The sequence below is a fragment of the Micropterus dolomieu genome, linkage group LG06 (assembly GCF_021292245.1).
Source record: "Micropterus dolomieu isolate WLL.071019.BEF.003 ecotype Adirondacks linkage group LG06, ASM2129224v1, whole genome shotgun sequence".
In the NCBI taxonomy this organism is placed as follows: Eukaryota; Metazoa; Chordata; class Actinopteri; order Centrarchiformes; family Centrarchidae; genus Micropterus; species Micropterus dolomieu.
The window spans coordinates 24,686,225-24,830,403 of NC_060155.1; the positions used below are offsets into that span (position 1 = coordinate 24,686,225).

Genomic DNA, 144,179 nt, shown 5'->3' on the forward strand with positions numbered 1-144,179 from the left:
TTCGAGTTTGTTGTCTAGTAAGTTTGCTAACATGATTTATAGCTAGCGGCTAAACCTCTGTCTGTGAAACCTCTGGCTGATTTTACTTGCAAACATCAAGCAAGCGCAACAACACAAGACACAGTAAGCCAGCTAATACGTTTTTACTTACTAGTCCAACAGCAAGAAGGCCAGCTGGGCATCTGTCTTTCATCCTTTCAGCTCTTTTAACTCACGCCAACGAGTAAAAGACAGTCCGATATTTTATTTCGTCCTCACATCCTCCCACGTCTTTGATCTCTTTGCAGCCTCTGCCATGACATCCATATGGAGAATACTGAGCTAGCTTCTGCCAAAGAACTTACATTATATTACATTACATTAAAATTTACTCATTTGGCATGCTCTGATAGCATGCGGTAGCTTGTTCCACCATTGTGGTGTTGCAGATGAGAACAGGGACTGAGATTGCTTTGTGTGTAGGGATGGCAGAGCCAGGCGGCATTCGTTGGAGGAGCGCAGTGGCCGAGACGGAATGTAAACTTGTATTATGGAGTTTAGGTAGATGGGTGCAGACCCAGTAGTCACTCTGTATGCAAGCATTAGTGACTTAAATTTGGGAGCCAGTGGAGTTCGCTGAGTAATGGAGTGACATGAGTCCTTTTGGGGTGAAGTATATTCTATACTTTTTGCTTCTAATACCTTGCTTGTTGAAGAAACTTGTTGGTGTGATGTGGCGTCATAAAGCATTGCGCCGTTCCAGTGTGGCAATGACAGGGATGCCATTCTCCCTATTACAAGTCAGTGTACCATTAAAATGATTTTGAAGCTGGGTTTTTTTGATTTAAAAAAAAAATACAATTACTACATGATGTTGCTTTAAAACAGCAAAGGTTCAATTGTACATTTGTCTGACTTTTACATTATTGTTTCATTTTTATTAGAAAAATCGTGAGAAAAAAAACTTTACATGCAGGAATATAATATATTCCTCCTTGTTTCCTCTGTGAGCATCTCAACACAAACACAGAGTACAGTAGTGTATTTGAGCAGCTGGGCTGACTCACTGCCGCACCAGGGAGTTCATTGCCTTGCTCAAGGGCAGGTTGAAAGCGGTGGTTGATGAAGACAATCACATTTTCATCTGGTCTGGTGACATTCCAATGACATCTTTCTTTTTGGAGGCAGAAGAGAGAAATAGTGAGAAGGGGAGACACAGAGAAAACTGGATATGGGGAGAAGAGAGGAGGGAGTGACTGCAAGAGCCAGAAAGAATGATTGCCTATTGACTTGATGAGAGAGCGGATGCATCATTATATAATTGTAAACCCCAGAAAGATGGTGTAATAGGGCTGTCTCTCCTCCCACCTCCCACTGCTGCTTTGGTAATGTATCCCTCTCTCTTGCCATCCCTTACTATCTTTCTCTTTCACCTTGTCACCCATCAATCTTTTTCCAATTACCTGCTCTGTCTATCCACAAATCCATCATAATCATTTCTATGGTAACGGGTTGCATCCTCCATTGGCTTTTGCCTATTGTTCAATATAATTGCACGCGAAAAAGCAGTCTTTAGAAGAGGGAAGGGGATACACAGAGAGATACAGGACTGGATATTGTCTCGGTGCTCAGCGACTAATGTCTCTCTCACGTCTCTAAAGAGTTCACTTTAGAGGAGATAGTCTGCTTAATTTCAACCAAGGCATCCATTCATCTGACATTTTATTAGCCATTATGTGTGGATTGGCTTTATCCCAGGCTGATGAAACATCGTTCATTGCCCGTGCAATTATTGTGAAAATGAGAAAGTAGAACTGCCCATACAGGCTCAGTAAAGAACAAAAAATTATATATATTTGTTAGAATCGAATGGGAGCCAAGTCTCTCTGGTTTTATTTTAATTGGTTAATCATAATTGTAAGCTAATGGCACACATTTTAAGAGTGCCTTTGGTATCTCTTTTTCCCACATAATTAACAAAGAACCCTTTTTCACTCAAACCCCATCCGCCCTATAAGGTAATATGGCAAAATGTTCCATGTGTCCAGAGTAGATTGTGGGCTCATCACAAACACTTGATCATATGCCAACTGATAAAAAGTGCATTGTCCAGAGTAAGAAAACTGATCTTGTATAAATATTAAAGGATAGGTTCACAATTTCACACAAGTCTCTCCAAAGATAATAGTGCATATCTAAATGTGGACACAGTTTTTGGGTGAGGTGTATTGTATTGATGTATTTAAAAGTTTATATGAAGCACTATCCAATATTCCAGCAATATTTCAAAGTTAGTCTATTTTAGTTTTTGGTATATAATTCCCTATTTAGACAGTATTTCCCTGTTGAGCTGCAGGATAATAACAAAATTAAGGAATTTTTTTAAATTGTAACTTTGTCCTCTTGACTTTTGAACTGGTGTTCTGATACACTTTGGAATACACTTTTGCACAGGAGGACTATGGATTTTGTCCCCCTTCACTTAATTTAGTAGCACTTTAGTAAGGGATCCCTTAATGGCCAGTACGACCAGAAGGAGTCAATGTCCATATGGGCAACTGATTATTGCTTTAAAGAGGTCATATTATGATTTTCCCTTTCCTTAAATTTGTAAATCTGTAAACTGCACTTGACCTGCCTGAAAACAGCTCGATTGTACTCCAGCCTTTACTTCCATGACCTATCTGCGTCACTAATGCTTGCATAGTGACTAGTGTGGTATGCCCTCCAAAACACTGGTGGAGAAACACACTGAGGTGCAGTACACACAGTGAATAGACATCCGTCCGCTGCCTCCCCTCGAATAGATTTGATACCCTCCAGGCAGTCAATGGACATAAAGTTGTTTGTGTGATGTAGAAACAGTGCACAGTTAAAACTTTATGTATGAAAAATAAATTTGTTACAGATTACTAACTTACCACAATGAAACTCTTGCTCCAGTCTAGGTTGCGAAGCTGATTCGGGAACATGTACTGCTGAACCAAAACCCTAGTTACTGGCTTGCCAGGACCTGCCCCACTCTGCTGCTGATTGGCTAGTCGTCCTCATCTAGGTACTACGCATGTGCAACTGCCAACAAAGATCAAATAGAAGTGAGATGCTTCACAGAGTAGCTAAAAGGGAGCGCTCAACACACAGGGTTGAAAGAGATGCTGCAGCAATGTGAAGTATGATCAAAATATTTTGGTACAACCCTGAAATAAAATTATGAACCTGAAAATTAGCATCATATGACCACTTTAAGACGGACTTGAAACCTTTTATAATATAAAATAATTTGAAAATGAATTAATCCTGGCAACTGGATTAATTAATTTTCCTATTTCTATGGTGATGTGAGTCAGGAACAGTCATTTTCTGTTTATTTTAGTCGCGTAATAATTTTCACACACCTCACAGAGAAAATACAAAAGTGCTAAAACTATTAGTGCTTGTCTAAGAGTAGCTCATATGTCCACTCCACCCACTGGCCTTAAGGATTCAGTACTTGAAACAAAATTATATCTGACCATATGTTAAGAGTTTATGAAGGGTTTTGTGGGTCTTGCCTGACACAATGTCTCATACAGATCATACATATATTTTTGCAGTCTGTGGCACAGGCATTCATGATTTGTTTCACTAAAAGTAATAGCAATTAATTGTGTGAAAACTGAATAAAGAGAGGGTTGATGTCCTCAACCTGCTCTGTCTCAATTCCCCAAAGTTGCTTTGTTACTTCGCTCGTCTCTAACATTCAGATATAGCCTCAGATAAATGAGCAGTAGGCTCCATTATTAAATTGGTGGCTGGATCCAAACTCTCTGTGTACTGCTGTGGGAAACAGAAATGCATATTGCACCCACTCAAATCAATGTGTATTCGTTGACCTGAGGTAATTGATATGTATAGGACACATAATGGTGTGAATTCAATTTGCAAAGCAGTAACTTTGGTATTCATGAGGAGAATTTGGGATTGTTATCTACTTCAATGTAAAATGCGCATGTGTCAAGGACTTAACTGTCACGTCAGAGGAAGAGTGGCAGGAGTGACGGAAGTGTTTTTCATTGGTTTTGAAGTTAATGATCTTAAAATACATTTTATAGCAATAAAAAATTCAGGAAATTTCAATAGGAGTAAACAATGCTCCTATTGCATTTTTCCTGTATTTTCATTGTCTATGTGTGATATGTTATGCCCAATAATAAAGAGATTATATATAAGAGAGCAGATCTGGGAGCTGTAGCTGGCATGCCATACTGATCAGAGACTGGAGTGTGTTGTTATTGTGCTGGTTAGTGATGTGTAACATCCTCCACCTCCCATCAATCTACAGATCCCCTCCCCTTCTAGCTAGCTCTCTCTCTCTCATTCTGGCTTTTGCTCTCTCTGCCTGCTCAGCTGCATCAAGTCACACAGACATAGCATAAGAGACAGGAAATTAAGAGATCTGGCTTTTAAAATAAAAGACTTGCTATTACCAGGAGACTTTAATTCAACAAACTAATTGCAAGCTGCACAAAAAAAGTTGATACACATTTTAGACACTGTGTCATATTGAATGTAGAATGATATTTGGGCTTGCTTCCCATTTCCCCACCTAAACAGACACTGATGCAATATTCTTAATGCCACAAAAAGACTTGAGAGATGGCAGCTACACTGTAGTTTCTGCAATTAGAAACCAAGGCTGTGGGGAAGCATGAAGATGAAGCCAGAAAGACATGAGCCAGAGCAGGTCCACACTGTAGGATGATGAAACAGTTGCACCAATGGACAGCTGACATGGCTTGGAAGGACAAATGGTAGCAGCCTAAAGGACCAAAGTAGCCACAAAGGCTAAAAAGGGATCAAGACACACCTGAGTCAGACCTTGTTATTAACTTTTCACAACGCATGTCATCTCCAAAATATGATCTTAGAATCATTTAGCATCCTGAACACTTGTCCACATCTCTGCACCAGAGGGAAAGAGAAAACCCTGGGGGAAAAGGCAACCAATGGACTTCAGGTTAAAAACGACTCACAGAAAATAGGGTCAGAGAAGAGGGTGTAACAACTTGAAATTTAGAAAAAGTTGCATACTTTTTCTTCCTCTGGGGAGAAATCCCTATAAAGAATTAGAGAAGTGTCCCATGAATAGGGTTAGGTATATAAATAAATGATCATTTATTCTTGTTTTACAAACATTTCTGTTCTGTTCATTCAGGCAATGGTGGCTTGAATGAATTTCCAGCATGATCACCTAAAGTTACGTTTATGAAAAATAAGAAGCAATTTTATTTATTTTTTTTAAGTGTTTTTTACCATATTAGTCTTCAAATTTAAGGAAGACCTCTGTTTGCAGCTGGACAACTCCCCTCCACTCCAGCCTATTCTGATTATGATCCTGTACTATAAAACCACAGGCAAACTAGTCATAGCCAACAAAGTAACACTTGCTAAGCATCTCTACTAAATTAAGCAAGAGTAAGTAAGTTAGAGACCAAGTAATGCGATTCACTTTCTTTACCTTGGAATAATAAGCCGCTCCAAATTTGACATACATGTATGACAAATGATGTTGCAAATAGGTTGATAGAGTGAATGAGCTGAATAAAGCTGAAATAAGGAACAAATCACAAATTAGATATGCAATAAAATGCAATAAAAGTGACAGGTTTATGGGTTGGCCAGAGAGATAAGATGAAACCTTCTTGATCCCTTTAACAACTAACAAACCTTTCAGTGAGCCAAAACGTTGACGTGTAAAATAGGACTACTTTCTTGTTTGTGTTGTTAAATTGTGACGCCCACTTGCAAGTTTTATTTTGAAAGTTATGATCGGAAGTCTTGTCTGAGATCCTGTCTGGTTTCACGCTGGCTGCTCGGAGAGTGTGTGTGAGTGAGTGCGTATGTGTGTGTGTTTGTGAGTGCGTGTGTACTCGGCTTCCTGCTGCTGCTCGGTGTCCGCACACCGTCCGTCTCGTCAGTGTTGATCGGCTCGCCATGGCGGAAGGACGCAGAGAACAGCCCCATCCTCTCCTTTCCTTACCACCGGCCAGCAAGCGACCCTGCCTGCGCCCTGCTCCCCGAGGTCCCGGCCCGGGGCCCGGCCACGGCAGCGGGTTGCCCAGCTCCCGGTACCGTTCCCCGGAGTCGCTTCTGGACTGCGCCGCGAAGGCAGTAGCGGAAAAGTGGGCCTTTGAGAGAGTAGAGGAGCGCTTCGAGCGGATCCCGGAGCCAGTCCAGCGCCGCATCGTCTACTGGTCGTTTCCCCGCAACGAAAAGGAGATATGCATGTACTCTTCGTTTCAGTGCCGAGTTGCCGGCGAGGAGGGTCCCTCGGCGGCTACCGGTGGCGCTGGGGGTGCGGGATCCGGAGCTACAACCGCCGGCGGTGGCGGAGGATCTACAGCCGGTACGGCGGCTACCGTGGGGGCAGCCGGAGCAGTGGGAACCGGAGACGGACTGCCTTTCCGCCGGGGTATCAGGCTGCTAGAGACCGGCTGTGTGGAAAACGTTTTACAAGTCGGTAAGTGGGACATTTCACTCTAACCGAAGCGAAGATTTTTTTTGGCACAAACACTGTGGACCGTGTAAAAGTGTCTGCGGCTGGATCTTTACTGGGGATGATTGATGGAAGTTTTCCCTGCTATCGTGGAAAGTATGCAAAGCGTCAGTTCCCCCCGCGCACACAACCACATACGGGTCTGCGTGTGTTTTTAGTTTAGTGGGCCATACAGAGACACATTTATTGTCAAAGTTCGAGCTTTTTTTGGCCTCTCCGTGAAAAAGGAAGCGAAGATAAGGTTGCGCGCTAGCGTTAGCCGACCAGCTGCTGATAAAAAAAAAAATTAAAGGGCTTCCTATTGTAGGTTTTCATTACAGTTTCTCTACCGCTGACTACTGCGTCTTTGCCGTGTTCAGCTTTTACGTTGACGCCTCACTGAGTAATAAACAAGAGGTGTTTCGGCAACTATCAGCACTTTTCTTCTTCTTCTTCTCCGGGGGTCCTCGTCGACGGTGGGAGCTGGCTGGAGCCCCGGCAGAGAGGCAGGGGGAGGCGCTGAGGAGGAGGGTTGACAGACGCGGATACAAAAGGACCCAGCGTTTAATAGCGCCGGGGGTTTATTTTTGTTTGTGCAAAATATCCCGTTGCAAAAGTCGTTTTTTTTCCTTCTCTCAACTCGCCATCGGTTGAGAGTGGCTTAGGCAAGGAACAAAGGCGGTTATTGGTTCTCTCATTATGATTAATCCAACGTTAATCCGAACTCCCCCCACAGTTTTCTGTTTATTTGCTGGTCGGACCGGACAAAGAGCGCAGTGGCCAACCAACGTGGAAAATACACGCATTTTGGAGTGTTTGTGTTGTTTTTATTATTAAAGTCAACCCCTGTGTCGCTGTGTTTATCGCGTAAAACTGTCTTTTAGTGGTGCGTTTGCCCGCAGCCTCTCAGTCGCTTGCAACACAAAAGGCTTCCAGTTGAAATGATCGATAAGCGTCTCGCATTTCCAGCGCTGCAGAGAGAGGCTGTTTCCAAACAAAGGGCCATTCCGCAAAGCTCCATCTCCGCGCACGCTCTCATTAGCTTCATACCTCCGGCTCTACACAGCCGCAGAATGAGCTCAGACTTCAGGGAAATTGATGAGATGAAACCAATGGATAGTCAAATAGCCATTTATGGGTACCAGGAGCATTTTTCTTAGGCCATATGGCGTGAGAGCCACTGGAGCTTGTCTGGGGTTTCATGTTGCTCCAAGGTATCTGGGGGGTGGTGGTGGGAGCAAACTGCTGCTGCTGCCTTGTGACTGACTGCTGTATCTAATTGCATCTTATAAATGCTCATTGATCCACCCCATAATTAAATGAAATTTGAGACTTTCAAATATGAAATGGAGATTTGTAGCATCTGGCTTGATAAGTTTTGCAAGTTTCAGTCTGTCTGAGAGAGTTGATATATCAGGCCAGTTTCTTACAATCAGGGATGTTGTCCCAGCTTCGTTTTTTGTTGATTGCCTCAAGGCCTTACATTTGTGCCATATGCAAGGACTGTTTGCAAACCATCATTTGAGTGAATGGTGCAAGTTAGAAGCTGATGACCTGCTTTTAACACTTCCTGTCATTATAAACATACCAACTCCCGCATAGGTGAAGTCATGTGTGTTAGTAGGAGTAGGTGGGTGATCTGTTAATGCCGGTGTGTGCATCTACAGGGCTCCATACAATGATTGTAAAGTTTGTAGCACATAATACCAAATGTAAATTTTGTGGTTAAATTCCCATTGGGTTTAAACTTCAGTTGAAATTTAAATGGTCAAAACAAAGCTTACACCCGAAAGCAAACACTTCCAGTCTTACCTGCCTCACCAGCAAAATCGTTTCCATTCTCCCCCAAGGTCAGTCATAGCAGGCAGGCGCGTGGTTTTGTCTTACTGTCAACAAAACACAAGAGAGGCTAAATAGCTGTGTGACATCAAGATAAGATTTGGCTTGTTCTTCACTTTGCGGAACGATGGGAGCCAGTTGCTGTGGAGGGTTCACTGACTGACTTAACAGGAGAACAGTTTATTTTTTTTTTCTTTTCACAGCTGGATTTGGATATAGGCCGGGGAACCGAGCACACTCATACACAATGCCTTCATTAAGGATCGTGTTACACACCTATAAATGTGTCTTAACATTGCTTTCACCTGGCATGGCATAATATGATCGCCGCTTAAAATAGTGGCAATACTTGTTTTTAGAAAAGCGAGATGGACAGGCCCCATGTACTTTGTAAGAGGAACTTACTGGGGAGAGATAGGGAATGAGACAAGGCTGCATGCTGACACATGCATGTTGATAATGCATGGTTTAAAATATGGCATCTTAGGCGACTGCATTTAGGTTATACACCAAAAGCAAATACTTTTTTTGCTCTATTTACAAGTTTAATTTAGTTAAATTTAGTTTTTATTTGCTTGTAGTCAATTCAGGGACATAAACTGTCTGGAGTAGTGTCAAGTTGAGGTGGGTTAGGTTGCCACGTAGCTCTCGTCAATATTTATGATTTAGTGTTGCGGAAACTCTTTTTCACTGGCTTCTTAAAAGTTTAAAGACACCCATCAATTTTGGGCAAATCAGGCACTCTTATAGTAAGTCAGTGAAAAATCTAAATGACAGACTGATGACACAGCAAACAACCAGGAACCCTGAAAACACTGAAGCAATGAGCTCACAAGCTAGGCTATCATGAGATATATTTGATTTATTTATTTTTTGGTTATTCCTCACAGCTATCACAAGCTCAGCAGGTGCTCCTGTTCCTAGAAACTCATGCTCGTCTTTCGACTTGTTTTTGACACGGTTTCTCAGAATCGGTGTGCCTAAAGCCAGATCTGCTTTGTCAGGTAATTACTAGCCTAATGGGGATCCGGTGCCAGGGAGGTGGCAAATGTGTGATCTGCTTTTCTACTGCGCAGGACTCGACAAATTCACTGCCTGAGTCACGGAAAGTTTAAGATCAGACTATGAGTGTGTGATAAGTGCGAGGACAACTGTTGCCACAATGAAAAACAAATGTTTAACCAATAGAAGATCTCATTTCCATAATGGAACAGGGAACCATAATGTTTTTTTTCACAACTTTTAAAATGTTACCATATCTCATTTACAGGGAAAATTAGAATATCTGCTGGACATGGTGCCTCACTTCTTGTTTGCCTCTGGCTGCTGATCCTTATTGCCCTAAAAGTTTTGCATATGTCACAGCACCTTCCAGCAAACTGAGTACCGTAATAATGAAATGGTTTGGAAAAAAGAGTAATTTCAGTAGAAATGGATAATGTTTATCATTAAAGACCTGTGTGTAAACTAACTGGTTTATCCCTAAGATGCCCTCCATCCCCGTACATTACTCGCAAGGGCCTTTGTCTGTCGACCTCTTTTAACGGTAATACAGATGGATTGAAGAGATATGAGCTCATCAACAACGCATCGGCCCATGTGTTCATAATAATCTACTCTTCGCTCCAAGTCATAATTAGAATAATCAAAGCTAAGCGTGCTTGTATTTGAAAAACCCCCTATACATGCCACATACACGCACATGTGCGGCCAGAAGCCCCCTTGCCGGAGCCTTATAAAGTCCTCAGAGAGCGGGAGGAAGGGATATAAGAGGAGGGAGGGAAGGGGGGTTTCTTAAGCTTTGAGTCAAGCTTCGGGATTATTGGGTCATGCTTTGTTACCCAGCTGTAGAAAAACCCCTTGTTCACAGAAAAGGGGGGTGGGAGGGATCTGTGTGTATATGTGTGTGCACGTCCCTGTCTCCGCCACGTTACATAAAGCTGTAATGGGTCCCTGACGCCTTTTGAAGCACCGGTGACTCTGACAAAGCGAGGCAGCGAAGTTGAACCGGATTAAACAGTATGGGACAGTCAGTCACTGGGCTGAAAACACTGTGGGGCTTCTTAACTCCCTCCTGAAATGTCTAAAAGCTCCTAAAACAGGTCCTTTTAATTAGGTATCGAACAGCAGCACTTTTCTGGTACGGAGTTAAATGTGTTCAAGTATCTGAAAACTGTCAAGTACTAAGAGTTTGCATATCAAATGTCTGGACAGTTTTATACTTTTTCATAACTTATTCTGTGATCGGACAGGGATGAATGCACGCCATTTGAGAATTTGGGCTAAATGCAATGGGTTTAGCAGAAATTTTTTTTTACAAGGTATCAAAAAGTGTCACTTTTGCATTAGTATCCAGCCGTTTCAAGCAAAACCAGCATTGCAAGTGGCTGTCAGTTAGTAATAACATAAAGAAAAGCTGCAAATCTTCAAATTTAAGAGTCTGAAAACAGCAAAGGTTCCGCAATGTGTTTTGATAAATAAATTCAACAATAAAGCAATTGATGTAGATTAATTTTCTGTAAGATAATTTTAGCACTACATCTACTCTACTCTGAAGAACGCATAAGTGGTTGTTAATGTATGCAATCGAGGTCGCCTGCGGGGGAAAATATTTCTGATAAACTCCCCATTGGAGAGCAGCTATTTGCATCATATTTCTTTTTATTTCCCATAACTTACAACGGTTGTTAGTGTGGAGTTTCTGTGGTGTTCCTACTTCACCATATTTACTCAGTGTCACTTCATGTATGATTTTCAGTTTGCTGAATGTGGAGGGAGGTGTGGGTGGATGGTCTTGTCAGTAGTTTCTCAGATGTAATTTCCTGGCAGTATGGCCATGGGGTTCCTTGTTATGGAAAGGCTTGCGAGCCTGGTGTAAATCCACTTTTTGGTTGCTCAAGAGCAATTAAAGACAGAAGGAGGCGGTGAGCTCATCCTCGCTGGCCTCATCTCTCATCTTTCTTCCTGACTCGACTCCACTGACTCAGCTCACTTTCCATCCTTCTGTCCACATCTCTATCTCTGTGCTTTTCTCATTTCCCTTTCTGCTTTCTTTTCTGATTTCTTTATCTGCTTTCCACTCAATGAACCTTCATGTTCAACTCAACATCTGCTTTGTATATTTCATGCTCTTTTATGTTCTTCACACACTCTGTTACTGTAACTTACATTAGTAAAAACCATCCTGGACTCGCACTTTAACCATATTCTGTCTTTGGACACGCGCTGAGCAAAAGGCTGTTAGTCAACCAAGGCGAGATCTTAAAGGTTATTGTTTTTACTCCTACCCCTCCATCTCCTCAACTGTTCATGCGTGAGGCTGCTGCTGGTTGAGGAAGTGTTAGTGGTTTGACAGGGGGACTGGGGGAAGCTGGAAAAAGTCAGTCATGACAGAGTGAGAAAGAGGTCAGACAGTTGACAATAACACTCTGGGCGTGCGCCTCTGCACCATTTCCACAATGTCGGGATGTTGGCTCATGTGCTTATGGGTAACCATGAGTAACTTCACAGACGGCAGACCACCCTATGACTTAGCTGGTAATATATGTGTGTACATGGCGGGTTTCATTGTTCCTGGAGACTATTTGGTCTTTGGTCCAGTCTGGCTGGATGCACTCATTATGCTGTAATACATTTTACTTTTCCATACATTTCATGAATACTGTGTTTTATTCAAATTTGCTGTTGCTCTTGTGTAGATTACATTTTAAAGCTGCCATAATCATTTTTTATATTAACATTGGAGGATCTTTCAAATTACATAAAATTTAACAGCAACGATTTTGATAAACGACTAAACCTTTTGAGTCAATTGACCCTTCACTAAGTCTTGCCCCGAATTTGCAGCTGACCAATCACAGCGCAGTATAGGTCTCGCTCTAACTGAGGTCTGACACTTTCAGGGCTTCGCTCCATTGACTCCAATGTAAAAGGAGTCATTTTCTAGCTTTTTTTTTTTGCTGTATTTTTCCAAGATCTGGCCAAATGCTGTTCGTGGGGCACTTGTTCCTAATGTAATGTTAGTTAGCTAATGCTAGCAAACTTACTACTGAATGTAACGTTATAAAGCGTTCAATTATCAAGCAAAACTGCAGAAAATTTGCTTTTTTATTTCATTTGACTGTGGAGGTTTGGGGCACTTGGAAATTGTGGCGGGGACTTTTTCTCGCTTTTTATGGCTTTTCTTTTTAAACCAAATAATGAATTGATAAATTGGAATAATAGTAGAGGAATTAGTCATAATGACATTGTTAGTTGCAACCCTTTTATTAATATATGTTCTATTAGAATTCAAAGTTGCACTTATCAATATTTTTATCAAATGACCTTGTGTAATGTAAAGCTTCCACTCACGGTGATGAACTCACTTTTACTGCTCTCATGAGCCTTCTTTCCAGCCTCAGCCCAGCAGCCTAGTTAAAAATCTCTGACAAACCCACTGCGAGTTACCTGCTCAGCACCAAATGGCAGACAGACAAAGTCACCAAACAGCAGGTGGATGTAGTGGAGTATTTAGCAGCTGAAGGGCCAGATATTTCCCCCAGGACTTGGTGGAAAGCAAGAACTGACTCGGGTGGCAAGAAACACGGTTCCAAATGATTGCTAAAGTTGCCGGATGTGTACTGTTTGCTAACATGCTAGCCATCAACTTGATTAAGTGATTTGTCAACAGCTTGTCGCGTTGCACCAAAGTGGTAAAAAAAAAATTTAGTGCAGCTTTAAATTTTATTTTTTGCTCCTCTCTCACTTGTCATCTTATTTATTAATTTCATTTCCACCATTTATTTATGTATGTTGGTGTAATTTAATGATGTTTTTGTTGTTTGGATAGGTGCTCTATAAAAAAAGCTATTATTATTTAAATGCTCATCACTTTGATATGAAGAAATGGTGCATTTTTAACTTGCAAGTGCTTTAACCTTCACTGCAGAGGTAATTGCAGCTGGATGCTTGAACATTAATTTGCAAAAGCACATATTTTTTTCCTCCTCCTTAAGTGAATTTGTTGTATATTTATTTACGCTTGTAGATTCACAGCAGAACCCATTCTGAGCCACAACTTTAGCCACTTAGCACACACACAGACATACACACACTCACAGAGTCTGTCTTCAACCCTTCCCCAGCGCACAACACAGACAGACAATATTTAATCAGTGTAATTAATTCCTTGCCCGCCACACTCAAAAAAAGAAAATCGGTAAAACAAATCGTCCCCGCACTCTTATTAGCTCTCGGAGAGGCTCGTGAAAGATGAGGCCATTAGAAGGATGCTCTGTTGTTGTATTCATCAAAGGGAGAGGCACCTGTATGCACACGTGTGTGAGAGTGCATAAGGGCTGATTATATAAAATCATTAATCAGAGGTTGTTGTTTGAGGGCTTCTTCAACCAGATAGGGAGGCGGCCATCTGTACGTTACATCTGAGACACAAAAGGCATGATGGAAGAGGAACAGGAAAGTGCTAAACCGCAGATTTTACCTTTTGTCTGAAGCCCCATCCACACTACTGCGTTTTCGAATTAAAACGGAGACCTTTTGCTACGTTTGCACCTCCCGTCCAGACTACAACGGCGAAAACAAAGACCTAAAACGGAGAAGTTTAGAAACGATGACGCCAGTGTGGACGGAGATCGTATTCGTTTTAATTCTCCGTTTGTAAAGTAAAACGGAGTAGTGTGGATGGGGCCTCAGTGTCGTTGCTTAGTCCTCTACGCTTGTCATTTAAACAGTGGGTCCAGTTTTTGTTGATTAACACCAAGTTCTAACATGTTTTGAATGTCCAGCCGCTTGTGATTTTCCCAACCGATCTGTCGTCTAGGCAGTGAATCAAAACCACCAAGTAACTGTGGAAAATCACTGAAAGTTTGAAGCAGTTTGTTAGAGGTGAGGTTTGAAATACACTATTCTTAAGCAACTGCACTTAAGACAGCCGCAAAAAGCAAAAACATAACCTTGATTAATCATGATTTTTCCTAAAAACCTTTTGCATTAAAATTACTTTCAAGGGAATATTTCTCTCTCTGCTAAAGGGTCCAGCATGGTCTCCTCTATGGCTGTGTGTTCACGGTCAGCAATCATTAATGTGTATATACTCACTCTCTCGTCCTTGAGGAAGTTGCCATTGCATCATCAACAAAGAGTGGAATGCAGTCAGCATGGTCACAGGCCACCATGTTTCAAATTACGAAAAAGCATGTGCTAGCTGCAGTTACGAAAATGCGGGGATATGTGGGTACTTTTGCAATAATGGGAACACATGCAGCGTCAAACGCTGTCTGAAACCCTCTATATCGCACTGTTCTGACGTTGGAGTTGGAGAGGAGGGGCTGTGTCTGACAATTTCTTTACATTTCCAAAACCTACAACCTGTCATTCACACACCTACTTAATGTATAGTGATTGGCCGGGTTGAGAAAGATTGCAGGTGTTGAACCTCTCTCATACATAAGCTGTGTTTTGTTTTTCGTTCTTCACACTACGTCCCTCAGTTTTTGTGTGTCTACAGCCGAGTGCAACACCATAAGGCCTATGTAAACTTTTGAGGTAAATAGCATCACTTTCTTGCAAAAGAAAATGTCTCCTGGGAAATCAAACATTTTAACCATTTGTACAGATTTCATTAATTGGGTATGTATATTATTAGCACTGTGTAATTTAAACCAATTCATAGACAAAAATCAACATTGAATACCTGGTTTAATGGAAGCTCAAGTGGAAGTATAACCCTCACAACACACTCCTTTAAAAATGAATCATACCTCCTTTCTTGCTGTATCCTTCAGTATTTCCAGCATTGTTCCCGTTTTTCCCCCTGTGTGTTTTCTGTTTAAACCTGGCCTCAGGTGTTTCAGCCACATTTTTGCTGCGATTTCCAGCTATGCCATTTCCACCCCAGACTTGTTTGCAGTTGCAGGCAAAAAAAGGCATTCTTTGCCGTTGGTAGTGTTTGCTCAGCTCCGTCCCTCAACAACAGCTTCTTTCTTACAGTTGTGTAACAGTGCAATGTGTGTGTGTGTGTGTGTGTGTATCTGCATCTCCACATGTGATGAGATAAAAACACAGAGTAAACACGTTGCTTCTCCTGTGCTGTTTTTATACCTCCCCATCTTGTTTTTGCTCTGTGTTTTCCTCCACCTTTCAGTGCTTTTACCTTGGGTGGTGGGTGTACAATTATCAGCCAAGATCAATGCTGGCCTCATCCTTTTAGCTTTTCAAGCTGACAGTCTGCTGTATTCTGTTATTGCATGGTTCCACACCTGTCTTTTATTGGCTTTCTGTGTGTGTACAAGTGTGTGTTTACCAGGTTGTGAAACACATTTGGCCCCTGCCTATGTCTCAGAGAGAGGCTGGACTTGAAAGAGAAGGCTCAGGCTTGCAGGCCGGACCATTAGGTCCTCATTTGGTTGTAATTGCCTAACAAATGTTGGGGAGCAAGGGGAAAATTGACAGACACGGAAGAGGAAAGGGGGTATTTTAAATGCAAAACAGAACTAAAATCAAATTCTGTCTTATGATCAGGTTGTTGGCCTCATACACTGTGATGGTGGGGGTTCTACTGCACTACTTGTGTAATATAATCTCATACCTCATCCCACATGAGATTAAGTGAGGCATTTCCTCTTTTTAAAAATAAATGCAATGCTGGTGGCAGGGAACACGACAGGAAAGGAAATCCAGGATGATTTAAGTGAGGGAGAAAAGCAGTGACAGTTCTTTGTGTGGATTTGTGTTAGTTTTTTTGGACCCTTCACTACTCGTATGAATAATGAAGAAATTGTCTTGAACTTTAAGTTCTGACCTTTCCAATAGAGTCATTTTACCCCAGATTAAAATTGTATTGACCTCAAACCTATTTTCCTTCTTCTTTTTTAACTTGGGGAGGGAAAGGCAGCACGACTCTGTTCATCTCTCCAGAACTCAAGGTGTGTGTCTTCTGTTGTCTTTTTTTTTTTATTAGCTGCAGGCAATTTTGGAGGAGCCCTGAAAGCGTAAAGAGAAAGTTATGTTTTGTGATATTTCTGATATCCAATCAATCATATCGGATTGACAGATCCTAATGTAATTTAATTTAAAAATGTCAATATAAAAGGCTAAACTTGTATAATTATCCACAAATTCAACATATCTTATCTCTTTCTTTTTAAAATTTTATTTTGTATTCAATGCCACTTTCATGTCTGTATGCTAAATGTGAAGTCTTAGCCTAGCATAAAGGCCGAAACATGGCTCTGCACTCCTACCAGTAACCTTTCTCCATTGATTGCACTCTATATTTTAAGCTAACCAGCTGCTGGCTGTAGCTTCACAGATGCCTACAGATGTGAGAGTGGTATCAGTCTTCTCATCTAACTTTTGCCAAGACATAAGATGATCATATATGTGTGTGTCAAACTATTCCCCTAAGAGGATGTGTGATCATTTTCTATTTCTTTCTGCCCTGCGCCCTTTCTGTTTTCTTTCTTTGTATGCTAAAAGAGCAGTCAAAGAGCATATACAGAGACTAAACCATAGCACTGAAAAGATCAGTGATTCTCTGAGCCAATTAAATTAGATTTGACCTTTTTACACTGCACAGAGCCATCTGCTGTGGGTTTCTGGGTTTCATCTGTGTGGCAGAGCAAATACCAGTGAAACCAGTTTTGGGGATACCGCACTCTGAATACAGTGGTCGTGTACACATTACACACGTACACAGCATGAATACAAAACACCATATTATCTATGGCAACAAATGGAAAGGAGCCACTTTAAAGAATCTTGAGATAATGCGATTATCTTTTGCGAGTTCCACATCACTCAAGCACTGTTCCCATAATGCCCTGCTTTGTGTTAGCCAGTCCTGATCGTTTCTTGATCTCTGTGCTGATGCTTTCCATTATTCCTTTGAATGCAGAGAATTTGGTGCTTTATTGCATTGCCCATCTGCGCCTGCTATGGGCAGTTGTAGATCATAGATATCCTTTCTTTTCACTCTTTGAATACACACACAGTTGTGTAATGCAGTGAGTGCCTGTATGTGCTTTTCTGATCTCAGCAGCACTCAAAAGCCCCTCACAACAACAGTGCCATTACTGCCAGCAAGACAGATGAGAGCCCATAGGAGTCCACTGTGTGTGAGACATCTATTATAGCTGGATTAGAAACTATTTCCATAGATTTGGTTGACTTTGATCTCAGGAAATTGGAGTCAACAACCATGTTGCATGTATTTTTTTTCTTTCTTTTTCATGTGTGCAGCTGAGTATTATCGGGGCTTACAGATGTGCTCTTTCTCTTCGCAACTCTGTCACGTTCCTTTGAGATTTCTGTCTGCTGTATTTAACAGTTAATATGTGATTCATATCTGACCTCTTTAAGTGATTTGATCTTTCATCTTCTAAGGTTTGTCTCACCCTGGTCATCTTTCATCGCTCCCTTTCTCTCCCCAAATGTGTGGATATGGTTTTAAAGGAAGCACTTAGTGCTAAAACTACGAATAATAATATCACTCCAGACCAGACCAAGTCCCCTATTATGGTGATTCAGTCTGTCAGTGTGCATTAACAAATAGGCCAGGGCCTCCTGTGTGGCTGACTTATTCTGAGTCATTTACTGTGTCAGTCTGAAATGTGACCAGCACATCACTCTTTAACCTCCTAAATGTCCTAAAATGTCTTAACCACTCCCATTTCCCATTTTTTTGTGTGCAAGTAGTCAGTCCCACTTTCTAAGGCTAATACGATTTTGTTTAAAAACAGAATATTAAAATGAAAACGATTTCCGTCCACACCAGCATTTTAGCTGCATATTAGAGTTGATCTCCGTCTGTATTAAAACGACTGGGAACACACATCTGGTGGCCGTTCACATACACTGGGCATGCATGTGCCGCTGTAAACAGGAAGCAGATTGTCTACTCCGCAGTTGCAGAAGATTTAGCGAATGAAGAAAGTACTGCTACTGACGAAGACCCACACCAGATATTTCTTTGTATGGAGTACAAAGTGACTGTGGCGGCAGAAAGCAGTTGTTGCAAAATAAATACGACAACATGCACAGTACAAGTGTAGCCTGTAAGTGTTATTTACACAGTACTTTCTTTGCATGGCTGTGGCTCAGGAAGTAATGCGGGTTGGCCGTTAATCGGAAGGTCGGCGGTTCAATCCCCGGTAAGATACTGAACCCCGAATTACCCCTGGTGGCTATTCCGCCAGTGAATGAATGTGTGTGTGAATGCAGATGTAGTGTAAAAGCGCAAGACCCAATGAAGAAGCCAAACATGAGTGTGTGCATCATAATTCCTCTGTTTTTGCCAGTCGCCAGCGTTTTAAAACTATAACAGGGTCTGCAGCGTTTTCAAACTTCTCTGTTTTAGGTCTCCAGATTCGCCGTTTTAGTCTGGACGGGAGGTGCAAAGTAGCAAAAGGTCTGCTTTTTTAAAACGAAAATGAAGTAGTGTGGATGTGGCCTAAGCATGTCACTATAGCTGTGTTTACTTACAGCTGCAAATGTTCAGCAAACCTTTAAAAAATGGTATTAAATTGAGAGGCATTGCAGGTAGAAAAATGCAATGTCATTGTCTAACCACTAAAATTCAAACTGTATGGGTTTGTAATATGCAAATGGAATACTGTATCAAAAGATACATTTGATCACTAGCAGCAAGTTACAGCTGCATTCACTGACTTGTCTGGCCACCTGGGGCAGAAGAAGCTGTAATCGCATAGACAAAATAGACCTTAAAATGTTGTTATGGCTATCAAATCAGTAAGCAAATGCTTACTTACACCTCTAGCATGGTCAAATCTGCTTCTTGCTAATGACATTTTTAAAAAGATGTCGAACAGGGCAAGAAACACAAGTCAGATGATTATACAGGTTTTAAATACGAACCCCCAGGTTAGCTAAATGTATTTGGAAGGAGAAACAAAGGTGAACGATAAAATAATTACCGAAATTGTTTGTTACCAACCTTCACCACTGTTTACCATACATTGCCGTAGTTATGTGAAAACCGTTTTTCTGTGAAGTGATAGGTTATTACTGACATTTTTGGTACACTAATGTTTCGTTTTCCTCCAAATGAAGTGGTTTAGATAATTTCTCTCAACTGTTAGCTTGTTTACAACCCGTCTGACCATTTAGTTCTCGGATTGCTTGCCCCGTCTTTTTTGGAGTATGTAAGTGAAATGCACTCATATTACTTCACATTTTATGGTTGCCTGGGGCTTTAATGAAAACATCAGCAAAATGTTTCCAAACTTCAACAAGCATCAACCCCTTTGTCACAATTCTGAGAAAAATGTTTTTTTATACATGTTGTATCCCTTCAGCCTCTCCCTCGGTGTGACTCACCTATCTGTAAGAGGTCATGCTGCTCTATTGATGGCCTCTTCCTCTATGAACAAGTCAGACTGCTCACTGGTTGGACAGATACATAATCATATTAGAATAGAGTCGTATATACGGGAACATACTTCGCATTTTATGGTTGATTGGGCCTTTAATGAAAAACATTAGAGAGATGTTTTCAAACGTTAACCCCTTTTTATGACAGGGAAAAGGATGTTTTTATACATTGTTGTACCTCTTCATCCTTTTCCTCAATGTGACTCACCTATCTGATCTGTAAGAGGTCATGCTGCTCTATTGATGGCCTCTTCCTCTATGAACAAGCCAGGCTGGGACAGATACATAATCGTATCAGGCGAGGGTATAGAAGATGTCTGTGTTAACATGAATCACCCCAGTTTACCCTTTACACACTTTTTCTATCTCGTCTTTTCCGTAGATTATTTTGCTATGTTTCCCTCCTCCTTCCTCTGCTGGTCCGCCCGCCTCTTTATCTCCCTGCCTGCTAATAACAGCACTCTGTGTGGGTTTCTTTAGTGGAAGGCCTGCTATGGCCCATTAGGCCGCAGCCTCACCGACAAATGAATGTTAAGACTGACTGCAGAGAGAGGAGGAGAAGGAGGAGGACAGGAGGTGAGGATGAAAAAGGGGGGGATGCGGAGATGGGATGGGTGAGAAAAGAGATGAAGGGGAGGGAGAAGGAAGGAACAGAAGAGAAGGAGAAAGGGTGTGAAGGAAGGCAAAAAGGAGGGAACGGGGAGAGAGTGAGAGCAGGTGTGAAGCAAGCAAGGAAGGAGGGAAAGGAGGGAGGAAGGGGGGAGCTGAAAGGCAAATGTAGAAGTACATAACCAACCTGTCACCTCTGGCTCTCCCTTCCCCCTTCACACACACACACACACACACACACACACACACACACACACACACACACACACACACACACACACACACACACACACACTCCGCAGTCACCAAAAAGCCAAAGGGGAGGGAGGGACCTCATTAGGCTCTCAGCAGTCCATCACACACAGGGGGAGAGAGAGACTACTGAGGTCTATGGTGGGGGAGGGGGATGCCCTGAGAAAAGAAGGGAGCAGAGGGAGGAATGAAATTGAATTGATAGGAGCAGTCAAGTGCAGCAACACACACACGGGACAGAAGAGGACAAGCTCCCACCATACACACACACACACACGGCTCCTCTCTGTGCAACATGATTAATGTGGTCAACAGCCGTGAGGATCACTCTGGTCGAGACCTCTCACCCCTTTACACGCATGCACTCACACACACATGCACAAATGTTGCCCTCCTCCTCCACCTCCTCTTTAAGTGTCTCCATGCCCTTTCCTGGCCCGTCTGTTCACACACCCTACTCACCCCAACCAGCCACCTCTTCCCTCCTCGCACCCAAACAAAGATGGAGGCGACAGACACAGTGGATGTTTTTTGTTGTTGTTTTTGGGCCAACGTTATTTTAGACTGGTAGAAGACTGGCTCCCTTTCCATTTAATTATAACGGCCTGTGATGCATGAACTTAGAAAAGCTAAGTGGGCATCGCAGATGTTGATTGCTCGATTTATTAAAAAAAGTTCTGTTGATCACCTGATGAAGAAACATGTTTTGTCAACAGTTCTTGTGAACTGAATTACAATGAAGATGTACTGTATACAGGGGAAGAAAAGTGTGTTCCTTGCACATTAAGAATAGCTCCAATTTAAAAACAACAACATAAAACATTCAGTCAGTCAAAACCAAAAGTAAAAGTAAATCAAAATTAGGTTTACCCTCATATATAAAACTAATCGTATTGTTTTTGCTTGAAAAATTACCTTAACGTTTGTTGTCGCTGATTAATTTTCTGTTGATTGACTTATTGATGAATCAACACAAATGTTTCAGCTCTAACCACTTGATGGTTGATGCATTTACACATTCGGGATAAGCTTCAGTGCAGCAAATGGAAATGCGGCTAGTTCCCGTTTATTTCTCCCAACATTTTTGAGAATTTAACTACTTTTGTCACTTTACCAAAGTATATCACATAACCCTCAACATGTCATGTTGTATGCAGCACTTGTAACAATGTGGATGTGGCTAATTGCTGATTGGGATGAATATCCTGTGATCACAGAAGTTTCCAGAGCAGAGGATATATTACAGCCTTTGACCTGCTTGCCAACAGCTTTAAATAATGACTTAACCGACTTCTGCCTTTGATTAAAGCCTGGATTTTGGTTACCGTGTAATACAGAAAGGGAAGAATCTGTTTTCCTCCACAGCTTGAGAACATCGGTCTGGGTCTGAAAATGTTCTTTGTACATCCACTGATGTATGACCTATTTTGACATGTGTAGGGGAGAATAATATTAACTTATCATGTTATCCCACCCCATGTCAGAGTCATAGTTTCTTAAACCCAAAATGAGATATTAAAATCTAAAATGACTGACCTTCATTATTCAGGGCACAAAATTGACCTCATAGAGCTTCATATAATTGACAATACTATTGCCAAAAACCCATTTCTGGACTATACACTAAGCAGACAGACAGAATAGCACAGCTGTGCATTTCTACAGATAACATAATGAACAAATGGATCCTGGATAAAAACCATCTTGCTAATGCAGCTGTTAGAAACATTACCTTTTGTAAGATGGCCTCAAGAAGTTTGAACCCAAACCACTTAAACTGTCAGTTCAGAGGAGGCCAGTAAACTGTCTATCAGTGGAAACACATAATAGGTCACTAAATGTCTGCTTTAAAGCTGTGAATTATTATTTCCTGTTCCTTTACGGCGTGCTTCAGTGTGTGTGTGTGTGTCCAAGTGTCGGCATATATCACTGAATACAGGGTTTCTAGTAGTTGTCATGCTATAACAGGATTAGGTGCCTTCTCTACTGCCTTTCACCACAGGACCTTGTGTGTGTGTATGTGTGTGTGTGTGGGGGGGTGGAGTGAAGTAGAGTTTTTTTTTTTTGTCTAGGGGTCTTGCTCTGTCCTGTAAACCAGTTTGTGTGTGTGTGTGTGTGTGTGTTTTATGTCTGCTTATGCATCTGTTTAGAAATGAGTTCCAACTCATGAAAAGTTCTCTGATATGACAATTTTATTTTTCCTTTTACTTACTTTTTTGTGATTTGTTTGTTTTTGGTTTTGCTTCCTGTCTTGACCTTGACGGAGATGGTGTTGAATGCAGAAAAAGATCCAGCATCCTATCTTAAATTCTCTTCGCCTTCCCCCTCCTTAACTTTCTGTTCCGCTCTCGAACTCACACACACACACACACACACACACACACACACACACACACACACACACACACACACACACACACACACACACACACACACCAAGCGTGATCTGTATATTCCCATCTACTTTTATTTTAAAGTCTAATTTCCACCTAGTTAAATTTTGCCTAGAAAAGGGGGAGCATGTGGCACGCTAAGCACTTTTTCTGCCATGGCAGCAGAAAGGAAATCTGTGTGTGTATATATACATATATACTGTGTGCGTGTATGTGTGTGTAAATCAGTGTTCGAAGTGTTGTGAGTTATCAGTGGGATGAAACACCACTGCTGTAACAATGGGATTAAAGCTGCGCTTATGAAAGAAGCAATTAAATGGTATCTTATCTCATCTGCTTCGAACACCAAAAAGCACTTTCATGTTTTCAAGTTTTTCCTCTTCCTCTTCTCTGGAGGCATCTGCAGGTTCCCAGCAGACACTGCTGATTGGTGGACAGCCAAACTGTCCTTTCATCTGATTGGTTAGTTGAGTTTGTTAAAGATATATCCTTTTATTCTATTTTTTCTGTGCTGCTGTTAAAGATAAGTACTTTGCTGTAATAAATCAACAGTATTGCTGTTCTTTGCGCTTCCTGCTGTTTGCTAAGTTGTCTGATGGGAACAACACACTTAAGTATAGAGACGCCGTAACATGTTGTGCTAATAAACTTTAGAAATCAATGCTAGAAGTGATATGAAACCCATGAAGAGAAACTAAAATATAATAATTTCCCAAAGACCAAAACAGCATCTTCAAATTGCTTTTTATTTTCTGATCAACAGTTCAAAATCCAATAATATTCACTTTACAATGACATAAACCAAAGACAAGCAGCGTGTCCTCACATTTGAGATTCTGGAAACAGAGAAAGTGTGGCATTACTGTTAAACTTAAAGATGAATGAAAAACCACAGAAAAGAGTGTGTAACGCCAAAGATAAAGACACAAAGTCTAAAATATATGAGGTCGATAATTACTTTACATTATTTTTGTCTTAATTTAGGCTGTATGTTTCATTTCTGGATTAAAAAGATCTAGGAAGTTAAAAATAGTTTTGCTCAGCTGTTTTTGTGCACCTGCTGGTGTTACAGTATTCATAATCATTACAGGACATGTTTCGATGGTGAGATAACAAATGAGCTGATGTTTAAAGCAGCATCGTCATCAACAGGACACTACCCCTCACTCTGTTCCTCCTTACCTCTCCTCCCCTCTGACGTTTCAACTTTTGCAGTGAAAGAAGTCCATGTGCTCAGAGATATTACCTTTTTAATCGTCTTTCAACTCTCAGTCAGCGTGGTCGAATTGGAAAAGAAGACCCAGAATAAATAATAATTTCTATAATTAGTCATTTAGCTGACACTTTTATCCAAAGCAGCTTACAATTGCTATGTTTATCAGAGGTCTCACTTCTCTGGAACAACTAGGGGTTAAGTGTCTTGCTCAGGGACACATTGGTGGATGTGTCACATGGGAATTGAAGCCTGGTATACCAAAGGCATGTGCCTTATCCACTGTTCCATCGCCCACCAGATGTGAGAAGAGACCTGTGATTGAAGAGGGTTTGTCAGGTTAATTCTCTCTGATTGGGGTTTCTGTCTCCCCTCTCTGTCATGGTGAGCGCCAGAGCTGCTATACTTACCCTTGACATGGCCTCTTTGTCCTCTGTGTTTTCCATCTCTTGTTTCCTACTACTTTTGACCATTGAGCCCACACACAAGAGCCACCGGGAGTACAGCCTTCCCAGGGTGGCAGTGATGACTTTGATGATGGTGTCTGTGACTGAGCGAAAAAAAGTGTTATCATCCCAGCTGTGGACATTTTGACTACTTTTTGTTTCTTATGACTTGGGTTTAAGGTTAAGATCACATCTAGGAACAAGTTCAGAGAAGGTAATGAATCGTTCTTGATCTGTGAAGCTCCTCATAGATTTATTAAAGTGTGTTTTGGAGAGAGTTTTCCATCAAATTGAATGGGATGATGGAGTTAACTCGTGGCACAGAGGCTGCCTGAATCCAGCAGTCTGTTTTCAGCACAAGCCTTTTTGCAGTTGGACCATCTCCCAGGGCCGCACAGATTGTGTTTCACTGACCTGACCTGGCTGCTCTGCAGCTGATGGGCTTTTGGTGAAAGAAGTTATTAAATCAAATTTGAGTCCAGCTGTTGTGCTGTTTGAATCTTTTGAGAGGGGAGGCTGTTTTGAATGTCTATGGCAGTATTTGAGTTCTTTTTCTTGGCATGCAAATGTGGCAGCCTTTTATGTGATTATTTATTCATTTATCACTTTCAAGGTGTCTCCATTGTTGAGCATCATTTATAAGCCATCATGATCTGTTTATTGAATGCCAAAAAGAACAGCTGCCATTCATGTTGTGATTTATAAAGCAAGTAAATGTTTGCACCTGCTTTGCGCAAAAAAATGTAGAGCACATGTTGAGAACTAAATGTTTAGAAGCAAAAAAACACAGATTGGATGTTAAAACCCAATATTAAGTGTCATGTTGGGGCTAACACAGGCATCAAGAACAGCCGTGGAATAAGTTGAACACATCATTGACATATTAGTACTGTATAAAGTTCATATAGTGGGCAAAATAATTCCCATTTTACACCTCCAGCAGACACAAAGCAACATTAGCAAAATCTGTTTTTTCTGAACTATTTTCACTAGCTAGTTGCAAACTTTATAGCAGGTTTTCAAACAACAATACACAGCTGCTGCTGGAAATGAGGTCTATGAGAGAACTGAGGCTGAACAAAAACAGTAAAGTTGTGGGCCAGAAAACCAAAACAATGAGTTAAAAAATGCCAGAAAAGAAGCACTCTGTAGAGCTGCACGACTGCAGAGTGGGGTAACAATTCTCTCACTATTCATCACTACCAGCAGCCCCTTTAACATTATACTTAGGCATTTGACCCATTGTAGATATTTTTAAGTACGGCCTTAATACAGCGTGGGGATTGAATAGAAAACTGTTAACTGTAATGTGAAAACAAATATTTTCAATCATTTTAAATGGATTTAAGTTTGGTTCATCGTACATAAATAGGATCCGTGTGCAGTGAGCAGGCGTTCCCATGGTTTGGGGGTCATGAGACAGAAAACAGCAGAGGCCCCACAGTAACAGATGCCTGTTCACATTCATGACTATTAGCTGCTTCCCCTGTGGCTGCCACGCAATCCAGATATTGGCTCATACACAGAGCACACAGCACACACTCTGTGGTTTTAATACAGTCTCAACACTGTTCCCGTACACACTAAACTAACAGTATTTAACACACACACACACACACACACACACACACACACACACACACACACACACACACACACACACACACACACACACTACATACCCTACATACCCATACTGACCCGGGCCTACATCCCTAGGGGGGTTGCCATGCTATTTAACCACTACTTTTGTTGCAGGGGTCTTTAGCCTATCCGGGCACACCTTTTAACTTACAAAGACCATTTCAGTTGGAAGCCAGTGGTTACTGAGGCCTGGGGCCTGTGTGTGTGTGTGTGTGTCATGGTGGGAAAATCCTAAAGACTATGATCAGACCCTTCTCAATTGTTCAGTTGCTGCTCTTTTCTTCTTTTTTTTTTTCTCCTCCTTCTCTCCACCTTTCTATTCAAACTAAACTAATTCCAGTCAAAGAACCCTTTAGCTTTCCATGTTGCAGTGTCCAGCTGGTCTCCCTCAAAGCTGAGGTTTTACTGTTGCCTAAAGAATTACGTGAATCATCAAATAAAAATAAAAGCAACCCACTGTGACATTTTTGAAATGGGGTTGCTATGCATGCTAGTTAGGAGAACCTTTGGTGGTCTGACTTGGTGTATTGAATCTGTGAGCTGAAACCAGGCACTAGTTTTAGCATGTTGCCAGGTGACTGTTTCAGTCGGCTCAATAGACTGCAACTGAAGCTGACTGGTGAGGAGAAGGCTGAAGAATGCTTTTGATATCAAATACCACAAAGCCAGGAAAGAGTCATTTTTCCAAACACCAAGAAAGGCCACACGGGGCTTGCCAGGACCAGCTCGAAATGCTGCTGGCACTCAGTGAAAACCTGTTACTTTATTATTATAGGAAGCTACATTTCTCATGGTAAGAATCCTCTTGAATCATCAATCTGTCAATCTGGAGGTGCGCCCCTCCTAAAGACCAAAAGCTGACATCAATCCTGTCTGAGGACCTGAGTCTGATTAGCATTAACAACCTGATTAACACCTAGAGTTTTGTTCACTAATTGCCAATCACTCATTTTTTTGTTAATGAATCAGATTTATAAGGAAAAATTAAACGGCAACAATTTTGATGATTAATTGATTGATTAATTTTTCATTTCTCAAATTGCTAAACCTTTGCTTTTTCCAGTTCACTAAATCTTGGATGACCACTGGTTGGACAAAACCACTAAATTCAAGACATCAACTGGTGCTCTAGAAAATTGTGATTGTTTTCTTTATATTTTTAAACAAATACAGATAAACTGAAAATGAGTGTTAATTGCATCCGTAATGTTAAATTGTCTGACCTAAAATATTGTTTAGAATTTAAAGCTGCACTTGGATCAAATTACTACGTGTAATGTGAAAGGTGTTGCTTGTAGTGATGAAACTATTGATGCAGTGCTGTTTATGTAGCATCATAGCTATCGGACCGTGACCTGTGCAATGGATTTGATGTGGCTCTTACATTGAACTAATATTATTGGACAGACTCCCTTTTTTTAATGCGTCCAGAAATCTGCTTTACTGCGAAGACTGTCAAGCCTAAAATCAAACTATTAACTGAAAGGTCATCCAGAATGATAAACAGTTTGTAAATTGACATTTATAGTTTTGGCCTCTTTCTGTCTCTATAGTCACGTCTTCCTCTCTGCTCCCTGCAGGATTGTGTCATGGCTGTCTGCTAACTTAAGCGGGAGTTCCCCCCATTCGTCTGTCTCTTCTCTCTTCTTCTGTCCCACACTGAAAGGACCTCTTCTTTTGTCATTGATACTGCGTGCGTGCGTGCGTGCATGCAAGGACAGGCTGCTGTGACATTTGTATTGAGTTCAAAGCAGAGAGAGGGAGTGTTTATGACACTAAGAAACTATAAGATCTCTGTGTCTGAATCTGTCACTCTTTCATACACATACACACACTGTGTTGAACCTGCCTCGCCCTGAAGCTTGAAAACTTAGAGCTTCTCTTTGTGAACCATGTTGCTAGTCCATCATTGTATGGTATTTCATTCCTAGCTAATGATTACTGCATTGACTTCCTATCATAGAAACTCAGTCAATGGGCTTTTTTCTATAAAAAATACAACAGAAGACATTGGAATTTGAGCTGCAAACAGGGCTAGGTTTGAGTACACACACACACACACACACACACACACACACACACACACACACACACACACACACACACACACACACACACACACACACACACACACACTCGAATGTGACACCGAGTATGTATTCTCTGCACTGATGAGACGCTTGTGCCCTGTGGGTTTAAAGTGAGACCAGGCTGTTCATGTGTCAAACGAAAAGTATTTTCATTCATAGAGGGCCAGTTTTGTAGTTGTGTGGCGAAGTCTGGTCTGTGTGTGTGTGTGTTAGCGTGCATGTATGCAAGTCCTCCTTGGAAAATTCACACCATCATAAAATCTTTTTAATATCTGCAGTGCTAGTCAGGGACTCACTCTCACCAGCCTCAATTTAATTTTTACTCTCGTCTGATTCTTTTTATTATGCGGCATTCAGACCACACACAAGTCGAGAAGTCGATTTTAACGTGAATAAGCACAACTTACCATTACTACAGCTGTGCAGGATGTGTACGGAAGCTAGCTGCTGAGAAGCTCCAGTGAAGATAAATCAACATTGTAATCCCAAAAACTAAAGTAAAAAGCTAATTTAATAAAAGCAGTTAACTCTGAGCTCCACCCGCGAGTAAACGGCGTAGTTGTCAGAGCAGAATCCGACCGACTACGGGTGTTTATTTGTCCAAAGATTGCAGCGCTGCTCCCTGCTCCTCTCCTCCAAGTTTAGCAGCTCTCAGCCGGCCAGCAGATTTTCAATCCCCCGCTCTGCTCGGCCCTCTCCACACATTGCTCTGAAGCCGTCGGTGACGTACGGACAATCTCAACACAGCGTCATGCGACTTTCTCGTTTGAGTTGAAAATATTCAACTCTATATTCAACGGCTCTACGCGTCTTTGCATTGATTTTGTATGTAAACTGACCGCCCCAAACGCTCGCTTCGCTTTTGGTCCGAAAGCACCATTAATCAACAGTTGAAAGTCCTGATGGGTTTTTGTTGGCTCAGGTCGGTCCATCACTAGCACTCAGCATCACTAGGTGTGTGTGTGTGTGTGTGTGTGGAGCTCTTCTCCGATATCTTTATGCATACTGGTGATTGTGTGTAAAACACTGAGTATAAGTTTTTCATGAAAACCTTACCCAGTCATCCCTCTCGCAATTTAAAGGGACAAAGCTCTCAAATAAGTGCTTGAGGTGCCAACAAAAGGCCCGTGGAGTTTGTGTGTGTTGCTACTAGTGAGAAAAGTTTGATGCCTTTTAGACACAAAGACACCACTCAGTGGTTGCTCGGAAATGAAATGCTGAGAAACAGGATTTTACAATGATAGAAATCATAGAGGCAATAGTTGTACAGTACTACAAGGCAAGTATTGCAAGGTATTTTACCTTAGGGATGTGCTTGCATGTATTGTATTAGCCAGCACAGTGCGCTGCATGATGATGTTGCTCTGTAGTACAGCAAGAGTTGAGTCTGCATCCGTTTTTTTGCGGATGACACTTCCTTTTCTTACCTACTGTGACAGCAACCCAGCTATCGCACTGAATCAGTAGAGGACTTTTGACACAGTGCTAGTGTTGGTCTCAGCACGACCTAAGCAGACAGGATGCATTAGGCCATGTGTTTGCTTGATCTGATTAATTTAATATGAAGTGACAAAGTGAACCAATAGGTTTATTTTCAATAAAATGTTAAAAGCATGAAACTAAAACCTAAATCTCTCCATAATTTCCACTGGGAGTCTGAAAAGATGAAACTTTAACGGGCCCTATGGGGAAAGTGGATCTGATCACAGATTTACCCTACGCATCACCGTACATTATGTTACATTTAGCATTTAGTTGAGGGTCTTATCCAGGGAGACCTTTAATGGTGTTTCTAGTTTGTCACTGTCAAGTGTTTTAATTTTTTCAGTTTCGGAAAGCACAACATTATGGCTATATGCTCTTATTTCCTTTTCAATGAGGAGTGAAAACTACATAATATGTATGGAGAATGTTTTCTGCCAATTTAAGCAAGAGCAGGCAGAGCCTGTAAGCTCGCTGGCTTCCATGCAGGGCTGTCGCTGAGCACTCTGCGCTGTCTTTCCAAGCTCTATTCATTAATTCATCTCTTATTGGGACGGAGATAACAGGATTAGTGCTCCAAGCATCCAGGAGTCAGCAGGGAGGGAGGGGGACCCTTTAACCCTCTTCCCTCCTGCAGACAATGGCTATGTGTGAGTGTGAGATTGTGTGTGATTGTGTGACTTTGTGATTGTGTGGGTGTGTGGTTGTGTCCTTGCCAGATGGGACCAGTGCTTCTTCTAACTAAGAAAATCAGCAACACATACATACATGCATACATAGAAACACACACATTCTCCATGCTCTCATCCTCCTTCTGGTTTGTGTCTTCTAGGGGTGGGAGAAAAAATCGATTCTTAGATGCATCGCAATGCAGACGGGGAAGATTCTGACTCGATTAACAAATGTCAAAAAATCAATTATTTAAATGTTAATTAATAACGTAATGTTGACGGATCGCAAAAGGTGGAACTTGCAGAAGTGCAGCGCCTGGACCGTCTGTGGCGCACACATAACAGAGACACCATGGTTCCCCTTGTATTTCGCACACCACCGCTGCATAATGAACAACAACCCTACTAAAATGTCACACGATCATTAATATCAATTTACAAGTTATGATTTTAACTCGCACACTGTGCGAGCATGGAGACACCCAACACTTGGCGAGATCTCTGTGTATCCTGAGAGTGTGGCCGAGCGAAAGAGAGAGAGCGAGCGGTAAAACATGATGGTGAAAGTTAGCAGAGAAAAATATTAGTGTAAGTTTTTGTCTGGTAGTAAACGTGCAGTGTCGGTCACAGTGCGTCCATTAATAAAAGTCTATAGTTTCCACAACTGCTGGAAAAGTGAAGGCGGTTAGCGCTAGCTAACATCTCCCCTGTACAGAATGTTTTTGGCTGCTATGTAACGTTAGCTAAATTTGTAACGAAGCAAGCTTATACTAAACTGGTGTACAACTCTGTCACTCGATTCACACTGGTGATCGAACCTCTGCCTGTTGAGTCACATCTCCAACTCTTTGAACCCTGTCCTCTTCCTGTTATGTGCTCTAAACCTAAAGCTACTTTCACTCATAGTACGTTACAGTTGCACACACTAAAAAACTAAACAATAAATGATGGTGGATAGTTAATGAAAATTATAATAAAGTATCTGTAATATTATGGCGCTAAATTTAGGACCTTGTAAAAGAAATTGGTGTTTAAGAGCAGGCCATCACAATAAAGCGCTGCTCTGTCTCTCCTTTTGATCTTAGGTTTGCTTTCCATCACTCCTCTTTTACAGCAACGCCTCCTCCCCTTCTTGCTCGTCCTCCATTCCCTCCCACCCTCCGTCTGTTGAGACAGAGTCTTATTGCCTCCTCTCACTGTTACTGTGGAGAAACCGGCAGCATGCGTCCCAGGAATGCAAGCATACACAAATTCCTACGCGCACACACTCTCACAACCACCCGGTGCCCTGCCAGCTTTGCGGGTCATTGTATTTGGCACGTGGCCACTATCTCCCCTACGTTGCATACACACACACACACACATACACAAAACACCCTCACCCCTTGCCTGACTCCTGCCTTGGCAGACAGCTCCTGCTGAGTCAGGAGGCCCTTGCTCGCTTTCTTTGTCACTTGCTCTCTCTTTTTGTACCTCTAGTTTCTTTTCAGACCAGCCTCCTCTCCTTCTGTGTTCCCTTTATGTCCACACAGTAGTCTCATTTCACCTCTTCCCACATATTTAACACGTCCTCAACCTGCAGAGAATAAGTAAACCCAAGGCACTCCCATTTTCCTGACGCCAGCCGCCGTCTTATGAAGTCCTTAAAAAGGATTTACAGTCAGCCGTATTGCAGCATCACTAAGCCGCACAGCATGCTTTTGAATTGACACGTTGTAACTGGATGGGAAGATTTAACTTTGGCTATTAGTCATGTCTTTATTCTCCTGCTGGCAGTAATGTCTCAACAGCTAAAAATTGGGGTGGGGCATCTGGGATTCAGGCAGCTACATTTAGCCTTAAGATATACACAATGTTTCACAATGGCAGGTAGTATATGGCCAGGCCTGCCCAATCCCCCTCACAGTGACTCACTGTGAGTGTAGGCTTCTGCAAAAACAAAGAGTATAGCTTTAGGTGAACAAGGGTGAATGCTGAATATGTAGAGACTGCTTAAGCATAGATTTAGCAATACCTCGGTAAGTGTGTTAGCGTCACTACTTCAACCATTGTTCAAACGCATACACACCAAGGATGCTGGTTATTGATTAAGGGATATTTATATTCAATTACGTTTGAGTCACTGCGAGAACTGTTAAGCTGTTAGCTTATTGAAACTGTACTATGACTAATGTTCTGTAAGCCATATACGTAGATAAGAACAGCATTTTGGGCCTAGTGAAAAAACTGTGGCAGGCAGTATGTTCTTTACTACCATGCTGTCCTGTCTGAGATGCTCTGAGAGGTAGGTCCTGGTATGAGAAATATGGTCAGACTCCCTCCAGCTCATTCTTTGACACAGATTTTGGAATGAAGGAGGAGAAAGTATTTCATATTTAGGGGGCCTTTATAGTTTTGCTTTTATTTGCTTAGTGCTCTAGGCTTATGGGTGATTTTCTGGTGAGATGATGCTAACAAAGTCAACTTACAACATATTATGAATATAGGCTAGGTGTTCCTTTAGTAAAGGTGCTTTAGAACCAATCTTCTTGTATTGTTTAACATCTAAGTCAGTTTTGCAACCTCTGGTGAAATTTATTTTCCAATAACCACATCCATATATCTTTGATCAGGTTTCCTGTGATGGATGATCACAAACGCAGCAGGGAAAGCCTCTTAATCAAACAGTGACTGGACATGCAGCCAGACCTCGTTGCATAATGCTTAACACCTGATTCTGACAAAGGTCTTATTTCTAACATCATTCCTGTACAGGTTCTAGTGAAGGATAGAGGAATGCAAGATCAAATGATTTAGACTACAGATCCATGGTCTCTGCCTGCTTTTTGCATTAGTCTTTGTGCTCCTGGCCCATAGCCACAAACATCTGCATTTGCACAATTGCAGCTGGTACCATCACTGAAACCTTGCGGCCTGCAGTCACACAGATTGCCAGTGACTCCTTGCTGATGATTGGCGTCTGATCTGTGTGGGTGAAAACTTTTAATCTGCTGCTGATCACATGGAACAATATTCTTTTGTTCAGGAACAATGTCCTTGATAGTGGTTAATCTGCTTCTCAGTGGGTGGCAGTTTATAGTTCCCCAATAGAAAATAAGTACAGAAAACTCCCGTCAAGATGCCGGTTGCGGCATAATGCTGGTTAAGTAAGGAAGCTTTGTGTAATTGATCCATTTCCAGGAATGACACGCGGTCAAGATATATTTAGCGTACATTTCATAAAGAAATTTTTTTTGACTCATGTTTGTATATTTAAACACTACCAACTGATGAGCAATGTACGAAAGAATTTGTGGGTATACCTGGTTTCATGTCAACCATCTGAGTGGCTTTCTGATGTGCTTGCTGTAGATTTGTCCAGTGGGCACATGGCTACAGCGGCATTGAGGAGCCCATGCTGAACACTTGACACTGATTCAAAACCTAGAGTCGAAAAGATTAGAGAAAAGACAATAGCAATTGAAATTAACATGTTTGTGTAGTTACACAAGCCGGGATACTCATTAGTAAACCCGTTTTCATAGGGAACCACGTGAGACAAGGATTTGTCAGATAATGGATTGCGATATTAGAAAATGTTTGCATTGAGTGGTGTTTATCATTCATAAAGCTAGAAATTGTCAGGCCTTGACTTTCAAGATCAAATCAGTTTTCTGATTCTAATTCCCCGCACTACACTTGAGGTAAAAGTCTGTTCCAAATATTGGTCCAGCTCCCTCCACAGCCGCCAGCTGAGTCTCGTTCAACTTCCAATGTATTTCTTTTCCGACTCTTGTTTCCAACATAAAAAGAGGATCCTGTTGTGTTCCAGTGGTTTCTACTGGGATCTGATGAACAGAACTGTATAAGTATTGAGCCTCTCTGTAGCCACACATTTCTTTATACCTGAGAAGAGAGGGAGAAATTGCGTGCGTGTGTATATCTGCGTGTGTCTCTACGTGTGCTTGTATGTATGTGTGCATTTCATTGTCATGCCAAGGACAAGCGGGCTTGTCCCGTGCCAAGTGGTGCCAAGCCAGCTGGCTGTCGCTCATGCTTTTGTTTTGTGCTATGCTCTGTATTCAGACCACGACACACATTATTGTGAAGAGCCTTTCACTCGCTCTCCCTCCCTTGTCCGTGTGTGTGTGTGTGTGTGTGTGTGTGTGTGTATGTGTCTCTCTTTTATGGCAGTGACCTTGATGTGGGGGGAAAACTAGAAACATGAGTGGGCCAAGAGAAAGAGAATAAGAATTAGAAATTAAATGCTGCATGTAATTACATACTTAGTATTCACTGGTGTTTGACTTTGGACATACAGTAACTATGTTTATTGTCTGGTGTTACACAAGAGGTGAAGGGGCGCTGCTTGGCTTTTTGGTGAGATCCTGTTCATGACTATTGTTGCCTGGCACCTGAGATATGACCCCACGCTGTGTGCTGCGTAGGAATACGAGAAGGAGCTGGACATATACTCAGAATGATCAGTTAAAGAGTTTATATTCCGTTTTTTAAAACTAAACTTAACTGTAAGTGCGTCAGTATGCTTCAGAAGAAATGCTTGTTGGATTGTCAAACAGTGTCTGAAAGGGACCATTCAAACAAGCAATTTTTGGACAGATGTGTAGCATCAAGAAAGTATGCAGGGTTTGAACTACTGAACTGTGAAACACTCTTGTGTTGATTCTTTGCTCTACTGCTTCCGGAACCATTTGTAAGTACAATTGAGTGCAACACCATAAATGCCTCCAAGGAGAGACTTTCCACAAGCTCTTGGCATTATCCCCAGTACAGTTTATCACTTCTCACTCCTCTCTGACAGCAGTCTTTTTGCCCTCCCTTCGAATTAGGCCTTGCAGGACTTGTAAGTAACAGTCTCGCCTTCAGATGTGTTTGGACAACTAACCCTAATCCTACAAACTAGTTTGTTTGACGCACACTGAACCATTAAGGCCCGGCCACACCAGAAAGTTGTCCTAAATGCTTGGTGATGGAAGTGCTACTCACAGGGATAGTTGGTAAACTGATTTTGCTGGCGAGTTAACACCAAACCCAGTGGGCAGCTGGAAACATACTAGTGCCTGTCAGTCAATATAGATCTCTGAGCTTCGTTCTTATTCATCTGTACTGCGCCGTTTGCATTTGGTTGGCCGCCTCATTTCATTCAAAAAAGAGTTACAGGGAAAAGTTTACACAGGTTACTTAAAAAGGCTCTTTACTGTCTACAAACCATTCCTCTTTTGTGAAGCAGTTCATAGTTCACGGAGGAGGTTATAAAAAGTGGATGGTGGTGCTACTAAGCGTGTTTAAGTCACTGGTTCTGTTCCCTTAAAAGTCAGCACGATCAAGATGGCTTTCTGTCGTTTAACAGCGTACATTTGCATATAAAGTTTTGTTTCACATGACACATGAGGTATTTTATGAAAAGACACTAGGCTAGTCCTACTTTTGTGTGTGATAGATGGGGAGATCTTTTCTGTTATGTAATAGTCATACTTTGGAATCCTTTTCATTCAACTGTATTTTTAAATGCTTTGACAGCGCTGTTTCAGCATTAGTGCCAATAAAATAGACCGACTTGACTGACTTGAAGTGCAGTAGCAGAAAGAGAACGTCTCAAAAGAAGTTGATTGGCTGGTTCTCCCCCTGTGGTGACCCATGAGAAGGATATGTTTAAAGTGTCTATTCATGAATATTCATCAATAGAGTTCAACCCATCAGCCCCCCTTCGCCTTCCCAACCCCTGCTGCCTTATGTGTCCAAAGCTGTTTTTAAATCTACATAATTTGGGTTGAAGTGCCTTTCAAATAGCCTTCCCTGTTCTGACACTTTCCGGAAACAAGAGACACACTTATTAATCAGGCTCTCATTGTGTGTGGGATAGTGTGTGTGTGTGTGTGTGTGTGTGTGTGTGTGTGTGCGCGTGTGTGTGTGTGTCAGACGGAGACAGACAAACAGAGATAGATGGTTGCACAGGAAACCCCGCTGTAGGGAAAAAAAGACAGGAGTTGAAATAAGAGAGAATTAGTGAGGAAGAGAATAAAGTCATGCTGAGGGTGTGTGTGTGAGAGTGAAACAGACAAAATGCGATGAGGAGGCGTCATACTGCAATCAAATTGTGGCTATTAAAAGCAAAGCCAGTCGGCTCTGTGAGATGTTGGTCAACAGCAAACTGCCACGGTGGTTTTGAAAAACAAGATGCGCAATCATTTCATTTAAAAGCGATCAAAAGCATTCTCTATCATATTTTTACCACTCAACCTTGCCAGAGTGTAGCATCATTCTCCAGTTGAAAACCATTAATATTGCCACATACTCAGCACTGGCACAATGTGAATCTACCATCTGGCATTAAATGAGTCTCCACTAGACACACACTGGGGTAGGCGCTCTCTTTTCTTGCCAAAGCGAAGAATCTTGAGCATATGACTCCCTGTCATTATGCTTCCTTTGTTGTCCTGTTCTCCTGGTCCCCTTTGTGCTTGGCCATTAAATGGCTGATCAGGTCTTAGGGCTTAACAGCGCCAAAGTTACATTCACACCTGGATTTTATGTGTGAAGCCCAATCAATAGAAAAATGTTAATGCCAGAATCAAAAAGGTCTGCATGGTCACCCAACAGCTCCACTGGAAGCCCCCAGAGGATCTGAAATACACCTTCATCAGACTCCATTCACCAACAGTAGTGAATTAAATAAGTTGCATAGAAGTCAGATAGAAATGGTAAATGTACTGTACTTGTTTCTAGGCTTCCCACCACTCAAAGCGCTTTGTCACATTCACCCCATTCACACACATTCATACACTGATGGCAGTGGCTACCATGAAAGGTGCAAATCATGTCCAATCAAATCAAACTTTGTCATCATAGTGCCTGTAATCAAGCATATATTAAGAACATGGACACACATTTTCATTTATATCGGCATCAAAAAGCAAATCAAGGTTACTAGCGTTGGGCTTCATATTTGGTTTGAGCCACTTTTCTGGGATTTTCCTCCAGTAATTAGAATATCTGTAATCTTTGTAGCTCTTAGCTCTTAGCTGTAGGTCTGTGCACTCTGCCAAGGGGTGATACAGAAATGTACAACTGAACATCATCAACATAGCTATCAAAATCAATCCTATGTTCAGCCTGTTCAGTAAAGGCAAAAGGCCAGGGTATGCTTGAAAATGGATATATTGTATGATGTATTGTTCAGTTAATTACATAGTTAATTACATCTGAAATGTTTTTTATAGCTGCTTCAAATGGCCACAAATATGGTTGAAAATCCTGCTGTCATAGAGTGGGACGAGACATAATAATCTTTCAAGCAGGATAACAGTCCCTCCTCAAAGGCATTTAGAAAGTTGCACTTGTTTGTACATACAAAAGTGACTGAAGTACTTGCATGAAGAATTAGAGAAAAGATAGCTTGAGGAAGTCCTCAAGCTATCACAGTTCACATCTTCCATACTTTCTCACCTTTGCACACCAGGACCAACCACTGCGTGAAATTTGCGGGAGAGTTCTGATGTCGAAGATGTGTGAGGGGAGGCAAATCAACAAGCACCGACCATTTAAACAGCTAAAGACTCAGAATGGAGCCCTGAGGGGACCCCATATTATACCAGCGTTAGCAAAGGAATAGTCACCAAAGGAGAGAAGTTAAAATAATGGCAGAGAGAATCTGTGTGAATCCGTGTATGGTTCGTTCTTAAAAACAATAAACAAGTTGGAAAAACAAAAAACAGAAATCGTTTTTTGTTTTTCCAACTTGTTTTAAAACCAAAACGGAAAAATATTAATTTTGATAGGCCTATTTAATGTGTCCGATTTGTGTAGCTTTGTGTGCTACGCATGATAAACCTGCAGCAGATACACTTGGGTGAGAGCGTTGCCTAATTAAATGTAATTAAGATGAGCTTGAACATAAACATAGGTGGGGTTTAGTTAGAAAAACAGGAGGCTCACCATTCGGCCAGTTAGTTTGAAAAAAAAAAAGCAGGGATACAGCACTGGTCATAGATGGAACAAAACGCAGCTGCTTAATTTTTCTGTTTTGGTTTTAAGACAGTGTTTTTGTTTTTTTCTGTTTATCTGTTTTTTCGTTTTGAAACAAAATAATCAAAGAATGAACCATACACGGATTAGAGAGGCACGTCATCTTTCATGTTTATGTCTTTTTAGTCTTTAAGAGGTGTCTCGCAGTAATCAGTGGCATCACTTTTTAGGCACTAAAATGTTGTTTTCTTTTCTAAAGTAATTTACTGTACCGCTTTAACCAGGGCTGTCCTGTTGCTGTGGTGAACATGAAAGTCACTTGTATATCGAGCTAAGGCTTAGTCGTTAACAGATTAGTTTTTCAGCGATTTTACTGAAAGAAGTCGCTGTAGCGTGAAAGAATGCAGGTCTAGGTTGCTTTTCTTTAAGTGCGGTTTCACAATAGCAGTTTTCAGTGCCAGGGGGAAAATACCAGGAAGTAGGCAAATACCGGTGCTTCATCCTCTTGACAACTGAACACTCCTAAAAACATTTTGGGGTCAAATGAGCAGGTTATGGATTTGAGTTGTATTTACTGTCAACAACTGCAAAGAAGTTTAAAGCAAAAAGAAACTTGTTTGGACATCATTTTCTTGAGTTTGGTTGCTTCTATAATACCAGTGGTAGTTCCAGTCTTTTAAAAAAAATCTTTTTATCATTCATTTGGTCACATTTTAGAGGATTTTCAGGAGAATTATTCTTGAACATTAAGCATTAATTGGTTTTGCTAAGCCCAAAACAGTAAGCTGAAAGACATTAAAACTCTCCTTGGGTGATAATTCTCTGTTGGTTTGTCACCATGAGCAACCACTTTAATATTACACAGTCATTTCTTCCATTGTTAATATAAGAATAGTGATTTGTGCAGCTTTAATTATCCTATGTAGCAAAGGTATAAATCAAGGGAAACATGAGTCGTATAATCATTTGGTAGTGCTTTGCGTTTGAATGAAGTACCCAGCACACCAGCAGCACACAGACTCACACATGTATATACATTACACTCACACACACACACCCACACACGCACACATCCAGACAACTGTAGCCCCAGGGTTGTTGTTACTAGCCCTTCATTGTCCATACAGAAGGGATTGGAAGGCTTGCATCACTGTTAGTTCAATCTCAAGCCATCCCTGCACTGTGTGAATCCAGGCTATTGTGATGTGATGTGATGTGTGTGCGAGTTTGTGTGTGTGGTGCCGTACCGAGCCAGGCCAACGAGTGCAGCCTGATCCCTCCTATCTGTCCTATATAACCAACTCAGTGATGAATGACTGAGATCCTTATATTTAAGAAAGCAGGACAGAAAGAAAAATAAAGCTGGGGAAAAAATGGTTTATTTTAAAGTGTATTAAATATGAACGGAGAGAGGGAGAATTGGGGGAAAAAGAGCAATCGAATGACTGAATAGAGCAAGTGAGAGAATGGTTTGTATTGTGTCCCCTAGTGTCGTAAAGGTCTCTCTCCCTCTCTCTCACCCCAGCCGTGTGTGTGTGTGTGTGTGTGTGAGAGAGAGAGACTGAATGAATGTCTAGAGATTGAAAACCTTTTCTTTTGTAAACTCAAGTCACTGCCAGAGAGCATGGTTCTGCATTGTTTACCAGCCTCCCCGCCTTTGGTGTGTGTGTGTGTGTGTGTGTGACAGTTGACATTATCAGATGATTGCTCCCACGACTCGTCTGTGTGTGTGTGTGTGTGTGTGTGTGTGTGTATGTGTGTATGTGTGCACGCACACGCCTGCCTGTGTGTGGTAATGTACATGACAGCTGACATTATTGGATCACTGCTATTTTGTGTGTGTGTGTGTGTGTCCATGTACGGCTATGTGGGTGTGTGTGTGACAGTTGACATTATTGGCTGATTGCGTGTGTGTGTGTGTGTGTGTGTGGGTGGGTGTGCACTTGATTGTTTTCCATTCAAACGAGGCCTGTGGTTTGACAACAAGATGGTCTAAATGGCAGGTTTAAATCTGAATTACAGTGTTGCTTATAAAAAGGTGTTTGTACATAACTATTAACTAGAGTGAATCTCTGAACAAATTAGAAGTGAGAAATAGGCCATGCAGTTGCAGAATCACGCCCCCTTCAACAACCACTTATTTTAACCTCAATCCCATGTCCCACCTGCTGGAAAGTCTTTACAAACTCATGCTGTGCAGCCAGACTTTGTTTAAACATACCTCAAACTTTATTTAAAATTGTAGTTATGTCTCACTGAGTTTGCAAGACTGAAATGCTGGTTTGAACATTGCCTTACAGTAAGTCAAGCTTGCGGTGCAGTCTGGCTGCAGTGACAGATGCCCTCATTTGAAATAAATAAATGAACCTCCATTGGAGAATAAAGCTCACTTTGTTAAGCTTGATCCCAGCTTTAGATGGCAGATTCAATGGAGTAGACCGCCTGCATCCAGTATAATGCAATAGTGGCTTTGTGACCGAAGCTTGCATCACTCACAGCCTGTTTTGAGATTGCTAAGCTTTCCCCCCTTCTTCTATACTTGTATTGTATTTTTCTGATATGGTGAGATCAGTTCATGATGCTAAACCTTCACTGTCTAATTCATTTCAACACATTGGTTTATCAAGGAACCCAGAACCCCTCCATCCGTCTTCCCCCCTCCAGTAGCTGCTCTCCTCCCTCTCCCCTGACTTCCTCCACAAGGCCTCCTGGCTGCTGCCTGCCTGCCAGCCGCCTCTCACCTATTGTGGGCCAACAATGGCAGGCGAGGCCCCAGCCTTGAGGCCTACAGCCGGGGTCTTAGAGGGGGTGTCTTGGGTGGGCGGTGCTTGGAGTGGGATGGGCTTGTCTGTGAAAGGCTGACACTATGGGGGCAGCCAGTAGGGGAGGGAAGTTAAGTAAGGGGAGGGTGGGGGGGCAAGAAAAAACAGGTCACGCCCAGATTAAAATTCAATGTGTATCATGACTGTCTGCCTACCTCAGCAAGCTGGCCTTGGTACTTGTGGTGTGTGTATGTCTGTGCGAGGAGGCAGGGGGTCCCAGGTCTGGGGATTCTTTGGATTTTCAGGATGCCTTGCTAGCTTGCCAGTCAGCATGTTGAGAGGTGGAAGGGTATAAAGAAACAGCTAGAAATTAGAGGGACAGGAATAAAGGAGGAGGTAGTAATCAGAGTGTCTGACCCTCTTCATTGCTTTGCTTCAGTTAAGCTTAACACACCTTCAGGGGGTGTGTGTGTGTGTGTGTGTTGGGAGGCGGGGTCTTCTTAATAGGACTGCAGTAGCATCATAATGCATGCAAGACAAAGCTGATTTGGTGATGCATGCTTCCTTTGTGTTGGTGTTGCATTTGGGGGGGTTCTCTGTAATACACACACATCCACGCACACACACGCAATCCAATCCCCCTCTGTTTTGGGCCCCATCCCCATATGGTGGCTTGGCTTGATGAGAGGTTGATGAAGTCAACCAGAAGTCCCCCACCCCTCTGTGAGTGTGTGTGTTCATGCAAATCTGTGATTGCTTTTCAGTTAATGGATAAATGAGAGTTTCACCCTTGCAGAGCTATTGTGCGTATGTGTGTGTGAGAGAGAAGGGGCATGTGTGGATCGTCAGCTTGTATATTGGCCTGCAAGCTGTTTTCATTATATTTCATTATTCATGTTTCATGCATGATTGTGCAAGGCGAGCAGTGATCAGCTCTGCAGGGGTGGAGGCTAATCAGGGGGTGGAAAGGTTTCTAAACTCAGACATGTAGACGGTCCAACAAAACCACAAATGTCACGACCTTTGCGGTAGACGAAATATTTCCCAGAAAGAAAATATCTTGTTGAAGTGGAACCAAAACATGAATCCTACAGTTAGTATTTATTTTCAGATTTGCAAAGAACTATAGCGCCAGCAGGGATTGAACTCAGTCCATGTCTGAAATTTCTTTTGTTTGATACGAACCCCAGCAAGATTAGCTGTTACTATGGTAAAGCGGCAGCCTGATTAACCAGTAAACCTACAGCATTCATTTTCATTTCCCAGGGTATGCTGAAAATCCAAACAGTGGTTCACCTCCAGCAACATCTAAAATTAACTGAGGTCATTGTCTGTAAATGTGTTGCAAGTCAGAAAGTATTTTTGCAGCTTTGTTTGTCAAAATGAAGCTGAAGCGCACCAGCTTACGCCATGAAATATTGTTGACATACCGTACTTTCATACATTGCAAAACATCCAAAAGTTGCTTAACTATTCATACGGTGTATTTTTGCTAATTTTTTGTTTGTGCATCACGTCTGCCTTCAGAGGCTCTATGAGAGTGTTTCATCTGCTTGACATGCCTAGGTCAATATTCACTTATTCTAAAATATCCCTGAAGTTACTTTTGTTCAGTCTTTAGACATTGATTTGGCTGCTTTCATCAGATATTGGCTTTGAGCTGTTCAGTAAACAAAACCAATGATTAATAAAGCTGGATTTGTATTTCAAATGATCAGCTTTGTGCTCAATTGTGTTTGTGCACAAACTACAAATGCTCAGCTTTGGGCCTGCTTCATCTCTGTGTGTGTGTGTGTGTGTGTGTGTGTGTGTGTGTGTGTATACACAAACAACGTCAGAGCGAGCCTTTTCTTTCCTTTATGTTTTTGTTGCTACCTTGCCATTCCTTGTGTTGTGTCCGCCAACTCAGAATGGAGCCATTTTGTCTCCTTCAGTTCCTGAAATGAAATATAAGCCTCTTAAATGCATACTTATCTTGCCCTGCAGATTGCGCTTCAAGAATAAACACACATGCCTGCACGCGCACACACACACACACACACACACACACACACACACACTAACTAAAGAGGCATTGTGATGCCCGCCCTTGTTGTTCTTAAGACGGCAGATGGTTGTTCCTTTGCTTTGCATGCCGCCATATTAAACAAAAACCATGGCCTCAGCCATGGTTGGTTTAGGAAAAGGGCAAAGTGTGAGAGAGACAGAGAAAGAAGAGACAAAAGAGCAGCAGAGGGAGAGAAAGAGACAACAGATTTGGCATACGTAAACACAAGCAGGAAATTCATGTGTGTATATGTGCATAACCACATTAACATTGCTTACAGTTGCATGCGGAAACACACACAAACACATATTTTACTAAATTAAAACACAAAGATAACCAGAATACACACATTCATTACAGAATGGTTTGCTGCAAGGAAGGATCTATACATGTAGCTATCATGTGCGGCTGTTGTGTGGTTTCACGTGTATGGGTGGTTACACTAACTGACAAAAATGCAGTCGCATGTGTAAATGTGAGTGCATGTCTTTGGTAAACTGATGTATTGGTAATTGGAGGGTAAATCCAGTTAGGTGACCTTTTTACAGCTGTCAGCTCCTCTCATATGCTTACATGTTGGTGTGTGCCTTGTTAGTGTGTTAGCATCCCTATCATATTATGGTTTTGTCTTCCTCAGCTAGGAGGAAAAGTAGTGATACACTGACATTTGGAGGTCATTTTCAGTTTGTTCCACTTTTAGTCCCAGTTATGCAGTGAAATGAATCTCCATTAAAGTTTTACAAAATATATATAACTTAAAGTTTCAGTGGTAAGGGAGAAATGACATACAGTATATGTCTGCCAACAATTGTTTGAGATGATGATCATACAAAGTCTTGCAGTGTTATTTTAAATATGGCTTTACTATGGTAATATCAAACTTGCTAGCTTCTATGGAAACCAATTCCCATGACGTATCTCTGTCAGCCTGAGAGAAGAGACTGAGAAGAATGCAACCAAAGAGAAAGAAAAGACATCGATCCAAATTAAGAGCCATCTACATTAGCTTGCTTAATCCCTATAATTTGCTAATTAATCGCTCATACAGCGAGATTGAGAAAATCTTACTTAGGTGGTCACATGAGCTGGTTGGACACAGTTTTGTCTTTGATGTAATTCCTGGATGTGTTAGCATATTGTGACCTGAGTCAGTCACTTATTTGTGCGGTCAAGTTAACAGGTAGGTCATATTAAGGACAATTCTTTTTAAAATTCAACCAAAAAGTAACTGGTTGTCTCCTGCTAATGAAAGCTAGTTCTGTGCCATGATGTGAGCAGATATTCTACACACTTGTTCACACGTACGGATGCAAAGAGCAGGCTGTTTCTTGCCTCTCCCTGATTTTGTAGCCTCTCAGGCATAGTTGCACTCTGGTTTAACACAAGGGCTATTGCTTCAAATGTGGTGTCACCCAACGAACTGTAGGATACTGGAAGTTAAACCTCGCCATTGTCTTGTCGCTTGTTACTGCTATGCATCTCTGCACCTGACGCATGTGCCTCCATGTGTAGCTGGTGAGAGGTCATGCAAAGTCTTAACCTCAGTTTTAAAAAAAAAAGTGAAAACCAGAAGTCCAAGTCTCTAGCAGACAATAAATGTAGGCGTTATCAGCAGGGGATTGCAGGAGTCTCCCTCTGAGTGTTTGCAGCTTGATAAATTGCTTCTGCTTGTCTCTTTGTAAGTGTGGCCAGACAAGGCCGCAGCACAATACTGCCTCTACACCGCAAACAACAGGCCCGGACAAAACACACGGCCTTCTTATCTCTAATTTAGCCTTGTTTGACACAGAGTGGAGAAAGGACAGCTTCTGTGTATGACACGCATATACCAAGGCCCTTTAGCTCTGCTTCTCCTCAGCCCAGCTTCAGCTTTGTGTTGCATATAATGTATTTGTCGTGTTTTTGTGCAAGCGTTTCTGCTCGCAGGTTTTTGGTCCTCTGCGAAGCTGAAAAGCAGCATTTATAGTTTTTCTCTTTACCAAATAACCTTCATTCTACTGTTGCACATGCTCACAAGGGCATGAATTGACCAAGCGGCTCTCCACTAACAGCACAATGTATGCGAGTCTTGAATTGGACCACTTTGACTTTCAAGTTGTATAGCCCGCTTTCAGATTAGACAGATGAATTTCTTGATTGAATTTCAGACGAACATCAAGCAAAGGATGACCTCGCTAGTTCGGCTGCTACAGCTCAAACAAGTGTGTGTGTGTGTGTGTGTGCACGCGACAAAAACGGGAAGTACAAGCCATTAGGATCTTCCTCATTCTGATGATATGGATTGGTATTTGTCTCTTTTTTTTATCTCTCTACGACCATCATTTATCACTTCCTTTCAGAAGTGATCTAATCTGGTTTACGTCAAATGTCACTTCACCTTTCTCTGAAATTCTTCTCTCCACGGCATCCATTTTCCTTTCCTTCTTTCTTTCTATTTGTTTTTTTTTTTTTTGGTGCCCTTTGCTCAATCAGGTTGGGATCTTAGAGGCCAGCAAGTCAGCCGTTTGCTGATTTCTGCCCATGTCAGCTGTGATCAGACCTCCAGTTTCCCCCTTCAAGTTGTTTTTACAGTGACACATCAGCTGAAAGGGACTTGATTAAACCTTTCTCTACCATCTTTTTCTCTTTCTACCCTTTCTCATCTGTCTCTCCTGTCCCCCCCCCCCCCCCCCCCCCCCCCCCCCCCCCCCCATCGCAAATCAGGGAATCAATTCAATGTAATCATGACAAATGAGTCCCGGCGGTTAGGAAGGATTTTTTTTGTGCGCGTGTGTGTTTGGGACAGGGCTGCTGGGAAATCACAAATGAATCAATCAGCTGTTATCGCATCAGCAAACACTGCAGGAGGGAGGGATGGATGATGGATGGATGGATGGATGGATGGATGGATGGATGGATTCAGTGATTTGGTGTACTCAATGTGTGTGTGCGCATATGCATGTCCGTTGTGTAGAAATAGATGGCTGATTGAATACAGGGCCATGTGAGTGTCTGTGTGAATGAGAGCGAGGGGGAGGAGGGGGTGCTGTGTAAACCTTGGAGCTGTCAGAACAGATGGAAGATGGGAAGGGCCGCAGGCTGCGAGGGATGTGTTGGCTGCTGGAGGACGATGAATGCTGCACTAGGCTACTTTTGGAAAGGGGCAGAGAGATTAGAGCAGAGAAAAAGTGGTAGTGGGATTTCTTTCCTGTTGGATGGATTTCTGCTGAAGAGGCAGTTTCTTGATCCAAGTAAATAGCAACTTGTCATCAACACAGACAGAGTGAGCATAAAGAGCAAGACCTGCGTTCAGAGACAGATTGTGGGTGGCTGAGAAGGCTGATATTCATTTTGTAACATGCACATAACATAAACACACACTTCAAGTATCCCTAAACATTTTGGGCTTTTTTTTTGCCTCCCAGATCCTAACACTCAATACCTGACCATATCTGATCAATTTAGTTTGTAGATGACGGCCACAGTCAGTACATGCATTTTGCTGTATGATAAAAGCATCTGGGCTCTTTTTTCCTGAAGGCAAATGTATTATTTAATAAAAGTGTTAATTTTACATGACATTAGTGAAGGGGGTTCTTTGTTTCAGGCAAAGTGGCCCATCTCTGCTATAAAAATGCTGTTTTAAAAAAAGGTTAAATGAAGGAATTGTGTTCTGTTTTACAGGAGAAATATAACTTTGCAAACTATGCGGTGACTTCAAACATAAACTAAGTCAAACATAAAGTACTTGATAGTTACTGTCCGACATATGCACCAATATATCTGAAAATCACAAATTGTCCAATAACATTTGATAAGTCGATATCACTGCGTTTTACTTGCAACAATGATGAAAAGCCATTAAATAAACGAAAACGGTCACCCTCCTTCTTTACTGTGTTCAGATGAAAAATTATGTTTTTTGTCTTTTTGCCAGTTCTGGTCAGCACAGACTAATTACTGCCACTGACTGTGTCTGACATCCCTGGCTGTCTTTGTAAATATGCTTCATTTATGAGATTTCACTTCAGAAAATGCAGCTCATTTCTCTGTTGTATCTCCACCTGACAATTTGGACTTACAATATTACATGAAGCCAGTATGGCATTGTAGGTTCAATTCCACCCCACTGTAGTGTTTGTGTTGTACAGGTGAAGGCGGAAAATGAACCTGTAGGGAGACAGAGACAATTGAAATGATAACTTACAAAATTTCTGACAAAACATAATGTATGCATATGATTCTTTACTGGGCATGAGGGAAGAGTATAAAAATGATGTGAATAATATGCTATGACCTTCATAGTTACCAGGTCTTGAAACATTTCAACACCAGTGGGAGATTTTGGAGCAACTTGTTCTTTACCATCATCATCAAAACACCAAATGAGGGTACTTCCTTAGGGAAAAACTGTTCTAGAGGCTTGTGGTCGACCTGGACTTCACTAAGACACTTAATCTTGGTTTTCTTTTAAGTTACCACCCATCTATGTTCGTTTACCAAATGGGATGCAGTGAATCCTGTGTGGGCGTCAGAATGAAGGAGGGCTTTTGGCAATATGTGTGTGGTGTGGGCGCAGCTCTGTGGGGCAAGTAGATGAATGGAATATTGTCGTCTCTTCCTCAACTTTAAAATTCACTCTAAGCGGTGGCGTTTGTCTCTCTGTCTGTCGGCGAGGCCCATGGTGAGGCTTTGGTTTAATAAGACTATGGCTACGGTTGTGCGTTGTATGTGTGTGCACATGCACACTTTGGCTCACCGCCCGGCTCCATCTCCCCAGCTGATTAGGGGTTAATGGCCTATGAGCATGGGGAGCTCTCTGCCTCCTGATTGGTTAACTGGCTTGTGTGGGCGGGGTTGCCATCAAGTGACAGATGGTGTACAACAGGGAGGGAGGGAGGCCGAGTGTGTGTGTGTGTGTGTGTGTGTGTGTGTGTATATGCATCATGGTGAGGGGGGGGTCTCTAATTACAATAGAAAGATGTACAATAGTGGTCTCTCCAGTCGTCTTTTCTCCTCTTTTTATTGCTTCTTCACACTTTTTGTGGTTTTCTCGCACATTGATACAGCTGTGCAACAGGATTTTACCTGCTTACACATGTATCCATAAAAAGACATACATTGTCAAGTCCTACCCACATGTCTTATTATATATTTTAATTAAAATGAAAATAATCCAGATTAAAAACAAATCCACGAGCTAAATCAGCCGCTTGGTTGACAGGAGAGGTGGGGAAATGGCTGTGGTTCATGTTGTTCCCTCTTTCACCAAACAGAATCAGAATGAGGATTATAGCTGGGGTTTGAATGCCCACAGCTCTGTTTGTAGCTCTAAATTATGTGCAGCACACAATGAAAGTGGTGTTGTTAGTAACCACAAATGACACACATACATACACACCTTCTTCCGCATGAAAGATGTCAGTGACATACATTGCAAACCTGCATCAGAACAGGCAAAAAGACATGACACACACACACACACACACACATATATATATATATATACACCCAGGGCCGTGTGATTTTTTTCCCCAAGGATTAGGCCAGATCATTGTCCTTGGCAACACTCCCAGTTTACACACATCACACTCCTAAATCACCTTTGTTATAAATTCATTCAGTTTTGCCGAACCAGTTGAGTTGCCTGGTATAGAAAGGCATGAAGAGTTTGTGTGTGTGAGACACAGAGATTAGTGATATCTACTGTGAATATCACTAACTAGTTTGTGTGGCTTTGTTGCTGTGGCATTAAGAACAAAAGCAGATCTCTGGCTCTGAAAAGGTTGTTTTGTTCACTGGTTTACGTGTGTGTGTGTGCGTGCAGACTGTCTGATGCACAGTCTTTTTATCAAGTGTCATTGCATCCCCATCTGCTAGAGACACAGTCTCCCTCAGTCTTTACACACACACAAACAGAAGCGCTCTGTATGTTCGAGCGGTAGAAAAGAAAGAAGTGGTACAGTTTTACACAGAGCCTTTGATTATTGAATCATCAAGCTTTGGGACTAAGTACAAGTTTGAAGAAAGTAAGCAAGAATTATACTCAGCTGTGGAGTACCTCAAGGTTCTATCCTGGGTCCCCGTCTGTTGGCATCTGTTCTTGTGTAACACACATTTATGGGAAATCTGTTTTCAAAAGCATCATTCAGGGATTAGGCATGCCAAATAGTTACTAAAAGCAGTTACACATGCTTAATTAAAGGATTAGTTTGTTATTTTAGGAAATAAACAATGACTTTCTAAGCCAGATGAGAAGATAGATGGCCCTCCCTTACTGTACAGTAGATGTAAGGCTTCAATCAGTGGCCAGCTAGCTTAGCTTAACAGGAAGACTGGAAAGTGGGGGAAAGAGTTAGCCTGGCCTCTGTCCAAAGATAAAAATCCATTTACCAGCATCTCTAAAAGTCAATAATTAAAATGTTTGTTAAATCCATACAAAAACCCTAGTCTTATTGGGTGTTATGAGCCACACTGTTTATTGGCCAGAAGCAGTGACTTCCTGAAGTTTCTCTAGCCGTATATATGCTAAGCTAAACCGCTTGCTGTATCCTTATATGTACCAGACGGTCATAAGTAGTAGAATAGCATCCATCTTCTCAGCCATGAAGCAAAAAAGTTTCCCAAAATGTCAAATCACTCCTTTAACATTGACCGAATGAGCCAATCACAAGAGACTCGATAGGTGTTGTTATACGTAGCATCCTGCAGTAGTCTCATGAGCTAGACATCAACTCTAGTGTTGCCTAATTTGTTAGGAATGGCCGTATTGTGCAGGAAAAGACTTGATCTAGGTATGAATGCCAAAAACTACTAACTTCCGGATAATTAAACATAGCTAAGTTGCGGGCTTTATGTGTGAAACTAGAAAGAGATAAGGGGGTGCCAGACAGACGGACTGTGAAATGTGTCTGAGCCATTTTAGACTTGATTGAAAGTGAAAAGAGCAGCGGTGTCACCATCACATTCATCCCTGTGGCCTGAGCAACAATAGGCTTTAACCAAACAGACACAGACGGAGAGAGAAGGGGGGCTAGGTTCGAATGCCAAGACAGAGAGAGACAGCAGCACTCCCAGTTGTGGGAAAATCTTTATACCTAATATCATTTGCCATCAAAACGTCTACGCTCATCTGAAATACTAAGCTGGATTTCTGGAGACAAGTGTAGAGATGACTGATGACTTACAAAACATTATTTAGACAACTTTGAGGGAATATGGCTCTCAAATGTTCCCCTGATGCTTTTAAGAAATGCACTCCCCCGTTTTTAGCCTGATCTTTTGCTCTCCACTGTGATGATTTCAGCACTGGAAGATCAAATTTGGACTTCCTTACCCTAAGCTGTGGTTAGTGCAAATTGGCTCTACAGGTATACCCATTATAGGGATGGTGGGAAGGAATGGAAAGCCTTTTTTTTTGACATTTATGATATTACCATGAGCTGCGGGACACAAAGATTGGGTTGGCAGGCGGACTCAGCGGGAGGGAGGGATTTCAACAATTCGGAGTACTCTTTATGTCTATCATTGGCAGATGCATCAGCCTCTCGCTCTCCCTCTCAGTCTGTTCTGTCTTTGTCTCTGTCATCCTTCCTGTCATAGTCAGATGGCCTGTTAGGCTCAGTGGACAGTTTTTGTTGGTCAGTTATGTCCTTTTGGAAATGCATTGGTCGGTTAGTTGTCAGTTATTGTCTGTGAGGTGTCTGTTTTGTTGATGTGTAGGTGTTAAGGTCTTTGGGCTGCTCAGTATGTTGGAGAGTTGATGGCATAGAGCCAGCTTGTAAGTATGTCACTTGTTGGTGTACATGTGACTTTTATGGTTGCTGGGTCAATTTGTTGGAGGGTTATTCAGACGGTTTGGCCACATGTGGACCCAAAATAGAAGTGAATTACAAAAACTAGCAGGGGGCTGCTTTGGCATGCATGTTTTACTGCAGGTACCAGTAAGAAAATGAGGTACAATCCAGTAAGTCAGTGACATCAAGACATTGCTCAGCACGTACTGGACAGATTGTACATTCCTAGAAAATTGTCAGAGGTTGAATTCACAGCATTTCAGAACAGGGAGGTGTAATGTTGTTACAGAAGCAATCATTTACTATCTGTCTTGACAATTTCAAGGTAGACAATAGAATTAGCACAAAGGTACACTGCTAATACTGCAGGGTAATTCAACTTGGAATGTGTGTTTTCACATATTTGATGACTTTGCATTGTCTTCTGGAAAAAGCTCACTTCACTCTGACTGTATCAACTGAGCGCTATTATGACACAGTGTCGGCAGATATCCCGAGTTGTGGTATCTAATCAGTATCCAGAAAGACATCATCAATGTATCACTCAAACTGAAAGTCCTAGATCATATTGGCTCTTCTTATATAAAACTGCAGCAAATGATAGGCGCTTGCATTTTTATGTTTTTGGTCCAAACTCAGGCTTAGCTAGTTGTTGTGTCTATAGGCTGGTGTTTTGGTAGTTGTATGTTCGCAGTCTAGGAGGTAGGTCGAGTTGTCGATCTGAACTCCGGGCGCTGGGCGGCTGTTATGCTGGTAGGAAGTGGTGAGATGGGTTTAGTCTTAAATCAAAACATACTTTGCCAGTAATCAGGTCACTGAACAACGGCGTGCATCAGTTTTTCAACCCGTCATGTGGTCGTCGGTTTCTTCCTTTTTTCTCCCATAGCTCTTCATCTTCCTTCGTCATAGTGAAAGCAGTTCACTGTTGATCGGTTCTCAGCGGGTGTGTGCTTATGTGTGTGTGTCTGCTTCCTTCCTTGCTCACAACATTTGGTTTGGAAAAGCCTATTGTGGGATTTTGCCAGGGATATGGCTTACCACACGCTTATTAGGCTGCTTTACCATGCTGGCCCATACCCCAGAATCTTAGTGTTCATGCCTGTGTGTGTCTGTGTGCGTGTATGTGTGTGCTTGTACACTGGTGTTTGTTAGTTTGTCAGAGCTTTAGACATTTTTACTTTTTTTCAGCCCATGCCCAAAATAGACATATCATTGCTTTCCAGTTATCTTGCTCGTCCTCTCTCTCTCTCTCTCTCTCTCTCTCTCTCTCTCTCTCTCTCTCTCTCTCTCTCTCTCTCTCTCTCTCTCTCTCTCTCTCTCTCTCTTCCCCCCCCCATCTTTCTAGCTGTGAAAGCAGCAGTGGGGTTGCTATGGTTTGGTGAGATACAGTAATCCAATGGACACACACACCCACACCACACTTCTCCTCACCTCATAAATAATTGACCTGTCACAGTGAGACGACAGGACAGACCAGACACATTCTCCCCTCCCCTATTCTCTGTTCTCCTCTCACATTTCTTCTGTCTCATCCCCATGTATCCTGTCTCCTCACTTGCCATTTATTTGCTCAGCCTATTTCTTTTTTCCCACATCTACTGCCTTTTCAGTTCTTCTTTTCTTGTCACATTATTTATTTTATTACCTGCTACTCAGGATCCCTGCAGTTGATGGCATTGGAAGAAACGGGCTTCATTTGCTTGTTATGTTTTAATTAATTCAATAAAAGTTTGAGTGAATAAAATTAAGGTTCCAGCAGACCAATAGCCCTGTATTCAAAATCGACTCTTCTTTAGAGATATATTTATTTACCTTTTTTTAAGTAAAGTTCAGTAGATGTTGATGATTATAATCAATTCTGGAAAATAGGAAAGCATAAATAAAAGCGTAAACAGAAATGGATTTATTCAGAAACAAATGTGTTCACATGATAATCACAATTAAACTGGATTATCTTCAATTTTTCTTTTCATTAAGCTTTAGGAAATAATAAGGCATCCAACATTTGATGCCAGTCAGACATTTCTTAAAGGACATCAGACTGCTGCTGGTTCCAGATGGTCTACAGATACATAAAGTTGTGTGTCATCGGCATACCTCTGCAGTAAAAAAGGTGTCCTAAAGTTTTATGTCACCTGGTGTTGGACATAATTAAACTCTTCAAATGTTGCAATGTCTCTTTAAGTAGTTTTCTGGAGATATATTTAAGAACTATGTTTTCACATAGCATTGATCGTTGCACATGAGATCTGATAAAGATCTCTATTTATCAACTTTTGCCTGTGAGGGCCGTAAAGATTAACTATGTAGAGTAAAAATTCATCTCTAAAGGCAACTAACCTTATTATCCTGGAGTGTGTGTGTGTGTGTGTGTGTGTGTGTGTGTGTGTGTGTGTGTGTTGGCAGGAAATGATCACACCCTAGCAACCCCCTTTGCACACACGCAAATGCATAGAGACATAAGGACAGAGGGGTAGAGAGAGTGTCAGATGGCGCAGTGCCCTGTTCGAGACACCTCATTAAGATTTGTGTGTTTTGTACTGAAGCTTCACTCTGTAAGTTTGAAGAGGCTCACATTACCACGGATGCTCCTTCTATTGTGCTTTTTTTCTCCTCGCCAGTGCACACAAAAGGTCCAGGTAGAAGCTAAAACAAAGGAAACGTGAAACATTGTGTGTGATGTTAAATGACTTGAAAACATAGCTTTAGTGTGATCTTTTTGTTTTTGTAACCAGTATTGAAAGTACATTTGTAGATCACAGTAGCTGTATCTCTGTTAGCTTTTGCGAACATAGTTTTTAAAACAATGGAAACCTCTGATGTTCCCATTAATTTACTGACCTGTTGCAGGCATTGAAAGGTCAGTCAGGATAGTTAAATGTACAGTTTATATAAATGTTTTATATGTATATATGTGGGGGTTTTTTCATCTCAGTTAATTATTAAGCTCACTCATCTATCCTTCTTCCTTGTGTCTTTGCAGGGTTTCACCTCAGTGGCACCGTAACTGAACCCGCCACATCATCAGAACCAGAGGTCACCCACAAGGTGGCCATCAGCTTTGACCGATGCAAGATCACCTCCGTCACCTGTGGTTGCGGGAACAGAGACATTTTCTATTGCGCCCACGTGGTGGCACTCTCTCTTTACCGGATTCGCAAGCCTGAACAGGTAATAACTATAGTTCCAAAGGCCTTAACACTAGAACAGACAGTAAAATGCTAAAATGATAAGATTAAAAGAAGAACTTCACAGAATAAAGCAGTAAAACAACAAGGAACATAAAAAATAAAACTAAAGTAGGATAAAAACATTGTTAAATTTTATCAAATGGCTTTCTGATAAAAGCTCTATGCAAACATTGCATTTCCTTTTTTATATTACTGAAGCATAATAGGAACTATAGTGCTAAACTGCAAAACATGCACATCACAAATGTAATAAATGAAATAAATTCTCCTCAGTTCATTTATTTATAGATATTTGTATATATTGTGGTTTGAAACCATTTGGACATGGACAGGCAAAGGGTCTAAATCATTTTAAATTGTGTATAATTAATTTTTCTTTCGTAAAAAGTGTTGTAGAATATGTGTCGTATCACTCACATATATAATGATGGTGAGTCCTGAAAATAACATTGATTAGCTTAGACATGTAGTGACTGCTGTAAGTCTGTAAATTATAAAGCCTGTAAAGGGAATAAAATCCCAGCAAAAACAGCATATGACTCAATGGGTAAATAAGTTTGCTTTTAATAGTAGTTTCTAAAGCAGGAGGTACATAATATAATACTTTTCAATTGTGTGAAGCTGCCTCCAGGCAACCGAAAAAGTCATAGACCAACTTACAGTAATAAAAAGGACGTAGCTGACATGTCGTACATACATCAGCATTTCTGTGTGTGTGTGTGTGTCTGTGTGTGTCTGGTACAGGTGAAGCTGCGGTTACCCATCTCAGAGACATTGTTCCAGATGAACAGAGATCAGCTGCAGAAGCTGGTCCAGTATCTGATCACAGCCCACCACACTGAGGTGCTGCCCACCGCTCAGAAACTGGCCGACGAGATCCTCTCCTCCAACTCTGAGATCAACCAGGTCCATGGTGAGAACCTTTGTGGCAAACGTTTTGTCCATATTTGATGATTTAAAGTGAAAAGCCACATGATTGTGTGATTTTTAGAACAACTTTCATGCCTCACCAAATCCATCTAGAACCAATTTATAATGTCCTAAATGCGTGGCAGTCTAAAAGTAAAGCTGTTGTTGTAAAGCTGTTGTTGAAAAGTCTGCTCCAATGAGGTCCTGTCCATCCCTCTGCAGTGATATCTTCACAGCAACAGGCCAGACTTAAAAGCTTCCAGACTTAAAACATGCTGCATGCTAGCCTACAGGCTGTCATACGTCAGAGCCCTGATTACTCCTGCGAAGCAGCAACGCAGGCTTCAAATGGCTCGTTTGATTTTTAGTTCCCACTCTCCAGTGACTACCTCCTTCCAGTGGCGGGAGTATGTTGAAGAAAGCAGGGGGGAAAAGGAGTTGAATGATGAAATGGACGCAGGAGAAGGTGGAGAGTGATGTGTGGAATGGAATGGGACAGTGAGAGGAAGAGACAGGAGAACTGGCACTTGGGGAAATGGAGGAGAGGAGACAGAAAGGAGAGGAAACATGAAAGTACCGGAGAATGTACTGAGATGAAAAAGAAGAGGAGAACCATAGCAGACCTGCATCTGGGAAACGACAAACTAGACACATCCTTTCACCAAACAAAACTCTTTATCTTTTTCTCTATTTCATCCTCCTCGCTAAATGTTGACATTTTCCAGCTCTCCTGTCCAGGAAGCCCCGCGCTGTGTTTCCTGTCTGTGTTTGACAAGGGAGATCGTGGGGGTTGAAGTTCAGTCGATCCAGGAGCGAGGCTTTCTTTGATGGAGGAATGTTGCTGTTTGCTGTTGCGTACTCCCAGCCAGTTGGAAACACATCTCTGGGCTTTCCTCAGCTCGCTTCCTGCTAGATCAAAGACGCTTCCCCCTTCTGAGCATATCTACATTTCCCCGTAGTATTTCACAGACACACACGCCCAGTGCTGAACAGAAGAAAAATAAAGTTGGCCTTACGTGCCCTCAGTGCACGATTAGCCTGCATCGAGCTGATTTTCTTGTCACATAGGTGCACTATAAGTAAAATTTAGAAATTATCAGTTTAAAAATTCAGCAGGGATTTAAAATGATTCGGAATAACTGTTTGTTTTTAGGATTGGATTGCTAACTATTCAAAAGCTCTGAGGAAATCTTGAATGACATGTTAGGATCAAGCTAAGGAAATAGTTGTGCAAGTGAGGCTGTCTAAAAGTAAACTCCATTTCCCATGGTTGCCGTTTGTTTATTGCGAATTGAGAACAGGAAGGAATAAAGTGACTGAGACTGTACTCTCTTTGCATCAGCTTTGATGTGGAGAGAAGGATGTTAATGTTAGATTGAAATTGTGCTTCTAGGTTCTGTTTTGTTCAGTTTTTCATGTGTTTGTGTGCTTTCTGTCTGCATTTGGGTTCATGCATGTTTCATTGTGGCATTTAATGTGTGTGTTCGCAGGCGCTCCAGACCCGACTGCAGGTGCCAGCATTGATGACGACAACTGCTGGCACCTGGACGAGGATCAAGTCAGGGAGCAGGTCAAACAGTTTCTGTCACAGGGAGGATACTACGGCTCTGGGAAGCAACTAAACTCCATGTTCGCTAAGGTATGCATCACCCCTTTCTAATTCTGCTCCATTATATGGTGGGATTTATTTATTGATTAATTTTATCATAATCAGCATCAAAACACTGATTACAAATAAAAACTTATTTTACTAATCCCTCCATAAATGTTTTCCTCAGCAGCAGCCTATCCATACACACCAGTGACCACTTAGAAACAACACTAAAATATGTTGTTTTTTTCTACTCCACTAGTTTCTCCACAAGTGAAAACAAAGAAAGCAAGATTAAATAATTGTTTAATTCAATAGGATATTATTTTGAGGAGATTATTTGTTAAATTTCTTGTTACAAACTTAAGTTGTTAGAAGAAAGATGTGCTACATTAGTGCAAATTGAAACTACCAGATTTGAACATACTGGTGGACGTATTTTAACGGGGTATTCAAGTGATTTAGTTTTGCAAAGAAAAAGTTGTGGAACTCACAATAGACATAAAAAAAAGATTAATCAAAATCAATGTAACAGACGGCAGATATCCTCAGTAAAAGTCCCTAGTACGGGTAAAGCTCCAAAAATGCTCAATCCTACATTTTCCATAATGCAGCACTATGATGCCTTTCATTAGACTCTTACCAGCCTGATAAATTTGAACCCCGCACCTCCAGTTCATAACACAAGCTTTCTATAAAAAAATAAAATACAAAGTGTTAGTACAAAATCCAATTGTAGATAACCCTCATTTAGTCAGAATTTCTTCTTACTTCACCCTCAGGTCCTGAGAACATTTTAAGATTTCTTTAACTGCATTATTCTTGACTTGAATATGGTTACATATAGCTTTGCAAATCCTCAAAGTCAATGTAGAGGATTTATAAATGCACTTTTCTTAGTGCTCTTTGTCTGAGTGAAACAAGCCCACTTAACACAGACCTAAATTATGATGTGGTCTGAGCTGTCGATTTCACTGCCAAACTGTTTAATTTAAGTGTAATTCAGAAGGTTTTATAACATCCTATATGTTGCTCTTCAACCTAGACCCTAGATGATTTGTGTGTTGCCAGAAATCACCCATTATCTTTTCCATTCATTTTAATTGATAAGATTTTCACATATCATATCTTGACACATGCTTCTATTGGTATTAAAGGAATAATTTGACATTATAGGAAATATACTCTTTCACTTACAAATATCAGCTTACTAATTAACTCATTATACCTAATGTGTTTTTATCCGCACAAAAACTGAAAAGTAAAAACGTCACATTGTGGTTTTTATGGAGGGAGTTATGCATTGAAATATTTCTTCACTTGTCATATACTGTATTAATTAGGTAGCCTTGGTGTTGATATGCTAAAATAAGCTAATCGCCCCCTGGCTTTAGCTCCATACTAAACAGACAAACACATGAGTCGTATCAGTCTTGTTATATTTCCCAAAATGTCACACTATTGCTTCAACGACTAGTAATCGCAGTCTTTGTTTGACAAGTATGTTAAGCAGCGCTGCCGGCCTTCTTAACCTCTGATGGTTAACAGCCATTTAAAGTGTTTATTTCTCTCCTGAAATACATTCTGATGAGTAAGGATGCTCATCAATACCAGATGGAAGAAGGTCAAAGTGTTACGGATTAAAGTGACTAAGCCTGTACACGCTGGGTCTTTCCAGGTGAGGGAGATGCTACGGATGCGAGACTCAAACGGCGCCCGAATGCTGACGCTCATAACGGAACAGTTTATGGCAGACCCCCGGCTGTCCCTATGGAGACAACAGGGCACGGGCATGACGGACAAGTGTCGGCAGCTCTGGGATGAGCTAGGTAAGCGCGGTCTGATAAATGTCAGAAAACACTACTATAAAACACTACTCATTTGTTTAGGAATGTTTCAACTCGGCCAATCAGCTCGCTAGTTTGTTCATCAGTCACTACAGGTCAGACAGCCAGGCCGACAGAAGTGTCCAGTCTGTCAGTTACTCAGACAAATTGGCCTCCTTGGTCACGTTGTCGGGTAAACATTCACCCAGTCAGTAAGCTATTTGGTCATCCAGTCCTCCTGCTCGGGCCTCTCCTCTCCCCTCCCCCCACTCCTTCCACAGGGTGAATTATAAAGGCTGCCGATCAATACGGCTGCTCAGCTTCTCTGCAATCAATCTCCGCATTTAGGAGGTCAATGAGAGCACTTCCTGGGTGAGTGAGGGAGATCATGACACAGACACAGACAGAAATAACAGCCAGACAGTCAGGGTTTGCTGCCTGATCATTTTTCTCAGAGATGCAGACATCCGACAGTTGACTCAGCTCGAGGTGTGTGTACGTAGAGCAGGTGTGTTTAGTGTGGTGAAGTTAGTGAAAAAGGCCACCAAAGCTGCCTGTTATTACCAATATTATTTTGATTTATTCAATACAACAACTCTGGCTTTTATAAATGACTGAGGCAAACGCTTTCATTTATGGAATTCAGAATAGCTGTTAGCTGACTTTTTCTTGGTCTGTGTAGAGTCAGTGTTGCAGGTTAGTAAGCAGGTAAGTGTTTTATAGTCATGACTGTTGACCTATGATTTTGTAAAACATTCAGAGGTATTACCCAGATGTTATGGCACAGCTTTGATCATTTTCAGTGCAGTTTCAGAAACAAAAAGTAGCATTCTTCAACCAGGCAGAAAAAGACAATGACTAAATGCTGTCTTTAACAGATTGACAGACTGTATTATCTTTTTAGAATTATGTTTGTGACTTTTCTAGAGTAATAGATGCATTGTTCAGTTGATGAAATATCCAAAGGAAGGTGAAAGTTCAAAAGTTACCAAAAGCGCGTCTTAAATGAGCTTGTTTTGTTCAACTGTACGTCGCAAGGATATTCCATTTAATATAATGTGTTACAGAGAAAAGCATCACATCTGAGAAGCAGGAACAAGGGATGTTAATGATTAACCTGTTATCAAAACTCAAAATTTTCTGTCAGACAACAAATTAATTAATCGACAAGTAACTTTTTCTCTTGGAGGGGTTTAAAGCTTTTATTGTATGGATTACAGGATTTGCTTTTAATGTGTGAAATAAAGTTTGTTTGTTTTTTGTATATGGGGGAAAAAAAGGTATATTGATGAATTTATTATTAGTTTTATTAATAGTGCATATATTCAGCCTAAAAGTGTTTTCCTTGTAACCATTTTGAGAGATTTCTGTGAAAGCACCTAATGAAGAGATGTTAACAAGAATAAATCCAGACCTTTATTACCTTTTTTTTAAAGATTGCAATAAGTTTTTAGGAATGGCAGCATTGTGAGCATTGTTTCTCTTGTTGGCGCAAGGAAATGTGAAGTGGCGATACTTACTTTCCTTTTACAAATAATGATTTATAAAGGCCCTGAGTTTTTGAGGAAAAGAAAAGAAAGCACTAAAGAGTCTTTTTGTAGCACTTAGAGAATTCAAACAGCTCTCATCATGGCTGACACTGTCCAGGTCAATTCTTTTAGTTAGAACCACACTCTTAAACAGCACTCCAGAGCCTCTGCTGCCTTTGTAGCCTGACCTCTGACCACCATCCTTTCCCTAGGTGCGTTGTGGGTATGCGTGGTGCTAAACCCCCACTGTAAAAGCGAGGAGAAGAGCAGCTGGCTGAAGCAGCTGAAGAAATGGGGCGACATGGATGTCTGCCCGCTGGAGGACGGCAACTACGGCAGCGAGCTTCCAAACATCACCAACGCTCTACCGCAGAGCAACCTGGCACAGGGTCAGCACCAGCACACACACACACACACACACACACACACACACACACACACACACACACACACACACACACACAAGATATACATACTGTGTAATTCAAACATGAATACACACCAGATTTAATCTGAACTTGAATGTTGTGACTCCTGAACAGATAAGATCATGGGACAACATGACACTATCACTGACCCTGCGGGTGTGTGCTGTTTTCTCAGACTCTCTGTCCAGGCCGAGGAGGACGGTGTTCAGCCGGGCAGTCGAGGCCTGCGACCTCCACTGGCAGGACAGTCACCTCCAGAGGATCATCAGTAGTGACCACTACATGTCTCCATCCTACCAGAGAGAGGGCGAGAGCCTGCTGTTCAACCCACAGGGCCTGCCCCTCTGGCTAGGTGAGCACACACACACACACACTCATATACACACATACACTAGCTCTATGAAGTCATAGTGGGATTATTTTACTCCTCAGAAAGTCAACTTTTTTATTTCGACTAGTTCTGTGTGAAAATACCTCAATGTCGCTGAAAGTGGAACATTTATTATTTGCACGTTTCTAGGAACAGTAGTTGTATTTACCTACTGCATCATTTGCACTCTGCAATGTACAAGTGCTCACATCTATTATGATTTATTTAGTCAAATAATTAGTTTATTTAAGCCACAACTGTGCACTAAGCAACACACAGTGCACACTTTCTGCATTATGACAAAATTAAGTTTCAGGAGGAACAACAGTGTTTCTGTGGCATTTCTATTTACTCTCAATCTCTTAATTCCACCGAAAGCCAACACACACACTCACACACACACAGTAATTCTGCTGATATTGAGGCCAGTATCTGCAGTAAGCAGCTTCCAGCTAAGATCTGTCAGATTCTGCAACTTAAGCCAGCTATCAGACGCACGCTGGTGTTCTGCTGAGACTGCACTGTGTGTGTGTGTGTGTGTGTGTGTGTGTGTGTGTGTGTGTGTGTGTGTGCACGCCATTACTGACTACATCAAATGTCCCACAGTGTGTGTGTTTGTGAGTTTGTTTGCAGGAGAGTGAGTGGAAAAGTTGTCTATATTAAGAGTGTATAGCAAAACAATTCTTTGGGGGGGGCACATGAATTATTTCATTCACTTCAGTTCATGTATGTGTGAAGCTGCCCTGAACCCACCTTCTCTCTCTGACGACCACACAGACCACGTCCCGACGGCATGCGCTCGTGTTGACGCTCTGCGTTCCCACGGTTACTCCAGGGAAGCCCTGCGATTGGCCGTCGCCATCATCAACACGCTCCGCCTCCAACAGCAGAGACAGATGGACATCTACAAACACCAAAAGAAAGGTAAAACACACGCACGTATAGAGCAGTTTGTGTTCTGGAGCGAGGGTAGTATCTGGATGGATCATTTGAACAATTTTTATCCTGCTTTCTTCCTCTCTCAGAGCTTCTCCAGAGGGGCGTGACTTCCACCACCAACCTGGAAGGCTGGGTGGGTCATCCCTTAGACCCGATTGGCTGTCTGTTTACCACGCTCACTGAAACCTGCCGTGTGGACGACGACAACACCATGGACACCGGAGGTACGAAAACAAAGAGATGTTCTGTTTCTCCTTTTTTTTTATTTTTATTTTTTAAAGTGTTCTCTTTATAGAGATTCTAATAACAAATCAGCACGACTCTCACTCCAAATTCAAACAAACGGTTTGCAATATGTTTTTTTTCACATTACATTAAATGGTAGCCATTTTGACACTGCTCTTTACTATGGTGACATGGCGAGCAAAGCTGAGAATAACCTTCACTTCCCATGTTGCCTCCATTATGGGCAGCCATTAGTCAAGAGTGCTGGTCAGAGCTGCAGCAACGTGATAGTAGGAAAGGACACGTAGAAATACTTATGTTACAAGCATGTTTATTGGTAAACTAAAACAGAGTGCTGAAACCTTGAGTCATATCATAAAATAATGGCTAACAATTCTGATAATCAATCATTTGTTTAAGTCATTTGACAGTCAACAAGACTAAGAGCCATGCTAGCAGCTCTGTGTGGCTACACTTAAGCATAGGAATGACAATGCAAACATGCTTATATTTAACAGGTATAATTTTTACTATATACGCTATCTTAGTTTAGCTTGTTAGCATGTTCATTTTTGCTAATTGGCACTAAACACTGTACAGCTGAGGCTGATGAGAATAGCATTAGCTTTGCAGGTATTTGGTCAACAACCCAAAGAGTCAAGGATTAATTAATTGTAGCTTCTCAGATGTGAGGATTGTGAACTCAAGCCATTTGAATGTTACGATGGATTCTGATAAATGGGGCATTTTTAACATTTTCAGACAATTTCTTCAAAAAATTTGAACACATTAATTGAAAAAGTTGTCGAAAGTGAATAAAAATGGTAGTTGCAGCCACACTAATGCATATATTAAGATCACACTCACTCTGCGTGTCCTCTGTTTAGTCTGGTACACAATCATTGCTGTGATTGTAAGCTAACCTTCTGTCCACTGAACCTACAAAGTAAGATAAAGACTTAATATGTACTCCAGCAAAATGTACACCCAACCATAAATCTCCTCTCAGACTTGTCACACAATACATTAGTGAAAGAGCTTATTTGCCAAACACAAAATATAATTCCTGGCACACTTCACCAGCTGATGCGGTGTAATCCTGCAGCAGAGGTGAAGAGACAACAGATCCCATGTTCTTGTATCAGGACCGGGCACTATTGTCCTGCAGACAGCCATAAACCAGCAGTGCATGAATGGATCGGGCTGGAACACCCTGCTCATTTAGACCACACTCCTTTTGTGTGTGTGTGTTTGTGTGGTATGTATAGAATCCATCACCATTTGCATTTCTCACCCTGCGCAGAGCTGCTTTTTTTTGCACCAGTGGGCATTGCAACAGAGCAGAAAAAGGGTTGGGTTTTCCCATTGTTACCAGGCCACAGGGAACTATTGTTAATTCAAACAATGCTTACCACTGGCACACTCATTGGTATATGTGTGTGTGGTAGAGATGGAGAGAATGTTTGTTTTTTTGTATGTTGTTTTGGGAATTTGATTAGACCGGTATGAGTATTTTGCATGCATGTGTGTGTATAGCCTGGTCGCCATACTTTATCTCCCTCTGGAAGACAGCTGGGAACATCTGTTACAACAGGGACGGATCTAGACTATGTGTCAACCAATCAAAGTTCAGATTTTTCTCTGGTGTTTTCAAATCAACCAATCAACCAACAGCCCATGGATTAAAAAAAACTCAAATGAGTTAGCACTGGGGTTAAGTCTGTAAAATCAGTTTCCACTTTTCCCTAGATCCCCCCCCACACACACACACACACACACACATCAGTGGAATAAACAGGATTGAGGGGATCTATTGCTGAGAGGGGGTTTAAGCGGAATGATGGGGTGGAGGAGCAAGAGAGAACAAATGGGCACCAATCAACAGCTGAGGCTCTCATGGCATCTGTTCTCAGTTATGGCTGTCGAACATTTGGTGTAGGCTTAGCGGCCATCTTGGATTAGGGATCACAATGTACCATCAATTCATAAAATGTTACGTATGTTAAAGTTAAATTTTCTCTGAGAGATTTAGGTTATTTGACATGCTAGCTTAAGTTTTCACTAAGCGATAAAGGTATAGCCTTGGTTGTTTGTTTGTTTTTCAAGTATGTCTTAATATACGCATTTCTCTGCCCATTCTGGCCCTGAAGCAAACTTCCAAAGTGAACCACACTGTAATGAATGGAAAAACCCCACAGTCCTTGATTATTGCCAGAATGCAGATATGCTAATATAAGGCTTCAGCAGTCTGAGTTAGGCAAATGAAATGGCTACCACACAGTGACTGACAGTTCCTTAAAACTAGATTTTTTTTTTTCCTATTTAGATTACAATTGAGTTCAAACTTGCATTTAATAAAACAGAAGCCCTGAAGCAGCTGGGACTGAACATTTTACTTTTGTTCTTGCATGCATAACATTACGGGGGAATATCAGAGTCTCCTTCCAAGCAAACTCCTAAATAAAAGCACAAATCAAACTACTTTTATAATGATTGGGCCACTTCATTGGGGAATTTTGTGTCTCACAATGGTGCAGTGAAGCTGCTATGGGATGACTTCATGGCCAGTACAGACATGAAGATTGATTATAGTGACCTAAACACTGCACATATGGGCATGGGAGTATTGTATTAAGATAGACTTGAAAAAAAATCAGAACTCTTCTCTTATGAATGTGTCTGGTAAATCCCCTGCTTTTTTGTAGTCTCGAACACATCCTCGATTCTTTGTTTCATCTGTTTGGCTCACTTCCTATACAACCAGTGGTGACAACATTAATGAATGAAATGTTTGAAACCAAAATAATCCCCCACACAGAGCCCAAAACACTTAAGAGTTGAATTTCTGTCTTTTCAGAGGGTGACGCCAGGCCTCCGGTCTACCACCACGTACCAGTGTGGGGCAGTCCTGATGGAGGGGAGTCCTACCTGACTTTGGCCTTAGAGGTGGCTCTGATGGGTATGGGCCAGCAGAGGATAATGCCCGAAGGCCTGTACGCTCAGGATAAGGTATGGTAGTCCTAAAATATGCACTGTCACATGATTCATTTGTAGTAATAATATATACATTTGAACATAATCAAGAATTCAGATGATAAACTGATTTAAGCCCCTCATAGTGAATACAATAATTCTAGGCTGCTTGCAATGGGTAACTAAACTGCATTTTTGGTTTGAATTTGCCTGGTGTAGACAATGTTGCCATGATAGAAAAGCACTATAATTAAACGTCTGTGTGAAGTAATTGCCATGCAAAAAAGAGAGAAAAGGTCACAGCATTTTGTTTCCTGAAAAACAAGCAGAAAGTCAGTGTACTTATGTTCATATTGAATTAGAACAAATCCAAGGGACATTTCTTTGTGTGAACGGTAATCTGCTTTAAAGTGCTTAAAATGGCCGCCATAGACCCTTCTTAATGTCAACAATATTAATGTTTTAGGCAAGGCAAGTTTATTTGTATAGTGGCAACAACAACAAAGCATTTCAAAGTGCTTTACAAAAGACATAAAGCTGTTAAGATATAAAGGAAACACAGGCAATATAAAAAGACAATACAAAAAGACACACATTATTGGATTTATAAATTTAGGTTTTTATAAATTTTCGTAAGGACCTGTTAATGGTGAAATAAAATCAGTCTCTGTCATGTGTGCTGTACGTGTAGATACACGCAGATGCAAGAGTGAGAGGTATTAAAGCACCCTGCTGGTCCTCAAGCTCAAAATCTTCTTAAAAGGCATTTAAACTCCAAAGTGCTAAGTTATTTTCTCTTATCTTACAGTCATAAATCATGAGTTTCAACCTGCTGCATAGATTTTCTTGAACCAATTCTAACATTTTTTTTCATCTTCAGATCATTTTAGCCCATTTTTAGCTCATAACTTAACTGAACATTTACTCACAGTGAATAAAATGTGAGTTGTGAATATGTTCCAGGTGTGTCGTAACGAGGAGCAGATTGTTGCAAAACTTCAAGAACTGGAGCTGGACGATCTGCTGGTTCAGACTCTTCGGAAACAGGCCATACAGCTACTAGAAGGTACAACAACAACATCTGTTGGAGTTTGCCAGATATTGTAATTGTTGTTGTTTTTTATATTTATTACATTCAGATTAGACTATTTCAGACATTTACACCTTAAATGAAATCAGTACCTTTTAATTATTACTGATTTGTTAGTAGATTTTGGTAAAACGGGTGGTCCCGAAGGCTAGACCGGTCATGAGTCATTCTGACCACGTTCTTAGTCAGGAATTCAGTTTAATGCTCGGGATGGAGCTACCTCGCCAGATAACAGATAAAGAGAACAGAACAGACAAATTATTTTATTCCTTCTGCCATCAGGCTTTTAAATACTGCTGACAGCGGCAGTTAGACATGTGCCAGGCACTGTAAACCTCTGTAATTATTGATTGATTATTTATTATCTATTTATTTATTTTCTTGAATTAAGGTCCCTGCTTGGTCCCTACATTGTGTATTCGCTGTCTTGCTCTGGTGCCCAAATGCTTATGTTATCATTAACAGGGTTTGTGAATGTTTGATTGATTGTAGTTGTTGTTGTTTTTGTCATGTTCAATACAACTGGCAGACTAAAACGGAATTGTCCTACAGGGATAAATAAAGTAGTTTGAATTGATTATGATTATTATTAACAGAATTTCCCTATATAAAGTAGTTTGAATTGAATTATTATTAGTAGTAGTAGTATTGTTATTATTACTGTTATTATTATCATCTTCCTAGTTTGACCTGTAGTGTTCATTTACCTGAGTCAGTGTTACATCCAGGTTGTGCCTCATGCATGATGGTCCTTCTGGCTTTTACACTGTTTAGAAGAAAAATTTACCTAACTTTATTTTGTCTTGGTCCAGCTGGTCCGTTCAGCGGTCTAGGTGAGGTCATCCACAGGGAGAGTGTTCCCATGCACACCTTTGCCAAGTACCTCTTTTCTGCCCTGCTGCCACATGACACAGACCTGGCATATAAGGTGGCTCTCCGTGCCATGAGGTCAGTTTCCCGGTTCAGTGCAGTGTTAAAGAGCTATAGATTAAAATTGATATGTGATGCATATTTAAACATTAATAAATACTGGGTGTCATTTTAAATGATTTGTGACACTGGAAGAGGAAACACGTGAGACCACCCACAGCCTCTGTCTTAAGAGATGGGGTTAGTTACAGTCTTTGAAAGTGTGACAGGAGATAATTGATCTTTGGTCATTTTGTAGCCTGTAGCATGACGTAATGCTAAAAGGCCTCGCTGTTCTGGCCTAAGAGGGTACTGTCATTGTTTGTGTTACTGTGTGCTGTTGGTTGTCTGTCATGTACAGTGCTGTGAAAATGAAAAAGTCTAGTATTGGTGCTACTGAATTGTAGTGCATTACACTAAGAGATATTTCTAAAATTTTGTCTACTCTCGCTGACATGCTTCAAAACCTTTTTTATAAATGTTTTTAAACAAAAACTGAACATTCATGACGATAAGAGGTTATCTAGGTATACTTAAGAAACTGTAAACTGTGAGTGTTGACAGGTAGTAGAAGCTTCCAAGCATTCCTGGTGATGGTCTAATTTTTTTAGGTATTTATACTAATATGTCTTAATTAATAGCAAAAGAAATATGATTTGAATTTAGAATAAATTCTGTAGTATCCTCAAAGCAGCTGACTTTTAGAGTATATGTTAGCATAGATGGGTTTTTTTGTTGTGCGAATTTCATTTTAAAATGTATCCTAGATTTAATTTTAATTGGCCTTAATCTTTGATGAAAACTAAACACATGATGCAAAAAGTCTGTTGCAAAACGAATGTTGTGTGATCCTTTCAGGCTGCCGGTACTGGAGTCCTCAGCAGGCTCCGGGGACGTTGGCCATCCTCACCATGGCATCTCTATAGTTCCAAGTAGATACCCGCGCTGGTTCACACTTGGGCACCTGGAGTCACAGCAGTGTGAGCTGGCCTCCACCATGCTCACTGCTGCTAAAGGTAGCAGGAATCATAGTAGAATGTGGAAAATGCCCCTTCAGATGTTTCTGTGCGTGCTTGTTAATAAAGTTTTTTGTGTTTTTTGTGTTTTTTTTTTTTTTTTTTTTTTTGCCTGCAGGTGACATGCTGAGGTTGCGGACGGTGCTGGAGGCCATCCAGAAAAACATCCACTCCTCTTCCTTAATCTTCAAGCTGGCCCAGGATGCATTTAAAATAGCCACACCCGCAGACAACCCACCTGACATAACTCTGCTCAACGTAGCACTGGAGCTAGGACTGCAGGTACAGTGTGTGTGTGTGTGTGTGTGTGTGTGAGAGCAGGCGTATATATGAGGGCAAGTCAGTAAATTTTCATAAATCAGTTCACCACAAAAAAAAATAATTCAGCACTGGTCACCAGTCAAAACATGCAGCAGTTTCCTTGAACTGTTGATTTCTGCAGGTCCCCTCAGCCTAACTACAAATTAACAGAGAAAACATCACACAGCATCTTACCGATGTTGATGAGAAGAAACCACATAATTAGGCCTTTTGGGTTCCACTGTAAACACAGAAAAACTCTTCAGATGATCAAGGCTACAGTGTCGTTGCTGGCTTCACCCGCCTCTTTCTGCTGAATTCCCGTCAGCAAACCTGCTAAATAAGTGCTCCAAATGGAAGGGTCATAATTAGTCATCTGTGTAATTATGAACACATTTTGGATACATCTGTCATCACTGGAGACATGTGGTGTTGTACTAACTGTTAAGCTATGAAAATCACACATTTCCTTTTAGACAAACTGATGTAATGTAATACGTTTAATGCATTCTTATTCCCTTTTGTACAAAGCAGCAGATTCAGGAAACTTCATCATCTGCATGTGTGTTTTTGCAGGTGATGAGGATGACTCTGTCCACACTGAACTGGAGAAGGAGAGAGATGGTTCGCTGGCTGGTAACCTGTGCCACAGAAGTCGGTATGTGTGTCTGCAGCAGCATTCTGAACAACTATGTGGATGGTACAGAGATGATGTGGTGTATAGGGGGCTATAGTAATGTAAACCGGAAGAAACAAATGCATACGTAATATAAGTAGAGACACGCAAGGCCTTAGTACTTGAGAGATAACGGGAACAAGTCAATATCTCACTCATACCTCTGGAAGGAACCGATACGTTAAATTATGATAATAAATAAAATAAAGACAAGTTTTATTGAAGTCTGTCAAGCTACATTTCAAAATGAAACGCTGTATGATCATAACTCTTACATAAATGTTCCCTTTTTTCATCTCCTACCTTGTCAATTCTTTCTTTTAACTGTGAATCATACCGGTATCGTAGGATTTACACTCTGACCGCAATAAATGTTAAATCCTGTCTTTCTGTCTTGTCCTCATCAGGTCTGCGGGCGTTGGTGAGCATCCTTCAGAGCTGGTACACTCTCTTCACACCGACCGAGGCCACCAGCATCGTGGCGGCCACCGTCATGTCCCACAACACCATCCTGCGCCTCAGCCTCGACTACCCCCAGCGTGAGGAGCTGGCCAGCTGTGCCAGGACCCTGGCCCTGCAGTGCGCCATGAAGGACCCCCAGAACTGTGCTCTGTCGGCTCTGACGCTCTGCGAGAAGGACCACATCGCCTTCGAGACAGCGTACCAGATTGTGATCGACGCAGCGTCCACCGGTATGACTTACTCCCAGCTGTTTACCATCGCAAGGTACATGGAACACAGAGGATACCCGCTGAGGTCTTTCAAGTTGGCCTCCCTCGCCATGACCCACCTTAACCTGGCTTACAACCAGGACACTCACCCAGCTATAAACGACGTGCTCTGGGCCTGCGCGCTCAGCCACTCTCTGGGCAAAAATGAGCTCGCAGCCATTATCCCCCTGGTGGTGAAGAGCGTGCACTGTGCCACGGTGCTGTCTGACATCCTGCGACGGTGCACCATGACGGCGCCCGGGCTCGCCGGCATTCCCGGGAGAAGGAACTCTGGGAAGCTAATGTCAACAGACAAGGCGCCGTTGCGGCAACTCCTGGACGCCACTATCTCAGCATACATCAACACCACGCACTCTCGACTGACGCACATCAGTCCGCGGCACTATGGAGAGTTCATAGAGTTCCTGAGCAAAGCACGGGAGACTTTTCTGCTGGCACAGGACGGCCACATTCAGTTCGCCCAGTTCATAGACAACCTGAAACAGATCTACAAGGGCAAGAAGAAACTCATGATGTTGGTCAGGGAGCGTTTCGGCTGACCTTGCCCCTCCCTCACAGGGACCCTCTTCTTGGGAAGTAGTTAAACTTATTTGTTTTTATTTAAGGTTTTTTGGATTCTTTGTATTTTTACTTCTTTCTGTTGAGCCATTTGTTGACTAAGTTTTTGTCCTGTTTCATTGTTTTGTTTCTTGAATGTGAACCAGGAAGTGTTCACAGTGCATCGCTCTACTTCATTGAGACTGCAAAAAGGGGGAAATGAAACAACAGCAAAAACAAAGCATTTTTCTCCCCCAACTAATGATAAATCTAGTATGAAAAAGTTAAAAGATTGTGATGGAAAAAGACAAAAGGAACTTATTTTTCAGCGGCACATGACTATTTAAAAACCAAAAGCTTTTGTTGGAAGGGGTACTTACTGTGAGCCAGGAGACACTTTCAGCTTGGGTTAAGACAAAAAAGAAGAAGAGGAAGTGGTTTTCAAAGTGGATGGAACATGTCATTCCAAAAGACAAAAACCCCACTGAGGTCGAAGCCACACGTAGTGTTACTATCATACCTCGACTGTATTATTTGTCAGCTTTAACTTCTCAGTCAGAAATGGCCTCTTCTTTCATTCAGGGCATCTTAGAGTAGAGAAGGCAGAATACAGAACTACACGTGTGGTCTCTCTTTAGAAGAAGTCTGTAACAAAAGGGTTTTTAAACTTCACTTAAGCCACTCTAGACTAGCTCCTCCCCTCTACACCTGCTGGTCAGTGCTTATCCTTAAGAATAACGTCGGAGGAACAACCATGTTGCTTCACAGAGTGCATGTTTTCAAATCTAGAAGCCTGACAGTGACATGTTTCAGGCTGTAGATGCAGAGTAGTTAAGGCGATGCACACGTGCACATATGTATAAAGTATATCTTGTATGTCCTCCTATAAGCTTATTAACAGTGACAATACAACTGTGATGAACGGAGGGGGTCACATTATTCCCATCTCCAGCGATACCACTGCACTGCTGTACAGCTATTAGTGGCCAAAACCTTTTAAATCGTTAAGACTCCAGCTGTCACCTTTCACATGCTAGGTCAAGATTTAGTCAGTAAGCAATATAAGTCTGTGCTTCATTTTTATCACATAGCGGCATTCATTTCACTTTCTTGTATTCTGTTGGGAAGCTTTGGAACATATTGGGACCTTGGTGATTTCATTTGGTTGTTAACTCTGCCTGGAGCTAAATTCCTTTTCCATCTCAAGACCGTTTGCCAGAAATCAGGAACGTTTGTTTCAAGTTTGTTTCCCAGAACTTTTTCATGAACCCAGAGTGTTAACCCTGTTTTAAAAGCAGAAATCTGTTTCTAAATTTGGTTCTTAGTTCCTACCCCTCTAGCCCTGGAAGCCCATATCGTACTTTTTACCATTTGCGATTCTTAGGGTGACCTGTGCAGGATGTAGCATTGCTGATTGGTCAAACAAGCACAAACCCACAAGGAAACCCAACTCACCCAACTCTGATATTCCCCACAGCTCTACATTTAGCTAAATGTGTTGTTTTTTTCCGGCCTGCAAAATTACCGTTGGTTCAAGTTTTACTGTGCTCATCATCTGTGTTTCCAACCACAGCATATCCAAATTGCTGGAACTGCCATTTTTTGATAAAGGCAAAATGTGTCACTACATACCATTATAAATGGAGCATTGTGGTGCTACAAAGACGCAATGGCCTACAAATCATATTCTACTTGACTGTACACCGGCTGCCTAGCATTGCCTAACAGTAGACAGCAAAATTAGTAGCTAGCTGGTAAACATATTGTAATATTTAACTCATAAAGAGTGAGTGGACACCAAAACAGAGCTAAACGAGCGGGAATATTGGACTTATTTGTTGGCCGGAAACACATCTCCAAACAAATACTAATGTTGCTCCATCTCCGCTAGATGTGTAAATTAGCAACTGTCACCAACACGTTAGCCATTGTCATCTCTAACACTGCTTCCTTGTTGCGCTGCCCCCAAGTGACCAAAACGTCTGTTCATGGTTGTTTAAATTGTGTTTATTGACAAACTACAAAAGAAAAAAGGCTCATATTTAAAACATTTAAGAGCCACCGTAATTGCAGAAATTGCACTTGTCGCCATCATGCTTAACTTCAGTGTTCCTGAATTTTTACATTCCTCCAGTTCTTCGGTCTTGTGATGGAAAAGGGTCGATATTTACTAAAGCTCTTACCTGTGAATGCTACTGGTTGTGGTCATTGGGGACTGTGAGGATGAGTGGCCTTGTCTTAAAAGGGTTGCAGATACACAGTGCAAAACAGAAAATACTGTATGTTTTATGACTTGTCGACCTAATCGTACATATTTGAGACCACATGCCTTGGCACAGGAAGTTGTTTTTTTTCTTTATGCGGGATGTTCATGCTCCCTTTTCTTACCCAGTGGCAAAGTGTTGTTGTTAATGGCAGTATACAGTACAGAAAGAGTTGGACTAATCGTCATAGTACAAGCACTTCACACAAATACCTCTTCAGTACGTTCCTGCCTGCTTCAGCATTTATTTATTGATTGTTTTTGGTAACTTTGTATGACTGAGTAGAAATCGCAGACACACAAAAAGAACACAAGCGAATGAGTCAGCCTGTCGATGGCAGGACATTAAAAGAAAAGGGTATTTGAATGGAGGGACATTTTCTTGTCTGCTTTTACATTCCACGAGAGCTACCTTCACCCACTACCCGGATAGCCAGTCACTACTCTGGGCTTTTTTTTTGATCTGAAGGATCACAGATGGAAGAAGAGAAAAAGGAAAACTGAGCAAAAGAAAGAAAAGAGAGGCTAAACTCAGTTCTCAGGGACATCACTTAAAGAAACAAAACAAAAAGTAGTAGCATTAAGCATTTAAGATATTGTAAATATTAAAGTGTCAATTCAGAAAATTGTAAAGTTATAATTATTTATAATACGTATGTTATGTGTTTGGGTTTTTTTGCTCCTTTATTTTTATCTTTTCTGGCGGGGGTGTACTTAAACTGTTTTGGACGGGGGGCTTGACAGCGTTTTTTCTAAGGGCAAAGACTTAAAGGCATTTCTCAGGTGCTCCTGTGTACATTTCTTTCAGTTTTGTTTTTGCTATAATAACTATTATTATTTGTACTTTTTTATTTTTTTATTTCTTTGATTTGCAAAGGAAAAAAAAAACTGTTCCAAAAGGAAGCGCGTCATTCAGAGTTGAGGAGAATGAAGAAGGCATTCATTTGTAAACAGATACCTACTAAACCTGACTATGCAGAACCACTTCGATGGTCTTGTCACCTCTTAAAGATGCCCCCTAAAAACTTAAAAGTGTGGAAGAAGAGACACAGTGGACTGAACCACTATTGGGGGGTGGAGAGGTGGGGGTGGGGGGCAGACAAAGACAAGACCCAGCATGCTTGTATTTGGACAATGCGCAGTAGCCAGCTTGCATACGCTGCAATATGTAGAGGAGGGGGGAAAAAATGTAAATGGTGGAAAATGCCTTTCTGACCGATCAATGTACAAAGTTTATTTTTGCTTTACTTTGTTGGTTTTTATTTAATCAGGACTCAAGCCTTTAGTGTCTTCTCAGAGGTGATGTGACGTGTGGCGGCACCACAGTGAGACAGAACAATACACAAATGTTAGAGAGTCTTAAACAGCAACTGTATGAACAAAAGAGACGGCCTGTGGATGACCTTGTGCTCATTCGTCATTATGATTATTTTTTATTTTATTGCTTTCTCAATTTCCTTCAGCCTACAAAGCTGGCTGAAGTTCACCTCTTCTATCTCACGACCGTCATTTCTTTATCTAATGTTCAGTTGTTCCTCACCTCGTTCCCTCTCACGTAGGAAGTGGGGGGGGTGGGGGTTTGAAAGCAATGCATCAATTTGTCAGTGACCAGCTTTCTGTGCAGCCACTTAATATAGGAGGATAAAAAGTGGTGGAATTCATTTCTTGGCTGCTACGTTAGCATGACAAGGCTGTTTTCCTGAATCACAGATGAGAGAGGGATATTATTTTACCACTTTCTTAACAGCTGCCTTGATGTGATTCATTAACTAACAACATTACAACAACTTTCCTCCCTCTAACTTGAGCTCTATTTTTCAGTCTGTGTTATCTGGATCAGCAAGTTCCTGATGTTTTCTATCTTTCTTTCTTTTGTAGGAGAGTACTATTTGCTGGTAGGATCTAGTTTTTACCTACTGTTTCCCAGTTTGTTTTGTTTTTGATTCTCTCTAACTTAAGGGAAAATTGAAAGTGTTTGTTGCCTCTTTGTGCTACTGATTATGAAAAGGTATTTCCAGTATTTGTTGCCACAGAAGTATGATAGCTTATCATCAACATTTGTTCTTTTTTTTTTAATTTGTAATTTTTTTTTTTGGTGCAACTTCTTGAGCTACTGTCTATAAAGCGAGAATTTATTACTATTTATGTAACGCTACTACCATTTTATATTGATTTGTGTTGGAATCTCAGTGCTTTTCTATGAATAAAGTGTGAAACACGTTACAAGGACTTCTTTTTTATATTTGTGTTACATTATTTTGGAAATTATATTCACTGTGTGGTATCGGACCTCTAAGCAGTGATTGAAAGTTACTAAGGACATTTACTTAAATACTGTTTCGCTTAAATTTTGTGCTACTTGACTAAAGTATTTAAATCGTATGTGTTAGACTGATTCGTAACTATATTTTAGAGCAAATAGTTGTACTTTTTACTCCACTTTCACTTTTTTTAACATATCAAAAAAATTTAAAATGATACCAACAAGTTATTAACAACACATACTAATACATAGCCTAAACAAAAGGTGTTATAGAATTGATGTTGTCCAATTCATTCATGTTGCCTCTGCTGCCTCATTTGAGTGACACGTTTTTTGTGTCAGCAAACTTTTTTGCATCTGTGATGTGAAATCCAAGATGCTTCATCACATTACTTCTCTTGTTGTTACGATTTATCAGCACCGCTCACTAGTTTTGCTTTGGCATCGACACCAACAATAGCCTTATTTACTGGGTTAGACAAGACAGTACATTTTAAGACTGCCCTCCGCTAAAGTACGAGGCACAGCCTGTCATAGCAGATAGAATATTTCATTTCAAACCATAATTCGCGGTTCAAGTAATAAGCAGCAGCCCTACTATTTATCAGTTATAGTACCTTTTTAAATTAATGTTTTACATACATAATGCCATCCCTCCTATCGTAACACTACACTCTCTAAGTCAAGTGCTGGGATCCTGGGAATGCAGCAACTGCGCTAAAAACAAGTCGTGAGGGCAAGAAGCATGAAAACAGTGGTTAAACTTTGACCCACATTTGCTTCCGCGCAAAGACACTTTTTCTATGCAGTCATGGATTATTGATATTTTGCGTGCTCTAAAGTGCAGTTTACCTCCAAATAATGTGGTTAGATAAACTTGCTAGTCTGATTGTCTTAGATTTCAGCAGTTACTTTTTTAAGTACAATATTATCATGCCCCTTAAAAATTATGAAAATAAGACTTAAGTTTTATGTAATTATGTGAAATGATTCTATTAGGCGTGAGAAATAATAATAACAGAATGTTTAAATCTCTGAACACTCTGAAAGGAGCCAATCTGAACTTGCACATGTGTACTGTTACTGTCAATGCTTTTGTACTTATGTAAAATATTGTATGTAGGATTTTTAAATGTAATGTATGTACAGCATATGAGAATATTTAATTGAATGATCTATGTAAATAATTAGTTTTTTCTGGTAAAATAAAAAACTGTACATATGAGACATGATAATGTATAGCGCAAAAAAACATCAAGTAATTTGGTAACAGGAGACACAAAGGAACACACTGAACCTTCGGCAAATAGGCTCTCCTACTTTCTGTATAACCATTTCAACTTTAAGTCTTGTAGTAGGCATATTAATATGTGTATCAGTGTGCACTGTACCTGTTCACCTGCATATGTTGTAGATCTGTAATATCTCAGGAGGGCTTTCTCACAACAATACATGGATAAAAGATTTTGCAAACAAACTGTATTCCAGCTGGTGTGGCACAATCCTGCGTCGGTGATAAATGAAGCACATGGAGGCTGATGCAGGTCCATCAATCTTTCAGTCATTTGTCTCTTATCAGAATATTTTTATTCTTTCCCTCCTCTTCTCCTTCCCTGCTTCATCCTCATTCATTAGAGATTTCTGCAAAGACACACGAGCAGACAATCAGACCATCAAGAAGTGCTACGTGTGCTCGTGGCTCTGTGTGTGTGTGTGTGTGTGTGTGTAAATCTAGATTGATTGGCTGATGGTAAATGAGCTGATTTATATTAATTATCCAGACAGATAGATGGAGAAGCGCTCTCTCTCTCTCTCTCTCTCTCTCTCCCTCTCTCCTAATCAATCCAGCTGTCTATATAGACCACGTAACGGCTTGTGTTTTACTCGCTCTAAATGCATGTAACTGCAGTGATTGTGTATTATATGGGCACTGTGCACTGCTAAACTCGAGTGACCCACACTCCATACTGTGCCTGAACGCACACAGACAAAGGACCAAAGCTGCTGCTGCTGCTGCTCTGCTCTGCTGACATCCTGCTCAGATAAAACCCTCCACCATTAATGTCTTCCAGAAGATACAGTCCCCATAATTAAAGGATATTGTGTCTCTCCCCTCTTCACCTCATGGGCATTGCAGAGGTGCCCTTGAGCAAGGCACCGAAGCCCTAACTGCTATGCAACAGCCCCATCACTCTGACATCGCTCATGTGAATACAGTTAATGCATGTCTGTAAGTCCAGTGTGTGTGTGTGTGTGTGTGTGTAAATAACAAAAGAAAATGACAATGGAGTGAAAAGATTTATTAATTAGATCAGGTTAGGTTAATAAAGTCCAGGGTGGCGGTCAGGCAACACATCATACGAACTACTTTTTATGTAGCATAACTCGGCCCTCAGGGACAGCATGAGGAACTCGGACTAGAACGGCTCCAGTAAAGGTAGATAAGGCATCTGATTATGTTTCTTCTTGGATGCCTGTCCAACTGGGAGAAGAACCCTGGTGCAGACACGACAGAGAGACTACATAAACTTTTTGGCTTGGGAACATCCCAGGATCCCCCAACAACTTGGACCCTGCCAAGTATCAGAAAACAGAAAAGGACATCCAGTAGATGTACACTCACCAGCCATTTTATTAGGCATGTAGATGTGGTCAAGACAACTTGCTGATGTTCAAACTGCCCAAAGTCTCTGAGGAATGTTCCCAACAACTTGTTGAAAGTATGCCATGAAGAATTAATGCAGTTCTGAAGGCAAAAGGGGGTCCAGCCTGGTACTAGTTGTACCTAATAAAGTGGTCGGTGAGTGTAGTACTTCCTTTAAGGCTCCAAGTGTCGTGTTTAGACATTATTACCTTCTTAACAGGCACTAGGGGGCAGTCAGACAAACAGTGAATTAATCAATTAATATTGGAGCGGGGAATCTTCCAGATCTTTGCATTTACAAACCCCTCAAACGCAACCTCCAGCGACTGTGTGAATATTTTTATTGAACAGTCTAAGGTGATGCAAATGAGCGAGACGTGTAGTGTAGGATGTTACCTTTTGGCAGATACTTGGGGTACAAATCACCAGGTTTAACGCGGTGGAATACGAAGTTATCATCAGCAAAGAGGGACAGTCACAGCTGTCAGCATCTGCATTAGGGTGACGCATCTCAAGGTCTCCAGACTAAAGCAAGAGTTTCTGTTTCTCCCTCCGCCTCCCTCCATAATCACTGTGATAATAATGCCCATCAGTCTCTGTCAAAAGGGCTGTGTGTGGATGTGTGTGTTCATTCATGCATGTGGTCATTGAAACATAGTGTGCGTGCATGTGTGCGTGGGTGTGTATTTGGGGGCGGTCACTGATAAAGCGCTGATAGTGTCCATCCATGGCAGATGATGTACAGCCTGCTGTCTCTCCAGGCAGATTGGATTTTCAGGCCTGCTGATTTGCTGAGAGATGGAGCCTGGACCTCCTTCAAACACACGCACACACACACTGAAACCCACAACTCACATCCACCTGTTCAATCTCTGTGCATGAAATAAGCACATAAAAGCCCAGACTCACACACAGGCACAAATACACACAAGTACACGCAATGAAATGACTCATGCATGTACACACGCACACACACCTGCACACACACGCACAAATACACATACTTGTATATTATTCTCCTGCCAAAGCCTTTAAAGGCGACCATGTGGACATTGATCTCCATTTCTAAAGAGCATAGATTCATTGTTACAGCCTTCCCTCTTGCTCACTGTCTCTTTCTCTCTCTCTCTCTCCCTCTCTCTCTCTCACACACACACACACACACACACATACACGCGCACATATACACACCTCCTGTCACTTTGTTCCCAGATGGCCCAGTGACACACAGTCGCAGCCTCTTCAGTCTTACCTGTCGACAATCAGCGGTGATTTTTGTTCATTTGTGTCCGCTATTTACCCAAGGGGGGGGTTACAACAAAAGCCGTGTGTGTGTGTGTGTGTGTGTATGTGTGTGTGTGTGTGGGTGGGTGGTGTGGGTGGTGTGTGCGAGTCTGTGTTTATGGTACTAAAGCAACACAAAGGACAGAGATGAATGAAAGCCCGCTTTCATTCGAGGGGGAATTGCTTTTTTGTATCCTCAACATTAATTCGGCTGCTTTGAGCTTTGTGTATTTTTGTATTTATTAATAACACTGAGGTCCACTTGCTTCTGCTCTGTCTTAATTATTTGGAGGCTTGAATTTCATCTCTTCCTTCCACTTGAAACTGAAGTGGCAAATCAAAAAATGAAATCAATGAGCCACACTGTTGCACTGGGTAACATGTTCCTTCATCACCGTGAACACACACACACTGGAGCATAGCTTGACTCAGTCCCACACACACACCATCCCGCTGGTCCGAACACAAGCACACAAAATTTGTATTAAAGCTCTTCTCAACTGTTAAAACACTAACACTGGTACTCCAGACACAGTAACCACAACCTGTAAATTCATGTACCAACCCCCTGAACCAATTTCCTGTTTTACATTCAGATTGAAACCACTCAGCACCACACACTTCTCTACATTTGGCGCTGTCTTCATGAATAAACTCTCTTGTGTTTACATGCGATTCAAAATGCGAAACTTAAACTTCATGCTTCCCACTCTGACTCCTCACATGGACAAACACATGTTACACAAAAGCAATCAGCTCTTCAGCAATAAAAGGGCCACATGTGAGAAATAGATGCCAACAGAGTCAATGGAGGATGATGAGGAAGAGCAAGCGCAAGACCAAGTAAAGCCATAACCTCCGATGAGATGGTTGGTCTAAGAATGAGGGAGGCAGGGCAGAGAGTACAACGAAACTGGAGCAGGTTCACAGTAGCATCCATCGTTCAGAGTTTCCAGATTGAGAATAGGTAAGAATGGGGTGGTGATGGAGCAGTGGATAGGACGCCTGCCTTTGGTGTGAGAGACCTGGGTTCAATACCCCACTTACAGACATACCATTGAGCAAGACATTTAACCGTGCGACCCTGACATAAATAGCAATTGTAAGTTGCTTTGGATAAAAGCGTCAGCTAAGTGAATAAATGTAAATGTAAAGTATTGTGGTACTGCATGGAAATAAAGTAATATTTGTTTTGTATTTGTAATGTTACTGGACAATAGTACTGTAAACAGAAGGTATGTTAGCACGTATGCATGAGATTGGGAACCTTCACAGTATGTACAGTAAAGGTAGGAACTGCCTGGAAGTGGAAGGTCTATGACCATGATGCCAATACTTGTGTACCTCTTCTGCAAACTACGGAAGCTGCATGTAGAAGCTTCTGAGGACTGGATTTGCTGAACTAGGCGATACTTCTTCTGCTTGGCCAGGGAGAACATTTCCTGCGATGATGATGAGGTAAATTTATATAGCGTCTTTCTAAGGCGCTATATAAATACTACATTGACATTCACCACACTGGCGGAACAGCCACCGGTGATCCCCAGGCACATGCAGCCTGGGGATTGAACTGCTGACCTTTGGATTAACAGCCAACCCGTTCTACCGCTTAAGCCACAGCCGTGCTGTCACTAAACTGAGACTTTGTCTTTACAGTTTGTGCAGAGGATTGTACAGAAGAAAAAGAAAAAGAAGATTTTCTTTATTTTAATTTGTTTATTCTGTATGAAGAACACTTTACAAATCCAATCGTGTTTGCTGAGATATGTACACAGTATTTCAGAATAATTTGTGCGTTTGAGTATGAAAACAGGCTACTGTATGTACAGTCTGTAGTCTAACACTGAAAATGCTAATGCTAAACTGCTACTGATAAGATTAATTATGATAGTAGTGTTTTCCGCTCATCATAGTGATTTCCATTGAGCACATCAGTGTTCAGTTGGTTCTTAGAAATGTCTATTCATTTGATGTTGTGTGTGTGTAATCTTAGAATACAAAGAAAAAACATAAGAAAGATAAAAAACTAACCCTTTGGAAACACTTTAATCTCAAAAGTGCTTAATAAATGAGTTTTGTACATTTAAAGAGCTACTTGACTGTTCCTTTCATTTTCAATTATCAATCTAAAGTGATATTAAGGTTGGCTGCTATTTCATATTTTTTAGGTGCAAATTATAAAATATTTTAAGGGATATTTATGCAGTATTCAGGTACTCCCCAATGTAATATAAACCCTTAAAACCCCTCAATCAGTCTCATCACGTCTACGCAAAATAAGATACTTGATTTTCTTTTTTATTTAAAAATCCAATCAGGTGTCACCTCCATAATAACATTTTTCCAAAATGGGTGTAATGCCTTTTGGAATAAAATTAATAAAATGAAAAATTTTACTTCCAAGAAAAACATTTGGTAAAACCAAAAAAAGGTAAAACCAAGAGATGAATATAAAATACCAGCAGGAATTAATGACTTCAGTCTAAAATATGGGTATAACTGTTGGTATTGAATTGTTCAAAGTCTCAGTGACACAACATGGCCTACTATCACCCAGTGACTTGTGAGGAGGAGTCCCCCGAAATCGTAAACCTCTCCCTCGCTGCCTCCCCAGTCTAGTCACATGATGTTATGATTTTTTGCTGGAGTCCTTCACAACAACATCAGGAACAACAACAACCGGATTTACTAGAATCTGCTTACATGACGTTCTTCTCACAGAGAAAAACACAATTCCGGATTAACTGATCCCTTTTTCTCATTTCCTCTTGTAAAGAGCTTTTGTAATGATTACAGTAAAAATGCACTTAATTTTATTTTAAGCCAAATTCTGTGTAATAATGCTTTGTATTTAACCCAAATTTACAAAATTGTTAAATTCACATGGAGACAAAAAAACCTTTGGGTTCTGCTTAGATGCTACTGCCTGTTTAGCTTTTATGCAGTATCTGATTGGTGGTTGTGACAGAAGAAGATAAAATCAGAAATAGATTTTTCGAATCAGGAATAGCAGCTTTATGTTGAGTTGTTAAATATAAAATGTATCCAAGCAAGAGTGGACATTACTTAGACGCACCATGGCTTGTTAGAACAGCTTAGAGTGAGACTCAGTGACTGAATGTCTGATCCATGTCTGATTTCGTTCTGAACTGCCTTCAGCTCACATGTGTGACGGGGGGTTGCAAGTGGGCATCGCTTGGCTATAAGAGGTCACAAGTGAAAATGTTGGGGATTGTTGTCTTTCTGCAGGGCGCTCTACTTCCAATCGGAGCCTGCTTCCAACAGCACAGTCGCTTAGATTTAACTTCACAGTTTGGTGATCCCAAGTGGCAGCAGCACGTATATTTTTAACAAGTTCGCAGGACTCAGCAAAGTACCTGCAAATTATGTAACACGTTGTCAGAAAGTTTCAAACTCCTCAAAGCTATCAGGGTCAGTTCAGGTAGGAGAGAAGATGGTGACTACCACTCACTGGTACAGATCAATTTTGTTACCTAAAGCAGTATTTTTTCGCACTAAACTTACATTTCACAGATGTGCTTTCACATTTTTCTTGTTGTTGGTAACTTTGTAACCTACTCTCTTTTTCCTTTTTAAAGTGAATTCTTCTTTTAAATGAAATCTTATAAATGACTCATTACTATTAGCTAATATTGTTCTACAGGCCACATTGTGCTGTTCGAGCTGTTTACGAACGTCTCGAAGGACTTCAAAGTGAATGACTTCCGTCCCAGTTAAAACGCCCTGTCATTGTCTTGTCTCTATCCTGTCTAGGCACTTTTATCCAATGTGATTTGCAAGTCAGTAGAATATAAGCTTCCATTCCTTTACCATTTCTGCCAAATTACAAAAGTTGTTGTGAGGCATGTGCTAGAAAAGGAGACAGAGGATACAAATGTAGTTTTCAGCTTACGTAATTTATAGACTACGAATGTACAGCCTAGGTGGTAGTCCTGTGAAGCTGTACTTTGGCATAACGGTGCTAAATGTTAACGTTGAGTTGCATTGTGGGTGATGTAGGCTTCAGGTTTCGACAGAGAACAATGCATGGAAGAGTGCAATGATAAATTGGCGGGGTACTCTTTCATGGGATCACCAAGGTTACCGCAGTTCAGACTGAGGGGAACATGAATGTCTGTACGTTGAGATATTTCATGGACCAAAGTGGTGGACCAACATTGCCATCCTTAGAACCATGATGCTAGCATGGCTAAGAAAGGGCCGGTTAGGGTTACTCAGGGCTGTCAGAGAACGTGGCCCCTTTAAACGTCATGTAAACTGGAAGAATTAACATCCTGCTCAAAGCCTATTAGCTGAGTGGGAGGCGGAAAGAAAATCTACCTTCACAGAGAATACAAAGCAACAGAAATCTCACTAAAAATGAAATCAATCGTTGCTGAAAAAAACAGCCAGATACACACATTTATGGGTTTTAATACTCTGGGAAACTGCAATCACATGCAACCTCTCAAGCTGCTTACAATGCCGTTCCCTGTCATAAGCCATTTTTTCTACAAGGCTGAATTGATAAAATAAAAAATAAAAAATAAAACCAGATTTAGGGTGAAGGACAAAGACAAAACCAGCATAAGGCATCTTCTTGTGCAGCATGCTTTTCTCAGATTTTCTGTCTGCGGGAGTAAAAATAAAACTCTCGTGCTGTGATCCAGCAGGGGATTTTGTTCACTGTTAAGATGTTATGACAGTGGAATGATCCGCTGCTGCGTGCTGAAAATTTTCCTTAAAAGTTGATTTTAGAACTGCAGTAGTGCGTCTCTTTCTGAAACTCCTGCACCATCGACGAGCTTTTGTTTTCACAGCGGTTTGGATCCTTTTTGTTTCTCCACATCAAGAAGCTTCTTGTACTGATGAAGAGCTCACTTCTGTTTACAGCTGTTAAGAGGTTATAAAACGTTTGTCTCTATTAGTATTTGTAAGTGCTGGAATAACATTATGGAGAGTTTTATTGGACGACAAATATCACAAAAACATTTATTTTTCAAGCTGCATTTTTGAATAGATCCAATATTAATACAAATCCCTTACAACTGAAAATGCGGTTGTAATGTACATGTACTTGTCGTCCCTTTCCAATAACACATAATCCACTCCTGGTCAGATCAAAATATTATAAACAGAAAATCCAACATGTTGGTTACCCTAAACATCTACACTGGATGAGAATGTTGTGTATTGATTTTATATTCAATCACTTTTCACAGTTTTTAATAAAACAATACATTATTGTACATTTTTCCCATCTCTATTATCAGCATTTCTTGGCTTACACACTCGTTCGCACAGACACATCCATCTTTACATTTGTTTGATCATCTGTTTAGAGTGCTGGTGCACAGCTTCGACAAAGGCGCCCACGTTCTCGGGGTCCATGTCGGGGTAAAGGCCGTGGCCCAGGTTGGCGATGTAGCCCTTCGTGCCGAAACCCTCCAACATCTTCTTCACGATTTCTGAGATGCGCTCCTGAAGAAGAGGAGGAGGAAGAGAGAGAAGACGAGAGAGTTAAAGATTAAAAACTGGGTCAGAGGAGGAACAGTTTTAGGAACTTCTGGTGGAGGAGTTATAAATTGCCACGCTGTGTGTAAACAAACGTTGTCAGAATGAATTACAGCCCTTCACTGTATTAAGCAGACATACATGAGTGGAAATACTGCAGAATAAAAATAGGATTCACAGCATGTACGCGGGCTGCTGAAAATAGCAGCAGCTGAGATAGAAAACTTGAGAAAAGCGTAGAGTAGCAGTAGGCCTATCTGTTATTTTCGTTCCTTTCTTTTTTTATTTTATAAACAAAATACAGAATTCTACAGCTCATGAAGAACGATTCACATGACAGAGGTCAGCTGTTCTGACATTACCAGCAGCGGGTTATAAAGAAAACAATCTTTTTTTATCTATCAGCATGGTGGAATGATCTTCACTTAGGCATCTCTGTAGAGAGATAGGAAGGGACATGTCTTCTGGTCCAAACCCAGCTGTTACAGTGTTACAGTATACACGGCTGCCCAGGACTTAACATAAAATCACTTTAATCAATATGACTTGGACTTCCAAATTAACTGAAAGTCTTTTACTGTTTAAGACATTCAGTATACTCATGTAAGCAAACATAACTATTTCATTTCTGTCTGTTACATAGTAAGTAACAAGGTAAAGTAGTGAGGTTTTTTTTGTCAGTGATCATGTAAGAACCACTGATACGAAGAGATATGTTCTTAGGTGGCCTGTACAAAGTGATAAAAAAAATTCACGAGTGGTCCAGACCTGTCGTACAAGTCGCGTACAGATAGTCTGCCTCTTTCTCCACAGAAATAAAAAGAAAAATAGTTTGACCTGAAATTGTAATGCCTAAATCTAAAGGAATTTGCAGTTAAATATATTATAGCAATTTACTTAAATAAAATATAGAGCAAATGCAAAATTTATAATCTTTTTACCATATCATCATCAATGACTTGCCAATTTACTGGGTTTTTTTTATTTTACCGGCATATTTCTGCACAACTCTTTTAGTAGCTGCTGGAAAGATTCTCTCAGTGTCTACACACAGGTCTGTCTCCCGTTTCATCCTCTCTTGTACTCGACAGTGTAACACCACTTACTGTAGGCTATTATATTATCCTGTCTGATATCTCTGTGACTGTCGCATGGTTGCCTCTCGGCCATGGACCACTTTGCTTTAGAGAGACATTTTTTAGCATCTAACTTCATATTAAATGATTCCCACTTTATTTCTGTCATAGTGTAGTGCTGTTGTGAAAGTCTTTTTTTTACTTTTTGGTAACCTTTATATGAATTAAAAATACCCACAAATGAAGTGGGACAAGCAGCCTTGTACGGCAGTTTTAGCCATATTAGCCAGTTTTGGAGCATGTCGTCATAAACAGGTGGGATTGTAAATAAGGAGGGAGAATACATTTTTATTATTTTTACTCATTTATCTACTTACATACATGCTATCCATTTTGTAATATCTATATGTTAAATATATTTGTTTTACTTATGCTGGTTCAGTTACTTCTTTCGCAGAGACTGTTGTGATACTAAGGGATAGGTAGGGGGGTTGCAAATGTTTGAAGACGTTTTGTTTTTTCAACCTCAAAATGTCAATAAAGATAAAAACAGAGGGGTGAGCGGGTTCTGTCCATGTGAGAGCTTAAACCAAAGTGGGAGTGGAAGTTACCTTTGGAGCATAGAGAGCACAAGGGTCCATGTTTCCCTGCAGGCTGACCTTCCCTCCTGTATGCTCCCTGAAAATACACACACACACACACACACACACACACACACACACAGTAATCCTTTAACCAACAGGTTAAGTATTTGATGAGCGGAGCAGGAAACATAGACGTTTGTTGACTTAAATCCTGCATCCAGTGACAAACCAGGCACAAGGATGAGGTCACTGATTGTAAATCTGCTTCTCAGGAAACACGACAGTAATGCTTTGTGATTAGTGCAACAGCTGGCTACATCCCTGATATGTATTCAGCTTCGATGTAGCTTCATTTTCTGCAGGGTGACCATGGCGGTGGATTTTGAGGGCGTGTATGTATCTGCCTTAGACTGAGGAGATTCATGTATTGAATGTTTTCTATATTATGTTCACATTACAGATACATCTCAACGCTTCTTACAAATGGCGGAGCTAGCTCTGGTTGAAATTCAAGCAGATTTTACAAATTGTCGACGGGCTGATGTGGCATATTTAACAGAGCTCTGTGCAGTGACGAAAAAACAGTGGAGATAGACAGGGCAGTTTTGTATTTACATTTTTAGGTGATTTTTATATTTTGTATATATTGTTTGTTGTGCCAAATCAGCCTTTTACACAATTATTGGCAGGATATCAGAAGTAAAATCAAAAATAGCTGTGTGTGTCAAACTAGGTAGTTTTTACACATACAAGGAATTTGCTTTGGTGACTAGGTGCGTAACAATAGACATAAACCTATGTGTGTGTTACCTTGCTGATCGTGGGTCAATGGTCCAGTCCAGCCCAACCACCTCATAATGAGACTGAGACAGATCCTCTAGTGCGTAGTGAGCATCCTTTGCAAACACAATCTGTAAGACACACAGGCAAAGAAAAGTTAAAAGCAAATCCTGCACAAATCAACATGAGCCATTTTTGGTGAAATGCTGCCATCTTCTGGCAACAAAGCAGTTATTATTTATATCAGACAGGATGAATCCTTAATGATCCCTCCAGGGAAACACTGTTGTTGAAGCAACAGAGTGATGATAAGAATAGAGCTGAATGTTTGAAACTAATACAGAAGGTAATTATAACAAGCGTACAAACAGAAAAATACAGCAAAAAATAGTGGAGCTGTCACAGTTGACTCGTTTGCAGTTCAGATGATGTGCGGGTGTACATCATTAGCCACTGACATTGTCACGAAGAGAACATGCAGAAATATGAGACATAAAAAACATGTACCACAGTGACTCACTGTGTGTTTGAGCATATTTTTATATTTGGACAAAAGCAGACTGACTCACCATGGGAACGTCATTTCCTGCCTCCTTGAGTTTGTCTTTGACACAGCGAGCGATGTCTCGAAGGTAAGGCAGAGAGAACTCTTTAAACTCGGCTGGCCCCAGAATGCCGGCGTGGGACTCGAACACCTGCAGAGCCTGGACGGCACAGACACAGCAGAGGACAGAGTATCTCTTTTTAAAACCTGCAATGATGGATTTCTCGGTCCCTTAGTGGCTGCTAACATTAACACACGCCTTGTTAAGTTGACAGAAAGTTAGCAAATTAAACATCCAGTAGACTGGGAGTGACATTAGCACTGGTTTACAGTTGTGTTTGCATCCCACAATGAATTTAAGTCCAATATTCACTCTCTGTCTCGCTCTGTTTTAGTCTCTACTAACTACCTGGCTCCTGCTAAATGCACCACTATGGTTCACGTTAAATCACCAGTTATTTTAATCACCATGTTGTCACCACAGGCTTACAAAACATCTCAAAAATGCCGAAGAGAGCTAAATAGTATTCCCTCTTTCCTCACACTGCTTTGCTGGAAGGTCAGAGATCAGCAGAGTGGATGTTTGACGCCTCTAGAGGAGCTCAGAGCAGGTCGTCCTGGTAAAAGGACATACTCTAAAGCCACGCTGCTGCCCCAAATGCTGAACTGTGCTGCTGGTGTGTCAATGTCTATTATAATCCAGGTTTGTTCTCTCAGCCTGTGCTCAACTTTTTTAAGGGGAAAAATGCTGCCCTAACCAGATATTGTGCTGATACTGAGAAGCAGGTTTGTTTCCAAAAGGAGTGTGTGCAGGAGCTGCCACAATCAGCAGATAGTATTTATGTCCTGCTCTGAAATACCCGACCCGATACGCTCAATCTTTATTATTTGAGTGATGGGTCCTGTAATTTTTTCAACAGTATTTTCAACCTTTTCTAAACTATTGTTGTTATAAATCAGCTACCTACAGGTGCTTTTCTTTGACTGGAAGTTACAAAACAAAAGCTGTTTAAGTCCAGTGATTTCTTGTCATCTTAAAGTTGAATTTGCATGCATTATGGTGGTGGTGAGATATAATAAAAACTGTTAACATGACGTGTCCAGAGATTTGAAGGTGGCGAGGTTCTCACCTGAGCGCCAGCTGCCACCTGTCCCAGCAGATACTCCACTATCACATCTGTCAGCATCCTCAGCAGCATATGGCTGGCCTCAGGGTGTCGGTACAGCCAACGCTTCGCCTTAGAGTGGGTGTTGGAGCCCCCGCCTTCTATCATGTAGGACATCAGTGTCCACTGTGGAGGCACACAGCGAAGAGCGGAGAATAAGAATCACAATAATTTGATAAACATTTAACTACATAACCAAACCAAATTTAAATTGCTGTTTAGTGCATCACAGCACCTTGAACACCGTGTCTTTCTATATATCTCATACATATACATGTCTTACCGGAGCTCCAGTGAATCCTATGAGCGGCACTTTGCCCTCTATCTTATGTCTCGTCAGTGTGATGGCTTTGAAGACGTAGCCTAGCTCTTTGCCCACGTCCACTTTGGCCTGCAGACGCTGCAGGTCTTCTGGCTCCTTCAGGGGCTCTGGGAATGTAGGGCCTTTACCTGCCATCATCTGGACATCCATACCCAAGGCCTGGGGGGAGGAAGATGAATAAAGATACCAAAAATTTAGCTGCAATTTGATAGCTGGCAGTTCAAAGCAAAACTACTACCAAAACTACCAAACCCGGCTATATATTCCTAATACCCTTTGCATTAAATACAGGGTTTTTTATGCTTCATATCTCATCACTTCATACATCACACTGAAATGGAGTGTCTTTATCCTCTGTGACTTGATGTATGTGCATCAAATCACATTTGACTAGATAAATGGGCGCAACCACACCCAAGTTAAGGTTTTATCAAAAGTATTTCTACAGTAAGAAGAAAGAGAAGGATTTTGTTCTAAAAACACTCATATTTGACACATATCTAGAATAAATCAAGAGATAAATTAACAATTAACACCGAGGTACAAGATCAGAATTTCACTGTGTCTTTAATTAGCAGGTATGCTGACTACTTATATGCACACGACTCAGTTAAATGCTATTTAAGCTGCATTAATCATTTTATGGCCACTAAGAGGACAGAGAAACTTCAAAACAATTTGATGACACGTTAACGAATGAGCCTGGTCCTGCTAGCGTTACCTGTGGGATAACCAGGATGTCAGAGAAGATGATGGCAGCGTCGAAGGGAAAACGTCTCAGAGGCTGAAAGTGGCAAAGGAAAAAGGCATTTAAAAAATAAAATAAAAGGGATACCTTGTACAGAAATGTGATTGTGGTTTATTTTCTTGAAGCGATATTTTATTATCATGCCATCATCTCAACACAATATACTGTAACACTATTTATTACTGTACTACTACCTCTGAAAGCCCACTGGGATGGGTGCTTGAGCTAAGCTGCTTAGACTGTGCATACATATATATGTTTTAAAGTTTTTTGTCAGTATGGAAATGCTACACAACATACATTGGCTAGATTCTCCTTTGAAGCACTCATTAAGTCAGAATGTGTGTCCACTACTCAAAACATTTTTTCATCAAAATTAATCCCAAATTGAAATAACTACTGTAACCTTTGGCTTTCATCCTTTCTACAGTAGTCTCTCAACAAATAATATTCATACTGGTTGAAATAAACAATTTGCAAGAGTTTTGTGCCGAAGAATTAAAGGACTTTCCCATATACACACCACAAATATCATCACAAATATCACCACAAATATCATCACAAATATAGGCAAGGTGAGTTCAGGGACTGAAGCAAATAAAAGCCCAAGTTTTACATTAAGTATCTTAACAGTGAATCAATATTTTTAATTAATTTTCAGCCGTCATTGGTATGTTAGCGCTTTTTCTTTCAAGCTGATATTAAGTCATAAAAATACATTATGACAAATGGCATCAGAATGAGTTAACGGTGATGAAAATGTGGTCTTTTATACAAACTCAAACAGAAGTAAAACACACATTAGGATTGTTTTTTGGTTTTATTCAACTGGTGGTTTGCTGTCTTTTAAGATTTTTATTATCACCTCAACAGGCTAGAGAACTTGCAAGTGTCTCAAAATATTTTAAGTGCTACTGCTCAGTCATACATTTTCTCAGTAATTAGATGAATTTGACTGGATTCACAATGGTTATTTGCATATAGGAATCTTGTTCTGCCAACACTGCTGTGTTGGAGATTAACATGTTTTTATTGTTGTTTTCATAATGAGTTTTAAAAAGCACTGCTATACCTGCAGAGTGAGCTCACAGCAGGCTTCCGGTGACCGACATGTCTCAAAGAAGTCCTTCCCTGCTCTGGACTCACAAAACTCTGCAAATTAGATTCAACAAAACACTGTTGTTAATGTTCATGTTGTTTGTCTTAAAATTTCACTGTTTGAAGAAATGTCTTTGAAATGGAAAGAAAAACAAAACAACGATACAAATCTTTTATTTTAGTAGTTAAGGGTAACAGTACCTGGTAGGTATCTTCCAGCCTGTCTCATACACCAGACAGGGACGTGTTCAGTTTCTTCTCCTCGTGTTGCTCGTAGGAATGTGTCGTTCTGGAGCTGGGGGAAGTCCTTAGGCCTGGATAGAAGTTAAAGAAAACATTCTAGCACAGGTGTTTTCTCTGTGCTCATTAAACAAATGCTGCATGAAACAGAGAGAAGCGTACCCCTCCGCTGCAGGGAAAGAGAACAATATCAAAACACTGCCACAGAAGTTTGCTAATCAATACACCGCTGTTGCAGTGCAGTTCTGAGTTCAAGTAATGGAAAAGAAATCTGAACCAGAGCAAAAAAGACTTTTGGTGGACAATAAGTCACATTCACTGCTCTTATTGACTCCCATTTGTATATTATTCACGCTAGTAGTCGATCAATATGGGCTTCTCAATGGCCGATGCCGATATTTAGAGAGCATGGTGACGTTTTTCCATGCAGAGTGCAATCCAATAATTAAGCAATAGCTCACGACAGGCCGTGGTATATGCTTATTATATCACAGTTAGAGGCGTTGTTGTTATATCACTACTATGAACCAGTCAGATTGCTTGATTTGACCTACCCGTTTTAATACAATATATTACATTTATATTAATACATTTTAAGAGAATGGGGTTTAGCTTGCAGTGTCCTAATCACTATACAATATGGTAGCAAGCTTCTGTTATCTAACATACAGACAGACCCCTCCCTTTCTCCAGCAATTACATCAAGCATCCAGCTGATGAAGAGCTGTCAGTGACAGAGTGATTATGAGAGATAACACTCCTCTGCTCTCTTATCATCTTCCAGCAGTTGAAGGACGGTTGAATGAAAGGCTGCTTTGGATGTATCAGGGATGCATCACAACCTGACTCCAAATTCAAACGCTGATGCGACTCTAACTGTGAGATGGACCATAAAAGCTGCTTTCCAGTGTCTTGAAATGCAGACCCCTGAAGCCTCCAAACAAAAACGTTAACTTTACTGTAACTTTAATTCAGTTTACTTCTGGCACAACTGCTAACTAGACTCTCCCCACAATATGTTGTCTCACTAAAACGCACTATGGAGGTTGAGTCAATTCTAACTTAACACATGTGAAATAACATTTTAAATGAATGAATTGCTATTTGAACAGTTATCTATATGCCGAATTTATCACAACATTTAGTCGACTCGTTACAGTTAATATTTCACGTTACAAAGGGAATTACCTTTACATGTAAGCAAGAGGATATTAAACTTCTGATTTTCTGAATGAAAGTTCTCCACAAAAGGAAGGTATCTATGCTTGTCAAGATAAATACGTAGCATTAATGACCGGGAGATGTTACTATTTGTAAAGACAGCGAACAAGATGCTGCACTCAGTTCACGTTTATATGAAGAAATGTTTTCGTAAGAATGACACAGGAAACTTTCATAACGCCGCAGTCAAAATACCAGCGTTTACTATAATACTGTATGTTTAGGCCAAGAATAGAAATACTTACAGGATTAAACCGTCCTTGCTCATGTTGGCAGGGCTGAGGGGATGACAGGTTTCTCAGACTCTCCTCTGTCTCTCTTTAGAGATGTAAGTTGCGACCTGCAGCTTCTCAACTGTCAATAAAACCTGCTTTCCTGCTCCTACACTCCGTAGCTCCAGGGCGCGGCCATCTTGGGAGACCACGTGACCAGACCAGGAAACGAGCAGTGGATTCAAAATAAAATACTTTATATAAAAGTACATTACTATTCTTTCTTCTCTTGAGTATATTATTAATTTGAAAGAAAAACTTTCACAGTTTTGTCAATCGTACATTGTCAAATATAATATATGGTGTCTATATAATTAATTTAAGATGATTAATGACCATTCATGTACCACATGCTGCTGCTTACATGCCCCTTATACTCACTTCTCTTCCAGTATTTTGTGGTCTTTGAATTATTGTAAAATAGGCTATATATTAAATAAAGGACAGGATATAGCCACTTCCCTTTCACCATTGTCTGGCTGCTCATGATCCATGTCTAAATGTCATACAACGTACATTCAATGGATTTCATTCAAAGAATTCTGAATAGCCTACAATGATAAAATATTAAATTGCTAAAATGTAAATATAATTTGGGTGTATTTTTTAATGCTACTTGTGTCTTTACAGTTAATGCAACAGGGTAGTTTAAATTGAAGTTATTTTTTACTCAAGGATACCAAGAGCCAAGAACCCAATTTTATTTTTTTTTTATTTATTAGCAAAAAGTAATACAAATAAACAGTGTATACAAAAAAATAAAGCAGGAATTGTAGTTCCGCTGTTATACACCCCCCCACATACTGAGCACATTAACTAAGGCACAGGTGTTTCATATTAGACAACACTAATAACAATGGACAGGTTTTGTTAGAGAGGGGACGGCTGTTGATGGTCTAAGCTATGAATGGACATCAGAGATCCTTAAAAAGAAGTTGTGAAATACATTTGGTAAGCTGTTCTTTAGAAACGTAGGGATGAGGGACATGTTCTGCTCAAACGGTGTTACAGTATGATATATATTATGGACACATTAAACTATAATACAGTCAGTGTTAGAAGACAGGATTGATTTACTAATGAAAAGTAGAAAGATGACATTTTTCCAGGACAGTTTATCATCCACTAATTTTGCAGACTTGGTTGATTCCAATATTATTAACAAACAAAAAAGTTTAGCATGTTCCTTTGGATAACTTTTACTTTCATTTCTGAAAATTATAAAATTGGATTTTTGGAACTGGAAGAATAGATCCTCGAAGTATAGATACATATTGATCTCTATTCTTAAGGTGTGATTAATACATGTGTATAACATATATATTATTTATACCAACTGATAAGAAAATTCTGAAAGTCATGATGGTAATGTTTGGAAATGAGCATGTTAGATCTCCTTCAACATACCGATAAATCCAAGGAACACAAATATATTACACATTTGATTATCAAATATTTGATTACCAATACCATACTTGAAATGCTGAAATGATAACAGATTCCACATTCACCCCCTAAAAAATTAAAACTAAATGAGCATGAGCTCCAGCACTTCAATATGAAGCGGATATAAAGGCGATCAACCCTTCACTGGTCAATGAAACAACAAGCAAACAGAAACAACTAAATTATAATCCCATTCAGTTATTGAACCATTTGTTTGTTTAAAATTGGTATGAAATAATTAGACATGAAATGTAAATGTCATAACCTAAACATGTATACATTTTTGCAGGGCATGAAACCTTCTTTAACTATCAACCTATGTGTGTGGAAATGTTATAATGGAACATCACAGCAAACAATGCTGATTTCAGACATGTAAGACAAACCAAATATATGAAAAAACAAAGGTCTTTGCTTTACCCGCAAGTCAATTTACAGCTTTTTGTATAAGCAGTGTATATTCTGAAACCTGCACGTAATAATAAAGGAATACAGTATATACACAGGTATATAGAATGTTTTGTATATACAAAAAATTACAAACATAAAAACACATATAAAGTAGCTCCAAACATGATCTGGAGTGAATGTGAAATGTCATATTTTATTTGTCAGAGTCTTGTTGAAAGTGTCCCTCTCTATGGTTGCTGCTGGTACTGGCCCTCCGTGGCGGTGTAGAAGTCCTCCAGGACACTCTGCATGTAGTCAAAGGTGGGCCTTTCGTCAGGTTTGTTTTTCCAGCAGGACATCATGATCTCATAGAGCTCAGCAGGACAGTTGTCGGGCTGAGGCATCCGATAGCCACGCTGCACTGAGGACATCACCTCTCCTTTAGTCATACCTGGGGATAATACAGGCAGAAGCGGAGGTGTGAATATAGGAGTGTTTAGAGAGAGGCAACACACATACTGCATCCACTCAAATACTCAAGCTATAAATGAGAGCATGAAAACCGTAGGAGTAGTAAGAGTAATAATAGTAGCAGTGATCGTCTCAGAACTGCATTCTGAGACAATCAGCAACTGAATTCTTCAAAAAGCACACCAATTTCCCTAAACTCTACACACAAATCCCTTCATTTCTAATTGCCTACACCAAGTGGTCAACCCACTCAAGGACCCACTTTGAGAACCACTGAATTAGTACACAACTAACACAAACAGTCACAATTGATAACAAACCAATCAGAAGCTTCAATAGATAGATAAAAGGGCCAGAGTCAGTTCATTCTTCTATTGGAACAATGGATCCAGAGAAATCTGAAGGAAGAGGTGTAGGACACCAGAGTGGAGAAGGAGGAAGAAGAGGAGGAAACACAGTATGGAAAGGAGTAAGAGGTGAAGGAAGAGGAACAGTAGGAGTTGGAGGAGGAGATGGGATAGGAGGAAGATGACGAGTAGGAGGAGTAGAGAGGAGGAGGAGGTGAAGAAGAAGGTAGAGGAGGTAGAGGGAGGAGGAGGGAGAGAGGGATGTGAAGAACAAGAATCTCTGCTCTGTTCCAGACCAAAGACAGGACGCTGGGGCAGAATAATTTGTTTTTTGGCGTGTTGTACTGTACAGTACACTAAGGGATAAAAAATGTGCGCAAATGTGCAAATGTATACATTTGAGTTCATCATGTAAAAAGGTTTTTGAGGGGAGAACCACAAGCAACATAATAACCAGTTTTTGTGCTATTGTTTTGAATTTATCTCACCAGTTTGGTTTTTCAGCAAGATTGAATGGTATGAAGTAAGAATAAAAAAGTATGGTAGCTGTAGCAGTGGTGGTGGCAGCGGTAGTGGGAGTAGAAGCTGTTAGTTATATGGTAATTATAGTAGCAGTAGTGGTTGTACTGAAAACAGACTGGTATTATACACTGAATTATTGCATCAAATGAACGTTTTTCCATGCAGTTATCATCAGCCACCAGTAGAGGACAGTAATATACAACACGAGAAGATCAGTACTATCTACTCAATAGTTGTAATGGCAATCATAATGGTACAACATATATTTAAGTGAACGTTTACCTGGGTAAGGGATTTTCCCAAAGGTTATAATCTCATAGAGCAGAACTCCGAAGGACCACATGTCTGACTTGATGGTGAATGAGCCGTAGTTAATGGCCTCTGGAGCGGTCCACTTAATGGGGAACTTGGCTCCTGCGGAAGACATACACATACTCACACAGTTACACACACAGACTTCATGTCACCATTAACACTAGCTTATACTTAGTTTATACAAGGATGGCTTGTGTCAGTAACTCATACTGCCACACATTCCAAAACATCTCACCCATACTGTCTATGTAAAATGTAACGGAAGGTTTGGATTCTATCTTGGTGTGTTTCATTGTCTCCTGGTTCCAGATCAGTGATCAATCAGGTTTTGTTTTGTGACACACGGACACATGCATTCCCTCTCATCTATATCTCTCTGTATAACACTGTGTATGAAAGGAAATAGACCCTTTGTATGTTTCAAGGCCATCAGAGCTGTTTGTCATTGTGGTGAAGGTGGCGATGATTTGAGTGTGAAAAAGTCGAGCAACCTGTAAATGAAACCTAAAGTCTGGTTTGACCCACAACACAATGGTCTTTCAAAATAAGGTGTCTATTCTGCTTCTTGCTCTCAAAAGGGGATTTTTATTTGAATGTGTCACAAGTATCCAGTTAAGGAGTCAGCTCATATGTGACTGGAAAAAAACTCTTTCACAAGACAGAAATGCTGACACACACACATTTTCTTGAAAATACAAAGACACGCAAACACATACACACACAAAGTTTACCCTCTCTGGCAGAGTATTCGTTGTCCTCTATGACTCTTGCCAGTCCAAAATCAGCTATTTTACAGAGGAGACTCTCTGACACCAGGACATTAGCAGCTCTCAGGTCTCTGTGAATATAATTCTTCTTCTCTATGTACGCCATGCCCTCTGCTATCTGCAACAGCACAAGGAAAATTTAGACTTCAAGAAGGGCACTGTTTCATCATTCTCACAAATTTCAGGCAGGACTGAAAAAATAAAACTGGCAGGAAACCATTGAAGAAAAATAAATACACAGTACATAATGCCTCAAACATTACAAATATCACCACACTACAGAGTCTAAATGACATCATATGCAAAATCATTCACATATGTATTTAAAAATACTCAAGAATGTAACGCACTGGTAAACTGATGCAATTTACAGGTCTGCAATTTTCTAATAATTTTGAAGGAAGTTTCCTGCAAAGAATTATGTAACTATTTACAGCAAAAACAGTCATTTTCTTGATGGAATTTCATTTAAATTTAAGCAAATATTTATTTATTATTAGAAACTTTATTCTTTATACTGTATGTTGAATTGTATGCTTGAAAAACTACACATTTTGTTCAGCTTACCAGCTGAGGTTACCCTAGAAATGAATTGGAGATAAATAACTGAAGGTGTTCTAATTGAAATTTTCTTTCAAAATTTTCCAGTGAATAATAACTTATTCCAATAATAAGTTCTTTCCAGGAAACTGGCCCATAAAATAATCCTAGAGATTAGCTTTTTATTAGCTTTTTGTGATTCATCTTCATTTAAATCATCATCAGAAAATAGGCGATGGCTTCCAAGAGTGCAAATTGGACTCTAAACAAAGACCAGTGCAAGGAAAAGGAAGCCTTGGCGGGGAAATCCGTTAGCCATTATCCATTATCCAGATATCCGCTGGCTACACTGGAAGCCCTGAAACATTGGCCTTTGCTCCCAGAAACTAAATCGTTGCCAGACAATTGGCAAAGGGTTCTGAGATTGTCAGTCAAAAGGTCTAATTAGTTTTTCATTAAGGAGAGAAGTGGATGTTTATTATAGGTAGGTCTACTTGTCTGCCTACTGGGGTTTTACAAGAAACATTTATTCATTCATCAGTCCTGCTTGGCTCTGATAGACTCATCGACCCAAGCAGCAACACCACAATGTGCTGTTGCGCTACACACCATCGCAAGAGAATTTTAAATTGATTATCAGATTTGTGCTTTTGGTTCCTTCTTTCAGTTCAACAACGGTAACAGCGGCGTAATGTCTGTTTCACAACCACAGAGGAGAGCTGTGAGAAAAAGCAGCGCATTGTAGTCAGTGTAAAAATCACCTGCGCTGAGAAATCGATGAGCTTGGGTAGTTGCAGTTTGCACGCTGCGTCACTCTTTAAGAAGTCTAGTAGGCTCCCTAAAGACAAGACAGATGAGAAATAATGTCAGTGTCTTGTATGTTTGTGTCCATGTGTGCACTGGTGGACTGTATGCTTTCTGTGTATCCATATAAAATGTTTTTGTACTGCTGCACTGATTGGAAATTGCTGCAGATAAGAATATCAGCTGAATGTGTAAAAATAAAAATTTAAAAAAGCTAATTTACCATTTGCCATAAATTCAGTGATGATATAGATGGGTTCTGTCTTGGTGACAACAGCGTAGAGCCGCACCAGCCTGTCGTGCTGCAGCGTCTTCATGACATTGGCTTCATCCAGAAAGGCTTCAACTGTCATGGTGCCTGGCTTCAGTGTCTTCACTGCTACTGTGGTTGAGTTGTTGTAGTAAGCTGATCGGACGGAAAGTGAAGGAGAATGGAGAGTATTAATACATTTCCATGAAACTCTGAAATCATCAGTGTCTTGAGTGCTACTATGAATACTGGACAATTTGAAACAGGCAATAGCTCTGAAAACGGACTTTCTTACAGTGGATGTGTATTGTATTTGCTGATGATATTACTGAGGAGGAGAATAGAATTGGACCAAGAATTGAACCCTGAGGGATGCCATAGGTCATATTTGAAACAAACAGGTTATAAAAAATTATTTTTCAAAATTTAAATTTTTAGCTTCAAAAGCAAAGTTTCCTACATGTACAACACCTTTAGCAAAAGTTCAGGAAAATAAAACATACGGCCTATTAATAAACCCCTGGATGTACACATAGCCTTTTCACTTTTCATTTTTGCATTTGAAATTGAAGTAGTATCACAAAAATAAAAATACACAGTCAGTGTTACACTAGACCTGGCATTACAGAGGTTTTAAGTTTTAGTTTTAGTTTGTCATTTTAGTTATTTATGGAATTATTTACTTGTGTCCTAATTTGTTTTTGCTTTTAAGATTCATGTGCGATAATATTTCTATTTCCATTGGGATTGTTAAAGTAATAATAATAATAATCAACTTTATTTGTGGAGCACTTATCAAAAAGTGCTTTCACAGACAGATAAAAACATTAAAATCATAGCAGTTGATAAAAGACAACAATAAAAATATGACATAACCTGCACAGTACTCTCTCCCTCTCTCTGTCATATATTTCATTACACAAATCTGACCTTTCACTAATTGTTGCTTTTTATTATGAAATACTGGGGAGATTAACAATCAGACCACTAAAAATTATCCAAATCAAACAGTCTCAGAATAGAATATTGCTCTTTGCTGCTCTGCCAATGCCAATGCTCATTTGTGGGCAGACTGAACGTTATATGAACAAAGCAACAGATATTGCAGTTACATACAGTGCAGTAATAACAAGTCACTGTGCAAGCCTGGTAATAAGCATGAATCATGATGTGCTATAAAGAAGTAGCCAGGGGAGGGGTTACAGAGAGAGTGACAGGATAAAGGAGTACAGGAGAGGGCTGCTGGTCGTACTAGTTTTATATTCATGAAACTGACTATTTCCTTAAATGAACAGGAAGAAGGAATTAACTGTGCATTCCCAGACAGGGTCAGGTGACTTATTTTGGCATGGTAGCAAACTCTTCTCCCTCTTCATACGTAAGGTCACAGATATTATGTCCTTTAATCACAGTGCTTTCTTGTCAATGTTTGAGCTACTCAAACTATACTGTCAGGGAAACAGGCTGAACCTGGTTTGTCTGAAGGGATCGCACACAGATTGCATAAAACACTATTGATAATATTGTGTTATCCATTACCATCATGGGTTTATCTAATAGTCTATAAAAGGTTTTCATATTTATATTTCCACAATTTTATATGATCTAATTGTAATTGCTTCATCATATCTTTCCGCAAGGTTAAGTGGGAGAGGTTTTATTGGATTTACTGTAGGAAACATCTTGGAGAGTCTCAGTTTTGATGGGTGTAGTCTGTTTAATCTTTTGAACTGAAACAATACATGTCTGGTGCATACAGAAGAGGAATGGACGTGCTCTTTTCCCTGATTTCTACTGCCAGATACGTTTGCCAGGCCTCTCTCAGACAGCTCAGTGTGGCTGTACAGTCTATTTGTCACCACAACGAAAACACATCTATTATATTCTCACATACAGCTTTTTAAAGATTGAAAATAACCTTTTAACATTGATAACCACATTATTTTTGGATTTATCCAGTGTATTTTGTGTGATATCATTACTACAAATAAAGTCATTCTTTCAGTATAAACCTCATTCCTGGAACCAGAAAACAGACTTCCACATTTTTACCCACCCACTCTTTTTGTTGTCATATACTTCCTTTTTCTTTCAAAGAATTGCAGCAGCAGTTGTGTAAGTGTTTAATAAAAAAATTAACACTTCCAGAACAGGAATATGCTTTTTTAAACAACTAAGAAACCTGACAAAGTATTTCATTGCCGTAATATATATATAATCCTCTCTGCACACCCCTGTCTGTTGTATATATATACACACCCACACACACACACACATATATATATATATATATACACACATACATACATACATACATACATACATACACACACACACATACACACATATATATATATATATATATATATACACACATACATATACATACACGCATATATACACACACACACACACACACACACACAGATTATAAAATTGACACTGATGCACACATGGATGTGATCTTCCTGGGCCAGTCTTCACTACAGTGTCAGGCGTGGACACATTACAGCATATTTCCAGAGATAGCAGTCAGCTCTCACAGTTAAATAGTGGGAAATACAACTTCCCTGTACTGTCCATTTCTGCAGCTCTGAATTTACATTGAATGAGAGAAAGGAATTAGAAATCCTCTGACCTGCAAAACTGAATTAGACACACTCTGCTTCAATCAACCACCAAAATCAAGGTGCCATTTGCAGGACATTTAAAGATGCTATTATAAATGAATTAGGGTGGGATTGGTGTAATTGTGTGGATGGAACATCAAAGATATTACTGATGTTTGTGCTTCTTAATTTAGTTTCTAAATAAAGACTACATTTCACATAAAGCCTATTATACCCCAAATATGGGTTATATTGTGGGTTAATAGCTTGATAAAAAGGAATTAAGTAATACTGTGTATTAACAAATAATAAGCAGGTAATAGCTTGGTATTAACAACAATGAACATACATCCGTGTGTAAAACCTTCTTTACTTTTGTTCTTCTTTTTTCTTTTAAGATGAAATGACATAGAAACTGGAAGTTTAGCATTTTGCAGCCTTGAATCATGGTTATTTGTCACACTCTGCCAGTCAGCCATGCCATGTTTTGCACTCTTCGGTTTTGGTCAGTTGATTATCTGTTATTTTGGTCTGTTGGGTATTGGGGTTCTGTCTTGTCTATTGTCTAGTGTCCAGTAACCTAGTTTGTCTGAGTTAAGTTTTGTCCTGTTTCCCAGTTGGTTCCGTCTCTGTTCCCTACTTAATTCTGTTCCTTCACTTGTTCCATGCTTCCTGTTTTCAGGTTCGGTTCCTGGTCTTGTGTTCTCTGTTTAGCCTTGTGTATTTCCTTGTTCATGTACTGGTTCTGTTGAGCTCACTTTGTACCTGTCTGTCATTTATTATAGATTTAGTCCTGCATCTTAGCTCCTAGTTCTGTGTCTCAGTTCATGTCTTAGTGTTTACTGTTGGTCTATGTACTTCTGTGTTATTTTGCCCTTGTCTGCTCTGTGTTCTCTTTAATCCCAGCTTCAGTCTGTTTTCATTGTTGGTTGTAGTTCTTCGTGATCTGTCTGCTTGTGTCTTTATTAGTTTCTGATCTGTTATGTGTTCAGTAACCTGTGTCATGTCTGTTCCCCCAGTTATCACTCTGCATGCCAGTCTCTCTGGGCCTTTCCGAAACTAGACCCTGTTTCACTTCCACTCCGACACGGAGTGAACTCTGGTCGGAGTCATCCTCCAGGCCAAATCAAGCTCCCTAACCCGCGTAGGGTTTAAAAACAGCGGCATCCTTCGGACGAACTACCCTCTCTCCCCAGCATAAATAGGATCTGACGTTACTGCTGCACTCACTGCTATAATACGTGTGTCAAATAAACAACAGCGGTATTAAGATTCAGGATTGATGTTGAGGAAAAGTGTGTTTTTTTTCAATAACGAAACTGTAACTGTATAAATATATATATATATATTATAAAAAGACTGATATTCATTGTAAAGAAAAGCCTATTTATTTGAACCTCTTTAACTTAGCCTATTTGAAAAATGTTACATTCACAAATACAACATTTCAATATAAATCAAATGTTGTTAACCTGTGAATGGTGACGTGACAATGTCAATGTAGTTTCAAAATAAGAAATTCTACATGTTAACTGGCGAAGTCACACGGTACGCAAATTGAAAGAAAGGTCCACACACCTTCAACAAGCCAGCATCGGTGCTGACTCAGCATTTGAGGGTTTAACAACCCACTACCACTCCGACCTCATTGGTTTCAGATGGCACTCAATGTGGCATACCCTCCGCACGAACGCACAAACAGAGTGGAAGTAGGTAGGGAGAGGGAGTAGCAAGCAGTTCCTGTTTTCCCCTGCTCTCTCTGCCTGTGCCTCGTTAGCCTCATGTCCCTCTCCTGTGTACCTCCTCCCAGCTCGTTAACCCTGTGTATATTTCCTTGCTTGCTTCCCTCAGTCTCGGTCCGGTCATTGTAGCTTGTAATGCTCTGTACAGTGATGTCCTCTGTCTGCCTGTTTTTTCCCCCGCCAGTTCTTGGATTACCAGTTTCATTATTTATTTTACTTTGAATACCCTGGACTCAGCCACTGTGTTTGTAAGTGTGCTCGCCTTTTGTTTAATTAAATCTTTGAACTGAACCTGTCAGCCTTGTTTCCTGCATTTGGGTCCTCCAACATGCTCACCCAACCACGCATCCTTACATTACTACACAAAACAACTAACGTACATCTGCATTCAATGACAATGCCCTTTTTTGTAGTTGTGGGGTGGTGTTTTTATCACCACGTCAAATCCCCCAACCCGAGGAGGCAGTCTGCTGTCTATTGCTACAAGCCCCAACTGAAACAAATCCAGCGTTGTTGAACCTGCTGGGAGCTATAACTCCCACTAGCCACACACCTTTCCATCACAACAAGTTACAAGGAGCATCACAGGGAGCTCATTGTGGCCTGGTCCCAAAGGGGGGTTAATATTCCCTCCATCTACTCTTGAGCATAAGAAGCTGTTCTTAGTCAAGGTTACTGGTAAAATCCAGGCAAAATTTTTGTCTTCACTCACCCATCCAGACTTCTCCAAACTGTCCAGCTCCGAGTTTCTTCACCATCTTGATTGACTCTTTAGAAATCTCCCAGGCATCTTTATCCCATGGCTTCTGAACATTGGGCTTCACACACGGACGGTCCAATTTACGACACAGGCCATCCGCTTTGTCTAGAAGGTACACACACGGAGATACAGCTTCAGTGTTCAATTTTCCTTGGTAATGAATAACATGGCATACTTATTCAAGTAATGCGGAAACTGAATCACATTGTTATATAAATAAATGTTTCTCATGAGTAAAGGTGTTTACACAAATAATAACAAAATCAACAACTCATATTAAACACATTAGTGTGGCAGGGTGAAATTTTCTTCAACAATATTAAGCGCCTCCATTCAAGAGTCACACTCACTGTGGTAATGTTTGATCATGCTGCCGATGTCCCTGAAGGAGATTTTAGGAGAGATGTAGTAGCCGCCATTATCCATCATCCTGATTTTATAGTGTTTGACTGAATCTGTCCCCTGGGCATCCACATCCCTGATGGACAATGAGTAGCTTCCTGTGGGAAAACAATCAAGTAAAAGCGAGTGAGTAGCAATTAGAAATGGTTGAATTGAAGCTCCATGAACTGAATGTGGGAAATATTTGTGCATAAATATCTGTCTCTTGGGGCTGCTTCCAAAGCCTACCTTTTGATGTTTCACTTTCCCTGATAAGATAAGACCCTGGTTTGTTTGCGGGCGCCAACAGCTGCCTTTCTGAATCCTTTCTTGTGATGTCTTTGAAAAACCACCTGCAATGAACAGGAAATGCACTGAATATACAAAATGGACATTTTACTCATTGCCAACTATTGGTTGACCTGTTTATTTGGTTGTCCTAAAGATTGAAAATCCTCCATTGTGATTGGTAGATTAATTATGGAAAGTTAATAAAGAATAGTGGCTTTCAATCATCATCCTGTAATTCATATAGATTTGTACAATGTACATTGCAATGAAAATTGTCAGCATGAAACAAAAGCACTATATGGAGAACAATATAAAGTAATTTATATGTATGCAGCTACTCACTCTTCTGTTTCTATGGTGTCAACTTGGGCAACATAATTGGATGGGATGAATCCTTCTTTGTTTGTTGTCAAAGATCTTGCTTTCCACCACTCCCCGTGTCTGCAGGAAATATAAATCTATTTTAGCACATCGTCATTTGATGTCAGTGTTGACAGTGCCTTCTGCAAAACCTGGGTGTACTAGACTAGACCCTGATTTTCCACAGGTTCCATCTTAAGTGGCTTTAAAGTAGAATAAAAAATTATGTAGACAAGAATACCAGATTTCCATTCATCAGCATCTTCCAACAATTTATTGCAATTATAAGGAGCTCACAGTGAAAGAAACAAAGTTTTTTATTGCATGCACCACTACATCAAACTGAAATCTGTCTAATGCCTTAAGCACCATTTAATGAGTACTTCTTTCAAATTCAACCTGATATATATTGGTATCATTTGAAATTTTAGTTTGAAAACTTGTGATGCAAGAGTTGGGTGGACCAGTGGGTCTTTCAGAGTTGAAGAGGTTACGGTAAACTGTACCCGACTCTGACAGTCTCTTTATGGTGTGCAGTTGAAATAGCTAAATTTCTTATCTTGTGTAAGAGTTCATCTTTGGTTCTTTCCTTACATGATGCAATGTTATAAATGATGAATAACATTTAAGCAGTCTACCATCAGTATCGGACACTTACTCCTCTAAGATTTTCATCTTCTCTCCTTTCTTGAATCCTAAGTCATCAGGATGCACAGCTTGATACGGGTAAAGGCTGACCATTATTTTACCAACGCCCCTTTGCTCTAAAGGAGGATATAGAAAAACATATTGAGAAATCTCACAGCTTATTTTAATCATGCAATCTGTGTCACACACAGTGCAAGCTTTCATACAGAAATGTCAGACAAAGGTTAAAGAGATAATGTACAAACCAACACCTCTATATATAGTATAGTACAAGTGACCCATTCACAAGCAACCTCAACATATTACAGAGTGTAGATGTTTCACTGGTTATCAATATCATCATCATCCTCTACTGAGTAAAGTATATCTGGAAAAACATTAATCTCATTCGGTATGTACACACAATACTTAATAAGTATTCTTTCATGTCAGTTGCACATTGTCAGTCCAGCATTAGCCAACATCTAGTACTGGTTTGTGTTAAGATAGTCTGGAAGGATTAGCTAGGTCACTTGCCTTGCAAGCTGGAGATTTAGTTGCCATTTACAATACACTGAAATTAAAGAATACGTTCACATATGTTACAGTATAATTCTCACATGCACAATTTATATTGAACAAGTTATTGATGGCTACATTCTCAAATTCAGCCCAAAGCCCAAATATAAGGCTTTGGTAATCTGAGTTAGCTAAATCAAATGGGTCTTTTACAGTAGTTAAGTTACAGTCTTTTAAGTACAAAGTGTTTTGTTGAGCTACAACTGTAGAAAAGTTTTTCTTGCTTGATTTTCCTTTTATCACAGTTGTTTTCTTAATTAGTACTTTAGTAAATGCTAAACAAAGTCTATTGAAACAAAGATAGACAAGGGGTTGTAACATTTTTGACATTTCTGTTTGTATCTTTGAGCTCTTTTAAGCCAGTGCGTTCAAAATGCAGCTAGTTACATGTGTATGCTATTAAATGTTCTATCTGTTTTCTCTGCATCTGTATCTTAGTTGCTGTCAGTCACAGTAGTGACATGGTAGTGAACATAATAATACAACTTGACAAAATGTGCAAATGTGCACCAGCTAAATGTGTGTGTGTGTGTGTGTGTGTGTGTCAGACACATACTGAAATTCAATCAAAACTTATTAATACAACTAAACATTTTGTTGGGTTGTAACATTTGTATTGCTGTCATTGTTGTTCAACTAACCCAGACTCTTGTAGCCATGAACTAGCTTGCCTTACAGCTTATAGCTAAAACATTAGCACTAACAACTAACATGAAAGATATCTAGGTTACATAGACATGTAATAAATGTAATTAAAGTTTGATGAGTTTTACTACAAGACAAGCAGGCAAATGCAAAAACAAAAACAAAAATAAATTAAGTAAAAAAAATCTTCTTACCTCAAAACAATGATTTTCCTTCTAAAATTGGGTGCTACTTTTTCACATGTGGAATAAGGACTAAACTGAGCATGTGCAGAGTGAATCAGGTGATTCGTAACTGGTTCCTGATGTGCTACAAAACTAGCAGGAACTTTTTTCCTGCCGGAGTGTAGAAACGTTCTGCCCTACAGTGCTGTGATTAGCTAATACTCATCACTTGCATGCGTCCTTGTGATTGGATGCACAAGCGTAAATACGTGTATACGTGCATGTATATAAATAACTGTATACCCTTATTTATTTATATGTAAATATATTTTAATAAAGGCCTACACTTAATTATTTGTTGTGTGTGTAGCATGAAGATACTACAAATTTTGTTTCATAATGCAGCCTTGTGCTGTATAATGACTAATAAGCTACATTGTACCTTGAAACCTATAGGTGACGTCACAGGGACTATGCCCACTTCTTTTATACAGCCAGTGATTACAACTGACCCGTTTTACAACCATCCCCGGTCTCCCCTGCTTCTTCTTTCAAAATGGAAAGGTATCCAACAATTTTTACACCAGCACAAGAGAGAATGAAACAAACATAAAGAAATAAAGAATGTGGCGTACCTTCCATCTTCTGAAACATCTGACCAGGTAACAGAGAATTATTCTGTAAAGACAGACCAAGAGTTTTCAGGATGAGAAACAAGAGTTGTGTGATAACACAGACATCTATAACTGCTTCTAACACAAAAGTAATATTAAAGAGGTGGTATTATGCTTTTTGGCTTTTTCCCTCTCCTTTATTGAGTTATATTTCTTTTTTGTGCATGTAACAGGTTTGCAAAGTGAAAAAGCCCAAAGTCCAGCCCAAAGGGAGTTCCCATCTCCCACAGAAAACTCTGCTCTGAACCGCTTGAAAACAGCTCGTTTGTAGTTCAGCCCTTCACTTCCTTTACTTGTGACGTCACAATGAAAACGCGTCATAAAGCTTGCCAAGCAGCTAGCAGGGGTCAGACACGACCTTAAACCAAGCTAGTCTGAGCGGAGGCCCTTTGGCTCGACTCGCCTTTGTTTGGTTTCCCATTGTAGAAAAGTTGCTTCCAGGTACTTTTTTTCATATCATCTCACCTCCATCGAGGTTCCAAGCGAGCTGAGGGAAACTAAAATGCTGATTGGTCAGAGAGAATATTCACTATTCACAGTTTTTGTATGGAATTTCATCACTAAATCCACTTCTAAGAAGTTTTGAGGTGCCAAATCAGCTGTGTAGATTTTGAGATTGAGTTGAGGAGCTCCGCAAATGAAGCCTGTGCCGACCCGCGGGAGGAGCGTGTGAGGCCGGCCAGCCGCCCGCTCACAGAGCCCTCTGCTCCCGCCGTCACACGGACCGCTGCAGCAACAACGGCAGAGCAAAACACAGCTGGAAGGTTTTCATACCGCTTATCTGTCTTTATATTCTGAGTAATGTTGAAACGTTTTAACTTAAAAAAGAGAAAGCTCTGTGGATCGCTGGTGTGTGTGTCGCATTGAACATTACGTCGCGGCAGTTGTGTGTGGCGTCGCTATGACGACAAGCTACGTACTATCTGTGCGTACTACCTGCAACGGAAAACGGAGCAGGGCCGAGTAGAGTCGAGTAGGGCCGAGTCGAGTAGGGCCGAGTAGAGAGTCGAGTAGGGTCGAGTAGGGCCGAGTAGAGTCGAGTAGAGTCGAGTAGAGTCGAGTCTATCGATTTGCGCTATGGTAGCATTTTTCGGCAAGGCAGCATAGATCGTCAGAACACCGGCAACAGTTCAACGTTTAGTCCTAAAAGACGATGCAACTGCGACTCTGTTTGGGCCTGGAAATCCACAATCACAAGCTGTAAGTATGCTTTATTGGTTGTGAATTATATTTAATATAAACACTGCAATGTAACTTCAGACTGTTCAAGTGCGGAGTTGTTGTAAACGTTGGCTAACACAGCTAAAGTTATAACTATAATGCTAATGTTACACCTGATGTGAAAAATTGTTGAAGTGATTTTTGAAGTGGTTTATGGTAAGATGTGGAACAATGATGAGTAACTTACCATAATTACTATCTGCTAGGTTAAGGTCTCAGTCTGAAGAGGCTTTGATTTGGATCACACTTCCTTGTTTCGACCCGCCTTTCTCTGCTTCTGATTGGCTAGTAGTCCTTACCTGGGAACTGCGCATGTGCAACTCCCAGCAAAGATTTTGTACAAGTAAGATGCATCACTCTGTAGCTCAAGAGCGGAGCGTACAACACACAGGGTGAAAAGAGGAGCTGCAGCGATGTGCAGTATGAGGGGAAAATATGGTGTTTTTTGAAAGTTAGACCATGTAAACCTGTTCTGGTACAACCCCTAAATAAGATTTTGAACCTGAAAATGAGCATAATACCACCTCTTTAAGAATAATTATCTATCTATCTATCTATCTTCCATTATTTTAACTGGCATATTATCCTTGTTGGACTATGGACTTTCACAATTTCATTATTTCCTGATAGACGTCATCATGTGAGACAGGGAAGTTCTGTTCATTGGGAAATATAGAGTAGCTATTTTTTGCAAATGAGTAGGAAAGGGCGGATCTGAATTGTAAAATACTCTCTTGAGAACTGAGTCATTTCACAACATTCTTTATTTAGTGTAATGAAGGTCAAGGCAAAACCTCTACAGTGATTATGGGTATTTTCATCTTCACTATTCCATTTGTTGAATTTTGAAATTAACCAGGACACATTAAATAAATAAATGATTGATTTCTATGCTGTGACTTTTCTTTGGTTTTCACTTTCGGCTAAAATCAGCACCACTACACACTGCAAATGTTATCTCAAGGAACAGAAAACAGTGTCTTATTGTCTATAACTGAAATTTGTGTTTTGGTCAGCCCAGCTGTCTGACTACTTACTATGTTGTTTTTTGTACTGGAGGTAGGATCTCTGACATAGTGCGTTTGCTCGGTACGTACAGTCTGCTGGTTGATCTTTTTCTCCACTCCTCCGCTCAGAGTTTCGCTCAGCGTGGACTTCATACAGCCCATCCTGCCTGCATGAGGAAGTGAGAAAAAGGAAGAGAGAACTGGACTGTTACACATTTGCCATTTACAGCTGCTGAAGCCAGCACCACTTAAAATGTTTTCTACCCCAACACCTGTCACTTTTTGTCTCTGGAATGTAAAAAATAGCACAGAACTAAACTAGCGATGTGATCATTTTATCCTTTTTTATCACTTGGTGTCAAAGAGGAAATGCTAACATACGCTTTTAAACTAGGCTAACAAAAAGTTACTCTATGTCTCAAATTAACCTGCTGCGGTATAAATCTCTTTCTACTCTGCATGTAAAAGCTCTAATCATCTGACCAACAAATCCAACAAATACTTCTGTTTGCAGAGCTTGTGGTCGAAATTAGTCTTTTTTTTTCTTTTTTTTTTGCTACAATTTAGTTATTGTTTCTATCATCAGAGTATAATATGAAGGAGGAGTAGAGCTCTATGACACAGATAGTATTGAGAGTTGTAATGGTGTATATACTGTAATAAGTATTTCACATTATGCAATATACAAAAAGGAGCAACTGAAAATCTGTCCTGGAAGAAGTATTTAGAAAGCAATACCCCAATTTAAAAATACTAATTTGCAAGCAGAGGTGCTGCATTCAAAATTATACTGAAGGTAGGTACAAAGTATGGCAACCAAAAGTACATTTAAATACATTTACTCATTTTGCAGACACTTTTATCTAAAGTGACTTACATATGAGGAACCACATACAAGCATCAGTAAAGTGAGAGATCTATGAGCAACAATAGATATTAGTATGATAACGCATACGGCAACAATGGGATAAATAACTAGAGGAAGAAAACAGTAATTATAACTCTAGCTCTCTGTACTGACAAGTCTGCTCTGCAGGTTTAAATAAGGTTTCTTTGCCAGTGGCATTTGCTAGACAGTGAGTGACTTTGTATTTGTTATGTAGCAAATCTAGCTTGCCCAGAGTACATTTGAATCTCAGATTTTTAGGGAAGTAGAGGTAGACGAATGTGAAAACACCTCTCTGGTGACGAACTTTGCATACATACAAGTCAGTAAAGTCGAGGTGTGACAGTTTAGGACGCATAAACATAAAAAATAATTTTAAATGGATTTTTGAGACTCTGAGTGAGGCAGGCTACCCCTACTTCCAGTCTTTATGCTAAGCTAGGCTAATCACTACCTTGCTCCAGCTTGCTACATAATGTACAGTAACAAGAGTTGTATCTTCTCATCTAATTCTTAAAAAGAAAGCAAATGAGTAAATTTTCTAAAATGTCAAGCTATTCTATTGACTAAGTGTTATAGTATCAAAATTCATGGAAAGTTGGACACAAACTTTCCGGCATCTCTGGTAACAAATTTTTATGCTTTCCACCTGACCTTCTACCTGATGTCACACTTCCTGGATTGGAAAATAAACATTGCCAGTGATCATAATCCAGGCAGCAATGAGATGAGGTGAAAATATGATGGTGTTTTAATAGTTACTTTAATACAATTCAAAACATTGAGCTTGGAGGAAACTCTTAAAGGAGCTGAAATTAAATTAAGAGTTATATTAGTCTGGCTTCCAATGAACAGTTTTATTGTTGTGTTTATCTAAGTATAATGCAATATATTTCTGAAGTAAAAGGATTTAGTTTGCATTAGGGTTGACCCCAAATCCAAGATTCGATGCTTAGATCGGCGGAGCCTGATTCGACAGGCGATATGGGGGTGCTCAACATCTGATTTTACATAGAACTAACAGTTTTCTCCCAATAAGTTAATATACAGCCTATTACAATATATATTTCAATGTTTAATGCTGTAAATAAACATGTAAAAAGAATAAAACTTTCAATAAATGTTTTTAAAGTGCGTGAATAAATCCAAAATTGTAATCTTAACCCTGGGTCGTCAGCGCGCATGTGTAGGTGTAGTGTGTATGTGTGTAGTGGCAGAAGAGGAACACTTGCTGAAGAGACGGAGCCCCAGCTTCACAGGTGTTGGTTCTGAGTTGTCCGCATCTCGTGTGACTTTTGGATAATTTACCACCGTTGATGTACCACACAAAGAATATTTTATCGTTTTTGAATAGCCGGTTACTTGAAATAGTCTATTTCAAGTAACCGTGAAGTGCATGCAGTTGTCGGCAGCACGTCAATAAACGGTAAATGGCAGGCGAAAGACAGAAAAGGGTCAACAATAAACCCCATGATTAGACTATCTGTGGACTATCTATAGGCAGGACTTGACAATTCTGATTCGACTTTGTAAATCCTTGGTCGGGGAGGATTGCCGTGTTAGTTTGTTTTTGTGGCTTGGAGGTGGGCTGTTTTCTGCTGACCCACAGGAAACCCACAAACACTGACATCATGATCTACGTGCACAGATACGTATATGTACAACCAAATAACCACATGATCTTTTTAAACTTGGGTGTTGTTTCAAAGAAGGTGTATAGCAACTACAAGAAGAAAGATCAAATAGACCACAATCCATAACATCAAAAAGAAAGACTATAATATGAAAGTTATGTTTCGTGCAATATGGTGTGTAGCTCTGTGATGGTCTTTGAGAGTGTTTTGAACAGTTTTGTCAGATATGTACCTTCTGCTTTTTAGCCATGCTGGCTGTTTGGCCCTATGATGGAGTTTGCAATATGGGCAATAAATAAATAGTGTCAGTCAAGGCATATTTATTCGAACTTTGGACCCATTAGAGAATATTTAACCACTTTGTCAGCTTGATGTAGTCCACTTTATATATATATATATATACTATATACTATACTATATAATATATACTGTCGGTTAAATGTTTAGTGTTTACTTCCTTATTCATTCCATATTTTATAATGTTCCTACTTTTGGTCTAGTCGCCTTGCTAAAGTCAGTTTTGGTGTTTGTTAAAGCTGGTGTAGGCAAAGTTGGAGAACTAGCAAGAGACCCAATAAATGCTGTCAGGATGTGAAGAGAATTTCAATAAGTATAACAACAAATGCTTCTGAAAAAAATTTCCTACCCCAGCTTTAAAGAACTGCTTTTATTTATTCTACTGGTATATCTAACCATTGTGTGTACATGTGAATTGTCTCCTTAGTTGCAGATGTTTTGCTTACGATGCAAGAGTCCAGCTGAGTCCCGTCGGCTGTGATATTTTACATCTGACATTATTCAAATGTATTCAGTCATAACATAATACATATTTGCTGTACATTTCTGAGGGCCGTACAGTAATACAGAGACAACACCCACACATACACAAAAAAAAACAAACAGTAATACTGATAGTTCAGATAGAGCTTCGAGTAATTATAATTTCATAATAATGAACTACACAAACACAACCTTTTACAAGAGATTATGGCCAAAGGTGCATAACTAAACAACAAGGTCGAGATGAAATGAACTGTATTGATAGGATGCAGGGAAACTGAGGCATCACAGCAGCAGAAGTACATGCTGGTCATAAATGAACACCTGTTTTCTAAAACAGGAAACAAAGTTGCATTAGTGAGCATCAAAAACAGAGACAAAAGGAATACACTTAGCTAGTCTTGTGAGCCAATGAAAGCTCTTTAAAACAGCAGGAAACCTAGAACTGTTGTAAGGAGACAAAGGATCTCACGTCAGATCACACTTCAAAGGTCAAGAACTCCAATAAGGAACAACGAAGCACATAGTAAAACCATAAAGAAAAACTGTTTTTCTAAAAGGAACTAAAAAGACACTTCAGTAACACTCCCTTGTCGTGACCCTTGTTTACCAACTGTACTTTTGTTCCCAAAGGAGTTAAATTTATGATACATTTGAGCATGCAAAACAATAGTGTTTGAGTCCAGAAAGAGAGCCACCACAACACATACGCACACAATTCCTGACTTACAGATGGGTCTTAAAGATGGTGTGATGTTTGAGGGGATTTGTACCAATGAAAGTTGTTTTCCTAAGTAAGTAATATTTAATTGAAAATGGTATTTTATACACATTTCACTTTTAAAAAATATTGCTCCTCCAGCAATTTGTAAATTGCAGTATGCCACATTGCGATTTTGATTAAAATACGATTAATTGTTCAGCCCTACTTTAAACATCCAATAGCAGCTTCACACCTTTACGCTCACCCTTGTCTACCACATAATGTTACTTTTGTTCCTAAGAAAATTAGAGTAATAGTGAGCAAGCAAAAGATCGAGCACGGTCAGCCCAATGGCAAACAAAAAAGGGGTGCTTAGTGTGTTCAAATTATGTCTATATAGATGTTTATGAATCAAAAAGACAGTAAGTAAGTGCTTACCGCTCTTAGAGTGTATCCCTGGTCAAGGAAACAGTTCATCCACTGTGAAGAAGTTCTTTAATCCTCAGATTTCTCCTCTGTGTTTTTCATCTGACTGACTGACAGACTGATATTTGGCTTGTCCAGTGGTTCAGCCCATCGACATGGACTGTTAAACACACCAGAATGAGGAACTCAGAGAAACTAGTGGGGGGATTTTTTCTTTCTTACTGAAACTTCCTGGTACAATTGTCTAATGATTATTTGCATAATCAGCAACACACACACCCGCACAGACACACACTGGGGCACCGCAGACAGATGGTCTTTTAGGTCTTTATGTGGGAACACTACATTTGCTAATGTTGAAGTAGAGAAGACTTTGAAAATGTCATAAAAACATATGAAGAAACAGAACTCATTTGAGGAACTGCAACCCTTTTAATGGCCTTTCACATTTCACTTATTTATTTTCATCAAATACTTGATTTCAAAATTGTCTATGGCATGACGTGTGTTAAACGTAATCTATATAATGTAGTATTTACCACAATTTTAATGTCATGAATGTTTTAGTGTCAAGTTTTATAAATTCTCCCACAGTGCTACCTGTTGGCCAAATGACAGCAGTACAACATGACAAGAAACGTTTTCATCGTCATCAGTTATTTATTTTGTTTGGACGGCACACAGAGTAGAAAATATGGTTACCGGCAGTCAGACAAACACCTACACATTTAGCAGAATCATGCACCTTTCACATTTCTACATGCAGAATTATGAACAGCCGGGTTTACACAGTGTTGGTAAAGCGGGTGTGAGTCACTATACAGTCACATGGCAGTTTACAACTAGAAAATCTGATTGAATGAGTATAAGAAAGAATTATATTTGCCCTATTTTCATCAGCAGGAATAAGAATCAGAGACAGTCAAGTTGCAGTATTACAGTAAGATTATACTGGGGGGAAAGTAACAAAATACACAGTTTTAAAAGTGCATGCATGTTCGTCTTTGTGGATGATGATCATGGGATGTATCCATTATTACACAATGAAGCAGGAATGTATTTCAGCCTCAATGACAGAGATATAAACTTTCACACAAACATGTTACACTGGAAGCTCCACTGAGTATTGCATATCTACATTTAAGGAATAGTTTTGGGAAATATACTTATTCACATTACTGCTGGGAGTTAGATGGGAAGATCAATACCACTTTCTCATCTGTACTCTGTACTAAATGTAGCTGGAGCCAGCAACAGGTTAGCTTAGGTTAGCTAACTATGTTATCTGCCTTATCTAAGGTTGGTCATATATCAACACCTGTCTTCTGAAACAAGAAAAACAAAATTGTTCCTCCTTCGCCAGTTTCGTTTTTTACACTACACAGTTTTTGTACGAACTAAACAAACAAAATATAAATACAACATGAAAGTGATATCAATCCTCTAATCTCATTCTAGGCAAAAGGCGAATAAGCGTATTTCCCAAAACTACTCATTTAAGGTGTGATTATAATGGCATCATTAGAAAAGTAAATTAAAAAAGTATAAACATTTAAAAGATAGTACACCCTCATCATTTCTATTTCTAAACACAGAGCCGTCGAAATGTATCATCCATACTCAAAATGTAAATGTGTTGTTGGTCAACAGAACACTGTCACACCACCACCCCAGTGCTCTGCCACAGTACAGGCCAGATTCACATACAGTATGCCTGGATTTTGACCATCAAACACAACAGAATCAGTGAACGCACCTTTCAACAGATAAAGTTGTTTGTTCATGGTGTTTTCCTGTTCTACTACAGCTGAGTAGTCCAATTCCCTCTACAGTATTGTCAATTTAAAGGAAGCACAAGCCATTAATTGGCAATATAATCTCTATCAGCATCACTACAAACATGCTACTCCTACCGTGACCCATTACATCAGCACGTCTCGGTGGTCTTACAGACTGCTTGCACAACTACCAAACTCACATAGGATCTCTGTCTATTTTCTCTTTTTATTCCAATCACCCAGCCTGAGTGTTTAGTAACTAAGACTGAAAGTAAAATCAGCTGTACAAGAGCTACGAATGTGTCTTTCTGCTTCCTCCAACTCTGAAATACTCCCCCGCCAATAGTCTGTCATTATATTGCACAGCAGAGCCACAGGGACATGAGAGCACTGGGTGATCACATCGCAGCACAGCGCCTCTACAGTGGATTTTAAGGGGTCAGCGCCCTGCTTATCGGCACCTCAGAAGTGGTGGTGCTACCCTCCGGCTACCAGCCCACTTTGGAAAAACGGCTTCATCACAATGGCAGCTGGAATCCACCTCGCAACTCTCTGTCCACGGGTCGGAGGAGTATGTGACAAGTTAGCTGTTCCTCTGCCCAGCCTCTCTGTGGGCCGAGGAAGAAGAGGAGCTCTGGCTGTCCTCAGCGTCGTCTCCATCTGCAGGACATACATATTCATATGATTATATTAGTGTTTTTGCTTGTTTTGATGTTTGCAATTCAGGTCCAGCTTTTTTATCGACACTACTGCCGTGGCTCTAGAGATGGAAATATTGGTCTGTTGATTGCCCTATAGATCCACCATGCACTTTGATCAGTTGAAAATTTTAATTTGCCAGATACTTGGTTTGCGGCCAAATTCCTGGTAAACTAGTTCCCATCAGTCTCAGCTGTACTTTGTCTTTAGTGTTAATTAGAAAATGTTTGCATTCTAATATGCTAAATTAAGATGGTGAACCTGCATATTACCTGCTAAACATCAGTATGTCATGCCACTGTGAGCATGTTTCTTGATGTTAGCCTTTTAGCTCACAGAGCTGCTAGAATGGTTGTAGACTCTTAGTCTTATAATATTGATAGATGTCTTTTTCCTGCCCTTAATTCACAACATTGTTGTGTAAGATTCAACTCACGAAGGCTAACCGTCACCCCAAATTAAACATTTGTTATCTCAGCCAGCTTTGTAATTGCCCCTAAAACAAGCAAATTGCACAACAAACACCAGATACGAAGCATTTACCAGCCTTCTAGTCCTGATGTTTTGACTGAATTATGTAAGTGCAAGACTTGTCAGTGAGGAGATCTGGCATACAGAGCTAAAAGGGCAATGCTGATGGAAGGTAGTATGTAAAACACTCCAGTTTAATGCAGTAGTTTACCTCCCCCTCCTGCGTTGATGTGCAGCTGGGACAGAGACAGGGTGAGGGACAGTTCCCGTCCCTCGGGGTCGGTGGGACTCTGCAGGATGTCATGCATGGCGTTCCTGCGTCCCGTCCTGCCAGAGGCGATGAAGTCTGCGTATGTGGCCTCAACATCAGACATCGCTCGTGCATCGTCCACACAGCAACTACTACAAGAAGAGCAGCTGTGAATTTATCTAAACACACACCTCTAGAGGTTCACCTCCATCCATCACAGTGTGCAAATTCATTAAAGAAGGGCAAAGTTGCTTGACAGACCCTTTCAACACTTAACTAACTTTTATATTATACATGTGATATGCATATTTCTTATGATGTACAATATTACTTTGCAGATATTTTGATTATTTTTAACCCGCTATTAGGCTAAAGGGACTGAATTAGTCATGTATCAAGTCTAAACAGCTGTGCTTTTCATGAATTTCACAGCTTTAAAAGTCTGAAGTATCTCGTGCTAAACCAGGCAGCCCGTTCATAGTTAGGCCCACAGGTCAAGTATCTGGTAGCCTGTAAGCCCGGGACCACAAGTCAAATTAGATTCCCATAATAACTCAAGACGCCGTCTTATTGTGTCTAAGTCCAGTTTTATGCATTATCTTACCTTCAGTGATAGCTCTACCAGTGTTGTAACCCCCAGCTACATGTCTAGGGAGTGACTTAACCTACAAAGCAGCAATGCAGGCCCGACATCACGTCAAACGATGCAACAAAACAAAACAAAAAAAAAACACCGAAACCGACGAGCGTCCAGTAGGTGAAGATGCAGAGGCCTCACACTATGGACCGCGGCTACTCAGTGCATGGGAATAATTTAACAATATTAATCACATCAGAAGGATGGCCTGAGAAGTCCCCCGTCTATTTTCCATGGCCGTCGCATCTTCCTCCTTCGCGACCAATGAGCGGCCAGCAAACCGCATCTGAGCGCTGATTGGACCGGAGACACAAAAGGATGCGAGGAGAGAGCTTTGGGAAGCACCAAGGCTTGTGCTGCATTCGCGATCAGCTCGTAAATCTCAGCAAACTGACTAAAATCTCTATCCACCTATCTAGGTGATAGGTATGATGTTTTTGGCTATTTGGCTGTTGTTGTATTGATTAAACAGGCAAAAAGCAAAAGAGTGATCGATAAAAAGCAATTCTGTACTGTAGTTTCAAGAGTGCTTTTGCAGACTAATGCAGATTAGCCAAAGAAAAAAAGGTAGGGGTTGGGGTGGGGACTAAAAATTTAAGTATAACATGAATATCATGAATATAAATGGTAAAATGATAAATTTGAATTTTATAATGACACTTCCACAACATTTAATATGCTCTTAACTTAGAGTAATTACAAGAATATCAGTGTTTACAGCTTTATGACTTTATAGGCATATTTTTATTCTTATCACAGCTATTGAAACTACGGTATCATGTGATGCAGTGGAGTGTAAACTATCCAAACGTTGAGAATGCACTTAGTTTATCTTTATATGCACTCTTTCTTGAGTACATTAATTCATCATTAGAGGAAATGAGAGGAAACAAGAAAACGCCAGGAAACACTTTGGTGCAATACCTGTTCACACCACGGGGTGGCGCTGCTGTCAGCATGAATATATCCAGCTGCCAGTGCCAAATAGTCACCACCACAAATTCGAGCTCAGATTTGTGAAATAACTCCAAATTTACTGGAGTCAGTAAACAAATGTCTTGTGGCTGTATGATTATGAAAGTACATTTCATGTATATTTAATATAAAACTTCAATGTAAGAGTTGTTTACAAGCCACATCCAAATACAACCATAGATTCTAACAAAATGAACAGACCATGTATTTCTCTTTCCACAAAGGATGTGCACCAACAAATATATGTTTAATCTGACATGAATTCCGAAACTCTGATTCATCCCTTGTAACCAAAATGTAACTATTGACAGACAAAAATATTACTGTATCAGATTAATATTTAAAGGGAGAGTAAGTGATTAAGGATTGTTAATATTTAAACAAACACACCCCTCCCTAACTGGAATTTGCATAGTTATTCTTGCTACCTTGAACGCTGAGCCCTAAAGGTTGCCTACAAAAAGAACGCAATAAGGTACCCAGGTGACACACTGGGATGAGAACGGTTTCCTCCTGTGCACGAGCACTGACGCCACATGTTGCTGATTGGCTGGAACAATGTTGTGTGGCTACGTCCACACCATTTTCTTTGTTTTCCATAAACAGCAACCTCCAAACTCGTTACATATGGTCAAGACCCGTTGGTGTCAGTTTGCTAAGGATCCCCTTAGCGTCATAGTTCAAGGCAGTGGGGGAAGGCCTGTAGTGTCAGCTTCAGGCAGTAAAGGTAGGTATAAGATATTTAACACAAAAGAAGGTGGTTGGGGTGGATGGAGGGCCAGAAACCGGACTTTCAATGAGGAGATTGGTGTTTGTGTCCCTTGTGAAACAAAGAGTCAACATTAAATATTTTTATTTAAGTTACGTAGGTTATGTAAATTGCGTAACTTACGCAAGTTAACTTACACTGACGTATGTAGTTATTTTAACCCAAACCATGATCTTTTCCCAACCTTAACCAAGTAGTTTTGTGCCTAAACTTAACCAAACTGAAACGTTTCACAACTTTAACAATGCGTTGTTTCAAAATGGCGATGTTTTGCAAGGTAAATTTTTTTTTGCAAGTCTAACCGGATCTTGCATATTTATTGTTGCCAACTGTTGCTAACCAGACGCCAATAAACGTTTAAAGGGCTACTCAGATCGTTAAAAGCCAAGCCTCCATATGTGACGAGTCAGGAGTGAGAATGTGTTCATTCAACAGAATCTAAAAGTACTGCATTCATCACTGGGCTGTGTGAGGATGGGGTGTCAGCGGACTAAGGGGCCATTTCTGATATGTTATTGATCTCATATTGAAATCCCTTTACCTCAGGAGATGCTGTACTGCACCAAGTGACAAATCACAATACTGTGTCATTGCCCTTTGGGCGAACAACATCCAAAATGGTTCTCCACAATCTTCATCATTTTCCAAACAGATGAAAGACAAAAGGTGGAGGTTTTCAGTTTCCTTCACATGAACTAAAAATAACAAAGCACACAAAAGAACAGTTGCAATATAAAAAAAAAATATTGTTGACCTTTAAACACCCATGACTCCAGCTCAAACAGTGAATAGTATGAACATCTTAGACTGTGTTGCTGTGGAGACATCTTCTCCTCTTTGTACTTGTGGTGCATCATTTCAGCAGGACACATTTGGGATGTTTTAAAAAGGAATCTGATTAGTGGCAAAGAGTTGAAATCAGCTCCCTTCTACGAGCTTCAGAAGCTGTGCAGTGCCACTTTACCTTCAGATATGTGCTGGTAACAGGATCCACAGAGGCACAGCTCACTTTTTCACTGGCTGTCTGTACTGCTGCGCTTTACCTCTCGTTAATCTTTCTGTAACTGATGTTTTCACAATAGGCTCCACACAATCAGCAGACAGGCCAATGTCAGATTACTGGTCCATAAAACTTGCAGAATTCAGAAATTATAAGTCATAATTAAAATAATCCAAGGAATTATATTTTCGGGATGTTAAATCAATCAAGTGATTAATCAAAACTTTATTACAGACTAAGGGTCCAAATCTCACCCACAATAAGAATACACAAATACATGCCCATATACACACATTCATACATACATTTAGAAAACACCATAACTGGCCACCTCTGTTAATATACAGCACTAAGTTGAACTCACATAACCTCAATACATATTTGTTCATAGCCTACTCAGTTTCCATCAGTGGTGGAAAGTAAGTACACTTAGTTAAGTACTTTACTTTCCATGTTATATATTTTATTCCACTTTATACTTCTACCCCACCGCATTTCAGTGGGAAATATTGCACTTTTTACACCACTACATTCATTTGACTGCCATAGTTGCTAATTACTTTTCAGATTTTACATGAAAAAACATAAAATATGTTTATTAGACACAATGCATTGAATCTAGTTGGAGGACCATCATGTTTATGAGTTGTTAGTAGTCTCACCAGAGTGATGTCACCGGAAGCAGGGCCCGTGCTGCTTCCCCTATATATATTAGTGACTTAGTTTTTTGCAGATATAGTGTCTCTTCAAGGGAGATGTGTCCGTCAGTTAAAGCTCAACAGCTGCTAAAGTTACCTTATGTCACAGGCACGCAGGATAACCACATGCTTGATAGCAAGCCTGTTACTGATAGCACAAGCAGTGCAGATGAGGCAGAGTTTATCCCTGTTCATCTGTGTGAAAAAGGTTGCAAGAGCAAGCGACCAGTTGTGTGGTCATGCTTTTGACCCTTGCCAGCTATGTTGGTAGTCCTGTTGGCCTGCGGGCCTCCTGTACCCCCGGATCTGAATACTTCTGCCACCACACCGAGGGTTACATGCTCATCTGTGGACTGAGAAAACTCTGACCAGTTTGGGCTGATGATGCCCAAACAATGGATGAAATGTCAGCACTCAAGAAAACAAGAGACACCCGATGTTTATATGACAGCAGAAATAGGCAGCTGTGTGGATGCACTGGTTTAAGGGTGATCTCTAGTTAGTGTTCACATTTATGCACTTCTTATTATGGATGCATGGTTTTTGGCAGTTTGGGGTGGATCAATAAAACCTGCAGTGTCTTCCTACAGTATCTTCAATAAACATTTGAGTTTTCACTCTGCAGCTGACAAGGACTCTCTCTGCCCAGAGCTTCGTCCTGTCTCTTTGATTTTTCGACAAAGGTTAACCTTCAGAGGGAGGAATTTCTTTACAAGCTACTTCTACAGAAAAGAACATGATTCAGACCTCAGCAAAGGCAGTGTCATGTTTTATTCACTGCAAAAGATGTGGTTAGATGTAACCTGAGCAGACCTGAGTCTACACAAGAATTTATTTGAGGAGCAGCTGCTCTGGAGATAAGAAATAATCTGAGCATTAATCTGACTGGCTTTGTCTATTAAGTTTTAATCAAGACCAAGAGCAGTACTTTTTATAGCACATTTTAGTTTACTGGGAATATAGAGGATCCAGTTAGAATGGATTAAATAGGACTCAAGATAACAGGACCAAATGAAAGATAACTGGCCACTTCTTAGTAAACATAAATATGATGTTATATTGATAGGAGGAGAGCTATTGCAGAGGATAACTGAATATGTATAACTCTCACATGTTTCCACTCACATGCCATTTGTAGTAAACAAACACAGTAGTGGTGTAACAGCGTCTTCTTAATAAATAAATAAATAAATAAAAAATAAAATCTGTAATCAAAATGTAAACAAAATGGTCTCCCAACTGAAACCTTCTGCTGACAGGTTTTAAATGTACACACAAACACTACATCTTATTTTATCACATCAGAAATACAATAAGAAGATAAACTTTTTCCACATAGGTGAAAATGCACGCACAGTGATTTGTAATTATAATGCTATTAAATCTGCTGAAGCACATCTGGAGATGGTCTGGCTAAAATTGTGGCATAAAAGTCTGTGCTGAAGAAACCAATATTAAAGATTCTACATGCTAGCTGTTCTATAAGGCTGTATTCAGTGCTAATGTCAGCCAGCTAACAGGTTTAAGGCATGTTCACCATCTTAGTTTAGTGTGTTGGAATGCTGACATTTGCAAATTTGCATAAAACAGAAAGTACAGCTGAGGCTGATGGGAATGATGAATCAGTTTTGCAGGTGTTTAGTCATTAACCAAAGAATTGGACAAATGCTGGCTGAAAAGACAGATGATCGGAATTAGAGATCATCCTGAGGGAGATATGAATGTGTGTACCAAATCTTATGGCAATACATGCAACATTTGCTGAGACATTTCTCTCACAACACACATGTGACACTAGAGGAAAAGTCAGGGATTAGCAAAGTCAAAAGGATTCATCCCGTGGAAACCATGAATTTCTGTATAAAAGTCATTTTCAATCTGTCTAATAGTTATTGAGATACTTCAGTCTGGACCAAAGTCGGCGACTGACCATATTGACCATATTGCTAAAAAAGGAAAAATAAGTAGGGCCCATACAACACAGTTTCCTCCTTTGATGCGACAAGCACCATGTTTTCTGTCCAGAAAGTCCACACACCGTCCAGCAGCTCTGCTTGATTTGCAGATTGAGATCCAATCACAATGTGTCGGAAAATGAGATAAGAACAATGCTTATTAATTTCAGGTAAATGCAAAGGCCTAATATTAATACCAGATATGAAGTCTAAAATCCAAACTTTGTTTAAAATGTTTAAAATTGTGGGTTTTTAAAGGAAACTTTCAAACAGTTTTACTACCTTTGTTCTCACGTCCAAAGTAACACTCTACTATGGCTGTAAATAGATCAAATGTATGATGGATAGACAAATAAAAGGAGTAAAGTGTATTTGTTTTAAATGAAACACTCATCCTCACTGTTTGTTTCATAGACACACACAGACCTAGGCTGTAGGTCTCCCTCTCTCTCTTTCTTCCTGTCTCTCTCCCGCATGATTTCACCGTGAGCCAGTGTGGCGGGTGCTGTGTTTGTTTTTGTTGCCAGTTTCAAAAGCCAGACACAGCACTGTGCAGATAACAACTCACCACTGCTGGATAATCACAACACTGTCTCATCACCAGTCTACTTTCCAATACCCACGGCTTGACACACTCTTTTGTGTTAACATAGGTTTAAATGAGCATGTGTTCTTCCCTGCAGCCTTCACACACACTCCACACACACAAACACACACACACACACACACACACACAGACACCAGCTTCTTAGTACAACACACCAACACACATTTCCTACTGATGGACACTGAGCAGCTTCACTGGAGCAGACAAGTGCCTTGCTTAAGGGGGCTTCAATTTTTAGATTAGGTCAGATGAAACTTTAATGATCCCCATGGAGATGTCAGGTCATTAGAGCTGCAGAGGATGGGCTCCAGATAAGAATAGCTCAAATGGAGTATACTGCAAGAAACAGTGCGAGGAAAGCATACTGGGGATAATACAGCAAGTAAATAATAAAAATAATAAACAGATTTACAAGCTAACACACATTTCATATTCACAGTACACGTTAAGAGTCTTCTAAAACATGTATTGTTACGCCATAAATGCGTAAATTCTTTTAAATACAGTCATATTTGAAGGTTTAGTATCAACAAACTGCTGGTTTTCCCACTGTGAAAGGATGACATTTTTGCTGCAATGTGTGCAGATAATCTGAACATCCAAAGTCATTTCTTGTGCAATGAAGCAAACAGTGCATGCGAGAACAATGTGTGCAAGATTTAGTTTGCCATTGATGCCACTGACTGTGGCATTTGGAAATAGCTTACAGTTGACTGAACAAAGAAATGTTAGACAAAGAGGAAGTGAAAGAAAGAGACAGAGACAGAGAGAGAGGGAGACAAATATAGATAGAGCCAGAGATAGAAAATAGTCAAAGGATATACAGAGCTCAGTTCAACTGGGTTACAAACTTTTTCCAGCCTCCATTTGTGTTATAACTCCCTCTAGTAAAGGCTTTGTCCTGATTTGGCATGTGTCTCTGCATATATTGCATATTAAATAGTCAGTTTAACAACAGGGAAGAGGTTATGGTATGGCTTATTTAGAAAAAGCAGACAGACACAGTTGCAAAAATCCAGGGGGGGTGGGGGTTGTAATGTGGGTGAGCCAATGACAATGACATAACAGCCCTATTTGAATGATCAAAGAGCACAGGGTGGCGCAGATGCATTTTGGATGTGTCCGAATCCACTTTTGCTAGTTTAATGGCAGAAAAATTGATCGGCGCACCAGGTGCATGGTTCAAAAGGGTTGTACTTAGTCTCTTAATTAATCATGGGTGTGTTTTGGGCGTAACATGCAATAAACCAATCAGAGTGTCATCTCCCATTCACCTTTAAAAGCCAGGTGCACTTGTTCTTTGGCACAATGCTATTTAAATATGAAATGTATTGAGTTTCACTGCAGACTGGTGTCTCTGTTAATGGTGACAGACACACACATAGATCCGTGTTATATATGCTCATCTACTCTATGAAACGTCTGTATCCTCACTATGCTGCATTTTTATAAACTATGATGAACTAGTCGTGAGTCACATCTCTGTCTTCCAGGTGATTTCATTTTTGTGTGTTGTATTGATGTATGTCAATGATGAGTGGTTTTTACTTTACTATTTACTTTAATGATAAGGGAGGCTGGTGTCAGTGGATCCTGACCGATCCGGTCAGCGTGTCAGGAGATTTAAATAATCAATGAAGTTATGATGCTCTACCTTCTACGCAAATGCACACAGTGTCTCCCACCCATAACCCCCCCCGCTATTAATCAGAATGTTAATTTTTATGACTACACCCACCCAATCCGTGGATAGAACTATCTAAAGGATGTGCCCTTTAAATAGCTGGGAAATACTGCAATATTGACTTTAGACCAAGTTTTTGTTGGTCAATTGCTTTCCACTGCCTCAAGCAATGTGGCAACAATGCGCCTGACCAAGCCTCATTTAAGAGCAACACTCCCATGGGCGCACAGATGAGTGTGAGTACATTAGCTACTTACACAACGTAGGAACTGGACGTGAAAATGATAACTGTGCACTGTGTGCTGTGAGCCGCTTGGATAAGCTAGGGCCCTAAGAGCCAGACAGAAGCCTGGCATAAAACAAAGAGAGAACCACAGTCTGTGAACAACAAACCATGTTAGCCTCCAAGCTAATGTCTTACAAACAGGGACGCATGTCTTGTCCGTGCACCTTGAGTTGCTGAATGAACTACCAAACAAACATCCGCCAGGAAAAAGATAACTGCTAACCTGAGTTTGCAGATAACTAGCTAGGTAGCACACCGAACAAATCAAAAACGAACTTTCAAAAGTCAAGATTGCTCAGTTTATTGATGCTAAATGGGCTGGTCCTTCATCAACACCACTGCACCATCTTTGCACTGAGAAAAGCTACAGTTACAAGTGCAGATTTGTTAACATTGTTGTCTATGTAGCCCTGTTACACCAATTTGATAGCTGTGATAATTAGATAGATATGGCAGGTAATTTCTAAATCTGCAACCCATCAGTTCTGTGACCCTGGAGGATAACTACATAAAAAAGATCAAAGTTTATGTATTAATACTTAAGTATTAAGTATTGTCAAGTGAGGTGTTGCTGTGCCCTAGAGACAAGTTTGTACACTAACAGCTATAACAGTGTCTCTATCTAAATATTATGGCGGCACTGTTTTTGGTAACAGATGAAAACATTTACTCTGGCAAAATTTCTGAAATTCATATTTGTAACAAATCAAACATGTAGGCTACACTGACCTGCCCACTGAAGGCAGCTAAATGAACATTGTTAATTCCCATCAATTATACCAAAAATCTATTAAAAATCACTTGTGCACGATTTATCTCTGCACAAAGAAATGCCTTATTGTGATTTTAGTTGGACTTTAATTTGTATTTGTGATATTTTAAGCCGAATGACGACTTACCTGCAGCAACACAGGCCAATATCAGTGATTTCTTTTCCTGCTGCTGCCGCTGCTCCGTGGCATTAAAAACCCCCCATACAGTAGGTCCTCTCATCACCGGTAGGTGTCGCTGCTGACACTGGTACCCAAGCTGTTTTTGAGTCTGTCTGGATGGGATGGGGGATGTATTGTGAACTAGAGGAGAAAGAGAGAGAGAGAGAGAGAGAGAGAGAGAGAGAGCACCTCTGCTGCTCTTCCTGCCTCCTCTCCTGTGCGCAGCGCTCCGGCCCGGCCGCTCCTTCCTTCCTCATTTCCTTCCCACAGCTGGCTCTCTCCTCTGGATGCTGGCTTTGTCCTTTCACACATCGTGCTGGACCAAATACTTAAGAGGGTGGAATGACTGACTATCTGTTTTGCATGGTCTGAATTTCGGGAAATTCGCACGTCGGAAAGGAGGGGAGTCAAGAGGGAAAAAGGAGGCTCTCCGTCCCCCGAGGGAATTTATTTTACAGTAAGCAGGCGCAATGTCATTCCAGTTTCCTCATTCCTGCTTGTCTCACACCTCCCATATGTGCAAATGCTTGAAAAATGCTAGAATGTGACAGCCTGCTGGGAATATGGCTGGCTGTTGTATTTTGTTCAGAGTGTGTGCCAGATGTTTTAGCTATTTTAGTTTATTCCGAGGCGTGGTATGGATTGTGTTTTTATTATGATGCGCTAAAGGGCTGTGGTGCGCTTGTCGTGGACTGAAAATGGAAACCCCCGTTTCAGTTTGACTCGCCATCCATGCATCTGAGGCCATGGTGTGTGGGGGTCGGAGGAGAAAGGGGGGGGTTTAGCTCACGCGAAAACGGTATCACTTTAAGATTGACCGAAATTTGAGGGATATTCGTGCGATTATCAGAGGTGACAGCGCTCATCGTGGCCGGCTGCGCGGTCTTTGTGTTGCCTTTGCAGGGCGATGCTGGGACGAACAGAATATTTGTTTCCCTAAGGCCATCACCAGACATGTGAACTGGATGAAGAGCACCTTGCTGCCTGTGTGCTCCAGCTCTGGCTTGCCTGCCTGCTTGAATGGCTCCATGTTGATCACTAAAAGCACCACAGTGTGTCTCTGATCCACTCCAGGCTGTTTCTCCTCCCTGCTGTAGAGTAATTAATTTCATTCACTTTGCCAAGATTACTGTGTTTCAACAGAGAGCATCATAATGTTTGCTCATGTTAATTGTGTGTGGATTCTGCTCTGTGACCTGGCAGAAATTAGGGCTGCTCCTGTCTACTGAATTAGTCCTCATATAGCCTTACAGCATCTCCAGTCATTGTGTCTTGCATGGCAGTTTATGATGCCTCATTCAAAGTTAATCTCTGTGTTTTCTCTCATGAGTTGTCGTGCTGTAGATCACAGATCACTCCCAAGATGGAGGAGCTACCCAACCCTAAAAAGAAGTGATGTATGTTGCTGATTAGTCCAGCAGACCAGATTGTGTCTGGCAGTGAAATGTCTTATTAATTTGGTTAAACAGGCTCCTTTTTTTGATTGACCATTGTACATGTGCATGCACAGTATGTTGTGGCAGATGTTTTTCATTAGGTTGGAGAGAAAAATAATGACAAAGATCAGTGGATTTGGCAGCGTAAAAATTAGTTGACCATGCTTAGTAGTGATGGTGATGTTTTCATATTTATTAAGGTGGATAGTTTCTCTGCTTTTAACCTCAGTATCCTATGGATCCTATTGAACACTAGAACCAGTCAAATCCAAACAAATCAGTTTACAGATGGTAGAAACAGGGTGTGAACTACTGGGGAGCCAGGAGGAGCTTGGCTCTTCTTAATAAGGCATGAGCTCCCCTAAAAACATAATTTGTGAAATTTTGAGGCAACTCTAAAATACTGAAAATATGCAATTTTTTCCATGAATTTCAATTTTTCTGTATCTTCTTCATCGTGAATCATGAGTAAAATTAGGCTATTATTTTTTATATGAATGGTGCATGAAGGTGATTCATCATTAATCGACTTAAATTGCAGCATTCATGTTATTCTTGAAGCATCGCTGTGCAATATCACTTCACTCCCAAAGATCAGGAAAAAAAGAACTTTCTTAGGCCTACTCAGTCTGAACGCTGAATTGCCAGAACTCATTAATGATAAAGCACTAGATAGAGCCCTGGAAAAGCTTTGCAGCTTCCCACGTCATCTGAATGTGAGAGGGGGTTTTCTGCCATTAATGATACTGACAGCAATAGGTTGACTGGAAACAGCTCTCATCGCTCATTTTTGCAGATCTTAATGGACGCCCTCCGTCCTTTGTCAAACTCTTGCTTTAAAGCAAAGCTGTGTATTCTTGTCATGTTGCATGTATTCTGAGCTGAGTGATGTTATCCTCTCAGATTGATTTATTTTAATCTTTTTTTAGAGACCTAAAACTCCCATATTTCACAATAAAAACGGTAAAGTTAAGAAAAAATTTGTGAGGGTTAGGTTGATCTCCTGCGGTGTCCCTTCATGTTGGGAACAACTGACTTACCAGTATAATCCGAAATAGATACCATAATCAGTATTTTAACACAAACTCTTGCCAGTTTGGCACGAATATGATAGTTTCAACTCCTTGTCTCCATTATTCATTTGGTTTGCTAGAGTGCACAAAAACAGCTTGAGTTTACTGACTGCTACGAGCCAGATATGCAGCACTGCAAAGCTCTACACACTTAACATACACAGGTGAAACTGCCAGCACACACAACTCTCGTCACACAACATTTAACTGATCAAAGAGCTTCTTTTCCCAAATGTTGTTGCATGCGTTCCCGTTACATGCTGAGCGGGATTACAGGAAGGCAGAAGTCTTTAAAATACATTTAGCTGCTACTCTGGGGTATAACAGAGTACTCCGCATCTTCCATCTCCCACCCCCAACCCCTCTCTCGATTTCTCTGCCTAATTGCTAAAGATTCATGGTAGATGGTGGAGTGACCCTACAGCTATGTCCCTGGTGAAAAGTCTGAAAAGTGATGCACTTTGCCACGGTTAAGTGTAAAGAGCGTGTCATCCTTTTCCAAAAACTCGTCTCGGCTGCTGCAGACTCAACAGGCTTTATTAAGTTTTAATGTTAAGAAGGTGATACATGTAATGTGGAGAAGCTCTTAATAACGTTTCACTGAGACAGATCCCAGACGTGAATTACTGCCCCTGCACCTACAGTCAAAATATTTTGAATCTATTGCTCTCTCGGTCTAGACTAGTATAATTCATTTAGACAACACATTTAATTCAGCTTACAACATGAGCAGTCAGATGATTGTACAGGTTTATTTGGAGATAAAAGTGAAAGTGAGTGCACCAAGAGTGTTGGTTTTAATCCATAATCGCAGACAGAAACTGTATTTGTGTTTCTTGCCAACTCGGATTCTTTTTAGCAATGTCACCAGGTTCCCAGATTGCAGCAAAAAACATGAGGTGTCCAGTGTAATTATTACCAATAGAAATGATTCATGACCAAATTTATGAAAAATAGATACAAGTTGTAACACACTGGAACACACTGGAATCATAATTAGGTTGCATGCCAGTTAGCGATATTTGTCATCGATAAAAAGGTTCAATGTTAAAAATCAAGCAGAAAATACAGTGAAAAAAAAAAAAGAACGCCCTCCACTCATTAAGATTAACCATCAGGGCTACTATAGATCCTCTATATAGTGTGTATAGGGGTTGACACATACTTAATTAGTATGAAACATCATATGACCCACTTTTGCAGCAGTATTAGCATGCTTAAGTAACTTCAAAGTTAAAGTTGTTTTTCATGAATGGTTCTCTTATTTCATCTACCCCCTGATGACTTTATATAAGATCATATAAAAGAAGCAGCTATAACTGGGGACTTATTGATGGTGAACGTGGTATTAGTACCACTGCCAATAATTATGATTATGTAAATACTTAGCACATTTTTACATTTATTAATATTTCATATCGTCATTATACCACTAGTGATAGTAAAATAAATAATAATAGTAATATACCAGCGTACACAATTTGTATTCATGTGTTTATTTTATTTTTTCAAAACAACCACAGTCCTTGAGATGAATTGACAGCCACAAAATGAGATACACTTTGTGCCAAAACCATTCACTACTTCAGCCATATATTGTCCTAACCCGATAATCTCTGCCGATAACCTTGTTCAGAAAGAGTGACACATGGCGAGAGAGAGCGAGATGGCAGCATCTGATTCATATCACAGCCTCCACCCAGTCAGTAGATGGGGAAGATAGGTTGCCTGGTCAACAACCTCTTTGTTGCTTGAACCACTCAGAGCAGAAACACAGTAGGTGACGCAAAAAGCAGGACAAGCCGCTGACATCGTTGCCCACGTTTACATGCAATATTTGTAGTCTAAGGATGAGGGAATGTCTCTGCATAAGCCAACTCGGAGCTTTAATCTGAGCTTTAATCGGTGCCTCAACAGACTGGAGCACATGATTCAGACAAACAGCAGAACATTTATAGTACCACTACATGTATACAGTACTAGTATCACTGACATATTAGGGTTAAGGTGAGTGTTAACTGCAGGTCTTCAATGCAGACTCTTGTCTCCTGTACCAAACACCTGTCCCCGAACCCGACCACCACACCCTTACTTTGTACTTCACTACATAAAGAGTGCAATTAAGAGAAACCAGTTTACTTAACTAACCAGGTGAAAAACTAAATCCTGAGTGCATGTTAGTAAAATCACTGATGGTGGTCTAATACCTTGAACGCACCTTGCATGGCTCTATGACGTTGCGTCTTTTTTCTGGCCTCAGCTTAGGTTCATATCATACATGTTTTTATCTGTTTTAATTGTGTTTATTGTTTATATACAAACAGGAGTCTGTCCAGGGTGTTTTATTTTGAAAATCCTGTCTGGCTGGATCTCTATGCATCCATGCAGCAAGATGCTTCCATCAAAAGTAGACTAGGCGCATATTTTAAGTGAAGAGCCACTTCTGGGACGTTTCTGAAATGCGCTGCGGCGTGTCTGGTGGAATCACAAGCATTGTCTAGAGTGGCCGGGATCAGCTCCAGCGGAATAAGACAACTTTATTAATCCCTCTAGGGGAAATTCATTGTTTTCACTGAATTACACACACAGGCACAAACAGGACCTATTCGAATTAACTTATGGAGAGATGTTAGAGCGAGGGGGCTGCCACGTAGTCGGTGCCCACTTAGGGGTTCAGAGCCTTCCTCAAAGGCACTTTCAGCAATGCCCAGGCACCTCTCCAGCAACCAGTTCACAAGCAGTATGACTGGACTCGAACTGGCCACCCACCGGCTCCCAAGCTACTGCCGCCTTTATCAAGGCATAACACTGCCAGTGTTGACTCACGCTACACAGTATATTGATACCTGCAGCACTGACCAGGTGACAGAACGACCTGACAACCATTTCCTCTCTCTGCGCATTCCACTTGTGAGTCCGGCTGGTTCACTAATGGATGATGACAAATAACGGCTGCACTTTGCTTCCCTGTCTCAGGCACTGAGTGGTTTTCCCTCTTCTCCTCTGCCCTAAGAGAAGAGAGGAGCAGAGCAGGAGCTATGGAGAGGGTAATGGTTGTTTGTCAGCCACGTCATTTTGTCACTTGAGTTTTGTTCATTTCACTCGACAGTTGAGTGTGGACTTTTCAGCCGGAAAACTCTACTTGCAAAATCGCTTTGAACCTATATTTACAATGGCACCTATTTGGTTGAGCATTAAACAGACAGTTAAGTGAAAATGCGACCATAGCTGTCTCACTCTGTTCAGTTGAATAATATGATTTAGTTCAATGTAGTCTATTAGTGATCACAAAATACCTGTTTTTTTAGCTAAAAGAACACCACACTATTTTTCAAATCACTGCAGCACATTAGCAACTTAATGAGTAATGGATAAATGAGAGTCATCTTTCATCTCTGTGTTAAGCCAGGTCCAGGCTGTCTTCATTGTTTCAGTGAGTCCACCATCCTGGCAAAGCTCAGACCCTGCGTGTTCCTCTGCACTGAGGGAGACAATAATACTCCTCCTAATCCACCTCTCTCTGCATTGCTCACCCAATCAATCCCCCATGGAGTGGGACGTGGCCAAGTTGCGGTTGCCAAGTTGTGGTTGCCGTGGCAACAGGGACTCGGGGTTTGCTGTGATGTCAGCCAGGTGCGTTCTGGCGGTTTGGGCTCCAACAAGGCCGACCCTTGTTGGGGATAATGAGTAAGGCTCTGCTGTCATGGCGATGACTCTTTCTGTGGATGAGGGGAGGTCAGCGAGGGGCGACTCCCAATTAGCTTGTAGTGTGTGAGGGAGAGAGTGAGTGGATGGGTGGGAGTGGACGGGAGAGTTTCCCCTTCTGGTTTGTTACTGTGTATTTGTGTGTGGACCAACGCACATTTCTGCGTCATGTGTAACAAAAACTAAAAACACGTTGCGTGTCATATCTTGCCTTTTCATAAAACAATTAAATGGTCGTTGAAAATGGTTATTTTAACAATGCTAAAGGGGCTGGGTATTGTTTGAAATGTTTTAGTGCAGATACGTAACCCCAAGTTTCAGTACCAATACAAAAATGATACTCTTTTAAAATACTTACTTACATTTACATTTACTCATTTTGCAGACGCTTTTATCCAAAGCGACTTACATTTGAGGAACAACATACAAGCATCAATAAAGCATCAATACAGAAAGAGATCTACAAGTGAAAATAGATACTAAGCAGCAATAAAGTAGAGTAAAGTACCAGAGAAAACTAGTAGGAGCTAACAGCACGTACAGCATCAACTGGGTAAATACCTAGGGAAAGAAGTAAGAGTTAACGAAATAGGGCAATCAATACAAGAGAATTGTAAGGAGATATACGAAGAAGAGCACAGGAAGTGCATGTTAGAGGTTAGAGATGTTGTAACAGAAAGTGTTTTCGGAAGAGATGAGTTTTCAAAAGCTTCTTGAAGTTAGAAAGGGACGCCCCTGCTCTGATGGCGTGTGATAGCTTGTTCCACCATTGTGGTATTACATGAGAACAGCCGGGACTAAGATTGCTTTGTGTGTAGGGATGGCAGAGCCAGACGGCGTTCGTTGGAGGAGCACAGTGGCCGAGAAGGAACGTAAGTTTGTATTATGGAGTTTAGGTAGATGGGTGCAAACCCAGTAGTCACTCTTTATGCAGCATTAGTGACTTAAATTTGATTTGGGAGGCCACAGTGAGTCAGTGGAAAGTGACATGAACTGAATGTCATTCTACAAAACCATTTTTTGCCAAACTTCTCAAATGCTAAATGTTGTTGAAACAGTCTAAAACTAGATTATGGTTGCAAAAAGTACCAAATTAAAGCTGCAGAATTCCAAAACATGCTAAACAGATACACATGTCAGACATATTATGGCCTTGCCATATAAAGTTGATGTGGCTAAGTGTTTGCAATCCATTGTCTATTTTTGGGGGGGGTTTCTGGTTACTTTTTTTGTCAGCTGTGGAGTTGGACAAGCAACGTATAGTGTTTATCAGAGCTTTCATTGAAACGCTTGCTATGGCTAGAAACAAAACAATAAGCTAAAACGCTCTGTGGTGTTGCAGAGTCAGGTGATAATTCTCTGTGGGATCGTCACTACGGGTGACACCATTCACATTACATATAGTTATGATTCATATTTAATATGAAAATACAGATTAGCTCAGATTTAAAGTAGGATTAGGAATTTGTCTGGGCATTTGATCCCACTTCAGCTCTTGACTTTTTACCAAAAAGTAATAATATTAAATGATTTCTAGTGCCACTTATTTATAAATTTTTATTTGCTATGAGCAAATTTGTGAGTACTAGAAAAGCAGATAATGTATTTAATGTCTGTAAGAAACTGAACTGTTGTTTTAGCATATATACATCTTTATATGCTCATTTTCCGATCTTTGTTACCCTTTGTGATTTCAGTGGACTGAACAGAGCAAACACATCAGGCACCAAAGCTTTTAGACCTATTTACCTGCTCACTCAATCTATTTCACAGACAAAAACTGTTGTTCTTATATTTTGTGCTCTCAAATGAAAGTGTGACTCTGCGTGCCCTTGTTATTTTGCATGCCTGAGCTGTGTGTGTTTGTTTGTTTTTGATGGGGTGGGTGCTGAAGGACTGGCTGCAGTCTTTGTTCTCAAATGAATTTAGGATTTATGAACTCTTATGTGTGTAAGTGGGCCTTACATAATTACAAATGAGCTTGTTATCTATAATGCTTCTGAGAGAAGGTCATTATGTCCCGCAGAGTTTTTGGAGCTGTGAAGTAAAAAAAAAAAAAAAAAAAAAAGAAAAAGAAAAGCATAGATTGCGGTGGTCTAACAACAATTCATCAATTATCACCTTGATGAGAACAATTCTCACAATGCTTTATTTTTCTGCCTGTGTTCTTTGGAAATGGCAGAGGATGAGCTCATACAGATTTTTCAGACAGTGGCAGGTTGTTATTTTCATCTGGGTGTGAAACTAAGGTATTTTTAGAGGGAGTTTTGGCACCCTTGTGTTTTTTTTTAAGCATTGGTCCTTTTTGTGTCCAGTTTAATAAAATAAAACATATGCACTTCATTTCGGCAAATAAACGCTGAAATTGCATGTCTAAGATTTGTTTTAACATGGAAATACATGAAAGTGTTATTTTCTTCTCTTTGTCCCAAACCCCCCCACCCTCTTTGGCACCACTGTTTAGATTTTTACCATGTTGGTTGTTTCAATTTTGCTGACATGGTGGTTTGTGGGGGGTCTGTTGAGGACTGCACAGTTTCATTGTAGTATTTTTGTTTCAGGCTGTGTCCTTGACTGTTTTCTGACCAAAGATCCACTATAAAAATGTATCAGAAGCGGACATTTCAGTAGAAAAAATTATCGCTCAGCCAATTCAATATGAAGAGGGTAAAGAGCAAAAAAAAGATAAAAGAAAATGCACTAGCAAAATTGGGAGGGGATGCTATCTTTTCTCTTTCTCCGACAGTTTTTATTACATAAGCATTTTTTAAACTTTTAAGGGCATTTTGGTGCCCCAAGTCCTCATTAATTTGTAACCTTGTGCAAGCATTTGCTTACTTGCAGGTTTTGTATGAGAGTGTGTGTGTGTGTGTTTGTGTGTGTGTGTGTGTACGCGTGCAGTAGAGGAAGTGGCGTCAGGCCAGAGAAGCCCTCTTTGTCTGGCTTTAATGCCTCTTCATTCACTGTACTCACATCCAGCCAGCGGCCTGACAGCAACTAATCTCCTCTTTATCTTAAAGGTTTGCTCAGCACTTTGGTGTCCCATTCAGACTGGCGCAAACCAAAGATTTCAGGCAGCCACGCGGCACTCCTAGTTGACTGCTCTTCTATGTCCATTAATTGTCATTGTCTGCAGGAGTAGTCAGGTTTAGCTCTAACCTCGCTAGCCGTAGTAATAATTTTTTTTTAGGCATGTCCAGACTTAAAATTGTTATTTTTGCCAATAACAGGTCACTGTGCTCCATTATGATACACTAATTAAAGACAATATCTCTTAGCATGTGTGTGTGTGCATGGGTACAAGAAACGCTATGCCAATAGTAGCACATTCAGTTGACCAGTCATCAGCCAGATAGAAACGTGAATAACCTGTGAATGTGCAACTGCCACCACTGGTCCCCACTGTTTGTCTGAGGGACTCATTTTCCTTTGTTTGTCTATGAGTTTCAATTTGAGTTTCCAGTACTGAGGTCATTTCAGTGTCTGGATCTTCTCTACATTTTTTTTGCCAGCTCACTGTGCTTTATGGTCACACAAGTCGAGACAATGAAATGTGTTATGTCTTTGCATGTGTGTGTCTATGTACTTTAACAGCAGGGTAATCCTTTATAAACATTTTGCCACAGCAATAGCCAGAATGAGATCGTGAGTCAGCAAACATTAGAACCTTTTGTGCTTGAAGACGATATGGGTCATTAGATTTGCTGATCTCTCAAACAGCCCTAGCTATTAGTGACCTGTCAAATGGCTTCCCCTGCTCACAATAAACAACGTTGTTTACATCCAGGATGAAGAAAAAAGTAAGATAGTAAAACATTAACAGATCTAATTAGCTGGAAAGGTCTTGTTGTGAGATATTTAGACACAAAATAAGCAGTGCAAATAATGAGGACGTCGCTTTCAGTCACTGCCTGTGAAATTAGCCCTGGCTCACAAGGCCACACCCATGCTGTATGTGCAATGCTCTGGATAGGGGATTTGTTGAAAGGAGTGCTGTCACTGATGAGCCTGGCTTGGGCTACACAGACAGATGCAATCAATAGAAACCCACCTGATACTCACCTTTTAGTGAATCTTTATAAATCAGTGGTGTTTTGTCATCTTTACATTTACCGACACCTTACATGATAAAATTTAACCATAAATCCTTGCACGTTTGGAAACTCATTTGAATACAGATTGAACTTGTTGAAGTTATTTTTTGTCATTTCATCTAGGACATAGGAAATATTTAAGTATTTTAATGAGCTTTGATGTCAGAAAGATTTAAGATTTAAGATTTACTCTTGGGAAAAAGAATGAGATGGAAATGAAATTAAATCAAAGATGCTTGTGCTTTTTTATAACTAGTATGAATCAGCTATCGGACACTCTCTGTCAGCTATGTGGGACTTTTTTGGGTATTTTATCACCAGACCCAGTTAAGCAAAAGTGGCTCCAGCATTTGGCAGCTGCTGAGTGAAAATATCACACACTGCCTCTTCAAAGACAGGCCTGGAACACAGAATGAGCCTCTGAACAAAGCTCAAAGGAAATATTTTCTCTCAGACCTTTTAACTTTGACTAATAAGGATTTGTCAGGTTTTGCTGAGCGTCTCGTTGATGACTAAGCATTGTGTCTGACTGAGAGATGAAGATACTTTGCAGTTTATTGGCTAAGGGTCAAATCCCTCAGAGATTTTCACTCAGCTGGCTAACATACTGCTCTCCATGTGCTCAAGTATGCGAGTTAGGGCTGGGAATTCCTTATTTGCACTCCTTTCAGCTGCTGTAGTGAAATAACAGTGTCCTTACTTATCTTAGCCTTCAGGCTAAATTAATGAATCTCATTGATTTGTTGCAGTGAAATAACACTGTGTCATCGGTTAACTCGCTTTTCAGCTTAATTAATGGAAGACATTGATCAGACAACGATAAGCTAGATGTGTGTATCTGCAGTGCAAGACCTTTGTGTTGACCTAGATATGCATGACTTCTACTTTACTTTTCATGACTCTTACATTAATATTCATCACATTTGATTGCCCAACAAGCAGTGGCGGTTCTAGACCAATTTTATTGAGGGGGCCAGGCTGGGGCCAGTTGTTTTGCCAGAGGGGCACATTCAATCCTTGTGACAAAGTGGTGAGCAAACCCACTTTGTCACAAGGGGGATACATATTTTGGCAGACTGGTGGGACCAGTAGCAACTGTAATCGCTTTTTGTGTATGAAAAGTGCTGTTTAAATGCAAAGCATTATGAAATTATTATGATAATAATTTACCCTTTAAGGAGGGGGACAATTTCCAGCAATATCCAAAGGCTATTCAAGCAATGGAAACATGGATTACAAGGACAATATATTGTCTACAATGCTGCATTCAGTTTAATGTAAATCGATGGCGTCGATATTACTAGGAACAGCTTACTTGAAAAAGGTGACAGTCTGTCTAAATCTATCTTCCAAACAGTAACATGGATGACTAAGTGATCAACTACTTGATCAGTTATAACATAGTCAGACTATTGCGAAATAAATGTTTGCTTTACAAGGGAAACTATATGCTCGTCATGTTTAGACATTCTCAATTTAGAGCAATGAATAACACGTAACGTTAACGTTAGCCTATAAAAGCATTCATTTAAGCCCTGTGCTAGCTTGCTCTGCAAAAACCTCGTTCACACACGTTAAATTTTTCATTTACGTTCATGAAGTCGAAAGTCCGCCTTCACCGTTGAATGCACACGTGCTCCCGTGGCAGGGGGAACACTTTCTATCAGGGATAACAAAGTACTTATAAAACGTCACTGGGGATAATTACCTTGGCACGACACCGGACAGTGGCGATATAACATCCGAAAGGATCCGACTAGTTGAGACACATTTGTTCTGCCTATCGCATCAGCACCGTATCGTCGCAAGGAAGATATATTACTATGATTATTATGATTATTGTAGACTTTTCGTTCTGAGGGGTTCATAGGGGGAGTGCAAGGTTCGTGTTACAGGGGCACTGGCTCCTGCTGGCTCCCACAGCAAACAAGTCATTATTTACACAAGGACTCATGTTGCTTTTGCAGACATTTAAGTAGTTGACAATATTGCTGCATATGATCCTGGTTGTAGGCAGGTGTATTGCAGTAAAAAAAAAAAAGGCCTGGGTGAACCATGCCTAATCTTAGTTACTGTATCGAGGGCCTGTGAGTATCTATTACTCTCCACGCTATCAGAACTGTAGTTTATTTGTTTATGTTGAATGTAGCCTGCAAGCTACATCAGATCAGCTAGATAAAATGGACTGTGCTACTGTAAAACAGGATTACTAATGTAAAAACAAAACCCTTAGTTTTGCTAAGGAGCTCAGGGCTTTTGTTGAGATTATTATTTTATGCAGCATGTTTCAAATAATGTCATATGTCCACCCTCTGAACTCAGATTAATTTGAGTCCCTCATGAATGCAGCTCCAGCTAGTGTTTTTGCCTGCTAGCTTTAGCACGGAGGGCGCTTTGTTTTTGGTGGTTGGTTGGTTGATTAAGGCTGTTCCAGCAGACCACAAAATAAGTGATGCTAGAATATAGAAGATAATTTGTACAGTGTTTATTTGCCTTAACTCTCCACTACAGCCCTGGTTGTAGCCTAAAGTTTCGGGGGTTTTACATTGAATTACAATTTGGCAGTGTTTTTATGCTGAAATTAAAGAGGACTATAAGATCACTGTCAAAACTAGGACAATAATTAATGATTCTTAACTTAAATTTGCCCTACATATGGTGATCCAATCCCCTGACACTTGAGACACGTGGCTTCGGCCTTGGGTTTAAAGCATGGAGAGGATAGGTGAGGAGAGGAGAGAATGATACACGGGAGTGAGGAAGTGAAAAGCAAGTGCAGAAGGAGGCAAGAAAAGGCTTTATGTATGCATGCAGTGAACAATCTTCACCAGTGACTGTGGGAGCCAGTGACACATGAAATATGAGAGACAGCAGCACACTCCACTATTTATAGCACTGCAAGAGAGAAAGATAGAGAAAGCGGCTACACCACATACACTCCAGGGCAGAGTTGGCATCATTTTTTTATTCACTGAAGAGAAATTGTGCCCAATTATTAGAATGCACATATGTCACAGCAATGGCATCGGACAGGCCAGTCCGTAATCATGAGCATATACAAGTCCCTTCTATAGTGAGAAGGTTTCTTTTTTAACTCACAGATGCTCAGGGGGAAGCGCTGGTTGCAGCTTTGTGTTGTGGCTTTGTGATGGTTCAAACCTGTCCGTAGCTCAGCACTGTTTTGCACAAACTGCTAAAAATGCATCAGTGCTGTTGGGAACTCAACACGTCCTGTTCTGCTGGAGATAATGATGAAAATAAGCCAAAAGGAGCCAAGTCAAAGTGGGTACGCAGCTTGGAGAATCATTTCAGTTATGTTTAGATGGAGCTTTGACCTGTGAGTAAGATTCAAAAGAGGCTGGAAATCATAATTTGAAATTTCTCTCACTAGAAATAGGTAACCACTACTATAATTAACATGGGATAAAAGGGCAACTGTGACTATGAATAGATGGTAGAATATTTAGAGAACACTTATCATTAGAAACAATCCACGACTGAACATTTTGATATAAGATGATTTGATGTAACCCAGAATTACATAGCATGCCAGTACTGTCAGGCCAAAGAAGCATCAGAAAATCAGCTAAAAATAACCTGAATTGGAGGAAGACTTTGATTTGTGCAGCAAGATAAAGACATAGCCTGGCCTACCACTTTTACATCAACTATGAAACATAGAAAATCCATCTTTCTTCTTTGTTTTCCTAAAAAAGTACAAGTTAAAAAAATGCTGAAGAAGCTGATATTTGTGAGTGCTTTTGAACAGCTCTTTTCTGTTTCTTGACATTTCATTTATTCTCAATTTCTCACAGTATCCTAACTTGCATCATGCAGTCCAAACCACAGTAATCTCAGCTGTTTGATGTTGCTATTCTCATGCTTGGACTCAGGCTTTAGCCATGGTCCGAGGCAGAAGCTGTGGGCAATTGCACCTCTTTGATCCTACCCCCCACAAGTGATGGGCTGATGTATTATGCATGGCGCTACAGTAGCTAGCCAGTGGGCTAGTAGTGCTCTGGGGTGGTAATGGTGATGCTCGCAGTGCTGAGAATAGCAATGGGAAGAATTTGTACTGTAGGCTGAATTCCTCTATGGTCAGCTTTTTTTGTATGTATGTTCTGTTTAAGTGATGTATGACTGCAGTGCTATCACTGGGTGGAGATCTGTCTCAGTCTCAGTAGACGATGCTTACAAAGGAAGAATACTTGAACACTAGAGTACACTGTAAGAAAACTGTAAGAAAAACGTTTTAACTAGTGCGTAGCTGAAGAAAAGAAGTACATCCCAATGAAACTGCATTTTGAGAGCATCTAACTAAATTTATGTAATATAAATCTTTTTGTCAAAATATCTCTGCACAGACCAAACCAAGTGGTGTTGTTGTGATGTTAGATATAGTAACAGGAGAGTTGTGAGTATCGCTGTCTGGAGCTGGTGTTACTGTCTCTGGGACCGTCTTGTCCTCTATGCTTGTTAGCTTCGCAGCAGCAAATGTGGCAATAGTTTGCTAATCCACAATGTAGCTAACGTTAGTAACATTGCTTGCTGTGTTGTTGTTAGCTCCATGTTAGGGCATTTTACTTGGTATTGGTTTTCTCTCTCAGAATTGCTTACTCCACCTTTAAAGAGCTCCTGTTTTCTAAATTCCAAGTTTTTTGGATTGTATGGATGGCTGGAGGAACCACGAAAAATATTCTTCTTTTCATGAAATTATTAATTTGGGATCTCAACATCACAAAATTATTATTTGCTATGTCACGATAATAAAATATGTATATTTTTTATTATTTGAATATTAATTATTATCTACTCAAAAATGTCTACCCATGTTCTCTCTTGCCTTTGTAAATTTTGACATAATACAACTTACTGACACTTTCTAATGGCTAAAGAGGAAATGCAGATGTTCAGTTGAAAGTTTAAAAGAAACATCAAGCAGTACATCACTGTCCACATGCTAATTCGTTTACTGAATCTGAGTGAGCAGTGGGGTGTAAACTGATCAATGTACTGCACTTCTGTACAGTTAAGGCAGGCAGGACAACTGAAATCCTTAATTCTCTTTTTGGTCGTTCACAGTGTGAGTGTGTATCCTTTACTTTGTTCTGTCCACTTTTCCAATTGTTGTGAGAATGAAAAATCTCATCTCCGCTGTTTTTGTAGCCACGGTTATGACAAGATCCCCAAGATGGGAATGATTAACTACCAGTTGTAGGCTTAGCGCTGTACTGTATTTCACATTTCATTGTTGTTGAATCACTCCCTCAGCCCTCCGAGGGACAATCTCACCAAGTTCACCTCAGTTTTTCAGACAAATGGAACGACACTTAAGATCTCTCAAGGGCAAGTGCCGAGGGAAGTCAAAAAACTGATGACATTCCCATCAGCCTCAGCTGCATTTTGTGTTTAGTGCTAATTTCATGTTAAACACTAAGAGCTGCCAGCATGGCTGTTAACACGTCATGTTCTGTCTGTGAATAGCAGCAGTAGGCTTAATGGAACTGAATAACACAATAAATGATATTGTGAGTAACGTTTTCCACATGCAGTATTCTACTAACTGTTGTAAGTACGTTGTGAACAGGATCTGAACACAAGGTCATTAGCAGCAGCAGTGTTCAGCTTCTTATCAGATATGACATTGTGCTAATGCTCGTGCAAGAGTTCATAGGGGGTAAGGAGCATTAAATCATTCCTGTTGCTATGCAACAGATTAAATCAACTTTGAAACTATCTAATTAGCTAGCCTGGTGTATCAAAAGGGTAGAGGTGCGGAAAATAGAAATGAAGCAGAGAAATGTATTTGTTTATACGAGGACATGGTGATGCTACAGGGATATTAATAGATGATGCCATTTCAAAGACTGTTCTCACAGCAATGTAACATTCTGTGTGGCTAAAACTGACACATGCTTAGTCTCAGGCATTATTTGTGTTATTACTGGGATGTATCTTGGGTGTATCATCCTTGAAACTCAGGAAATGAATCTAACTACCTCTGCAAATACAACTCTGCCCCACATATTTACTGCAAAACTTCAGGAGTTTAGTTCTAACAAAAAAAATATTTTTTTCTCTGACAAATCCTAGTTTGTCCAGTGCAGTTAACTCTGAACAGTTTGTTTTCCTCCTCTTTTAACTTTTGTCCACTGCCTTCTGGGAGGTTGTGCTGAAAGGGCCTTTGCTTTTTCTGGGAGTTTTTTCTCAGGTTCCGCCTTCTTTATTTTCAAAGTTTAGGAAATCAACATCAGCACCCAACTTAGTGTAATTCTTTATTCTTATTCTATTGATATTTTTCTATCAAGCCCCAAACGCCTCAGTACATTCAAAGGAGTGCCATTCAAAGGAGTGCCATTCCAATGAGCGCCATTCCACCACATGAAAAATTTAAAGTCTTAAACTCTGAATTGCCCACATTTCCCTGTTCGTTAGCGTGGCATAATTTATATGGGATAGCTAGGAGTGCGTTCATTTTAAATTGCAGATGACTAAATGATGTTTGAGTCACAAGAAGCACTAATCAGAAATCTGCTCAGTATACAAAAAACAATTAATTTTGCTGCTGAATACTTTGTGCCTGTGAAAGGTGGATATCAGAGTGTGTGTGTGTGTGTGTGTGTGTGTGTGTTTCTGAATGTGATTTCACCATTTAATGAACCACATTGGGAAACTTGGAACTCTCCGTATCTCTGCCTACATCTCAGTGTGTATGTGTGTGTGTGTGTGTGTGTGTGTGTGTGTGTGTGTGTGTGTGTGTGTCATCAATATGAGCTCGTTAGCAGTGACCTGCAGGATGAGGAGGTCAGATGTGTTGCCTGTGTGTTTTGAAGGTCTCTCTCTCTCACTCTCCATCAGGTTATCCCAACATGTCCCCATACCTAAGCGAAAAAATAAGTTGATTGTCCATGACTCCCGAATTAATATAGACATAAAAGTCCAGTGCATATCGGACCTTAAGGAGGTGACATTAAACATGTGGTTAACATTGTGAAAAGGTCACAGTTTGGCTGGCTTAAGGAAACAAAACTACTTGTTTAGAGTTTGGAAAAGATCATGCTTTAGGCTCTTTATACTAAGTCAACTGACTTAATTTTCTTCCGTCATACTTACTACAGCCACTAAAGGTTGTGGCCTAACATTGACGTAAATATGGGTCGTAATAACCTGCTTGAACAATCATCTTATAAGGGTTTTTTTTCTGGTGAGGGCAGGCTGGGTTATCCAGAGGTGCTTGCCTGTTGTCCCATCAACTGTCCAGTAGGGGTTTTGCATGCAACAATCTCATCCATTTACAGTGATGCTCTTTGGCACCTGTCCTTGACTTAATTCTTCAGCTAGGGGCCAAAATGGGCCACAGGTATGGCACAGCAGGATCAGTGTCATTTTTGATAGCAATCAATGAACCATGACAATATTCTTTCAGTTAAAATCTAAAAGCTAAAAATGAAAATTGCT

The 144,179-nt window shown here is 40.4% G+C and overlaps 5 protein-coding genes across 12 annotated transcripts in view; 2 read left to right on the plus strand and 3 right to left on the minus strand.

Annotated features, from left to right (window-relative positions):
* The first annotated feature begins 5,857 nt into the window (after positions 1-5,857).
* Positions 5,858-74,804, plus strand: zswim5 (zinc finger, SWIM-type containing 5). Its single transcript, XM_046052025.1, has 16 exons — positions 5,858-6,478; positions 54,056-54,243; positions 55,008-55,176; positions 56,663-56,811; positions 58,442-58,592; positions 60,331-60,507; positions 60,722-60,898; positions 61,694-61,840; positions 61,942-62,079; positions 64,938-65,089; positions 66,017-66,119; positions 66,956-67,091; positions 67,911-68,068; positions 68,187-68,350; positions 68,945-69,026; positions 69,452-74,804. The coding sequence occupies exons 1-16, from the start codon at positions 5,953-5,955 to the stop codon at positions 70,312-70,314; spliced, it is 3,480 nt and encodes a 1,159-aa protein (XP_045907981.1). The 5' UTR covers positions 5,858-5,952; the 3' UTR covers positions 70,315-74,804.
* An 8,940-nt stretch (positions 74,805-83,744) lies between these two features.
* urod (uroporphyrinogen decarboxylase) lies at positions 83,745-92,478 on the minus strand. Its single transcript, XM_046051706.1, has 10 exons — positions 92,305-92,478; positions 90,800-90,912; positions 90,573-90,652; positions 89,474-89,536; positions 88,714-88,911; positions 88,395-88,556; positions 87,290-87,424; positions 86,751-86,851; positions 85,968-86,034; positions 83,745-84,247 (listed from the first exon to the last, which is right to left on the minus strand). Exons 1-10 carry the CDS (start codon positions 92,325-92,327, stop codon positions 84,083-84,085), a joined length of 1,107 nt encoding a protein of 368 aa, XP_045907662.1. The 5' UTR covers positions 92,328-92,478; the 3' UTR covers positions 83,745-84,082.
* A 547-nt stretch (positions 92,479-93,025) lies between these two features.
* Positions 93,026-113,812, minus strand: lyn (LYN proto-oncogene, Src family tyrosine kinase). Of its 7 annotated transcripts, none has more exons than XM_046051781.1 (13): positions 113,685-113,812; positions 109,334-109,410; positions 106,977-107,019; positions 104,985-105,090; positions 104,309-104,407; positions 103,925-104,028; positions 103,645-103,794; positions 103,247-103,399; positions 98,157-98,339; positions 97,891-97,967; positions 96,554-96,707; positions 95,790-95,921; positions 93,026-94,618 (listed from the first exon to the last, which is right to left on the minus strand). In XM_046051781.1, exons 2-13 carry the CDS (start codon positions 109,403-109,405, stop codon positions 94,416-94,418), a joined length of 1,476 nt encoding a protein of 491 aa, XP_045907737.1. In that variant the 5' UTR covers positions 109,406-109,410; positions 113,685-113,812; the 3' UTR covers positions 93,026-94,415. The 7 variants fall into 7 exon arrangements, with proteins under 7 accessions (XP_045907737.1, XP_045907736.1, XP_045907740.1 ...); XM_046051780.1 differs by having other exon boundaries at positions 109,274-109,410; XM_046051784.1 differs by lacking the exons at positions 109,334-109,410; positions 113,685-113,812 and adding an exon at positions 108,424-108,495.
* A 500-nt stretch (positions 113,813-114,312) lies between these two features.
* On the minus strand, positions 114,313-117,729 carry LOC123972532 (cAMP-dependent protein kinase inhibitor alpha-like). Of its 2 annotated transcripts, none has more exons than XM_046052058.1 (3): positions 117,475-117,729; positions 116,832-117,019; positions 114,313-116,110 (listed from the first exon to the last, which is right to left on the minus strand). In XM_046052058.1, exons 2-3 carry the CDS (start codon positions 116,992-116,994, stop codon positions 116,034-116,036), a joined length of 240 nt encoding a protein of 79 aa, XP_045908014.1. In that variant the 5' UTR covers positions 116,995-117,019; positions 117,475-117,729; the 3' UTR covers positions 114,313-116,033. The 2 variants fall into 2 exon arrangements, with proteins under 2 accessions (XP_045908014.1, XP_045908013.1); XM_046052057.1 differs by having other exon boundaries at positions 116,832-117,022.
* Positions 117,730-133,482: 15,753 nt separating this feature from the next.
* The window catches only part of ctnnd2b (catenin (cadherin-associated protein), delta 2b), a 165,073-nt gene continuing 154,376 nt past the window's right edge, over positions 133,483-144,179 (plus strand). The window contains exon 1 of the mRNA XM_046051113.1: positions 133,483-133,499. The gene's annotated coding sequence lies outside the window, so the exon portion shown is untranslated. The remainder of the gene's footprint in view (positions 133,500-144,179) is intronic.

Coding starts and splice junctions, on each gene's coding strand:
- zswim5 (XM_046052025.1), top strand. CDS start 5,953: ATGGCGGAAGGACGCAGAGAACAGCCCCATCCTCTCCTTTCCTTACCA. Junction 6,479..54,055: donor GGAAAACGTTTTACAAGTCG/GTAAGTGGGACA, acceptor GTGTCTTTGCAG/GGTTTCACCTCAGTGGCACC. Junction 67,092..67,910: donor GTGGCTCTCCGTGCCATGAG/GTCAGTTTCCCG, acceptor TGATCCTTTCAG/GCTGCCGGTACTGGAGTCCT.
- urod (XM_046051706.1), bottom strand. CDS start 92,327: ATGAGCAAGGACGGTTTAATCCT. Junction 90,653..90,799: donor GGCTGGAAGATACCTACCAG/GTACTGTTACCC, acceptor TCTAATTTGCAG/AGTTTTGTGAGTCCAGAGCA. Junction 84,248..85,967: donor GTGCTCTCTATGCTCCAAAG/GTAACTTCCACT, acceptor CCTCTTCTTCAG/GAGCGCATCTCAGAAATCGT.
- lyn (XM_046051780.1), bottom strand. CDS start 109,405: ATGGGCTGTATGAAGTCCACGCTGAGCGAAACTCTGAGCGGAGGAGTG. Junction 104,408..104,984: donor AAGATGAAAATCTTAGAGGA/GTAAGTGTCCGA, acceptor TATTTCCTGCAG/ACACGGGGAGTGGTGGAAAG. Junction 98,340..103,246: donor GTTTGGAGAAGTCTGGATGG/GTGAGTGAAGAC, acceptor CCGTCCGATCAG/CTTACTACAACAACTCAACC.
- LOC123972532 (XM_046052058.1), bottom strand. CDS start 116,994: ATGTCTGATGTTGAGGCCACATACGCAGACTTCATCGCCTCTGGCAGG. Junction 116,111..116,831: donor CATCAACGCAGGAGGGGGAG/GTAAACTACTGC, acceptor TATGTCCTGCAG/ATGGAGACGACGCTGAGGAC.